We start from the raw sequence: 128,074 nt of genomic DNA, 5'->3' as shown, positions 1-128,074 counted from the left end.
TTATGTATTATTTAACTCGTTAAGAAGTCCCAAGGTAGAACTACATGGTTGATGGAAAATGGTATTCCAGCACTGTTATGCAAAATCTTGTATTCTCTACACTGACCTGTGATATTTTCTGTTTCCCATTAATTATGATTGATATTTTAACTTCCCCATTGTTTTCAGTGGTAAACTGCAATATTTTACTTGTGTAGATATAATATATGAATACTAGTATTTCTTTCATTTTCATGAAATTAAAATCTTTTTCAAATGCAGAATCATATATAATCTCCATAAATTTACTGTTGTTTTCAAAACAGGAATTTGGTTAAAAATAAAGAAACTTGGGTATAAATGAAATGTGCATAAGTAAGTTGAGTAAAATTACATCTGTATATCTGTTATTAGTTTTGCTAGATCTTCACTCTGTAAAGGGCAAGCTATGGCATACTCTAATGTATGCATAGAACATCAGTATATGTTTTCCAGTCCAAATAGAATTTGTTTATTCTTGTGCGACTTATTTAAATGCATGTTCATAATTATGTTGGAGAAATGATGTGTTCATTCATAAAGTAGGATGTTTATTGTGCTGTAGTCGATGAATATAACCCTAACTTGCTTGTACATGTGTGTGCTTTGTCCTCATACCAGTATAACTTGGAAGAAAACAGTGTTGTTATATCTAGTTCACTTTCCTTAAAAGACAAGTACTCAAAGTGAAATAAATTTCAAGCTTTAGTTTTTATTGTGACATGAATTTAGTGCTTTTTAGCTCGGCTGAATTAGTTAATGTGTGATCTTGCTTTTAATGTTAGGTCATGGTAAAATCATCCACTAGGAACTTAGTGTTAGATTTGTGTAATATCTTTCCAAAAATAATTTGTTTGACAGAACATGTTTTACTGTAAACAAGGAGGTTGTGTAATACCTTTCCAAAAATCATTCATTTGACAGTACATGAACAAAGCACTAGTCCGATTATCCCACAAATATAAGTAATTGTCTGGTGTATATATTACCCGCACCCCCTCCCCCCTCCAATGTGGCTATTTGGTTAAGAGTAGTGTTAAGTGTTGTGACAGCAGCAGGGTGACGTGGTAGTTGTTGAAATTGTGTTACTCCTGTTCAAATGTCTTAATTTTGGTCTCATACTATTGTATGTGTATATTCTTCAAGATAAAACATGTGTACATTGACTTTGATGTTTGGTTCACGATTTAGTTTCTTGCTTTAACTACATACACACCAGGTATGATGTTTGTTGTGTTCTTTACAAATCTTCACTAATTATACTCTATATTAAATATAAGATCAAATTGATATATAGTGTGTATTATGTTAGGTTTTACAAATAAACAATCTAGGACAAGTTATCTTACACTCTATATATTTCATATATCTGTTATATGTTAACTGCTCATGTATGGTTTTATAGATAGATTGTCACATTGTCGGATTAGATGAAATAGGTGGTGTGGTTTAATATGAACTGTTTAACTTGTAATTTTAGCAGGTAGTTGATTTTTGTATTTTTAGCGGGTGCATACATGAATGCAAAATATGAAATCACACAAAGTTTCCATGAGGAGCGATGTTAGATTGGTACAGGTATAGTAATGTGTACAAGGGAGGGCTATTTAATGAAGATGTTTGTTCATGCAGTGTCAACAACACCTATCTGTACATGAGAGTTGTGCAACTAATGCTGGACATGGCTCCACCATCAATAAATTCTGATTGCAAGTTCTTCATTTAATTCCTGAAGGGAGCCAAATTTTCATTTTATAGTACATGCTATGCAAAGCAATTAGACTACTTGTACCAAAACTGGAGAAAAAAGAAAAATTGAAAAAAAAAAGTGTTGGAGCAAATGGCAACAACTTGTACCCACAGAAATAATTACCTGCTATATGGTTTTTGGTCACACAGTATTATACTAGGTTTTAGTCTTTAGGTTGATACAGATTTTTGTGCTTTCTTTACATCTGAAAAGTAGAATCTCAGGTAATCTACATGTATAACATTTTAATTAATTTTAGAAATTTTATTTCACATGAAAAATCAAGAGTAAAATATTGGTAAATTTTTCCTTTGAATTTTTATGAAACATTTGAATCCCAATTTCTGTTGTAAAATCATTATAAACTGATTTTTTCTTTTTTTTTTTTATAATAAGACATGTGATATCTTGATGTTTTACATGTACACATATTCCAGGTAACATTTTGAATTACCTTGTAAATGATATTATAAAAACATTCGGTCTGATTCACAAAAGAATACCCCGGTACCTGTTATTACCCAAAGCAGGATTCCATACTTATCAACTGCTTACTTTATACACCACTTTGTCAGCTGAATACATGTACCTATATGCATTTTAAAATTTCTATTATGGTAATAATGTAATTTTACTCATGTAGACTTTTGGGCTGATCAGAAATGATAGAATACATATTAAGATTTTTTTTTTTGTGTATGCCTGGTACATTTTAATTGTACTACAAAAGTTTCAGTTTTCAAAAATTTGAAGCGTATTTTGGCCATGTGGTAATAATATCTATCATATGTTGTTATGTTTTTGATTGTAAAACCTCCAATCTGGTAAGCAATTAGAAGTACATTTTTAGTTGCAATTTTAACAATATACATTACATGGAATGGCAGCATCTTTGCCAGCCAAAGGTTCATTTTGTTTTCACTAATTTAAAGAAATCTCGGTGTAAATGAAATAAACCATTGGCTAGCAAAGATGGAAATGGCAGTAACTTATGAGGCTTGAGTTGAATGAGTATTCCTGAGAGTGTACTTTCGGAACCTGCAGTGTAATAGTAGAGTGGAGTAATTGAACTAGCATTACGTTAGGTATTTTTGTGGAGTAGAATTACATGTATTTTGCTTTAATAGTGTTTACTTTAATATTAGCTGCATTTTTTTGTTATAATGTAATGTAGCATTTATTTTCAAATAAGTTTTACTTAATATATAATTCATTATACTGATGTTATATTTTCTTTTTCTTTAATGTATTGGGTAGGTAAATAAAGATGTGTTTACATAAATAAGTCTGGATGTGTACTTATTTGACTTATACTTCATTGTATGCCCCTATCTTTAATGTGGTATGTGATTTACCCTTATTTTTCAGTTTTTTTCCCTCAAACTTAGCATATAAATCAGTCTTGTGGATCCAAATGGACACATGCAGTCTTGATGTAGCAGCTGGAAACAAGAAAACCCATGTTGAACAGTTGACATAATTCATTTTTAAATTGGGAGCTAGATGATAGGCAATTACACTAACCACTACACTACTTTAAATATGTACATATGGACTGGTTACAGAATGATTAATAAAATCATGTCCAGGAACTTTGCTTTATGAAACTTTATTTATTTTACAACAGTTCCAAAACAAGTCATATGAACTTAAATTAATCACTTTGGTTGGCTTGGATGGAAGTGCTCAAGGGGTCCTTGTTGGCCTTGATGAAAGTGTTCAAAGGGTCCTTGTTGGCTTGGATGAAAGTGCTCAAGGGGTTTTACTGTAGGAGGAAACCGGAGTACCCGGGGGGAAACCCACGTGGTCGGGCAGGTGACCTCATTCCTTCTTATGTCCAATCAGGGAATCAAACCCTGGGCGCCTAGGTGAAAGGAAAGTGTGGTACCATGGTACCACCCATGGTATGGAGAATTTTAGTGTTAATTTGGGAAGGTATACAATTAGCTTGTAACTGATTTTAATACAGTGATAATACAAGAGGCCCAGAGGGCCTGTATCGCTCACCTGGTTTCATGAGATATGAAACAAGAATAATGCTTAAGTATATTTGTCACTGGTATTGCTATGTCAATATATCTCGTAAGCATTTTATATGGGTACATGTACATTGGTTTTATTTTAATACTAAAAATGCCAAAAAGTGCATTAATCCATGAAATGAAATTGACTTCTGGCGCGACCCCATAGGGATGCTACCACACAAATGTGAGTGATATCCATTGCTTAGTTTCAGAGAAGATCTTGTTTAGACTAATTGACCCCTTTTGACCCTGCCCTCTGCCCCCTGGCGGCCCGGGTCAACCCCAACATTTGTACAATTTTGAATCCCCACCCCATAACCATGCTACCATACAAATGTGAGTAATATCCATTGCTTAGTTTCAGAGAAGAAGTTGTTTAAACAAATTGACCAATTTTGGCCCCGCCCCTCAGGCCCCTTAGGGGTCAGCCCCACCATTTGCTACCAGTAAAATATGAGAGATATCCATTGTTTGGTTCGAGAGAAGAAGTCAATAATATGAATATAGCCCGATTGACCACATTTGGCCTCGCCCCTCAAGCCCCTGGGAGGTCAGTCCCATCATTTGTACAATTTTGAATCTCCACCCCATAGTGATGCTACCAGGCAAATATGAGCGAATATGTTCGAATTCTGATCAGCGGTTATGAAGAAGAAGTCAAAAAGTCAAGCGTTGACGGACGGACGCCACAGTATGGCATAAGCTCACCTTGGTCCTTCGGACCAGGTGAGCTAACAAAACCTTAGTATTATCACAGAGGAATTATATATACAGTAAAATGATACTGAATGGTACTGAAGTTTTCTAAATACTGTATACCGGTATTAACGGTGACCTTGACCAAACTAGAACTGTCGTCCAGAGGGCCAACTCATTACCCCGCCCCTCTGGTGAAGATTTTCCAACAAAACCCTGTTTTTAGTGAACAGTTTACCACAGCAACCTAAATTTGTGGGGAAAAAACCTGCATGCATATGTACACATTATGAGTTCCTAACATTCCTGTGCATTTCAACTGATATCGGTTGATAGCTATATAGGAGTTGTCAAATGAGTAGTCCTGACAAAGTTTTCCACAAGAATATGGGTATTGAAACCTGGTAACCATGGAAACCAAAAATTCTGTAGAGAAATATCATGCATGCACATTTACACATGGTCCCTATCGCTCCTGTGTAGTTTGACTTTAAGCAGTTCACAGGTTTATGAAGAGTTGACTGGAGAAAATCCCCCCCTCACCCAAAAAATGAAGTATAGTGACCTGGTTACTATGGTAACCTCAAAATTACAACATGATATAGATTACTCACATCTACAATGTATAAGGGTTATTGCCATAAAGTTTCGTTTAAATTCCCTCAATAGTTTAGGAAGAGTAGCTGTTACATCGTTGTGTCTACAAACTCGCCCAAAAAACAAAGTATAGTGACCTGGTTACCATGGTAACCACAAAATTACAATATGATATAGATTGCGCACATCTTCAATGTATAAGGGTTATTGCCATAAAGTTCCGTTGAAATTCCCTCAGTAGTTTAGGAGGAGTAGCCGTTACATTGTGTCTACAGACGGACAGACAACCTGATTCCAGTATACCCCCCCCCTAACTTCGTTGCGGGGGTATAATTAAACTGAAAATTGTCCGAGATATTATGGCCCTTAGTTTGTACTTGAACATCATTCTAGGAATGCAGCTGCTAGAGCACAGAAAAGGATTTTCTAAATATTGCAACAGTAAACCTTACCTTGAGATTTTATGGTCCTTTGATCAATATTCCTCAATGAGTGAAGCCCTAGAGCTCAGACAAACATACATATTTACGTACAAGAAAGACAGAGGAATTTGTTTTTACTTAGGTCAAGGTCACCAGGTCAAAGCTGAAATATCTTAACTGAAAAATCTCACAGGACTGTTGCAAAACTTATCAAGATCAACAACTATAATAATTGTTCTCAATGGTCTGATTACATGATTAAAGGCAGGTACATTGTATCAAAAATTGATAATTTAGTATAAATTTAATTAGCTCACCTGCCATACCGTGTCGTCCGTCGTCCGTCGTCCGTCTGTCGTCCCTCCGTCCGTCGTCCGTCCGTCCGTCAACAATTGACTTATTTGACTTCTTCTTCATAACCGCTGATCGGAATTTCACCAAATTTGGTCAGAAGCATCCCTATGGGTAGGGGACTCAAAATTGTACAAATGATGGGGCTGACCCCCTGGGCGCCTCTAGGGCGGGGCCAAAAGGGGTCAATTTAGCTATTTTGATATAAACGACTTCTTCTCTGAAACCGAGCATTGGATAGCGCTCATATTTTCCTGGTAGCATCACTATGTGATGGGGATTCAAAATTGTACAAATGATGGGGCTGACCCCCTGGGCGGGGCCAAAAGGGGTCAATTTAGCTATTTTGATATAAACGACTTCTTCTCTGAAACCGAGCATTGGATAGCGCTCATATTTTCCTGGTAGCATCACTATGTGATGGGGATTCAAAATTGTACAAATGATGGGGCTGACCCCCCAGGGGCCTGAGGGGCGGGGCCAAATGTGGTCAATTGGGCTATATTGATATAAACGACTTCTTCTCTGAAACCGAGCATTGGATATCGCTCATATTTTCCTGGTAGCATCACGATGTGGTGGGGATTCAAAATTGTACAAATGATGGGGCTGACCCCCCAGGGGCCTGAGGGGCGGGGCCAAATGTGGTCAATTGGGCTCTATTGATATAAACGACTTCTTCTCTGAAACCGAGCAATTGATATCGCTCATATTTGCCTGGTAGCATCACTACTGAGTGGGGACTCAAAATTGTACAAATGGTGGGGCTGACCCCCCGGGGCGCTGAGGGGGCCAAACAGGGTCAATTTGGCTAAATTGATATAAACAACTTCTCCTCTGAAACTAAGCAATGGATATCTCACGTATTTGCCTTGTAGCACCTACTTGGGGTAGGAATTCAAAATTGTACAAATGGTGGGGCTAACCCCCTGGGTGTCTTAGGGGCGGGGCCAAAAAGGGCCAGTTTGGCTAGATTGATATAAACGACGTCTCCTCTGAAACTAAGCAATGGATATCTCACATATTTCACTGGTAATATCCCCTTGGGGTAGGGATTCAAAATTGTACAAATGATAGGGCTGACCCCCCTGAGGGCTGAGGGGTGGGCCAGAAGGGGTCAATTTGCCTAAATTGATATAAACAACTTCTTCTCTGAAACTAAGCAATGGATATATATATATCGCTCATATTCGCTTGGTAGCATCCCCTTGGGGTAGGGATTCAAAATTGTACAATTGGTGGGGCTGACCCCCGGGGGCCAAAAGGGATCAATTTGGCTAAATTGAAATTTTTAGAATTACAATAAAAAAAATGTTCATGTAACCATATAAAATGCATATGATATATATTGACATAGCAATACCAGTGGCAAATATACTTAAGCATAGTTCTTGTTTCATATCTCATGAAACCAGGTGAGCGATACAGGCCCTCTGGGCCTCTTGTTTTATAATGTGGAACAATGATTACCTCCCTTTGGGAGCTCTTCTTGTACTCGCGTGCTTGACAGCACCATGGCGGCATCGCGTAGCCATCAGGCTCTGCTATTTTAAACCCACCCTTGCCTACCCTCAATAGTCAGTGACTGTCATTGTTCTTACAGTTAAATAAAGCATTAATAACATGGACAGGCCTCTGGTTTCAATGGTCCAGTCCAATTCGGCGTAAAAATTGGACATCAGTATAAGGTTTTATGGTAGTATTCTTTTACCATTCTAAAGAACATTACAACACAAAACAATTAACCCAAAATACATGTTATAAGAAATGGAACAGTTTTTTTTTATTCCAAAAATTAAATAAACAATATTTACATTATAGTTTTATAGCATTCAAGATCAATAACAATGTTCTGTGAAGAAAATAGAATTATTATATACAACACACACACACACTCTCAAATCTATTCAATAATGTCTCCTTGATAATGTATAATTCCATGTTTTATAACTCACGGAAAACTTTTATTGAATTTCAAAGGATAAAGCTATGCTTTATTATTTTCCTTCAATATTTGCAAGTTTCACTATAAGCTTAGAAGCCAGGTTGATGAGATGTACACATGTGTACTGAATGCTATTTCTGGAATTCAATGAAATAATGATGTAACATTTGTAATTAAATGAGACACATATAGTATATTTTGAAATTCAATGTAAGTAGTGATGATATACTATTCTAAATGAATGTCAATATGAAAACTAAGATTAAATGGTTTTGGAATGTTGAGGGGAATAACGAAGTAAACAGGAATTTTTTCCATACAGCATTCTACAAACTTTACTTATATACACAGAAGGAAACTCTGATAATCTTCTTCAAAACTTTTAAATATTCAAAGAAAAAATTGCACCACAGGATACCAATAAACATTCAAAAGTAAGTCGTGTTTACTTGACAAAAACTATAAATTCTGTGGGTTTTGTTTTCTAAATTAATAGTTTACATCAACATTTGCTTCCGCATAGAGAACCAACAAATGCCCTATAGTATAATTCTGAACTCTTTCACTCCTATCATGAAACAATATGCCCTGTACCTAAAACAGTACTATTAATAACAGACATAAAAGAAAACACTTAACAGATGTACCTTATGTACCTTATACTCAAAGATCATATATCTGACACCCAGATATTAACCAACACCCAGATATCATTAACCAACACCCAGATATCATTAACCAAAACCCAGATATCATTTACTGACATCCAGTTATTAACTGACACCCAAATATCATTTACTGACAATTATCATTTACTGACACCCAGATATCACTTACCGACACCTAAATGTCATTTACTGATACTCAGATATCATTTACTGACACCCAGATATCACTTACCGACACCTAAATGTCATTTACTGATACTCAGATATCATTTACTGACACCCAGATATCACTTACCGACACCTAAATGTCATTTACTGATACTCAGATATCATATACTGACACCCAGATGTTATTAACTGACATCAAGATATAATTTTCTGACATCTTGATATCAGTTACTGACACCTTGATATCAATTACTGACACCCAGATATCATTTACCAACACCAGGATTTCATTTACAGACACCTAGATATCACTTACAAACAAGAGATCATTTACCAACACCCTGATATTATTAACTAACACCAAGATGTCATTTACTGACACCAAGATGTCATTTACTGACACCCTGATATCATTTACTGACACCCAGATATCTTTTACTGACACCAAGATGTCATTTACTGACACCCAGATGTCATTTACTGACACCCTGATATCATTTACTGACACCCAGATATCATTTACTGACACCAAGATGTCATTTATTGACACCCAGATATCATTTACTGACACCCTGATATCATTTACTGACACCCTGATATCATTTACTGACACCCAGATATCTTTTACTGACACCAAGATATCACTTACAGACACCAAGATATCATTTACCGATATATTTACGATACTAAGATTAATCTGATATTGGCATATATCATTCATTTAGTGTAACACCTGGATATATCATATACATCTGATACCCTGACATTGTAAACCTGAAAGCTGGTTATGTATATCTGAAGAAAACAAACCTTTTAATAGAATCATACAGGTATTCATAACATAACATTAATTCATTAAATCGGCATTTTAAATGCCATACACTACTGCACTGCCTGAATGATAATAAAACTTGATGGAATGATGATTATAAGTGACAGATGGATTATGTTACATAGAGCAAACATACAAACTCTTGATGGAAAAATCACTCAAAACTTAAGTATAGTACTGTTATTTGAAAACCTTCTGTCATCACAATTACAATTCTTGCATAGCGTACATGGATAAAGCAGCAAATGGACAGGATAAAAAATCCCTTGGTGGCACTGCTAGAATAACTTACGTGGTGGTATGTTTATATTTGGTGTAAGAAGTTTTGATACTTCTTTTCCTCGAGATACACACACTTGCTGAAAAACACACACACACTTAAAACTGTGATAAGAAAATAGCAATTGACTCATACATGCAGTTGTGATAAAAAAAATGAACATTATAAAATTTAATTAATCAAGTAAGGGCGAGTAAATTTGAAAATCAGAAGTGATAAGCAATATGCTTGTCAAGCATATGATAATGAAATTACGTCATACAATACAGTCTGTAGTATATATATTTGTATGCCAGGCACATAATAACATATTTCTTTATGCTACCTTATTGTAAAAGATATCTCCTTTAAAAAAGGTTTCAAAGAAACATTTTACAATGTTTTTAAACATTAAATTTGGCGTGCTTAATCAAACTCTGAACGAGGATAACTCTAACTCAGTTTTAGTATCATGCAGCGTATAAGATATGGGATAGTTAATGTTTCAGAAAACTAAACCAACAAAACGGTAATGTACACTATCTTCAATTATTTTCACATGAAATAGAATGCATATTGAAAATAAAAATTTTGTTGTTAAAATTATGATATTATTACTTATCAAAAAACTTTTAAATGCACAAGATGACAAACCACCACCCAAACCTCACCCTATTCATCTATCAAAAGACACTGTACTATGTTACAACACAATATCTTTTATAACAAGAGATCCCAGAGAAATCTTGGTGCCCACCATTGAATAATCTTGATTGGTTCTATGTAATACTTTCTCTACTTTTCTCTTCTTTCCTCTCTTTCTTTTAATTATTTAATAATGGGAATCAATAGATAACATCTAAAAAAGAATGAAGAACTTTCAGAGGAGTACCTATATTTGAGAAAAAGCAGTAACAAACTTCATAAGTTAAAATTCAAAAAGACCTTTTGTTTTCTGATCAGTCTCAAAATTGATCCATTAGGATCTTTCTAAAAAAATAGCAATAACAAGGATTTTTATGGATGGACGACGGACAGATGATGACCGAAAGGTGATTTGAATAGCCCATGGCCATCTGATAATGGTGGGCTAAAAATGAAAAGTCCATTTGCTGTGGAACAGCATTTAAATATAAATGAAGTTTCTCATACATGCTAGATTATTTTCATCTACCGTATATTTTTTCCCCCTTTTTTGGAGGGGGTGTTATGGAAAATGAGAAGTAAAACAGGCCAGAGCTATTCCAGTAAAATGTTTACCCAAAGGGAGGCCAGGTTTGTCAAACAGGAGCTAAAGCACCAACATAAGTGATTCACAGTACAATATAGTAAGCCACATATACTCCAGCAACCACCATAAATTTTTATTTCTGGAGTCTTCCTGTTGGGTATATATCTTTATGGATTAACCCTCAAAATATCTTGGGATGAATGCAGCTGAACAGTGCACAAGGAAGGGGCTGGTGCTATTTACATGTAGCAGCATTCTTCTACAATATATATGGGCATAGAAACAAAAATATGCACCAAACTTGATGGTTATCTAGTACACGACAATACTTCTTTCAATGTCAGGGTTCAAATCATCTAATCGTGAAACATTCCATATTCACTTATTTACTTGTACTAATTTGCTGGTTTTCTTTGTGAAATTTCATTGTCAAAAGAGATAAGGGAACCCCAACTAAACAAACATTAATCATTATTATTATTATTATAAATCAAATCTGCACTTCAAGGTAAAATAACAAATGAGGGTCAAAATGTTGCAAAAGGAAATGTAGAGTAAATTCATAATATCTCAACTAAATTTTCAGAGCATTTTGAAGGAATTGCAATAATCATTTGAAATTTAGATTTAAGAAAAGTGTTCACAGATTCTTTTTAGATATGTTCACATGCTTTGGATATCATCTAAAAAACACAATATTCACAAATATTTTGTGAACTTCAATTATTGACTATCAATTTTGAAACTACCAATATTATCATGAAATTAGAATAAATTACAATCTCATATACATTATTTAACTTGCTATAATTTACAAAATATTAAATTATAAATTATTCTATATCTTTTTAAATAAATACTTACAATCTTAATCAATGATTACTACAAATGCATGATAAAATGATCATGTTCTAAAATAATATCAAATACCATAAATTGCATGTGAATACATAAAGCTCTCCACTGAACACTCAAGGACCTACATATGTATCTCAACTATTTCAAGATTTTTGTTGAGTTTGAAAACATGTACATATCTCCCAAAAATCTATTCATTATAATGTCTAGAGCAAAAATTCAGAGGACATGTTCTTTATCTAAAATCTTACATGCAAAAGAAGAGCAGCAATATGATAAACCTAAACAGTGGTATCACATGGAATTGATGTAGCACATATAAAATGCTTTATCAAATATTTTACATTTTAAAATGTTACTTGACACATGTACATGAAGAAATTTAATCCTGCCCTTAAAACTATTTTTTCCAATTTTTATTGCTAAAAGTCTGCGTTGTGATTTACTAATTCTCAAATTAAAACTTCATCATTGTAAAGTATAAGTCAAACTGTTACATAGTAATGAAATTGTAAAATGCAGTGCTTTGATGCACTAAAACCTGCTTGTAAAATTGCTGTTACTACTGTTTTCTTCACATTCACATGACAGCTATACAGTTACCTTTGTATTGAACATCAATATACATGAAGTCTTCTTTTCATAATCACCAACATGTTAGAGATTACCAATAACTGTTCAAAATTTTATAATGTACTGATGTAATACTATATGGGCCTACCTGAATTTTCTAACCTATCCTTTATCATTGTACATGTAATCTCAAAATTAAAATGTAACATATCAACAGTATTATCTGTTAAATGCAAGATTAGCTAATGAGAGGAGGTTGAGAGCCGCCTCTTCTTTCTCTGCCCCTTTAGGAGTCTCTGTGTTGTCAGATTGTTCTTTTGAAGTGTTGTCCTGGTTCACATCTACCTTGGTCATGACATTATCTGAGAACTGTTGGTTCTCCTCAACACCGTTGAGAGTAGCACCATCTGGTCCATAGCTAGTGTCCATTGTTACCACCTTTGTTTCACTAGTACTTATCTTATCCACAATATTTTGAGATCTGTATGGCGTAACATTGTTGTTCAACACTTCAGCCTTAGGCTCTACTTGAGTGCTGTTTTGAGTTGGATTTTCTAACTGAACAGGTTGTACACCTTGGGATGACACTGATCCAGAGGTTGTTCCTTGCTGAACCAAGGCAGTCTTGGGTATATTTTGGGACTTTAACAACTCTGAAATATTCTGAGTCTTCAAAACTTTCACATTATCCATGGTTGAGGAAGAGTTCTGCTGACCTTGCTGCGGGAAAATGATCTGAGTCTTTTTGCCAGGCATCACTATGTATCCCTGGCCAGATCCAATGAGACTACTGATGTTGGGTGACACTTGATACCCAATCTGCGTTTTATTGTCATTTTGTATTTGGAAAGATTTGAGATTTGCAGTTTCATCCACATTAGGAGCACTAGCTGTACTACATATGGTGGAATGACTGGTAAATCTGACTGTTGCATCTTGTACATTGCTTTGTTGTTGGCCGAGGAGCTGGCTGATCTTAAGGTTGGTGGATACAGCAACTTGGTTGCGATTTGTAAGTCCAGTTTGGTCTTTAGCTGGAATGCTCTTTCCTGTATTCATAGCTGGAGACAACAAACCAGAAGTGACATTCATTGTGGTGTTTTTAACTGATTGTTGGGTATTGATAATAGATTGATGAGATAAAACATTTTGAGTGACAACCGACGGAGAAACCACTCCTTTGGTACTCCTCGCAGATACCCCAGCAACCATCAACGATGTGTGATCAGCTGAACCACTCTGCAGCACTTTACCTACTGAAGAACACACAATTGGAGATTGGTTGGTGAGAATACTTCCAGGGTTCAAAGTCACACTGGTAACAGAATTGGGTTTCGCTGCACCAACAGTAAAGTTTCCAGTAGCACTTAAGGACTGGGTCCCATTCACAGGTTTAGTTGGAACTACGTATCTTACCATATTAGCACCAGACACAATTGTCACTGGAGGATTGGTGGTACCAGACACTTTCTGACCGACAGATGATGATGGCGATACCATCTTGGTTTGGGGTAGGAGCACCTTTAGCACACCATTGTCGACTGTAACTGGAACACCTTGAGGGGTAACCAGCTGACCACCAATGTTGTATAGGAAAAGTTTTTGAGATGTACCTGCTTGGGAAGTGGTGGCTTTGGCAGGTGACAAAAGTGGCCCTGTACTGGGACTGTTGATGGTGTTTGGGAGACTCACAACCAAAGACTGTTGAGGTGGAGCCTGTATGCGAACTTGTGAGGCAGGTGTGTTTAATCTTACAACATTTGCCTGCTGTAGTGTTCCAATGGTAGTCGTGCTAGTCTTTGCAACATTTAACTTCTGATGGAGTGTGTTGGTGGGGAGGACTAGCTTTTCTGCTGCCTGTGTTGCAGTACTGACTGGAACAACAACAGATCCCATCACTGGTGACTGTAGCATAGTTTTTGATGTATTTATTGGACCAGGTTTCACCTTAGCCGTTTGAAGATCAAAGTTCAGTTTAACCTTTGAGAGTTGTGTGGCATTCTGATCCTGTGTTGATTTGGCTGATGACACAATAGGGACTTTTATCTGTTGCGTTTGTTGTAGGACTGGGGAGTTGAGTCTCAGAGTGAGCTGCTTTGGTTGCTGGGTGCCTGTTCCAATACTGGCACCTTGCAAATGTTTCTGCGGCGACAAAAGCAGCATCGTCTGGTTTCCTTGGAGACTCTGCTGACCAGGAGGTCGAATCATGGCCTGACCTTTCACCCCAGGAGAAGCTGGGACCTGCAGTACCATCTGATTAGGAATCTGATTGACAATACTTGATGATGACTGCCCAGAGAGTTGGAGCTGTGCAGCAGCCAGTTGTTTGATGAGGTCAGATGATGACCCTTGTCCAATGTTACCAAGCACCACAGGAGCCTGGTTCGCTAGAGGACTAGTCAATTGCTGACCAATCATTTGACTGCTGCTTCCTGACAAACACAACCGTTGACCAATCAATGAAGGTGATGTACTTGGAATGTTCATCTGCTGATTTGGTTGGCGCAGTATTTGACCTGCACTTCCAGTCACCTTAACCCCAGGTTGTCCAAGTAACTGAAGATTTCCTGTCAGTGCTGTTTGTTGACCTATGACCCCAGTCTTGTTGAGGGGACTGGCTATCTGCCCTAAGACTGTTGCAAAGTTGCCCATATTTCCAATAGGGTTAGTAAGTTGACCCAACAGGGGTGATGTTAGCTGAAGTGGAGATTGAGGAACTGGTCCTGGGGAGGGAGGAACAGCCTGGTTAGTCTGTCCTCCAGATGATCCAACAGAACCAGCAAGTGTGACTACAGGGTAGATATTTCCAATTTGATTACTGGAGCTAGTGGTCGAAGAATTTGCCATGGTAACAGTCGAAACAGCCGAGGACACAATGGTAGACATGCTGATGGAACTGTTCCCCAGAATAGTCATGTTGTTACTACCTTCTTGCAGTTTCAGCTGACCCCCAACATTAACTAAGTTCATCCCTGGGATGAGACCTGGCACCAGAAGACCTTGACCTTGGCCCTGGAGTTTTGAAATTCCCCCAAGGTCTAGCAGTGTTGATGCTCCACCTCCCACTGCCTGGATACGCACCTTCTGAGTGTCCATAATTGAGCTGGCAGATTTGTCCAAACTAACTGCTGGCTTCATACTAGCTGATGATGTAAGAGTGGTTGACAGCATGGGAGTGGCATTGATTGCCGAGTTGAAATAACTGGTCCCTATAGCATTGCTTCCTCCAGTCTTCACAAGTCCAGTAATGAGATTCCCTACCTGGGCTTGTCCTCCTGCTGCAAGCAAGGTCTTTCCCTGAATCCCAGAAATTGAGTTATTTGATAAGGATCCAGAGTTGCTTTGTACAGTGTTTACAGTGTTTTGTATCACCTTGCTACTTGCCTGAAGTGTCTTTCTAACATTCTGCCTTTGAATGTTGCTATTGTGAGACACACTCATCTGTTGATTTCCCGACACTAATGATGTCACACTTCCTCCTTGAAATCCAAGCTGAACAGGCATGCTGGTGAGGCTTTGGCTACCCTGTGATCCAGTTTGGTAACTGAGGGGTCCTGAGGTGAGATTTTGATTGTTGATATTCACAGGTGTGATAATTTGGTTGCCAATAGTCACTGAAGTTCCAGTTTGGTTGACAGTCCCTGGAATTGGAGATTGGGTTTTGAGTATGCCTTGAGTGAGGGTTTGATTGCCGACTGACCCTGTATTTAGAGTGCTGGCTTGCTGTTGTTGTAGAGCAGCTTGAGGTATTATCAGTCCTTGAGGGGTCAGGTATCCTTGCATCACTCCTTGCTGTGGTTGTTGTAAACCATGCGGCAGCACTTTCAGTGTCATGTTTTTCTTATCTTGCGATTGTTGTTGTGCTGCTGTGAGGACCATGTTACCAAGTCCACTGTTTTTGTTAAGTGTCGTCAACATGATTGGATTATTTCCAGTTTGAAGTTGTGCAAGCAGAGATTGGTTGGAATTATTTGTCTGACTCTGCCCCGGTGAAGGTGACGTAACATTTACTGATGTGTTACTTGACAAGGAAGCAGGTTCCAGTCTAGGTGCAGTAGGTATGGGACCTTTCATGCTCTGTATGGTTTTAGTGACATTGTAGCGTGGCTGAATGGCAGGCATTGCTGATGGCGCTGGGACTTTGATGTTCACAGTGGGGAGAGATGTTGGGACGTCTGTCACTACTGCCTGTACTGCAGAGTCCAACACTGCCTTACTGGGGATCTTTAAAGTCTTAATTCCAGTGGATGTTGGATGTAACAACACAGTAGGTGTTGAGGATGTAACTTCAGACGTCTTTTTAACAGGTATTGGTTTAGTAGATTCTGCTGGTGTTTTTTCAGCATCCTTTCGTGCCTCCAGTAAAGTTTTCACGGTGACATTGTTTGCATACTTGTAAGGCTGTCTATTTGGAGAAGTGGAAGAAATGTTTGTAGGAGAGAGAGAACAACTGCTGGCAGTCACCTGAGGTTTACTACCAGTCAGTGACAATGTACCACTCCCTAAAGTTTCAACACTAACACTCCTGTCAATGTTTGTGTTTGGTACTACATGATCTGGTGTAGAGATCACACTGCCTCCGGTCGATGCATTGATAGCACTCTGTAAAAGCCCAACGGCGGAGTTTGTAGAAGGCACATTCACACGTATATTGACAGCAGTGTTCATCTGGGGAACAACATTCTTTATCATTGACCCTGGTGTTGCTGCCACAGCTGATGTTACCGGACTACTGACTGGGAGTCTTATCATAGTCTTTGGTACACCGGCCTTGGGCAGCCCACCAATTGTTTGATCTGCTACAGGCAGGACACTCTTCTTTATAGGTGTTTTCTGTGCTGTCTGAATTTGTAGTCCAGCAATGGTCTGGCTCTGACTAGAAGAGGTCGGGCCCTGAGGGTTGACTGTGGTGAGCAAGACCATGCCAGACTGATTAGGACCTGGTGGGATCTTCAGTGCATTTGACTTGATGAGTTGTTGTAAGACAGATGGAGGTAAAGTGTTGATGTTGGCTGCATAGTACTGAATTTTGCCACCGGTAGAGGATATGTTTGGGAGCTGTGGGTCTACAGCACCACCGATCACAGACAGACCTGAAACAGGAAATTTACGTCAGCATTAAAAAATGCTTTCCCATTGCAAATACCCTTAGTGTAGTAAAATAAACATTTTAGGCCAAACAAAATTAATCAGTTGGTTCTCGGGCTAATTTTTTAAAAATAGATGAGGGAGGAAGGGAGGGGGGGGGGTATGTTCTTTTAATTATTTTATTGGATACAAACAGATGAAATATTTTAATAAATGGTTTTTTGTATCAACTTCATTAATTTCAACTAGAAACAGCAAAATTTTCACAAAAACAAAACATAGCATTCTTTTAGTTTGTTGGGGAACATCCATGTCCCAATCCCCATGGACCCTATCCCCATGGACCCATCCTTTGTCGAAGTGTATATTTCTGCCATTGTACATTCTTCCGAAAATCCCCCAAGCATACTCCATGGCATTATTGTTGATCCTTTCCGAATCTGCACACAGAGTGTGCACGGATGTCAGCGTGGAAATCTGAGTCACCCATTTGCATCAACTAACTTGGCCGTTTTTGCTTATCGTGGTCCAAACAGTTGGACCAGAGTTGTTCGTTTATGAAATAAGGACAGACCTGGTGACTTTTTTGTTGTTTTCAGAAGAGTTTTGACAAAGACAAAGGCCTGCATTAACATCTGCAGGTCTGCCAATATACTGTAAATCACTTATATTTTGCGAGTACTTAATTTCGCGATCTCACCTCATTCGACTTATTCGCGAATACATAATTTCGCGAATTCTGACCTCAAAATGACTTTAAATTCGCGAATGACGTTAACAGGTCTGCGATATTTCCATGTTGGTAGCCATTTTGTTGATGGGAGTCATGTGACGGTACAAGAAAAGACATGTGATATCAATGTCTGTCTATACTGAATTGTATGTACCGTACCTGTATACGCCTCTGGGCTATATACAAGTGTCACGCCTGTTCATATATAGTTTTTTTTGCATTATTTCACCGACATGACCACGCCACAGATATCCAATTAAAAAAACATAGTGACCAAAGATAATTTGCCGGTCCCAATTATGGAAACAGTGAACAAACATGTAGAATCAAGCGATGTGAAGTTCGACATACATTGTACATGTAAGCTTACATAAACAACAGCGCGGGTAATAAAGTACGACGTCTTCCGGGTTGTTTTTTGTGTGAAATTTTGGTGTTTTGTGATATAAAATTACACTCCGATATAATCTATCATTCTATTATTACTTTAATGGCGATGTCTGTTCACCAACTAAAGATTACAATAGATTCAAAATGGACGCCACTCATTCTTGCCATTCTTATATAAATATTCCTGAGGGATTTGAATTCGCGTTCGACTCTCCTCGCGAATTAACGCGAAAATAAATCCCACGCGAAATATAAGTGATTTACAGTATATGCCTGAAACATATTTAAAAACAGACAAACCCATTGGTCCTTATTAACGAACATGCCCCTAGTCTCTTTAGCACTTGTAACTGCTTTTTGTTCAAACGCTTAAAATATCATGGAGACTTGAGCGTGAACTGGAATGCGAAACAATTTTCAAGACCCCCCAACCCCCAAGATTATGGGCGCATTATGGCAATTGCATTAGTGCGGCTACATTTTTTGGGATGCAGGCAGCCTTAGAACCAATCAATTAATTTTTTTATGGCCTAAAGCACTTAAATTTATGGTACTAGTATGTTATTATGCTCCTCGGCACAAAAGGTTAGGTTAATGGAAACATACATTTTGATTTCAGACCTTATCCAAGTATACAGGCAATTTCTGATGATTGACAAATTCTATACACTATAAACAGTATTTCCCAAAATTTTGAATTAAGTGAGGAGAAAAAGAAGAAGAAAAAATGCAATTGGTTCCAAAGACTATATCAATATGTTCTTTTATAGAAAATTCAAAATCAATGCAGTTACATGATATATATCAAGATGGCATTAGCAAGGATTGCACGAACACTAATGCTTACTGGATGATGCAAGTTTTGCAATGGGAGGTCTGACATTGGATAGCTTATTGGCAGGCTGGAATAGAACTGTTCTTTGCGGCGTAGATAATGTTGCTCCAGGGCTAGGATTACTTGATGCAGATGGACCAACTCGGGGGCTTGGATGGTGTGAAGTGGACAGCAGCTGTTGTATGACCGGATGGGATGCTTGCTTGGACGAAAGTGTATGTTGTGACAGACCCTGCAGCAATTTGGCATGAGAAATACCCTCAGCTAATGACTGTTGCTGTAACTGGGCAGGCCTTTGTAGAAGTGACAAAGATTGAGGTTGAAGCACTTTTTCTCCTGATACAAGTTTCACATTAGAGGGCAGTAGGGTGTGGCTTCCTGAACTAGTCTGCAACAGGATCTGACTAGCTGTGCTTCCATCCAGAGAACTGAGACCAATAGAGGGTAATGTCTTCCCGGGACGCTGCAGAATGTTTGGCACATGCGGTACAGTTGATGGCAAAGAAACATTGACTAGCTTTCGTTTCTTAGGTGTTCCAGGATCTTCAGAGTTGTTTGGAATGACACGTCTTTTCCTGATGCGTCCTCTAGAGCTCACGTCAATATCGTCACAGTCTTCCATTGCTTCTGGAGGAATGAAGTCATCATATAGAATTAAAACATGGATTAAGTTGTGTACTGAGTTGTCAAATCTTATTTAATTTTACATTTTATCAATCTCTGTCCAGATCATTTTTTATTAATCAGGAAGAATAAAATCTAAACTCAATTTCATTATGCAAATTTCCATACAACCATAAAACCAGATTGTTATATTTTATAAGTTAATATTTTAAGTGTTTATCATATAGTCTTATGTACAACTCTAAAATGACTAGTATATCAATGATATCAGAAAATTGTGCATCCTTACCGCTTTGAGACACAGACAGAGTATATGTAGATGAAGCTGTAGTAGAAGCCTCTTGCTGTATGATCACAACCCCATTTTCATCCTCATTTGCATCTTCATTTTCACTCCCATCCGAGTCAGAATTTTCCCCATTCTCAGATCCGGATGATTCAGAATGCTCAGACTCCCAATTGTCGTCCTGAAATTCACAAAATAAGCATGGAGTCTGGAATATTAAACAGCTTCTGTAATACTATAATGGATGTTTGAGGGACTAAAGTTTGATTTGTTTGTTTGCTGGGTTTATCACCCCGTAAACACCCAGGGTCATGTCGAGGCTCAACCATAACATATAGGAGGCTCGTCACATGTCATCCAGAGCAATTAGTGTAAAGTGTCTCATTCAAGGACACAACCAGGACAGCACAGACTTGCCTGTTTCTCAACTTTCCAAGAAAGACAAACTAACATGTGTGGGGAGCATTGAACCACACACCTCGGATCTTCACCCGAGGTTCATGGCTACAGCTCTAACCGACTGAGTTATCATGGCCCGAAGTTTGAAGAAGACGCAATTTATGAAAGAACCAAAATCAATGGAAAGCATTTTAAATGAAAAGTGCATATTAAAAGTCAGAGATAGCATATACATGTAATTCATTCTATTTTTCTTTAGGAGCATTGACTGATATTGCTACAGATTGATTGTTATCTAGTGCCTTGGTAGTATTGACTAGACATGAATTATATACATACCCCTATTAATCAATATGGAAAAGCTCATCACCTTTGGTACTTTTTAAGTTTGGATTAAACTGTTTCTTTGGTACATGTAGAGGAACATATTGATTAGAAATAGATACAGGGTGGTCTGGATTTCTTCATACATAGGTTTGCAGGCATACCATATTGCATGCAGAGGCCAAAACATTATATATTCATACTATCAATCTGAAATGTAGTTAATAAATAAGCAGGATTGAAATCATTTCAGATGTAAACTAGAACTGTCGCCAGGATGGCTGACTAATACCCCCGCAATCTGCACGAGTCAATGGTGAATTGGAACTGTTAATTAGAGGCTAACTAAGATAACCCAGTAATATAGTGACCAGTTGCCATAGCAACCATAGTTTTGAAAAAAAAATGGTCCTCTATATTTGTGTGAAGTTTCATTGAAATTGGCCATTTAGTTTAGGAGGAGTTGTCCGGACAAACTTAAAGTTATGGTTCTTATCAGAAAACCTGTTTATAGTGACCAGTTGCCATAGCAACCATAATTTTGAGAAAAATAAAGTGGCATGCACATCTACACCTGGTCCTCTATATTTGTGTGAAGTTTCATTGTAATTGGCCATTTAGTTTAGGAGGAGTTGTCGGGACAAACTTAAAGTTATGGTTCTTATCGGAAAACCTGTTTATAGTGACCAGTTGCCATAGCAACCATAATTTTGAGAAAAATAAAGTGGCGTGCACATCTACACATGATCATTAATATTTGTGTGAAGTTTCATCGGAATTGGCCCATTGGTTTAGGAGGAGTTGTCTGGACAAAATGTGTCTACAGACAGACGGACGGACGGACAGACAACCTGATTCCAGTATACCCCCCCTCCTAACTTCGTTGCGGGGGTATAATTATGGTCTTTAATGAAAAAAAATATGGGTTTCATCCATCCAATATTTTCAACTATCCAGATATTAACGGTAAATAAGTCACATGAGTGAACATAGCTTGAGTCAAATAAAAGGTGTTAACACCAAAGCATATAAAGTGTTGTCTTTGTACCTCTTGCTTTTCCTCAACAAAGGATGTATGCTCCTTATGCATCTTGAGCCTGGCTTTCCTAGTGGCCAGGGTGAGCTTTTGTTCCCAAGGCTCCAGCTCCTTCAACAGGAACAAGAGCCGCCCATGGAGATCCACCACACAACGTTTGCGAGGCGGTGGCTTAATTACCTAATAAACATATACAAATGTGATAATGTTGCTTCCCTCTGGAAATTAGGAATTATGTTTCATATACATAGCAGTCCACCCTCTTCTATTCATCACACTATGGCAAGCAGGAATTTAACTTAGTTTCAAAGGTAAAATGTTGTAACTTTCATATTTTCAAATAATATCTCATATAACAGTGAGGAGATACTATAAAACACTTGATATGTATACTGAGCTTCCATTTAGTATGTTTAGTACATAGTTAAATTTACATTTTTTCCTTTTTACAGAAAGTGACTTAGACCAAAATAGATCTCTATCCTGTGACTTGAAGGTATCCACATTAAACAATAATCATTACTTTTTGTAAATGTTTTATATATAATTAAATTTAAAATTGTACCTTTTGTTTCTTTCCTTTACCAATGACAATCGGTTCCTGCTCTGCAAATGATTCCACTAGTTGCTTCAGGTCTTCAACACATTCCACAATAAGTTTAAATGGACCTAATTCTGGCAACTGAAAAACAGAAATGATGATTTCACAATATGAGCAAGTTTTTAAACTAAACCATACTTTTAGTCAAGAAAATTATTCATACAAACCGGAAAAACAATATGCATAAAGATTCTCAATCTGAACAAAAATGGCTGAAGAAAACTAGATGTAGTCCTCCCGAATTAAACTTTGCAATAAAGAATTCATCAATACATTGATTGAACATCAGCATATATTTCAAAGATGCATTCTTAGCAGCTAAATTGAATATTATGTTACTAATTTTTACAATATTTGTGTTTTAGAACCTTCAAACATAGGTTTATTGTAGAATATTTGAATACAATAATTAATTTACCACTTCCTTCTCCTGTTCCATCTCATCCTCCTTTTTGACCTCCTGTTTAACCTCCATGCTGTCCATTGTTTCATCCTTCACACTGTCTACATTAGCTTGACAGCCCTGTCCATAATCGTGATCAAGGAATTTGCCCACCCCACTCTGCCCCGAGTAGTCATGGTCAAGCACCTGCTCCTTTTCAGGATCTTTCTCTGTTATTTCTACTTTCACTTTAATATCAGAAGTGTCAATTTTATCACAGCTAGACATTTCAATATCACTACTGTTTGTATCCGATGGTTTGATGTTTTTCTCTAATATATGTGGACTTTCAGTTGCTACCCTATCCAACCCATGGTTCAAGTCCGATTTACTTTCTGGTGTATTACATGTTGGAGTATTTGATTCAGTTTTTAAGTCATTGGTTGTATTACACTCTGGAAACTTCACTTCCGAATTGTCGTGTGTGTTGTCACTACTTGTGGACTGTTCAGTTAACACTGCACTGTTGGGATCAACTTTAAGGAACTGACTAGTACTGATGCCACCAAATGATGACTCTGTATTATGAGCAGAAAGGCTATCACATAAGGGAGACTGGTTTACATTTGTTGTTTCTATATCCTGTGGATGGTCTCCCTTGGCATCCATTTCTGTACAAGTATTCTGGAATTCTGTTTCACTAACATCCATTGGTTCATAACCATTTGCATCATTACCCTTTTTCATGCTAAATGAATGTGACATTTGCGAATCAGTATCACTTTCGCACACTTCAGTCTCACTCCTGTCTGGCATATTTTTACGATCTATTTTGATATCACTATGTTTGCAAGCACCATTACTGTCCTCTAAACTATCTAGAGTGTTACTTGTCTCTGACATAGTCTCATCTTTAACTTCTGAGATCTCATCTCTATCCATGGAACTTTCATCTAAAGACTGTTCAGATACATTAAACTCTCGTAATAAGCCATTTCGCACCAGTCTGCGAGTACGAGACCGCTTACAAGCACCATCTCCGTCGATGGACGAAGTATCACTACAATTGTCACTCTCCATCAATCGATGAAGTGGTTTGTTTGGAGGCTCATTATTCCTTTTTCTTGGTGTATCATCACATATCCCACTATCATTTAGATTTAAGTCACTCTGATCTCCGAAACTAGTCCTTGTATTAGCATCGGATCCATCACTTTCGTCGCCACCATCATCATCGGATGAAGATGAAGAAGATGAGGAAAAATTCTTAACTGGCAACACAGTTTTAATTTTCTGTAATAAAAGAAAAAGTTTGTAAATGCAAAGGACTAGTTACGATATATATTCATTTTCTACCTATCGTGTTTGTTCATTCATAAATGAACCCATTTTAACTAGAATTACAGGATATGCAATATCTTAGGCATTTTTATGCAATCAGGATTTTGTGTTGGGTAATGTACGGATAGTCAAGAATAAAAGTACAACACAGAAGACTGGAATGGTTCTACAAGTCCAGTAATTCTATGCAGTAATTGTATTTTACCTGTCTAAGTCGGCTTGGCCTATTTGTAGGAGGAGCAGGAAGGTCTGGTTTTATCTTCTTTCTCTTTTTCTTCTTTTTCTTTGAGCTAATTGGTTTATCAATTTCAGTATTTGTTTCAGTTGGTTCAGTTTCTTTTTCCTGTAAAAGAGGATACAGATTTCTTTAAAGAGGTATTCCTTCATTTGGACATCAGAAACATGCATAATTTCTATTGATGAAATCTATGTCCGAACGATGATTATATGAGTGTTTGTTGCTACATGTGATGAAATGAACGCCGTAATGTACAGGAAAACAGCGTATCATATACAAATACTGGTATGTCTTTGCAGTAATTAGTGATACTTCCGTCGAATTAATAATTTTCAGGACATAATATTCAAAGAACTTTTGTTTATCTCGAGAGAAAACTTCTGTATTAATGTAAAGATTGTAACTTTTACTTCTAGGAAAAAATACATATTTTCCAGGAAGTTTAACTTTGACAACCTTAACTTTATTCAAACAAAGGAATGCCCCTTTAAACTAATAACCCTATATTTTCCATTTATGTTGATAAAATGAGAATTCAAAAAATGTTCCCAAAATTATCCCCTTTAGTATTGCTGGCAAAGACACTATTTCTAATGAATGTTTTGTCATCAATGTCTAACATTAGTTTAATACAGACAAGATTTTTTAAAGGGATATTTTGCAAAAGTTGGATCTGTATCTGTAAGAACTTTTTCTAATTTTTTTTTTTTTGGCTTTTAAAACTATTGTAAGCATCAAAACATCTTTCCTTTGGTAAGTTTGGACAGGAGAAATTTGTGAGAACATCTTGGCTAAGGTAAAATTATCATAGTAGGGAATGCAGACCTGAAGGGTGGATGTGAAGTTAATACACAAGTGTGCAAGCAGCTCAGTTATAATTTTTGTTGGTATCACAATTGCATTGCTTTATGAGGCTTACTGCTTGTAAATTTTCAACACTGTTCCGCTAAATAAAATGCAAACCTGTTGTAATGCAATCAGGACAAGTTCTAGATAGATGTACCAGTATATCAATTTACACAAATAAAACATTTTAAGTTTGGTCATATGGTAAATTGAGATGTACAATTTCCATGGGAACATATTAAATAGATGTCTTTGTGTTATTTTTATAAAAATCATCAAATGAAATCCTTACATGTGCAAAATATCCCTTACATATAACACCTTTGTTTTGTGTCTTCAAGAGACAATAATATACAACAATTTTAGTAATAACATCAATTTTTCTTGTATTTTGTTTTAAGACACTGTTTAAAACCTTGATATGTGCTGTTTTTGTTGTCATTTTTTCCTTTCAATATTAGACTTTGGTTTGGTTTAAGTGTAGTTAAATGTCCTATCAACAGTTAAGGTCATTTAAGGATTTACTTGCAGGACTGCCAATTTTTTTAATTTTTTTTTCTTATTTATCTTACAGTTTACAGTGTTTTTAACTAGATCCTTCTCTTTAATCTACATATATAAACATGGTCATAATGAAGGATATCAAGAATATTCACAAATTTTGATATGGACTCATTTTTCAGTAAAATACAATCAAAACTGAAGAATTTTAATAACTAAACTATAACCTCTTGTTTTGGTGTTTCTAGGAAAACAGGTACTTTGGGTTCAGGTATTTTTTCTTGTTTATAGATCCTAAGATCTGCACCACAGAACTGTGGGAAGTGAAGGTAGCGTGTTCCATTGGCATCCACTCCCAGTAGGTAGTCATGCTGTTCTTCAATGGGCTGGGACTCTATAGCATCCCTAATGGATTCTTGATGCTCCTATAACATAGGTATTCATAAATATATATGTTATGGCTATATATCGTTTTCTTATGCAATTACGTTTAAACATATTTGATTATATAACACTATCAATATATTAGTATTGTTTTGAAGACAACATTTATTGATTTCATGATCAGATTATTACATGAGGGAAGAACAATACATCCTTGCACCATGCGAAAGTGAAGTGAATTCTTATAACAAATTGTATTGAATTACTGAAATACAACAAGAATTATCAAATTGAAATGGCACAAGAACATTATTGCAGGGAGGTTGGGCCAGTCTCCAAATATAACCTTCCTTCCTCTCTATGTTGCAAGAATATTCCTTACCAGACAATAGTCACACAATGACTTGACAATCCAAACTCTCCGGTATGGACAAAGGTTATGAAATTTACATCTCTCCAATGGATTTCTTTTGCCTGTAAATAAAATAAGTCTCATATATCAATATGTCAAGAATGATACTTTTTGACACCTTATTCCTACTTATAAATATACTAAATTAACACCATCATGTGTCACACCCTACTTCAATGTTGTAACTGATCATCATTGGTGTTTTTTATTATGTTGCATAGATATAAATCCAGATCAACTGTCTTAAATCTCAAATTAATTAGAGCTGTGTATTGCAAGGTGGGTAGTGATACAATTTGTATCGCGAAAACGGGTCACGATACAATATGTATCTCGATAAATGAGAAGCTGATGACCTATCAGATATCTGATATTTCATCATACAGTAGTCATGTTTGTGGTATTTCTGGAATATTTGCATTGAGTCTTTATCTACATGTTACAAAAAACATACATTTTGTCCGTTTCCCACAAAGCATTCCTGAATTTAGATAATTTTGATTTGAAATAACTCCCAACAGGCAGCTTTATAAGCCATGTTGTTAACTACAAGACGTAAGCTAACGTTGATCATAAGTACAAAATTTCAAGTATTGCGATACAAATCAAGGATAGACGATACATTGATGCACCAATCTGCGATTCAATACATCGGTGAATCGTTACACTACTAGTAATAATTACAGGCATTGTCCCAAGCAATACAATGTTAAACATCATCTTGGACTCGCATCAAAGTGGCAAGGAGACTTTTTTTTCATGTGCACACCTTTTGTCTTAAAAAGCAATAACTTCAATTTCATGTCCATGCTATTATACCAAGGAAGCATACAATAATTAAGCCTGGTCAAACACAAATTGTCTCTTATACTGGAAGTGAAGCCTACACCTGTCAAAGTACCAAGGTTTACACTGGAAGTGAAACCTTCACCTAACAATCTACCAATGTTACCAAGGAATTCACTGGGAGTAAAGTCTACACCTACCAATATTACCAATGTTTACACCAGAAGTGAAACCTGCACCTACCAATATACCAAGGTTTAAACATTTTCTTAGTTAAGTTCCTTCAGCTAACAATTTGTAGTTTCCAGTATCTATGATTTGTTTGTTTGTTTTTGTTTAACGTCCTAACAGCCAGGGTCATTTAAGGACGTGCCAGGTTTTGGAGGTGGAGGAAAGCCGGAGTACCCGGAAAAAAACCACCGGCCTACGGTCAGTACCTGGCAACTGCCCCACGTAGGTTTCGAACTCACAACCCAGAGGTGGAGGGCTAGTGATAAAGTGTCGGTACACCTTAACCACTCGGCCACCGCGGCCCCCCCAGTATCTATGAAAACTGCCTAACCTGTCTAGTAAAATTTCATTTGGTCCAGAAATAATCTTTCAAATGCTATTACAAAACAAAGAACAAATCAAGGGAATATTGGTGAGATAAAGAGGATAAAAATATCAAAACCATAGTTTCCAGAAAATCTATGAAAAACACTGCTTAAAAGCAGACCTCTACTTACCAACTATCTCAAAGAAATTGCAATCTATTCCCAGTTTAACTGCAGCCTGTATGGTAAGGAAAGATGTCAAATAGAAAGCATGTTTTTATATAATTCACAAAATATACATCACATGCATTTTTCAAGTTTAAAAAAAGGTAGACATTTCCCGACTCCCTTTTAAACTATTTTGCGACTTTATTTCCAATTTATTTCACCATTTAGTCAAGAAGTAATTCTAGTCCTTACAAGTACAACATTTAGCGAATACAACTGTACATTTCTCAGAAAGATATAACAAAACAGAATACAAATGGTCCTAGCACTTACCATAAATTGATGAAATTATTTGAATTGCTCAGTATTTTTAAATGATCCATATATGTATGCATGTTTTCTCTGTCAATTTCTATCATTCTTTGCATATTCCATTTCCAATGATAATCTAGAAAGCTTTTGTAAACCATGATTAACCACAAACCTTTTGTACATCTTCATGGCTATCTACAAATGTTTTGTACCACTGTCTCAGTTTAAGTCTTAATTTCTCATCCCAAATACTATACGGCATCAACGTCTTCTTGTCAATTCTGGGGGAAAATATCATTTTATCATTCAATTTATATTTGTCTTGATGTTCACGTAGCAAATAATTTCTTGAAATTTATTTAGCTGTAGACAACACACTGTATAACATGCACCACTTTTGTGGTGAATTATTGACAGCACTTTGCCATGAATGATGTCCAGCATCTGTTACAATCGAAGAAAATCCACTAATGATTTATATTAATAAATCATAAATATGTCATCAAAGATTCATGCATATTCTTAGCTCATTCTTTAGATTGAATAACTCTGTTTTGTAAGTAATTTGAATAACAATATTTGTTTTCACATTAAAGTTGACACAAACAGGTCATACCTCATTCTCTGGAATGGAGTACTAAGTAGAGCAGTCATTACTTTCTGCATCACCGCACTTTCTCGTGGCATATAGAAGCACCGCTCCAACTCAAACTGAGGAATTTCTCCAATGTTAAGTGCATCTTGACACAGGAACAAAAAGTGACCAATTTGGGGCAGCTACAATACAAAAAAATTGTTAAATATGGTATTTCACTGGCAACAAATTGTTTACGTGTCCCTATAAGTACATTCACTTATCATATTCTATAACAAAGCCTAGATTATTGTCTACATAAGTTTTATTGTGACAACCCAACGAACCTCCCACATGGCCCTCATATAGTCAGCATTGCCATCTAGGATAGCAGTTTCCCAGTCTAAGACTTCTTGGAGCTGGGCCTCTTGTACTGCCTTCCTGTCTGTAATCTGCTGTTTACGTTGTTCACGGTCACGACGCATCTCCTCCTCTCTCAGCTGACTGAGCAAAGCAGAGGAATCATGGGGAATTATTGTCCTTGTTCGTCTTCGTAAGCCTGCAAAGGATTGTACAAAAGACGTAAGATATTAGCACCTTTCAATACAAACGGAGTCAGATACAGTTTAGCCAAAAATGAATAAAACTGAATCATACAGCTGCCTCATCCTTTTAGGACTTGCCAGTGATGCTATGGACCTAATGTGTTGATATGTGGTATGTAATAAGTGATGGAGGAAGCAAAAACAGGTCCAAGGAAAAGTCAAAATCTGGATGGGGAGGTGCAACACTCATATTTCAATAAAAAGATTTAATTTTGGATTTTGAAAGAGTGAAACGCACAAGCATGCAGTTTATAGCAAGCCACTAGACTAAAGTCCATCAGTAGTGTCTATGAAAAAAATGAAATAATTAAAAAAAGCACACAAACCCTTATGAATTTTGTTGAATTGACAAGACTTTCAAGACATTGAAAATGTCCACCTTAAATTTCAGCATTAACTTCAAAGTGCATGTTACACTATTCCAAGCAACAAACATAACAGAGGACTTTGAACTCCTGTTCAGAATTTTTTTTTTACAAAGCCATGTAGAGAGTATTGGATATTATGGACATACCCGAGAAAGAAATGTTTTCATCACCATTTTGACCTGATGTTGCTGCAATGGATGTCTTTTCTCGTAACTCTCTAAAGTAAAATAAAAAAAGCAGAAAGTTTGAACACAGCACGAAAATAATGTGTATTTTATTTTTCTTCTTTGAAGCTTTCATTCATATGCTATAAGAACAAAATGTCATTTTGATTTTATTAAGTTTATCAAGAATGTAAATTCACATGCTGAATTACAATTAAGACAAATAATTTCATTATTTAAGCAATGCCTTAGTAAGTATATTTACTTTCATCATCAACACTTTGTTGACATCACTAAGAAATAGAGCATGGCTGCTGTGATTGATCTTTTAACAATAAATTTGCTATCACTTCTCTTTCACAGCCACATTAATTAATGAAATGCATTGAATTTAAGCTCCTTTTACCTGGAAAGAAGAGCAAGTTTTTGTTCCATCATTGTCTCCAGCTTTTGTCCTCTTTTTGAAACATAGTGGTCAGGTCCATTGTAGCGATAACAGTTTTCCAACATCAGACGAAAGTCTGACACAAACTCGGTGATGGTTTCATAAAGACGGTCTTCAAACTTACTTAACACTGAAACACATAAATGGGAATTGAAAAAAGTCCATGTACATCTCATGTATATATCATACCAATAGTTTTTTCTTAATATTCTTCTTTTATTTCAACAAATTTTATTGTACATAATAACGAGAAAGCTGAATGGACTACACTCATAAGGAAGGCCTGTATCAGTCTTCTAATATTATGGTCAATGTTATGACTAGTACCAGCTATGTTTGTCACACGAAACAATATTGTACACCATTAAATGATATGACATATTTTGATGTCAGTCTATCTTCTCAGGATCAGGAAGCCTTTTAATCATAGTGTTCAGTGTTGGTGCAAATTAGGTTGAGACTGCACTCAATTTGGTGTATACCTGTGCGAGTGGGTATGATGTTGAGTAATGTGTTGTTTTTGTGTTACAGGTCTTCATCTTGTATTGTAATGAAATTGTTGATTAGATGAATTACAAATCCAAAAATTTCATGAGTCAAAACACAAGTCTAAGAGATATAGTTGATAATAGGCACTCAAAATTGGTGCAAGTACCTAAGGAAAATCTTGTGTCCAGGTGCTAACCACATATCTGAGTCTAAAAATCATTGAAAACAATTTAGGATGCCAGTATATTTGATTGATAACTGCACCTCTATGGTTATTATAATCAACTTGACAGTTTCACTGATTTCATAACATCTGACATGATGAAATCAAATTTTAAAGGTGTAAAAACCAAGAAAACCTCATCTTGATTTTCTGATGGCATTCCCAATCTGATAATATTGCATACATCTATCATTTTTACACTAAGCTAATCTACAGTATTAATTCATGTTATCAAAATTTTATAGTGATAGATAGGCTTAATCATAACTCAACTAATTATTGGTGTTAATAACATTATAAAACATAATAGTGTTAATGCATGTTTGTTTTAAGTTAAAAACTTGGGTTACAATACATTAGTTCAAATTTTCAAACAATAGTGTAATCAGATATACAGGAGTTTGGTATTATATTAAGGAGTAACATACTTTTCCCCAACCAGACTGGTCTCTTGATTCGTTCATAATAATCTGCAGTTTCAGGATGACTAGAGTCGACAGCTTCCAAAAAATGCCAGTTCACAGATTTGTTTCCATCTGCCATAAGTTCCTTCAAAATTCTATAGCCTTGTTGCAGTTCAGGACTGAGAGGATTTCGTGTGTCGGTTTCTTCCTCCTTGTCATCAACTTCATCTGATGCTATACTCATACTCTCCTCTGTAACAGGTACCGGCGAAGGTAACCCCAAATCAGCTGATGAGGTAATCTCCCCATCAACTTTTTCTGTCATATTCCTGTCATCTGTGCTGGTTCCGTCCGTATTCAAATCGAAGGATACGTTCATAGATGGTATATTTCCGGAAAAATCGATATTCCCCAGGTCTTCCATTTTAAGCTATCAAACTAGAACAATCAACATCAGGAACAATGTCATTAATTTCTAAAGTTTTGCAGTTTTCTGCAAAAGAGTGGAAAACGTCATTCAAGAAAATTTGTTGCAATAAACAAAAGCAAATAACATTTGTCTTATTTATCCCAATTTCAATGAATAAAATGAGCGCATTGATATCTGGACTTAAATACCGTGGAATTATATTCACTCTATCCATCTTCAAAACATAATAGAACGTCTTCATCCAAATAAAAATTTGGAATTATCACACCTGCATAATTGGCCATTTGGGATACATCGCTGGCTTGACCTTATCACAAGGTTTTGGACATCAGTAATATTCATACACATGGAGAATTTCTTTTTCTGTTACACGTTACTAATACAGATAAGTGATATTGTCCAGTAAATAATAATCAAGACTGCAACATTGATTATAAGAATGATTTTGCTAAATATAATATAATATTTATCTCAATTATCCTGGACTATATTGTGTACTATTTTCGTGCGCACACAGATATGCAAAATAGGAGCAAATAGTTCCAGCTTTTTTGACGAGTTATCGTATGGGTTGACAATTTCATATCATTTATTGACATTTAGTATGCTCAGATGAAACAACGACTGATTATTTAACTACTATATTAATGATACAAAAAGATATTTTGCTAATACCCGTTGAAAAAAGTTCGAATAGTTCTGCAGCGAATAAAACGTCATTTCCTGTACATTTACTTCCGGTATTGACAGGTGCTGTGTGCCGAAATGGCTAACTTCATCTCTGTTTTATGTTCATTTTTGTTCCTTGCCACACTAGTTGCTGGATTTGAAACTGATCTGACAGTAGAGATTAATGCAGGGGCTCAGGATTGTTTCTACCAACATGTGAAAAAACCTGTTGGGATTGAGATTGAATATCAGGTAATCCGTCGTACGATACATCGTTGAAGTAGTGACAAAGCTGCAACATTTAACATGTGTAAGCTTACGTATAGCCAATCGGATGCTGACAAGTTGTTGACAAAATATGAAAATTCTTTATTTCTTATTCTGAATTCGAATTACGACACGTCACATTGGATAAGAATGAGTTTTCTTGAATGCTTTCTGAGATGGATAGCATCAGTCAAAATTTTCCTTTTGAGGAAGACCAGCTCTATTTAACGAGAGGGGGAGGAGTCGAGCTATCTGTTTATTTACATTGGCAACCACGCCCACTGTTCCCAATGACACGTTGGAAATTAGCGTTAATGCTTTAAGTAATATTTATCCAAGCAAAACAAAAGCATACATTATCCATGTACAGTAAAACATTACATTGTCGTTTTGAATTAGTTTACATCAGTTTTGGACTTTTGGCTTACTAGCTTCAAGGGGGGAAAATAGTTGGGGAACTTGCCTTCAATGCCTGCAAGAATGGAAAATCTTGAAGGAATATCAATGAAACTGGGGTCTGGTGTACAAAACTTAATGGGAGTGACAATGGTCTGCAGTATCATCAACATTTATTCTGACAACATATGTTGTTGAATAGAAATAAAAATTGGTTGGTTACAAGGGTGATAATGACTTTAAAAGGTGGCTGCCTTATATTCTAAGTTCCTATAGTCTGAGGCCTGAATAGTCCAAAAACTGGTATTAATGTTTTGTGATATATGTGTATTAATTTTATTATGTCCGTTATCTTAACATAACTTTCAAAGTAATTGTTCCTTTCTCATATTTAAGTTTTTTTTTTGTAGTCATTTGTTCATGTCATATTGTATTGTACAGCCTGTATTAGTTTGAATCTCATTGACAAAGCACATACAGTTTAGTCATTCGTGGTTCCTGAGGTTACATTACGGGTATATAAGGCTGGAGCATTAGTACAGCGGCCCTTCTCTCTTCTGATAGAGTCGGAAGCGGTCAGACATATCAAATGGTGAGCGATGATATAATGACAGAGGGAAGTTGTAGGCATAAGGGGTGGTGCGGACGCCAGGAGTTTGGCGAAAGCTTGTCAGGGTGCCGTTGATTGTACTGCGGGACAGGCGAGGGCTGATAAGTGACGACATCAATGTACTTTCAGTGTTAATGTAGTGTGTGTATAGTGTCATTCAATGTATTTTCTAACAAAGATGATAATAAGTTCTAATTCTGGATCTAGATCTGTTGTATAATCTTTGAAGTATCCTTGCAATGTTACGTTTCACATTTAGATTTGAAATATCCATTCTCTCTAGAGTTGTCATTCCTTTACTGTTAATTTTTTTTGTGCCAGATCTTTATCTATGAAGGTTTTCTTTTGCATTTGACATTAAATCTATAGTAAACTAATTACTGAAAAAGGATTTAAGTAACATTTTCGAGTAGTGCTGCCATAAAATTTTTTATCAACATGACTATACAACATGGATTATCAGGCCTTAGGATTCTACTTTCGGATTTCAGGGTATCACCATTTTAGTTATGTCATATGAGGATTTGAAGTAAACACAGCAAAACATTGAAAGGAAACCCTAGGTTAACCCTCTGACCCTGTACACATAGGGAAAGGGAAAGATAGATTCTAAGTGGTGCATATGGAGCAGCAGATCAATTTTGTCCCTTTAATTTCTCCTATAAAAATAATAAAATAATATGTAAAATATTACCTTTAAGTAGGATCCATGGTAGAAACTCCCTTCCCTGATTCTGCAGGGGACCACTTTAAGATCCCAAGTGGTGCCTATGGAGCAGCAGATCAATATTGTCCCTTTAATATAATATTCATTAAGCTGTAAATTTTGTTTTTAATGAACGGATATAATTGGTGACAAAAATAAACAATGTCACTATATTCATATATCTAAATTATTAAAGTTTTAAAGTATCTTAACTCCTGTTTACATAGGATTATCCTTCAGTTTACACGTTAGGTTCTCTGAAGATGTTTCTGTTTTGTTCATACCTGGACATCAGACAAGGATAGTTTAATATGGAGTATTGAAAATAGTTAAAATTATTTACTGTACCTTGGCAATAACCAAGGTAGTGGACGACAGTGTAAATTGTGACGCTGTATATCTGTGTAGATGAATTATATAAGATGGCCCTGAAATTAGTGTATTCAGTATATAAGTAAATCCATTCTTCTCTAATTCATGATCACTTACTGGGTAATATTTTTTCCTTTTCAGGTTATAGATGGTGGTGATCTAGACATCAGTTTTTATGTCCAGGCCCCAAATGGTCAAGTGCTGTTGTCTGATGTACAGAAATCTGATGCAGTTCACAAGTAAGACACTTTATTAGTCCTCTACCGGTGAAAACCAAGGGACTGTAAAGGTTTCCTCTCCGTCCATCTGTCAGTCTGTCCAATCAGTTTTCCGCACTTTTCTGTAGCAATATGAAGCATGCTAGTTAATGTTCATAACTCTGAGACTGCTTTTGAGAGAAAATAACAAGAAGATTTTTATGTTTATGAATAAGGACTTCCCTGTTAAGTCTATGTAAACTTCATTTCAGATATTTTATATTTATTCAGTTTCAATTTAGAGGCAATAAAAAAAAGGAAAATGGCATTACCAAAGTACTTGTAGTTGTGATACAAGAAGTACAATTCATTTTTGGAAGATTAGGATTTCAAAATATGTCTGTTTGATGTTTCAGGGTGGACGCTGGAGTAGCTGGAGATTATAAGATATGTTTTGATAACACCTTCAGTCACTTCAATGCTAAGGTCGTGTATTTTGAATTGATTTCTGATGATGAAGAAGAAGACGATGATGATGATGACAAAGACTGGAATTTTGCTAAAGAAGAATTGTCAGGATTAATTGATATGACCATTCAAGATTTTAAGGTACACTTATGTGTTGGTGATGCTAGAATTCTGACTAGAAATGTCGATATTCTGGGTGGGGCTTGTTTTGTTTGTAATCAAATTAGGTATGGAAATGTCGATATTCTGGGTGGGGCTTGTTTTGTTTGTAATCAAATTGGGTATGGAAATGTCGGTATTCTGACCGGGTATGGGGATTTGGTATTCTGAGGGGGTATGGGGATGTTGGTATTCTGTCTGAGTGTATTAGATGTGTTACTGACCATTTGAGTAGGATATTAGATGTGTTACTGACCATTTGAGTAGGATATTATTTGTGTTACTGACCATTTGAGTAGGGTATTATTTGTGTTACTGACCATTTGAGTAAGTATAAGTTGTGTTACTGACCATTTCAGTAAGGTATTATTTGTGTTACTGACCATTTAAGTAAGGACTAGGTATTGTTCTACTTACCATTGAAGTAAAGTATTGTGTTACTGACTACGTTACTCAGTCCTTGGTGGGATACCTGACAGCTTCGGCCATTTATATGTTTTTGTCAATGTTTCAGAAAAAGATGGAAACAATGAAGGACAATTTGGACAAATCTGCACAGATTCAACACATTTTAAAAAATTATGAAGCAAGGGATCGAAACACAGCTGAGGCAAGCTTCCAGCGAGTGAATTGGTTTTCTGGGATCCAGGTGTTTATAATGGTGTCTGTTGGTCTTACCCAGGTACTTCTCATACGTGGCCTGTTTGATGATAAGAGTAAGGTACATGGTGTTATGAAAGCCAGAACATAGCTTTGTAAGGTCATAGTTTGTTTAGGGTACCATACATGTAATCAGTGCTGTGACATAATATATTTTTTTTTTCAGATTTTAAACTGTTGTTTAATCAAAATGTTAATTGTTGTGATCAATTTAACCAAGGTGTTGCCAGATAGATTGATGAATAGTTCCTCAATTTTTCAGTTTTTGTTAAATAAAGAAAATATTATTTGCCAAAATCTCCAATTCTGAGTAAAAAAATTCTCTTGACATTTTATGTAAGTTGTACGGCTGTAGTCAGTGAGACACTGTCACAGAATGGCCTTTGATGGGTAAATTTAAGGTTTTTGGTTGAGGGTGTAGAATAGAAATGTTATTTTTGATACAGCTACAAGGTAATTGGGTGTTTTTTTTCGGATCTTTTCATATGTTTCCGTCATTGTGGTGGATTGTCTAGTAGTTATATCAGCATTAATTAATTTACTTCAAATTACAAATTGAAATTAAAAGTAATTAGTCATAGTATTATTTCAACATCAGGTATTTCAACCATAGTTATTTTTAGAAACTGAGACACTTATTTCTAAATACCTTTTCATTATTGTCAAAATTGTAATGTCTAAAATCATAACTTGAAAAAAATGCAAGTTATCTAAAGCTTAATTCATTTTGAAATGATTCTAACATCCATATCAATTTCTCAGTCCTTTTATTATTATACAAGAAGGTAAATCAAAATTTAGGATACAGTGTATGTGCAGTATTTTCAACAGATGTATGAAGTGACTTTGTACTGGTAAAAAGTCGCTAAAAGTAACATCTAGTCAAGTTAACAACGATTTTCCTATTAATGTAATGATACAGTACTGTAAATATATGTCCTTTTATGTTAAATTTTTGTCAAATTCTTTTCAAAGAACACGATCATGCTATTACCGTGTAAGTCTTGTACTACTAGAGCGTTCTATGACTGCTGTTAATTAGTGATGAATGGATGTTTATGAAATGTATTTTTATAGTGAGAGAGAGTGAAGGGTTTACTGGAGTGTAAAGGTATAAAAGGCATTATTTTATTCATCTTGTGCACATATTTTGAGTTGTTGTAGACGTTCAGTTAGATCTCAATGATATTGTCCCAGTCTTCAGATTCTAGATGGTGAGTACTGGTACTTATTAAAACCTAGCCATTTTTAGATGAGTTTCCATGTGTAACCCAGAAGTCATTCCATAATATTCCTATCCCCAAAGTTATACATAAATGTTGTTTTCCCTATTGCACCCCTCCTACTGTTTCTTAATGATCACTCACCTTAATATGGATGGTTTTTGTGTCGCCTTTGAAAAAGGAGACATATCGGTATTACTTTTCGGCTGCGTCGGTGTCGGTGTCGGCATCGTCCGGAAAATGGTTTTCGTGCGATAACTTTAGTAGTTTAGAACGGATTAATTCGAAACTTCATGGGAAGGTTCATTACCATGATAGCTCGGACAAGTTCAATAACCAAAATTATTCGCACCTTTTTAAAAGAGTTATAGCCCTTTAATTTTTTGCGAAAATGGTTTCCACTCAATAACTTGAATAATTATTACAGGATTAATTTGAAACTTCATGGGAAGGTTCGTTACCATAATACTGTGGACAAGTTCGTTAACCAAATTTATTTGCACCATTTTAAAAGAGTTATGGCCCTTTAATTTTTTGCGAAAATGGTTTCCTCTCAATAACTTGAATAATTATTACTGGATTAATTTGAAACTGCATGGGAAGGTTCGTTACCATAATACTGTGGACAAGTTCGTTAACCAAATTTATTCGGACCTTTTTAAAAGAGTTATAGCCCTTTAATTTTTTTTGCGAAAATAGAATGTTCGTTACCATAATACTGTGGACAAGTTTGTTATTGTTTTTAGGTCATCTGACCCGAAGGGTCAGGATGACCTATAGCCATCGTGCTTCGTCCGTCGTCGTCCGCCGTCCGCCGTGCGCCGTCAGCCGTCCGCCGTCCGCCGTCCGTAAACTTTTCACATTTCAATCTTCTTCTCAAGTTCCAGCAGTGGGATTAAGCTGAAACTTGCAAGAAATGATCCTGAGATGGTCCTGACCAAGTGTTGTTATTTTTCGGGTCGGTCCGAAATTCAAGATGGCCGCCATAGCCGCCATTTTGAAAACACATTTTAAACTTCTTCTCAAGTTCCACCAGTGCTATTGAACTGAAACTTGCCTGAAATGATCCTGAGATGGTCCTGACCAAGTGTTGTTATTTTTCAGGTCGGTCCGAAATCCAAGATGGCCGCAATAGCCGCCATTTTGAAAAACACATTTTAAACTTCTTCTCAAGTTCCAACAGTGCTGTTGGGCTCAAACTTGCTAGAAATGATCCTGAGATGATCCCCACCAAATGTTGTTATTTTTCGGGCCGATTCGAAATCCAAGATGGCCGCCATCTTGAAAAACACATTTTAAACTTCTTCTCAAGTTCCACCTGTGCTATTGAGCTGAAACTTGCCTGAAATGATCCTGATATGATCCTGACCAAGTGTTATTATTTTCGGGCCGATTCAAAAATCCAATATGGCCGCCATAGCCGCCATCTTGAAAAACACATTTTAAACTTCTTCTCAAGTTCCACCAGTGCTATTGAACTGAAACTTGCCTGAAATGATCCTGAGATGGTCCTGACCAAGTGTTGTTATTTTTCGGGCCGATTCGAAATCCAAGATGGCCGCCATAGCCGCCATCTTGAAAAACACATTTTAAACTTCTTCTCAAGTTCCACCAGTGCTGTTGGGCTGAAACTTGCTTAAAATGATCCGGAGATGATCCCGGTCAAGTGTTGTTATTTTTCAGGTCAGTCCGAAATCCAAGATGGCCGCCATAACCACCATCTTGAAAAACAGATTTTAAACTTTTTCTCAAGTTCCACCTGTGCTGTTGGGCTGAAACTTGCCTGAAATGTTCCTGAGATGATCCCAGCCAAGTGTTGTAATTTCTTAGATTTTTCTGAAATCAAAGATGGCCACCATATCCGCCATCTTGAAAAACACATTTTAAACTTCTTCTCCAGTTCCATTGGTGCCATTGAGCTTGAAATTGGTGAGGATGTTCAGGATGGAGGGCCAATAAAGTGTTGTTATATTTTCGGCCTCGTAAAAACTTTGACATGGCAGCAATGGCGGCCATTTTGTAACATGATTGCGCAATCATGGTTTTTCTGAACAACACCTATTTCAAACTTCTTCTCAAATTCCACCAGTGGAATTCAGCTCTAAATTATCCTTAGATGGTCCAGACCAAGTGTTGTTATTTATCGGGTCGGTCAGAAATCCAAGAAGGCCACCATGGCCAACAGTGCCACTATATACTTGCTACAGAGAATACATACTACAATAATATAAGGGTTTTAATTTAGAGTCAGATGACCGTTTAGGCCCCTGGGCCTCTTGTTTTTTATTCAAGTCCTAATTTTAAAGAGTTATGACCCTTTAATTATTCGCATACACAGGCGACACCTCCACTTCCGTGGAATTCTTGTTACTGCTGTAAACCTTTGTAATATCTGATTGTGTGTGGGGTAATTAACACTATGTCATCAAAGTTTTTAACACATTTGGCTGAATTTTGTAATTTAAAGAAAAAATACTCGTGAATTGTGAAGATGAGTGTGAGTATTATGAGATTATGAACACACCCTGTATAATCACTGTCAGAGAAAGGGATTTTACTTCTTTTACTGTTATGAAGCCTTATAATAATAATACTCTTTTCAAATTCAAACACCAAAAAATGTCCAAAGAACAATTTGTCTCTGTGACTGCTTTATTTTTATTCATTCCTTGTTATTATCATTGTTTTAATATACACTAGGTAAAAGTACATGAAAAGACTTTGGGTTTTAAGGTTTGAACCTATAATTCATCTTTAGGTATAGGTGTACTGTGTAATTCCATTTATTTCTTGTGATATTTTTATGGTAAATTGCACTCTCTGATAAAGTAGTATTCTGATACAGAATAATTACTCTAGTAAAATATACAATAGATATATACGAGTTTGTTACCTAGAACAATGAACTATGAAAGTTACTTCCCTTTATAGCTGTCTGTGATCAAACAAATGTGGACGGGGTGAACATCTTTGTTATTAATATATTTATTTACCTAGAATGTGTAAAGAAGAATGTATGAAGTGTCTAATTTATATGTGGCCTGCTTAAACTGGCTGTCAGAAATCCATACCATAATTATGTGATGGAGTATTATCACTGAAGGACACACCATATCTATGCAAGTTTTGCCATTTGTGGCGATTATTTAAAGTGCTTCTTTTTGTAGTGTTAGAACTTTACTGTTTTGCTATTGTTAGATATTTAGTTTAATTTCAACTCTATAGACCACACCAATACTGAAGTCCTAAGATGGCTTGTTTAAAGGCTTTATTACGCAATATAATATACATTTACATATAATTAGATCAAGTTGAACATACATTCAGATTAAGTTGAATGTTTAGATAAAGTAGGAACATAGGTATTTGAAATCATCCTGCATAAGCTGTATACTGCTAATTTGCTGTTAGCTGGTCAGCAATCGACTGTTATGGTTTATCTATAATACAGTTTGTCCATGGTTCCACCATGACAGAAAAAAACACACACTGTAACCCTAGGGCTTGTATTTAGTCAGCATATATAGCCCACAAGTCACTTGTTTTGTTATCTTAGTCAGAGGCAAACTACAAACTAGAACAGTTTCTTTAAAATTAAATTTTCTTTTGGTTGAAATACAGTTTTCAAGGGTTCTGATTTTCATTTGAAAAAAATATACAGTTAACAAATATTAAATGAAGTTTGTTATACAAAGACCTAATATTCAATCACTAATAATTCTAATACTAATATCAAGGTTGTATCGAATGAAAAAAAGCTTTTATTGTAGATATATCTATATAGCGATGTTGTTACAGTTATCTGTATTGTTTTTGTTAAGACCTACAGTCCGGTACATAGAGACCAGGTATTGACAAGCCATGGTGGGAATTATATGGCTATAGTGAGTACATAGTTTATATTATTGCCTGCTATTGGTATCGGTTACATCCTTTGAACAGAGTGACCACATGCATGTCGCACGCACAGGAGGCCGTCCTTAAATGACCTTAGCTGTTCATAGGACGTAAACAAAATAAACCAAACTAAGCCAAACCTTTGAACGGAATAAATACCTGTCGAATCTCCTGGGAATGTAGCATCCGGATTACTTCAATAAATTTAGACTTTCCAGAGTTTTCCAGCTTTGATACCTTGACAGCTTAGACTGTAGACTGATATACCTATAGAAACATACTGTATGTCACATTTGAAGAATGAATCCTCACAGTTATAGACTAGCATAAGTTTAATACAGCATAAAAAGAGAATTTGGAATATGGAGCTTTTTTAACTGTATTCACATATAATGTGCCACAGAGCGTTTATGTGTGTTTGTGTTCCTGTCCTGTCTATTCCAATATTACATGTGTATATCCTCGGGCCAGGCCCATGGTATTTTTGCCAATTTCACAGCATATATACAGGTGTATAATTTTTTGAATTTGATGATAAAAAAAACCCAACATAAATCTACGACTGCTATGATTTTTACTCGTGATTATTGACCTTTTTATCAGTGATTTAACTTAGGTGATTAACTTAGCAGGTACAGCCAGTTTATTTTCCTAACAGTTGGCTATTTATATGCCTATACTGCAGCACATTTGTAGAAGAATAAATCGAGACTAGTACCTGTGTTCAAGTATATGAGAGTGATGTGATGTTATTTATGTTTGAGAGTTTGTTACGGTGACTTGGAACTTTGCCAGGCTTGAATGTGTTTAGAAATATTTTGGTGTGATTCTTTGACCAAATGTCCCGTCAAAATTCAAATAGATATGCAATCATGACTATGCCTTTATTAACCAGTTGTTGAACAAATATACATGACGAATGAACAATAAAATGTATGAACAAATTATTTTTCTTGCACTTCAATTTTTCAGTGAATTTTATCACAGAAACACAAATTCTGAACCCACAGTCCATATTATACAGCAGGGTTGGAAATTTGTGCCAAGTTCCTGTGCTTTTAAAACACCCATGAACAGTGTCTGTATACATGTGGATGGAAGCTTCTAAAAAGTAATTAAATGGTATTTACTCTTTCAACCGATTCTTATGGTGGTCATGTGTGCTGTGTAATTTTGATTTCCATTGATTATCATGGCAGTTAATTCCCATTTAAGGTCAGAAGTACAGAAGCTTTCTTTGTTCAGCTGAAATTACGGATAAGTAGTGAATCTCCAGTCAGCCGAAATTACTGTTTAAGTTTTTACATGACTATTGAGTCTCCAGTCAGGCTCACAGGTACTTGGGGTCAGGAACTAAAGTATTAATCAAATTGTCTAATTTTAATTGGTAACATAATTTCTTGTCTATTTACACAACATTAGAATCGATTAAAGCGCTTTTAAATTTACACCCGTTTTTTTTGGTTGTTATAATATAGAGTAAAACTTAAACATATAATGCTTTGTAGTTCAGTTTATCAATTCCTAAAATTAATGATTTTTTTTTCATTTTGACGTAGGAGTTGTTCCCCTTCAATAACATAATCGTTTTAAGTTTGTAACGCCGCTACTCAAAAAATATTTAGGGGCATTTTATATCTTGAAAAAAAAAAGAAAAAACAACTTTTGACCGGTTTATGACTGAGACGACTAAAGTGTAGGCAAAAACTGAAGAAGACCACTACTACCCGGCATGTAGTCATACTCGCTCAAGGAAATCGGATCCGAAAATTGGGACTCCTGTTACATGGTCTTTGGGTCAGTCTGTTCACAATTAAGCTCTTAGAACAAAAACACAAGTTTAATTCTCATGAAGTTCTTGAAACTTCCTTCAGATAGTCCAACTTGTCCTGTTTAGTAGCCATTTTCCTGGGTTTCTCAGCTCCTCTCATCTCCCCCTATATATAATTTCCATTGCACAGTAGGCGGTCGATAGTAGCCATATGCATTCATGCTCCTTTTCACTCTGACATATCTTTTGTTCTTTAATCAGAAGGTCCATTTTCTTCTCTGTCTCTTTCTTGGCTATTGAGCAACAAGTAGCAGTTATCAGAAACCGCTACCTTTATGTAATCTTGGACCAAGACAATTAAAGCCCATCTTTCCCGTCAGCCTTTGTCTTGTGATGATCATCCCGTGCCATATTTTTCCTTTTGAGAATGCGTCCTCGCCCTAAAGAGGAAGTGATGAAGCCATACGCATTTGGAAATTAACAAACGCAGAGTTTTTTTTAGCTCACCTGGTCCAATTGACTTCTTCTGAACTGCTGATCAGAATTTAACCAAATTTGGTAGGAAGCATCCATAGGTCGGTGGGATTCAAATTAATACAAATTATGGTGCTGACCCCCAGGGACCCTAGAGGCGGGGCCAAAAGGGTTCCATTTGGCAATATTGATATTAACGACTTCTTCTCTGGACCAAAGCAATGTAGTACAGTGATATCACAGCAGTAACACCCCTAGGTGGGTGGGATTCAAATTTATACAAATGATATGGCTGACCCCACAGGGGCCTTAAGGGCGGGGCCAAAAGGGGGGCCATTTTGCAATATTGATATTAACGACTTCTTCTCTGGACCTAATCAATGTATGATATTGATATTTCAGTGGTAGCATCCGTAGGTTGCTGGGATTCAGATTTATACACATGATGGGGCTGACCCCCCAGGAGCCTTAGGGATGGGGCCAAAAGGGGCTCCATTTGGCAATATTGATATTAACGACTTCTTCTCTGGACCTAAGCAATGTATGACATTGATATTTCAGTGGTAGCTTCCCAAGGTGGCTGTGATTCAAATTTATACAAATGATGGGGCTGACCCGCCAGGGGCCTGATGGGCGGGCCAAAAGGGGTTAATTTGGCAATATTGATATCAACGACTTCTTCTCTGGACCTAAGCAATGTATGACATTGATATTTCAGCAGTAACATCCCTAGGTGGGTGGGATTCAAATTTATACATATGATAGGGCTGAGGGTGTGGCCAAAAGGGGTCAATTTGACTATATTGCTATAAAGGACTTTTTTTGCATTTTTGAAACTATTAAGATCAAGAGATGAACATAATCCTGATGTAAAAATCAGCTCAAGGGTCTTTCCCCACCCCAAGGGACTTAATAATAGCTAGGTGTCTTTAAACACAATGATGTTGAGTCTTGACTTCGTTTCTAGGTTATATCTTTGAAGCAGTTGAGATCGTCACCCTATAATCATACATAGACAATGAAGCATTGTTAGAGATTAACAAATATAACATGAACATTATATTTATGTTTGCTGAAATAAACCAGGTGAGCGATACAGGCCCTCTCTCCCTCTTGTTTTAAATATAAACATACATTTACATTCTGTGTTGCCTATATGTATAGTTAGTAAACAAACTTGTAGTAATGAGACTGTGTACTACAATTACAGAGATTCAGTCAGTGTACAAAACAAAGCAACTTCACAATGTTACGACACTAAAACTTCATTTAAAAAAGTAGTTATCACAAATATATAATAAGCGCTTTTTTAGATACGACATTACCAAAGTCAACGTCGTCACACTCACATGGGCTCGTTGAGAAATGCAAGCCACGACAATATTATAAAAGTTCAGTATCTATCTATTGGATTTTAGTGTTGTGGTTATTCACTAATGTCAAAGGGCGCCCTTACTCCACAATATGAAACCGAGCCCCTGTGAAATTGAGCAGCGTCTGCTAAGATAGCGACACTGATCGACTGGGTAGACATGAAATCTGTTTCGAACGAAATATTCTTGGAATCGTTTTCACTTGCTGTCAAGACGACCTTTCATTAGAAATCTAAGAACTGGTGTTCTGAAAATAAAGTAAATTCAGTCGATAGAAACATAAGCGTTTCCAAGAAATACTCCAGTCTATCCGGTGCAGTATTCGTTCAACGCCGCATCGCTTCTAAATCGCTTTCTATCAAAAGGAGGTTTACACCAACACACACTGAATTACGACACACTAATGATCATATCAGTTGTAAGGATGTCAAATGATATAAATTTCGTTCATACTGTATCAAATGGGGTATGTAGGACACAATAATGCTCAATAAGAAAACATTTGTAACGGAACGTGTTCATGATTAGTCAACTGTAACATTAACGACAGTTTTGATACCGACATATTAAGCATCATCATCCAAGAGAGCAGAACTTAGGTAAAAGTCACCCAACACTGTTTTGTTTGTAGGGATTTGACATCATCATAACAGCCAGGTTCATTTGAGACGGGTGTCAAGGAGCCACCACCATTCATTTTCATATGAGGACGGGTATCAAGGAGCCACCAACATCCAGGTTCATATGAGGACGGGTGTCAAGGAGACACCACCAGTCAGGGACATATGAGGACGAATGACAAGGAGCCATCAACAGCCATGGTCATTCGAGGACGGATGTGAAGGAGACACCAAGACACCACCATTATGGACTTATGAGGCCGGGTGATAAGGAGACAACCACCATTCAGGGTCATTTGAGGAAGGATATTAAGGAGACACCAACAGCCTCGGTAATTTGAGGACGGGTGTCAAGGAGACAACCACCATTCAGGCCCCTATGAGGACGGTTATCAAGGAGTCACTCCGAGAAGGAAACACAGTGTATAATGACAGAGCAGTGATGAAGGAAGGAAATAATTATGATCCAGAATGTTGCAATGAGGACAGCAGATATATTTTGGTCTCTACAATGTCCCACTAATAGAAGTCCTGCTTTGTCAAAACCAGATAATGTCACTTTCTCAAATTAAAAACAAGGGATAGGGGATCACGTTAAACACCGGACACGCTTAACTTCAAACCACAGTAGGACTACATAACACATTGTATTTCGTATTTCCAATCATAATGCTGTCCTTACAACTGAACCTGCGGCAATATAATCTGTAAGTTTAAACTCCAGACTTTTGTCATCAAAGTTATGAAACACAAACATTTATCTATATCGGTAGTTAACAAAGCGTTACACCAAACCCAGTTTAAAATATTGATAGGGAGACCAATATTCTACTTTATAGGCAGAAACATACACTGCCCTCCAAAAGTCCTGTTACAATTATTATGTAAAATACAGCGAAGTTAATCTCGAAGTCTTTATTACAATTTGTTAGAATCATAACTTTTAATGATGTTTTAGTTCACGATTTCAAATGTGATTTTTCAACAATGTATATGTTTTGTTACAACGGAAAGCCTTAAAATTCACATTCTGGAAATATCTCTCTTTGTTTAATATAAATTTCAAAAATGCATTCTTACATTTTTTTTCGCTGTTAATCAGTTAAACAATTACTTTTATTTGTGTCAGTAAAAAAAAAAACCATTTTTATTCATTTTTGAACAAATAATTCGCAATCGTCATTTACAAATGGACTATCTTACGGATATTGCAACACTTTTTCTCAAATTTTGATGGCTAGCTATCCTATTTTAACGTTCCAAGTGTAACAGAACTTTTGGAGGGCAGTGCATATAACACATAATACATGGTTCTGCCAATAGGTGAAGAATTATACACGTTCGTAGCATTGTTGCCACCTAAAAAGCATAGTTCAGTAATATGTTATCCGGTTTTGATTGGAATAAATAAATACCCATGCACTGTATAGTCCACTGTACACATCTCCCATTTGATACATTTGCTAAATTCAAACCTTATTATAAGTTTCGGTAAAAATATCATTTGTTTCCGTTTTTTGCATATTTTCAGCGTGTATATTGTTTTTAGCTCAATTATGATATACTGCGTGGCCCTTCATGTTTTGTAGACGATACAGATATCTAAAAGTACTATACTATGCGAGTTACGGCCCGGGGCAGACCCATAGCCTTCCACACAGTGAAAACGTTATAACAGGCAGGGATAGCGCTGTCCACTAGTTACGAAAGAGCTATAATCGTACTTCATTGATAGGCATTTTTAATGAACATGTTTCCATTTGATGTTTGGGATATAAATCCGGATGACAGCTTGCACGTGTGCTTCAAATACATCGTTTTGTATAATTAGAGAAATACAACAAAAATTATGTCCTTTTCATTGCAGTACATAAGGCCATCAAAAGATAAAAAATCCACGTTTTACATTGTACATGTATATTCATAAGGAGCGCTTGACTGCGAGTCTATTTCCGTGTTTGAAAGGTTTACAGCCCCGGATAGACATAAACTTACACTAAATTTTATACCAGTATATGTTACAACAACTGGTGGGTTTACATTTAATGTTAAAAGTCCCATTTAGAATACCCACAGCCCGATATCTTTCAAACTTTCCAGTACTGAGTCTTATAATGTAAGTAAGCTACCTCCCCAAAACATGCATTATTTTCCTCGAGTTTGATTTTGAAAAGGCCTACAAACTACATGTTTAGGTATGCCACAAGGAAACTCATTTTACTCAATGTTCCACATTTTCATGATTTATTCATTTCATTACACCTTATTTTTTACCACCGGCCTCAATGAGTTCATAAGGTTTCTTTTTTTTAAATTGATATTTTTTTGTACTAAGACAAAAACACACCCTTTTTCAAGACAAAAAGAATTTGGCATCATCGTGTTATAAAGAGTGTCCGTAATTTTGAACCACTTTAAAACATGTTCTGTGAATCTTCTTCTTTGTGCTGTTACATTTAATGACTGTACTTTCTTGTTATGATTATGTCCGTCCGTCTGTAAACAATACTAAATTGTTATCGCTATTTCTTGTTATGATTATGTCCGTCCGTCTGTAAATACTACTAAATTGTTATCGCTATTTCTTGTTATGATTATGTCCGTCTGTCTGTAAATACTACTAAATTGTTATCGCTATTTCTTGTTATGATTACGTCCGTCTGTCTGTAAATACTACTAAATTGTTATCGCTATTTCTTGTTATGATTATGTCCGTCTGTCTGTAAATACTACTAAATTCTTATCGCTATTTCTTGTTATGATTATGTCCGTCCGTCTGTAAACAATACTAAATTGTTATCGCTATTTCTTGTTATGATTATGTCCGTCTGTCTGTAAACAATACTAAATTGTTATCGCTATTTCTTGTTATGATTATGTCCGTCTGTCTGTAAATACTACTAAATTGTTATCGCTATTTCTTGTTATGATTATGTCCGTCCGTCTGTAAACAATACTAAATTGTTATCGCTATTTCTTGTTATGATTATGTCCGTCTGTCTGTAAACAATACTAAATTGTTATCGCTATTTCTTGTTATGATTATGTCCGTCCGTCTGTAAATACTACTAAATTGTTATCGCTATTTCTTGTTATGATTATGTCCGTCCGTCTGTAAACAATACTAAATTGTTATCGCTATTTCTTGTTATGATTATGTCCGTCTGTCTAAATACTACTAAATTGTTATCGCTATTTCTTGTTATGATTATGTCCGTCCGTCTGTAAACAATACTAAATTGTTATCGTTATTTCTTGTTATGATTATGTCCGTCCGTCTGTAAATACTACTAAATTGTTATCGCTATTTCTTGTTATGATTATGTCCGTCCGTCTGTAAACAATACTAAATTGTTATCGTTATTTCTTGTGGAGTACCGGTAGGTTTTCCTTAGGTCCTTAATTGTGCATAATCAATTTTGAGACTGATAGGACAGGCGACCATTTTGTATTCTGACTGTTGTAGTTTGCCGTCGCTATTACCTGGAGAGTTCTTCGTCGAGCTTATCCAAATTTTGTATGAGGGTTCTTCTTGGTATCTAGTTTTGCAAAATGAATTTGTAGACTGATTGGGAAATCAAAATGGCTGTCATACAGCTATGTTGAATTTTGAAAGTTGAGGTGGGTTTTTTTTAGAGTTCGAAAAGAACATGTAGGTTATCTTTGGTCTATAGTTGTGCCTATTTAATTTTATGTCTGATCGGGAATGCAAACACAAAATTGACGACTGGCAGCCATTTTAGATTTTAGTAGTTGAAATTCTTGCAGGATATTTCTCAACCAGAAAGGTGAGTTTTCTTTTTCCCATATCGTGGATGGCTAATTTTAAGACTGATCTAAAAATACAAGATAGCTGATAGTCAGCCACCATGAATATTGGTTGAAGTTTATTATCGCTATTCCTCATAAAGGTCTTGCTTGATTTGTTTTACAATGAGATAAAGCAAAGTTACGCTTCAATTCACGAACGACACTGTAGCAAGCCAAGTCATCTATTCGCGGAGCAATATTGATCAAGTGTTTTACCAAATTATATAAGATATCTTGTATAATATATCTTATAAAGTATATGGGATTTCTTATGTATCATAATGGATATCTTATAAAGTTGATAAGATAACTGATATAATTATTAGCATCTTACATAATTTGGGTGACATTCAAGACTAACGTTGCTCCGCCAATAAATGACAACTTGGCTTGCCATAACGACTTTTAATTCTGTCTGAAAAATTTCACTCACGGTGTAAAACATCAACATTTTCTCTTACTAGATATAGAGCGTCACACCAAGTTAAGTTGGAAATGTTTCATTTGTGGATTATGATTGAATGTCTTTTGATGTCACAAGGGAGACCACTTGGTTGGATAGACTATAAACAAAAAAATAATTAAGATGATGACGCAAAGTCTCGGCTTAGTTCATAATTATGTGTACCGTCTCGCGTCTCCATCTCAACAGAGGAATATGTAAGTATATACAGCAGCAAGCTGTTGCTATCATTTCCTAAACATCAATTGAAAATATTACCAATTTTTCATCAGAAATATACATCTGTGGAATTGTAATTTATAATTTCAATGAAAACGTGTTTGTAACAGCCGAATTATAGATTATTAGCATGTTAGTAATCAATAACGCACAAATATAAAAAGCATAAATATATATATACATATATTGATGAAATGTGTATACCCTGCTTCAGTTACAGTATTTGACCGACAATAGCGATAAAGGGGACAGCAGTCATGGGTTACCTCTGGAGACTCGTGGATAAGGTTATATGGAACAAAAAATCAGAGAAACTGAAACTTCTGGACAGGAAAAAAATGTAATGTATACATATATTTTATTAATTTTGTGAACATTTGCTAAAACGTTCATCTGAACATATTTTGTTCTCGAAAATGGTTCAGTGTGATGGAGATGATTTGAAACGAACAATAACTGATGGCAAATGGTGATCTGCTACCATGTCACAATAACCGTATATATGTTTCAGTAAGGTAGTAATATAAATTTGGCATGAGTTCAAGTGCCACCACAACACACCGCGGCCCCCAATAACACACACGCGCACAAGGAAGTTCGTCCTTAAATAACCATAGCTGTTGATTAATGTTATACAAAACAAAAACCCAGACACATAACTTTTTAGAGTGAGCGAAGTTGGCAATCATTATGAAATTCAGGTTCTGTATTTCAAGAAACCTGATGTAACTGTATCATATATCTTTTATATTTTAGGGACGATGATATGTTTTATTTCAGTAGAAATTGAATAATTAATACATTATTTAATTGTAATAATGAACTTCATTAGGGAATATTCGGTGGATAAAAATTATCCAGTAAGCATTTCAAAACATCTGATTGCTTATTTTGCAGGAGTTAAATTGTAATACATGTACATTTTTTAATTCCTTATCAGAAATGGACCGATGCCTGTGAACGACGTAGGATTTTTATCCTTCACGTCAATAGGATGGCTTAGTCCACTTGTAATGAAACTCTGCAGGGACAGAAAACAAGAAATCAGAGAGGAAGATGTGTGGACGTGCTCAGAGCCAGAATCCTGTGATAGCAATACAGAACGGTAATAGAATATATGGATTATATGTATATAAAGACAATTTAATATGAGGATTTAAAGAAAATGCAGGCAGGGAATATGAAATAATGAGCTATGTTATGGTGGCTAATTAGCGCCAATTAAGAAAACCTCGCTATCTCTCACCATGGACTTTATTAGGTCGACAGAACTAGGGAGATAGATCACAGCTGCTTATTGGCCCTAACTTTCCATCATAACAAGGCTCATTATCTCATCCAAGGGGGACAACGAGATGGTTCAAACCGCCTACCATACCATATCGGTACAACAGATCAATTTCTGTCTATATCTTTTTGTTTAATCTTTTTAATTTTTTTTTAAAGATTTTTAAAAGTACATAATACATTTACAATTAAATTTTTCCATACATCATACTTACAAACCTTCCATTCCTCATAATCAATTAAAACTCATCAGTATATTGAAGATGATCTATTAAGTATAAATGATCTACAATGAAGCTTTAAAAAATTGATATGTACTGTATTTATGAAAGAAAGAAGAATAAAGAAAGTCAGTTTGGAGAAAGAATTGTTGAATAAGAGGGAGAAGGGAACATGAGGACTTGACAATTGACTTATAAGAAATAAGTTAATCTGTATCTCAGAGTTCACAACATTCTGAAGGGGGTCCATTTTCAGTCTTTCCATACGATCAACATGTTCTTGGGATAGAGCTGACCTTATTTCGGGGTATCCGACAACGGTTCCAACATCCAGTCACTGGAGTGTAGGAGAGGAGGAGGTGGGGGCGACAGTTAGTCGCCTTTTACAACACGCAATGATATAAATCAGGCATATGATTTCCTAAACTTTAAACGATGAAAAAGTGATAATGATTTATTAATATCCTCATTACTATTTTTTTTCCAATAACGTAGGAACACTTAATCCAACTAACAATAAATGAAATTGGTACCTCACATTGAAATTAATTTCATGCTTATCGGAATCACATTTCTTTTTATCTTGTTGTATGTCATATCCTTCTTTCGGCAGATTGGAACCAATGTGGATGGACGAACTGATGAAGTATGGTCGCCATGATTGCTCATTCATTAGGCTGTGGCTGAAATTCATATGGACTCGATTACTGGTAGTTTTCTTAGTCCTCTGTTTTAACGCCCTTGCAACATTCTTCTCTTCGGTAAGTATAACTGCCAGTTTACAGACTCTAATATGTCTCAGTCAGAGGACAGAACTCAAATCATTTCTCACATGGGCGAACGCTCAACTAAGGGCGAAAGGAGGGCAGTGTCAAGGAAATGTTAGGATTGATTTCAATTTCAACATATTTTATTGACTGATGTTAATATCAATATAGGATTGGACATCAGGCAGAGCCTATATAAGTCCTCTCCTTACATAAAACAGGTAAACAAACTTAAACATATTTACATACAACCAATATGAATTATATGATAAGAAGGGAGGTATCTTCTTAGATTGTTTTGATTTTTGCATGATTGGAAGAAAGTAACTTCTTAAGAGATGATTGAATTTTTGTGGTGAGACGTATAGATACGCCTATTTGGTCAAATTGAGCTTATTCCCCCAACAGCTACAGGCCGACAGTCCATATGTATATAACACAATAGCCATCCACTGATGGGGATCAAAACCCAATTTTACCAAATAGGTATATATAGTTTGTGAGTGGAGTTACAGTAAAGCTTACAAATGATATTTTCAGTCTAAAATTGCTGCTTTAGAAGTTACCTCGTTTTAACATGTATATTATATAAACAACAATGCCAATTTCCATCCAGTCCATTCTTCATCATTTGTGCATTATAAAATACAAAAATTGTAATATTATGGTGTTAGAGGTGTACTGTATATGCTACATGTATAACTAGATAAGTTTCAATGAAGAATAAAATTAAAAAATAAAGCAAAAATTAAAAATTAAAAATGGGGGATGATGCATGTCAAATATCAAATCTTTCAGTTTCATGTATGTATTGTGTTACACATTTTAGTATGTCAATATTGACATTATTGTTACATAGATTATATCCTTTTAAAAGAGCATTAATATTATAGTGATTGTGATCATCTGAGTGATTATTTGTGCTAAGTTTTAAATTAGATGTTGTCTAGCATTATCAAATAAAGGACATTCAAACATTAAATGTTATGCTGCTGATTCAACTAGGTGGTCATTATAAAGATCTGAGTTTAGGTTTGAGGCATTATTTCTTAATTGGCAGAGTATTATGTTATATTTTCTTTGTCCATTGTACTTGAATATATTACTTACCTCATATATGTCATTATTATCATTTGTACATTTAATGATTTTTTTAATTGATTTAATGCATTAGCATTTCAGACTTCTCTGTCCAATTGATTAAACTCATTAAGAGTTGATGGGAAAAACTTTTTGAGTAACTTTCAGTTCTGCAAAGTGGGGGGTGGGGGGGGGGGGGGGGTTGAAAAGACGATTATTTCTAAGTAGATATCTAATGCGTGTGTTGTCATTAATGTGTGGTTCAATAATATCTGCAAGGTATTTAAGTGTTTCATTGTTTAATATTTTGTACATTAATATAAGTTTGTGATTCTTTCGTCTACAGTCAAGAGTTTAAATTCCAGTTTCGATGTATAAGTCATCATGGATGTCCCCCTTCTTAATCCTATAATTATTCTCAGAGCTTCTAGTTGGATTGATTCTAAACAGATTTTGTTTTGGTTTGTACAATTATCCCAGATTACATCCCCATATTCTAAAATTGGTCTTATGTATGAGGTATAGATGGTAAATAGGCTTTTTCTATCAACTTGCCATCATTACTAAAAGTTAGACCTAAATGTTTATGATCAACAACACAATTAACTATATTATTAGCAAATATAATATCTGGATTTATTACCTCCCCTTTTCTCGAGAAAAGGACTGATTCTGATTTTAATGAATTACAATTTATATCCCATTTTATTGCCCATGTATTTATATTATCTAGATCATTAGTTAACTTTTCAGAAATTTCCATTTGGTTATTGTCTATTATTTCATCAGCAAAGAGTTTAATTTTGCTTTCAATACAATCAATGATGTCATTAATATATATTAGAAATAAGAAAGGACCGAGCACTGATCCTTGGGGAAAACCTGCATTTACAGTTCTGAATGTTGAAGAAAAGCCTTCTGTTGATACTCTTTGTCTTCTATCAGTCAGATAATTTTTAAACCACTGCAGTACTTTACCTTTAATACCATATTTTTCTAGTTTGTAGAGTAAACCTTCATGCCATATTCTATCAAAGGCTTTACTGATGTCACAGAATATAAATTTAATTTCATTATTTTTATTCAGGTTACTTACAATAATATCATATATTTCTAATAATTGATTAATAGTGGAGTCTTTTGGTAGAAAACCTGACTGGTGTTTTGTAATTATGTCACAGTCTTTCATATAATTGAACAGATATTTAAAAATAACTCTTTCGATTATTTTACTGAAGCAAGGTGTGATAGATATTTGTCTATAGTTAATAACATCACTATTTGATCATTTTCCTTTGTAAATTGCATTTATATTAGCTGTTTTCCAAGAAGATGGAATTTCTAAAGTTTTATTGAATAACAGTGTTAGGGAATGTATTAGAGATGGGGTTAATTGTTTGATTATTTTAGGTATCATGTTGTCAGGACCAGGTGGTTTTTTATCATTAAGTGTGAATAGCTGATCTTTAATGTCTTGCTCTGTGATAATGATATACTCTATACTAAATGGAAAGCTATTTTCAAGTGGATCAGGGAGTTCAAGGTTAGGAGAGGATGTTGATAGTGAGCTAAAATAATTATTTAAACATTCTGCTTTATCATATGGGTGATGGATAAGTGTATTATTATCACATAGTGGAGGCAAGCTATTAGATATATTATTACAATTCATTACCGACTTAGCTATTTTCCACCATTTGCTAGTAGAAATGGTTTTATCATGTAGAGATTTTTGCAGGTTTTCATAAAAATTCCGTTTGGCTTCTCTTACAAGGTCAACAATTTCATTCCTCAGGTGTCTAAAATTAGCCCAATCTGTTTCTGAATTAGTATTTTTAGCTTTACGGTGTATCCTATTTCGTTGTCTGATTTTCAGCCTAATATTGTTTTTCATCCAGGGTTTGTCATTCGGGCGTATAGTTATAATTTCACTAGGAATACATTCATCTATTTGCTTATTTATGATATCTGTTAGGTGGTTATTAAATTCATTAGAGTTCAAATTATTTGCTAATGTATCCCAATCAATGTTTTGTATGGTCCTATTCCTTTGATAAAAAATCTGCATCATCATAGATTACTATTTTTTTGTAGGCTTTATGTTTAAATACAGAGTTTGAACAAGTAAAGTGAACAATTAAATGATCGCTGCATATTGGTGTTTTCACTGTAGTATTTTTTATTAGATTTATGTTATTAGAGAAAAGTATATCAATAGCAGTGGAAGTACAAAATTCTTGTTGGTTCATCAATTAAACTAGTAAGGTTGTATTTAATTAACAGTCTACTTAGATGATGGCTACCAGTAATGTTCAGCATATCTACATTTATGTCACCTGTTATAATAATGTCCATAGCAGTATTACAGGCATTGTCTAGAACATGGTCAAGCTTATTCCAGTATTCTACATTTGATTCGGATCTATATATACAGCCTAACAATATCTTCTTTTTATCAATAAGTACTTCATTCAAATCATTTCTACATCATCATGTTCAAGATCCTTTTAGGTTTAGGATTGATTAATTAATTGATTGATTGATTGATTGTTTGATAAGAGCTAGGTTAAACGGTCGATCAATCCATCTTTGGTCTTATAGGGTCTAACAGGAACGTTAACAAAACACATTTTATAAAGAGTTTGAAATGAATGACAATCTAGATCGGTTATTATACAAATCTTATTCTTTAAGATAATTCGATACACACATGTAGTTGAAATATCCTCCTTCACAAACAGGCGATTCATGTTATATTAAGGAAGAGGAAAGTAAGAAAAAGTAAGAACCCTAATTCGCTCGCCTCTTACGATCATGCAATGGGGCCAGCATGTAAAATTCTTACGCCCTACATGCAGGGCATTGAAAATGTTAAGTATTGTCCAGAAAACATCCGAGTGAATAAAAGCTACCTAAGCCGATATCTACCTATGTCGTACTATGAATATACAACTCTTTTGGGATTTGTGGTGCTAGTCAAAATTGTGCGACTTCATAAGTGAAAACACCAAAATGGACATAAACAATTTTGAATATAGCAGGAGAGGTGATATGTTCTTCAATGATTTTATCAATTTCGTAAATCTAGATAGGTGATAACTTTAAAAGAACGATAAAATTTATATGTACAAATGGTCCTCCTTAGTGTTTATTGTGTCTTCCTCCTCATGCAGAGAGCTTGACATTACTGACATTACATTAGACCAATTTATAGGGTTTTTTGCGGTCACCTCCTTTTTTGGCTCTCTTGTATCTAACTTAATTTGTTTTGAAGTGTGCTAATATCTTGTATGTCTTTTGGTAATCCCCGACTAGAAAGTAATTCTGTTCTTCATGTATTCCTTTCAAAACACAATAAATATTAAACAAAGTGTTTTACACAGAAAAACTATAATAGTTAATTATTGACAAAAGGGTTGAACAACAACAGGCTAAGCCTATCCTGTAGATTTCCGGTTTTATAAATGTAAAAATATAACAAAAGTGTTGTGAAGTAGGAAAAATTAGAAGTAACCTAATATTATATAGTCACAGAAAACACATTATCACCCACTCATACTACCAGATATTCACACATACTCACCTGAATGTTTGTTTCACACAAAGGCTCATTTGGTTACTGTTGAGAGGGCTTTCTGTTGTCATATCATTGTCGACCCCTCTCACTGCTGGGTCGGTAGTCAATGCGTTCTGTTCAGGGGCAATGGAGAACCCTAGAATAAGGACCGATGTATCAAAATGCATGTTTACAGTAGGTGGCTATACGGCCTTGGTTGTAGGTGTCACCTTGACGCTCGTCGTCATATGACCCTGACTGTTTATGTCTTCTTGACACCCGTCCTCATATGAACCTAGCTGTAGGTGTCCCATTGACACCCGTCCTCATATGCCGTGGTTGTTTTTTTCTCCTTGACCCCCATCCTCATACGACCCTGATTGTTGGTGTCCCCTTGACGCCCGTCGTCATATAACCCTGGCTGTTGGTGTCCCCTTGACGCCCATCGTCATATGACCATTGTTGTTGCCAGCACGTTACACATTTAAAACGAACATTATTGTCTATTGTACTGGATCATTTTTTAGGGCTACATCATTGATGCCACAACTAGATACCTAGAGGGATCGGAAACATCTGTACCATACGCAGTCCTATTAGTGATATTGGGCGCTGTTGGACAACTTCTAAGGGTTTTCTCGTTTGCATTCATACACACGCATGGAACACAAACAGGCAAGTTATTACAGAAATAAAGTTGGTCTCGTTTAGAATTTTTGAATTTACAACGAAGAACTGGTCTGAAAGTGTAATGTTCTGTTATTTTCAAGAAATGCTTTGTTGTTATCTATATCTGTGATATTTTGCTCCGTATGGCTCGCACTAATTAAATAATCTGCAACATTTATAGTGTACAGAATTTTACTTACAGGAACAAGATTTCGGTCCGCCATTATAGGAATAGCGTACAAAAAGCTGATGAAACTGAAGAGTATCAATGGGAGGATTGCTTCTGAAGTAAGATCTGCTATTCAGATGAGCTATCTTGTGTAAATCAATTAACCAATTTTACCAACTTTTACAGTAATTTCCAGATAAAAGATAAAATATTTATCCTAGAACTCACAAATAGAATTTGTCTAATGGACGTCCGTGAATTAGGACTATACTATTTGTTTTGAAGGTATTATATATATGAAATAATTTACTAATTGATACGAACTTAATGTAATAAGGATAACATATTCGTACGCTTATTTAAAACTCTCGCTTTCATTGTTTTATCTTAAGTATTAATCAAACTGAACTGACTTTGTGCCTTTTATTCTGAAATGATACTTCTCTGATACAGATGATTATTTTTAGAATAGATGTAAAGTTTCGGAAAACCTAAATATTGACCATTGCCTTGATGTTGTTTCCCTACGCCATTACTATCACAGGCCCCTCGGTGTTTAGTTGACAGAGTTTAGCTACAGCCATGCATTGTTTTATGAGATGGCGCGACAGGTACAATTCTGTTGAAGACGATACCCGCTTTGTGATTTTAATACATGTCTGTCTGTTTTAGGCAATAACAATATTTGGATCGGATTCCTTGAGAGTTTTGATAAACACTCAGGTGTTTGTCTATATTCTAGCAGTACCAGTATATCTGATCATAGGTATAAGTTATCTCTACTACCTCGTAGGAGTTTGGAGCTTTGTAGCATTGGCGATATTTGTCTTGTTTTATTTCTTACAGGTAAGACTTAGTTACGTTTCTGAAGTATTTTTCCGACAAGAGATAGCGTAATATTTCTGTGTCCTTATGTCAATCACTTAACAATGTCAACCCCTCTTAGCAATGCCAATCCCTCAACAATATCAATCCCTTAACAATGTCAATCCATGTACAATATCAATCACGTAACAATGCCAACCCCTTAACAATGTCAATCCCTTAACAATGTCAATCACGTAACAATGTCAATTACTTAACAATGTCACTCACTTATTAATGTCAATCCCTTAACAATGTCAATCTGTTAAAGATGTCAATCACTTAACAATGTCAATCCCTTAACAATGCCAATCAGGTAACAATGTCAATTACTTAATAATATCAATCACTTATCAATGTCAATCCCTTAACAATTTACTTTAAAAGGCTAATAGTTGTGTACGACAAAATATATTAAACCCTATACCTTGCCCAAATGAAAAAACTTTTACATATTGAAATGTTACTGTAATGGAAGTCTACGAGTATCATTCGTTGCATACGTAAATAAGGGTAAATCGTACAACACTTCCGATCCTACTTTCGGAACGCATCCCTGGATAAACTCATTACTGTGTTACTTAATAATGGAATACTGTATACCTGGTAATTTTCGCCCCCGTTTAATTTTCGCCATTTTCGCCCTTTGATGATAGGGCGAATTTAAGATGACGGCGAAAATTTCAAGCTCAATTGCAGGATTTACAAGTTATCGTACATAGGCTACTTGTAGTCGGATCCAAAACATACCCTCGTACTTTCCAAGTGTGTTATATCCTATACAGTTACAGGCAACACGTGTTATATAATTACACTAAGTTTATAAAATAGGTAATTGTTTTATTCCAATCTGTGCATGTGAAATAAAATCTAGATCTAAATATTGGCCGTGTAAATTTGCGATATCAGGTGGAGTTAAATAAAAAATATCGGCTAAGACAGCGTACTAGGTTTAGTATATTTGATTTTAAACAAAAGCTTTAAATACTAAGTAACTTTTAAAATCCAAACATGTTTTAAAATTATGCACACAAATAGGTCTCTGCCATTGTGAAGGCTGATTTTATGACTTCACCGTCGCTTGTGGCTTCAATCGATGACAAATGAACAAAAGAAAACACTGGTCAGTAGACTTCTAATTAGTCACGGCATGGTGAACTTATCACTCATCGCGTTTGCTTAAAATCGACCATGCATACCTAATACTATTTGAATCAATATAGGCTAAAGTAAATCTGAACACAGGTAAGCGTTGTATATTTCACACCTGATTACATTTCACACCTCAGCGGGATTTGCGAGTGTTCCGAGTGCAATTGTATCGAGAATTCCGAACGGAATTTTCCGATTGTGAACGAGGAAAATACATTTCTTAAAAGTAGTTTAGGGCGAAATTAAAACGGGGCGAATATCTTTTGTGTTGCTCAAGGGCGAAAATAACCTTGGGCGAAAAATACCAGGTATACAGTAGTTCTAACAAATATAGGTAGATCAAATAAGGGGGATACTGTTTATGTCCTTAGATGTAAGGCAATGAATCTATAAGTCCCGCTTTATGTTAGCTGATTTTGAGCGACAGCTGTGTCGGTTCCATGGGGTGAATGTCAGTAAATTCGAATCAGAATAAATAAATGAATAAATAAATATATCAATAATATCTACTATTCCTATTTGCGGAAACATGTTGTATTTAAAAATAGCTGCCGCCACGAGACTGTTCAGTAGGATCTCAAAGGAGATATCAACGAGTGTAAACAGTCTATGATAAAATATGATAAATTGGCATCAATGGTATCCCCAGGTTTTGGTAAAATGGCCTTATTAAGTGTGAAACACCCCTGCTGAAATGTTGATAAATAGTTTACATAAAGACACTTTACAGTCTTTTCATCACCTGTCTAACTCCTCTGGTCGATCAGCTACTATTAAAGACTTATCTACTTTGTGTGTTTCAATTTCGTTAATCTGTGCAAGTATTTTTCTAATTTTTTATTCAAACATAATTCATTATCTCGAAAAAAATCAGACACATGTTTATATCAATATAATAAAATATATGTAAACCGCGGTAAAACTCTGTTAAATTTACAATACACTTTACGTTAAATTGTACATACATGCTTATTTGATAAAAGGATTTTTCTCTTGGATTTGTATCATTTTGATCCAGCAACAAATGGAACTCATTTACATGATATTTCATACGTTACACCAAAGCGATGATACTCACATTCTTCACAAAAGCAAATATCTTATCATTTGAAAACGAAAATACGATGTTTTATATGTTGTATATGTTGTTTATTTCTATACCATTTTACGTGTTTTTCTAGGCTCTAATAATAAACGCAGTCGCTTTTCTAAGAAAGAGGACGTTGCGTTGGACTGATTTGAGGGTATGTGTTACATCCGGTGATTTTACACTTTAAATGCACAATATTTTGAAATTGTAGGGGAGATATATTCTGATCTACGTCCCCAATACTATCAGCCAATCCTGCATGTCAATCTACGTTCTTATAAATAATGGCACAATTAAGAGAATTATATAAATTCCGTATACTTTAAAACGTATCCATTATCGTAAATCTAATTTAGAAATGATAATGTTGTCGCAACCTTATTTTTCATCGTAATATTGTAACTTTGCCCAGACTTGACCTAGGTTTGATTGGTGGGTGTCGTATATGAAGCAACCCATGCAGAACACTTGGCCTTGTTCTCCTTTTCCTTTTTCAACGATTCCCATGCCTATCTATATTTCTTATTTGTATTTTGCCCCGCCCCTCATGTGGTTTTTGAATTAGAATTACGATTTCGTACTAATGTCGGTATTTGTTGTGTTATTTGTTAACCCCACCAATTCACCAACCCACCTATGTTAAAACATATGTTTAATACCATTTTGATTTTCGTAATTTCTGGATTCCCACATATTTGATCATTTTTCTTCATATTCTATGGTATTCACAAATAATAATGCCATTCAGCTTGATGCATTTCTTATTGGAGGAAAACATCGTGTGCTATGTACAAATTGATTCACATATTATTTCTTATTTCACTAATGAACAGATATCATCCAACATATTGGATCCAGGTCTCATTTAAATTGGTGCATATATCATAAAAGTACAAAGAGACATAACTGTAATATACCTCCATAACCAGTAATGTTATCAAAATAAATTGCTGCAAAATTAAAATTAAATAATGATTATACACTGTGGCATCTTACAAATTAATATCAAATTAATATACACGACTTTCAGTGAAATCCAATCATAATACAAGACGAAATGACGCATTATAACAAGCGAGCCAAAAATACCGCGTGATTTATAAGCAGCCCACCTGCCTATCTCGCACCTGGTTTAGACTTAACCAAGGTTACGGGACAGGTTTTTAGTGTGGAAATCGAATTAAGACATATATGTTGTTTGATATACATTAAAACTGACACCCAATTATTTCACGTGTGATTGATTTGATGATGGTATTAGCACATCGGGGTATTGAGGCAATAGATTTGTAAGAAATGTTTGGATCCCTGTGGTCGTTAGGTTACATATAATTTTACAGTGGCACTTCAACTTGGCATAGACGATCGATAATCGAGAAAAGAACCAAGAATTGAACTGGACAATTTGCATACGTTTTATAATATAGAAAATACATATTTCATTTTCTGCAGTAGCAATTGTTATTGCATGGGAGGGGTTAACTGCTCTAACCCGACGATGCACTGTAATTGTATTACATATTCGTTGAAAAGTACTCAACATAGTTTATTTGTATTATATATTCACAAAATAGACCGACGTTTTGGAACTTGCTTTAGCTATATAAAATTTTACTTTGCAATAGATAAAAACTTTAAGTATCTATCAAGCTGTCATGAATTCCTCCACGAAGGATTATGATTCTCTTAACAGATACAAAAGCTGTATGAAGTTCTTTCAAACATGAAGACAATAAAAATGTATGCATGGGAGGATTCATTTAAAAATTCTGTGAAAGGTAAGTATCATACTAAAGCTTATGTAATTATACACATTATTTAATAATGATGAACCTATCATATATCACCTATCTTATTGCTCTAACCCGACGATACACCGTAATTGTGTTAGATATTCGTTAACAAGTGCTCAACATAGTTTATTTCTATTTCATATTTACAAAATAGACTGGTTTATAGGAGTTTTGGAACGTCTTTCACTTCTTGCAAACTTCCGAATGACATCCATGTGAACAAAAACAAAATATCTGAATTGATATCGTCTACAGCTGTATGCCTTTCATTTAATTTCAACATGTACATAACAAAATGTATGCTTTGCTCTCAATATAAGGGTAAGGAAATTACAGAAATCAGCAAACTAGATGGCTGAAGCATATATGATCACCTATCACCAATTACCAATCATCTATCACCTATCACCTATCACCTATCACCTATTACCTATTATCAATCACCAATTACCAATCGTCTATCACCTATCACCAATCATCTATCACCTGTCACCAATTACCTATCATCTATCACCAATCATATATCACCTATCATCTATCACTAATCACCTATCACAATCACCTATCACACTCACCTATCACCAATCACCTATCACCTATCACCAATCACCAATCATCAATCACCAATCACCTATTACCAATTACCAATCACCTATCACATATTACCAATCACCTATCACCTATCACCAATCACCAATCACCAATCACCTATCACCTATCACCAATCACTTATTACCTATCATCTATCACCTATCATCAATCACCTATCGTCAATCACCTATCACCAATCACTGATCACCTATCACCTATCATCAATCACCTATCACCTATCACCAATCATCTATCACCTATCATCAATCACCTATCATCAATCACCTATCACCAATCACTTATCACCTATCATCTATCACCTATCATCAATCACCTATCGTCAATCACCTATCACCAATCACTGATCACCTATCACCTATCATCAATCACCTATCACCTATCACCAATCATCTATCACCTATCATCAATCACCTATCATCAATCACCTATCACCAATCACTTATCACCTATCATCTATCACCTATCATCAATCACCTATCGTCAATCACCTATCACCAATCACTGATCACCTATCATCTATCACCTATCATCAACCACCAATTACCAATCATCTATCACCAATCAGCCATCAGCAATTACCAATCATCTATCACCAATCACCTATCACCTATCATCAATTACCAATCATCTATCACCTATCATCTATCATCAATTACCAATCATCTATCACCAATTACCAATCATCTATTACTAATCACCTATCACCTATCATCAATCACCTATTACCAATCACCTATCAACTATCACCAATCATCTATCACCTGTCACCAATTACCTATCACCTATCGCCAACACTTATTACCTATCATCTATCACCTATTATCAATCACCTATCGTCAGTCACCTATCACCAATCACCTATTACCTATTATCAATCACCAATTACCAATCGTCTATCACCTATCACCAATCATCTATCACCTGTCACCAATTACCTATCATCTATCACCAATCATATATCACCTATCATCTATCACCAATCACCTATCACAATCACCTATCACACTCACCTATCACCAATCACCTATCACCTATCACCAATAACCAATCATCAATCACCAATCATCTATCACCTATCACCAATCACCTATTACCTATTATCAATCACCAATTACCAATCGTCTATCACCTATCACCAATCATCTATCACCTGTCACCAATTACCTATCATATATCACCAATCATATATCACCTATCATCTATCACCAATCACCTATCACAATCACCTATCACACTCACCTATCACCAATCACCTATCACCTATCACCAATCACCAATCATCAATCACCAATCACCTATTACCAATTACCAATCACCTATCACCTATTACCAATCATCTATCACCAATCACCTATCACCTATCACCAATCACCAATCACCTATCACCTATCACCAATTACTTATTACCTACCATCTATCACCTATCATCAATCACCTATCGTCAATCACCTATCACCAATCACTGATCACCTATCACCTATCATCAATCACCTATCACCTATCACCAATCATCTATCACCTATCATCAATCACCTATCATCAATCACCTATCGTCAATTAGCTATCACCAATCACTGATCACCTATCACCTATCATCAACCACCAATTACCAATCATCTATCACCAATCATCCATCAGCAATTACCAATCATCTATCACCAATCACCTATCACCTATCATCAATTACCAATCATCTATCACCTATCATCTATCATCAATTACCAATCATCTATCACCTATCATCTATCATCAATTACTAATCACCTATCACCTATCATCAATCACCTATTACAAATCACCTATCAAATCACCAATCATCTATCTCCAATTAAAAATCAACTATCACCAATCAATTATCACCTATCACCAATCACCTATCACCAATCACCTATTACCAATCAAACATGACCTATCATCAATCACCTATCACCAATCACTTATCACCTATCACCTATCACCAATCACCTATCATCAATCACCTATCACCTATCATCAATCACCTATCATCAATCACCTATCATCAATCACCTATCATCAATCACCAATCACCTATCATCAATCACCTATCATCAATTACCAATCATCTATCACCTATCATCTATCATCTATCACCAATCACTTATCACCTATCACCAATCACCTATCACCAATCATCTATTACCAATCACCTATCATCAATCACCTATCATCTATCACCTATCACCAATCATCTATTACCAATCACCTATCATCAATCACCTATCACCTATCATCAATAACCTATCACCTATCATCAATCACCTATCATCAATTACCAATCATCTATCACCTATCAACTATCATCTATCTCCAATCACTTATCACCTATCATCTATCACATTATCACCAATCACTAATCACCCTATCACCTACCACCAATCACCTATCATCAATCATTTATTACCAATCACTTATCACCTATCATCAATCATTTATCACCTATCATCAATCATTTATCACCTATCATCAATCACTTATCACCTATCATCAATCATTTATCACCTATCATCAATCACTTATCACCTATCATCAATCACTTATCACCTATCATCAATCATTTATCACCTATCATCAATCACTTATCACCTATCATCAATCACTTATCACCTATCATCAATCACTTATCACCTATCATCAATCATTTATCACCTATCATCAATCACTTATCACCTATCATCAATCATTTATCACCAATCACTAATCAACAATCACCTATCATCAATCATTTATCACCAATCACTAATCAACAATCACCTATCACCAATGCCGTTGTGTACGCTTTCGAACATTTATGCGTTCACCATTAATTACACTTTTAATTAATACATTTGATTAATTTTACAATGGTATGCAATCGTTATTATTCTAACAGATATAAGGAAAGCAGAAAGTTGTCCTCTGACGAAAATGTCGATATTCAACTGCGTATGTAATAGCATAGCACCGATCACACCCGCAATAGCTGCGGTAGCAACAGTAGCCTTGTATGTAAAAGGAGGAAATGGACTAACTGCATCACTGGTACGTTTATCAAATCTTTAAATAAAGTTTTACAAGAATTCAAATAGGTGCAATAGGTAATCGAAATTTCCGAATAAATGAAATAACAAATAACTGAATCCTTACATCATCTTTTAATCACTGTATAATACAATAAGAATATAAAACATATTTTAGATAGTAATGCTTCTACTCTTGGTACTTTTGTTTCAGGGTTTTTCAATTATTGCTACACTCTACTTTATGCGGACAATAGTGTCATTTGTTCCATACGCTGTTCGGTTATTTGGAGAAACCAGGATCAGTTTTGAACGAATAAAGGTATATAATGAAAACCTATTAATTCTCTCATCATCCTGATAAACATGCAATGTATTTACTACACTCCAATAACGGTTACCTCGAATATTCGGGGTTCCGTCGGCCGGTGATTTTTGTTCTGGAATCTCAAACATGTTAAACAACCCTTGTATTTAAGACAGGCTAATTACTGGTAGGATTATAAGATGTGTTTATCTATTATGATAGAATTTTATGTTGGAAGAAGAGTTCATTCCGCCGAGTCGAGATGTGTTAAATCCGGGAAATGCTATAGAGCTCCATGAGGCGATGTTTGCGTGGGATGCCTGTAACATCAATACTAACGAAGAGACCAAAGGTAACGTAGTTCATGTTAACAGGGAATGGCTTATCACTCACTTTTTATTGAATGTAGTCTTCTAGCACGATTCGGATAATGTTCTAGGTTTATCCGCGATAGAAATGCGATCAATCCAGTTAAGCCACGCCCCATTTTTTATCAAAACACATTGGCGTCAGGTTCATCGTCAAGCGTCTGACGTCACTCAACAGCGTCAGAATTCTCAAAATTCACAACACATTTTTAAATTCATAGTTCAAATGTCAATATTCATAAATGTTATGGCTGAAATATTTATTTTTTAAGAAAGGATACCCTTTACAAGGTTACTTCACCAAAAGTTACTGTTTTGTTATGCCTAGATTATTTCTAGGCCAGTTATTTGTTAAAAACGCAGGTGACCGGTATGCCTGCAACCACGCAGCAGACACATGAGTATAGTGCCAAATAAGATGTATTATTAAATAAATATTGGTCTTACCGTCATTTATTAAAATGTTCATTCCGTCCGTGTGTAGGCAGCTAGCCAAGAACAATCCGAAAAGAAATGGAATAATTCCACAAAACTTCACATAACGGCGGGGCGTATCAACACATCAACACTGATTTTGTCGAAACGCACAGTAAACGTGTTAAATTAAGGATAGTGCATTGTTTTGAGTGGCTATAGACCTACTGGTATACTATATATATCGGTCTCCAGTTCAAACCAAATTTCATATTCTAATCGCCAGTATAGCCACTCAAAACAACGCACTATCCCCTAAATAAAATCAATTTGGGTGTTATGCGTCGTAGTTCATATTTGTGTATATGTCTCAATTATTAGCACACTTGTATAGTGATATCATTCTGGCGTGCCTAGACACGATTCATAGACATATCTGCAGAAAGGTCCTTTGGTGTTTCCCACTTTAGCCGCCTCCTACGCACAATTTTTAGCAAAAGAAGAAGGCGTGCTCAAGTGAGCACTGGTACAAGTGATATATAATAAGCAAGTAAGAAGACATATCTTGATTGGCTTGCTTTGTTGCACAAGCAGCGCGCATGACAACCGATGTTGTTAACGGAATTGTAGTTCATTTCCTACTCCACTGCATCGGTTCTTCTACCAGAATTTACAAACGGGAATACACTTATACTTCCAATTGTCATTTTATTATATAGGCGTCAAGGGCCAGGCGACCTCGTCGTTGTTCCTGAAGAACATCAATCTAACAGTCAATAAGGTAAACACAATCAAGGGCGCAACATCATAACATGAAATATTATCAAGGTATTTTATTTAGAACATTGATTGCATAGATGATATACATAAGGATTATACTGGTGATTTGTTACTTACATACTATAGTGATTGTCTTTTATAATCCTTATATCAATTCCTCCTATTGCTTATTGTTGTTTCTTAAGATTGGTAATAAGAGTATCTTTTATAAAGAATGGTTTTGTAAAGGTGTTTTAATAATAAATTACCTTGTAAAAGACCATAATTCTGTACGGTATATACTTTTAATGAATTAATTCAAAAATATGAAGTAAATACAGATTTTATTACTGATCATGGTATTATTACAGTAGGTAAGAATATTTTACCCCATGATAACCCATATGCATCAATGAGTTACTCATACATTCCAATATTTAAGGCATAAGAAAGGAAAAAAGATTTTTACAATATTTTATGTAAAATATCTACAGGAAGAAGCAAATGAATTGAAATGTTTTAACAGTTGCCATGTCTACATGTACATTAACTTCAGCAAAGACAAAAAGAACTAGAATTGATCAAGATCAAAACATGAGATTTCCAACTAGAAAATGGTTGCAGATATGTTCTCATTCTGACGAACGCTTTTGTACGTTTTACCTACGATTTCTCTTCGTTTTCTCTTCGCTTCCCTTCTCTAACCGATCAGTTGACTTTCAACCGTGTCTGTGACCTTGAACTTCGAAGGTCAAAGATTTGCATACCTTTTATAGCCAGTCATTCATGCCATAGATGTGCCAATCATGAAGTCTGTAGGTGTCAAGAGTATCGGAAGAAAAACATTTCAAGTGTAATTGTAGGATAATATTTTAATTTTGGGAGAAAAATGATTTCCAAGGGGCTTTTTATGAGATATAACTGATATTTGACCTTGAAACGTTGCAAACATCTTCAAAAGAACGTTTTCTGTCATATACATTGTATGATGAAATAAACCGTTTTTAAGAGAATTTGAAATTTTTGGTTTTTAATCATTTGACTTCCGTGACCTTGAACGAAAGTCAAGGTCAATAAAAACTAATAGAATTTATAGGCATTTGTACATGCTATCACTGTGCCAAACGCCAAATCTGTATATGTAAAGATAAAGGAGAAGAGGGAAATTAAGTGCATTTTAGAACAAATTTGAATTTTGGCGGGAAAACGAACATTTTTCAAAGTGCCATTTCTACGTCATTTTTTATCGCATGACCATAAAACGTGCACAGACCGTCTTCATTAACCATGCACTTCGCATTGCAATTAAAGCATAAGCTCATTTTGAATATTTAATTTTTGACCTTGACTTGACCGCGTGCTTACACCTTGACCTTGACATATGTTCTGATATTATGTAACATAGAAAAGTTAGTTCCCACTAATAACTATAAGATGCACTGATTTGAGAAGGAAAAAAACGAACGGACCAAGAGCCTGATTCAAAAGAATTGTTTTTTAATTTCTATTTTTTCGATAATTTTACCATGAATGAAGGTCAATGTCGATGGAAAGTAACTTCGTTTGTAGCCACTCTTACAGGTTATTGTTGTGCCAAATACATCATCTGTAAGTGTATAAATGAAGGAGCTGAAAACTTTTATAGTGCATTTTGCCCGATTTTTGAATTTTGGCGGTGAAAACTTTGAACTTTTCAAAGGGCCACATCTCCGTCATTTTTCATTCGATTGATATTTTTTCTTCATATTCCAACTCAGTGGTTCATGTTCTTTCAATGGATATGGACCATGTTACTCAATTAAAGACTTTCATTTTTGACCTTACTTTGAACTCATAGCGAGGTCATGACCTTGACATATTTTCTCATAACATGTCATGGAAAAAAGTTTGCTCCGACAATGATCTGCATGACACACTGAGAGAGCATGAAATAGAACGATCGTGTATGAAGTTATGGTCGTTCAAAGAAAATTGTGTTTTGACCTTTGACCTTGACCTTTGAACTTATGATCACCAAAATGTCAGACAAATCACCAGCTCGGTTGTTCGGTATTATGTTCTATAATATGAACGTTTTATTTGTTCACGTTTTTGCTCGAAAGTGTTCACACCAGGTGTTAAGAATAATAAGAATAAGAAAAAACATAACAAAAACAATAGGGATTTCCATCCGAAATGGAAATCCCTAATAAGATGTATGGATATTGTTTTGCTTTCATTAACGGGTGTCCTATGTTGATAATCAAGATAGTTGTATGCATGGGGTATGATATACATTCTACTACACAGGGCAAGCATATCGGAATATGTGGCGCTGTTGGCTGTGGGAAGTCTTCTCTCTTTCAAGCTCTAATAGGGCGGGTAAGTTTTGCATTATGTTTAATTATTTTAATTAATGAAAGATGAAATCTGAACTGGATATGCCTTCACAAACGACTTGTATAGATATTTTATGATACACTAATATGTAACTGATCGACGCAGACAGTCAGTACAGTCAAGGCCTATTGAAAGGAACAGAGAAAGGTGGTTGTTATTGGCAGGTTATCCTAATTGTCTATGTAGAGGTCTGTGTACAATTATCAATCTAATCAAAATCTAGATGGTCATTCTCACAACGTTACATGAACATCTAACAACATCCCATAAGGGGTCACGTCGGGACGACCTTTTGAATAAGCCAATCAAATGGCTACTTCCAGGATCTTGGAAGTGAAACTTATGTCCGAATTAGCATGACTAGAGTGCATAGCTTGCATAATCTGTTTATGTTTAAAGTCATTTCGTCACAGAAAGCATAAAGCTACATGTTTATAAATGCTGTGCCGAGATGGCTTGCTTCAGATGAATGCTGTGACGAAATGACATACTTCGATGACATCGACAACTTGACAATTCGCCCAGAGAGTGAAATACACACATCTCAAAGGTCACCCTGACGTGACCCCTTATGGGATGTCGTTAGATGTTCATGTAACGTAGTGAGAATGACCATCTAGAGTTTAATTAGATTGTACAATTATTTGTGTTGTATTGAGACCCTGACATATGTGGCCTTTATTGAAAGTGTTATATACAATTGACCATATGGACAGGATCGACTGTATATCTATATACATGTAATAGTATGGATAAGGCCTATTTTTTTAGCCCGTCACCATCAGATTTAGGACTGTTCAAATCGCCTTTCATCTGTGGCCAAACTGCGCGTCCATCCGTGTCTTTTTTTTTGTTTCATTTCTTGAGTACAACTTGAATATATCTTACACCTCATATTAAGATCTTCAATTGGTCTGAAGTTGTGCATGTCAAATTTTTGAGACTGAGGATAACAAAATGGCGGACAGTCAGCATTTTGAAATTGGATCGATTATTCAAAGTTCATTTGTAAGCTTCTCTTGTTCCCTAGTTTAGAGACTTAACAGAAAAAAACAAAATGACCATTATTTTGACGGATAAAGTTTGTGACAACAATTTCTGATAAATCAATCAATGGATATTTCAAAGGTTAAGTAAATGTGTGTTTCTCCAAACGGACTCTTTAGAATTATTGTCCTGATTGCTCTTCCTGCATAACATTTCAAACATTTTTACGAATCCACCTAATGCTGATTGAAGATTCCATAGATAAATATATAGTTTTAATTTGAATATGATCAATTTAGCTTGAAAGACTCAAAATGACTTTTAGACAAGCCTTTTTCTGTAGATGCCCCTGGTTAGCGGCCATCTTGCTGTCGGAAGCGCAGTAGCGTATGCGGGACAACAGGCCTGGATATTTAACGGGACATTGAGAGATAACATCCTCTTCGGAAGACCCTATGAACAAGATTGGTCAGTTAGTTGTTTTTTGGATAAAATGGTATAAATTGATTTTTTTTACACTTCCTGATTGGCATGGACATTGTCACGTGATTTAATAGAAATAAGACTTTGTGATAGTTAACGTGGTTAAATTACTTTATTACTGTTTTCATATCGTTCATATGTGCACTGTGTCAGTAAAGACAATGCCAGTAAGACTAACACTTTTTAACAATTTAACAAAAATAAAATGAATTATTCATATTCAACATATTTTAAGATGAAATTGAATATTATACGACAGGAGTTGTCACGTGGCCATGAATGAATCTATTACATGCATATGTTACTCAAGAAACAGCAGTAAAGGATTAATTGGCCAGAGAAGGTTGTTGTGTAACATTTAATGAATTTTGGTACAGGTATAGAAAGGTATTACACGCCTGTAGCTTGAACCCAGATCTCCGAATACTCGTCAATGGCGACCAGACTGAGGTAATTATGTATTTGTACGATGTTTGTTTTGTAAACAGAATTTATCACTTCAGACAATAATTCCATGTTTTATTTCTCAATTCTTTTAAAACATTAATTGTCCTGTCATGTCTATATTTACTGAATATAAAAAACGCAAGGCTTTTTCACTGGTATAGGATGGGGTCTTGTGTGTTTCCTTTTAGTACTCAGAAATTGTCTCTTACATGTAATTGTTAGTTTTGCTCATATTTAATTTCTCATTTATAATACATAATACAGGCATCACAAAAAACCTTTTAGTTATTAGTATCACTACCCATTCTAGCATCATGTACATGTATATGATAACAAAAGTAATCAGCACATATACATAGAAATACACTTATTCTCGCATTATTCGCATTCACCAACCCCCTTCTCACACTCGATTAATTTGAATATCATAAACACACCTTCGAATATCAAATGTATATCAGGAATTTAGTATAAACAAAAGAACGTATAGACATGTCCTCATTCTAACACCACACACATAAAGAGAAACATAAGAAAACTCTGAATTCTGAACATAATCTGTTGCTACTATTTTTCTTATCTTTGATTTTAAGAATATAGTTAAATTATTTACAAATAGCGTTTTAATTTTTTCATAAATGATATGAATTGTAGATATTTTATGTCATTTCGACATGTTGCAAATGTTTGGAATTAGACTTAAATATGAAATCATTTCAATAGGGAATGGGATCTATAAATGACCCCCAAAAATCCTTAGTAAAAGCCCTGAAACATTTGCGTTGAAATACATAGAACAAATCATACAATATACAATTGAAGTGGTTATGGATATTGAAATTAATCGAGTTCTCTCTAGTCTTACACTAGTAAAAACGTCACCAATAACATATATCGTCAAATCCCCTTATGACGTTAACATTTCCGGGACATTTTCTGCAATTCGGTCTATACAGCATCAAGGTCAGAGGTTTTCTCTTGGAGCCATCACCTGTTTTCAATCCAAATTATGAAGATATGTTTGAAAATACACTATAATATATCCCAACGTTTGGTATACGCATTTTTTTCCTTTAGAAAAGGTCAAAATAAATGTTGATACGAAAGAATCGTTTAGAACAGTGGACATTCTTTTGTGGTATTTAAAGTCTCGGGTGATAAAACTGTCACTTGAAACAAATAAATCTGGCACTAAGTCTTATATCGATCATGCATCTTTCTGACGTCTCCGAGACGCACCCCGAAGTTTGAAGACTGTGTCGGTGTCCGTTCTCGGTGTCGGTGTCCGTATTCGATGTCGGTGTCCGTACTCGGTGTCGGTGTCCGTACTCGGTGTCGGTGTCCGTACTAGGTGTCGGTGTCCGTACTCGGTGTCGGTGTCCGTACTCGGTGTCGGTGTCCGTACAAGGTGTCAGTGTCCGTACTAGGTGTCGGTGTCCGTACTCGGTGTCGGTGTCCGTAATAGGTGTCGGTGTCCGTATTAGGTGTCGGTGTCCGTACTCGGTGTCGGTGTCCGTATTAGGTGTCGGTGTCCGTACTAGGTGTCGGTGTCCGTACTAGGTGTCGGTGTCCGTATTAGGTGTCGGTGTCCGTACTAGGTGTCGGTGTCCGTACTCGATGTCGGTGTCCGTACTAGGTGTCGGTGTCCGTACTCGGTGTCGGTGTCCGTATTAGGTGTCGGTGTCCGTACTAGTGTCGGTGTCCGTATTAGGTGTCGGTGTCCGTACTCGGTGTCCGTACTCGGTGTCCGTACTAGGTATCCGTACTAGGTGTCGGTGTCCGTACTAGGTGTCGGTGTCCGTACTCGGTGTCGGTGTCCGAACTAGGTGTCGGTGTCCGTACTAGGTGTCGGTGTCCGTACTCGGTGTCGGTGTCCGTACTCGGTGTCGGTGTCCGTACTAGGTGTCGGTGTCCGTACTCGGTGTCGGTGCCCGAACTAGGTGTCGGTGTCCGTACTCGGTGTCGGTGCCCGAACTAGGTGTCGGTGCCCGAACTAGGTGTCGGTGTCCGTACTCGGTGTCGGTGTCCGAACTAGGTGTCGGTGTCCGTACTAGGTGTCGGTGTCCGTACTCGGTGTCGGTGTCCGTACTCGGTGTCGGTGCCCGAACTAGGTGTCGGTGTCCGTACTCGGTGTCGGTGTCCGTCCGAGGTGTCGGTGTCCGTACTCGGTGTCGGTGTCCGAACTAGGTGTCTGTGTCCGTACTCGGTGTCGGTGTACTCTGGCAAGATGTCTATTATCAAATGACTTTCAATCAGTCTTCACTGATAAGTTTAAGGAAACCCATGTGGTAGCCGCAGCCATGATTGTGACAAATGCAAACAAATGATGTCGGCTTTCGAATGATGCTTCAGTATAATCAGCAAAAGCCCAGGCTTTCTACTTACTACTAACAGTTTAAAACATACCGACAACAAGCATCCTCTCTCTCTCTATCTTCAGATGAAACAAAGTGCGCTTGAAAGCAAAACTGTTCGATAGTGTGAATCTAATTCAATCGTTGTATCTAAACAACTGGTTTTCTTTGTCAGATTGGCGATAGGGGAACAAACCTCAGTGGTGGTCAAAAGCAGCGTGTTAGTTTGGCACGTGCTGTCTACAGTAAAAGAGAAATATATCTCCTTGACGACCCCTTGTCTGCTGTAGATTCCCAGGTCGGTCAGCATCTGTTTCACACGTGTATTGATGAAGTTTTGAGCGATAAAACCGTACTTTTGGTGACTCACCAACTACAGGTAAATCTTTGAATTGTGAAATACTACATTAAAATTAAATATGGTCACGAACTATTTTAGCGATGCTTGCCTTACATACTCAACGATTCCACTAGAATATGCCCGTGCAACCTCTTGCATATACATAATAAAGTTTAATTTAAAACCAAGTAAGAAATCAGTTTTATCAATATATATTATTGTCCGTCTAAATGGAGTATTTAAAGCAACCTTCCCTTTAAAATAGATTGAAAGGTACATTGGATTGGCTCTGAACATGCATTAAAGAATCAAAGCATGCCACACTTACTGGAAGACATCATAGATTTAAATCAGTAAATGTTGGTTATATTTATGTTTAACAGTATTTGAAACACTGTGACGAAATATACGTTATGGATGATGGTAAAATAAGTGAACATGGGACCCACGAGGCGTTATTGTCAATGAATGGACATTACGCAAAATTGATGGATCAGTTTGATTCGACCTCGGTCCAAAGTAATACTCGTACATGTAAGTAACGAGTTTCCTTCTTGATTAATTATTTTTATTTTCCACACATTGCTACGTAATCATACACTTATCATTAGTTTAGTTTTGTTTTGCATATATGCACCATCTGACAAAAAAATAAATAAAAACATCATTATACGTAGTTTTTATAAAAGGGATATAAATATTCTATCATCACTGGCACCTGATTTACTTAAATTAAATAGTAAATGTAAAAGAACTGATGAATGATAATCGTTCCCAGAAAGACATCTTACGTGTTAGAGGGGGGTCCCATGAGTCTTGTAGTAGTTATTGTCAATCTTTTTTTTACTTAGATACTTCGTATACATTATTCGATTATTACTTTACAGGTGATGGAAATCAAGAGGGAGATTTTGAAACAAACAATGTCAAAACAAGTCACCAAATCGATTCTACAAAAACTGATAACTGTACAAACAACAACAACGAAAAAGGTTAGTACATTGAATTCGTATATCGATTCCTACAGAATCAAAGCAAGAAAAGAGGTAAGAATAGAACATCTACAAAAACGTAAAGCTAAACAACAAAAACTTTACAGAAAGAAATTAGTACTGTAGATTTTACTTCTAACGGTCCCATGATTTCAAACATGCATTAATACACTGGATTCCACTGTACCGTTAACCGTCCCTTGATTTCAAGCATGCCTTATAATAGTAGATTCCACTCTAACCGTCCAACTATTTCAAGCATGCCTTATAATAGTAGATTCCATTCTAACCGTCCCTTAAGTTCATGCATGCCTTGTAATAGTAGATTCCACTCTAACGGTCCCATTATTTCAAGCATGCCTTGTAATAGTAGATTTCACTCTAACCGTCCCTTGATTTCAAGCATGCCTTATAATAGTATATTTCACTCTAACCGTCCCTTGATTTCAAGCATGCCTTATAATAGTAGATTTCACTCTAACCGTCCCTTGATTTCAAGCATGCCTTATAATAGTAGATTTCACTCTAACCGTCCCTTGATTTCAAGCATGCCTTGTAATAGTAGATTCCACTCTAACCGTCCCTTAAGTTCATGCATGCCTTGTAATAGTGGATTCCATTCTAACCGTCCCTTGATTTCAAGCATGCCCTGTAAAAGTAGATTCCACTTTTACCGTCTCTTGATTACAAACATTTACTGTAATATTGAATGTAAACGTCCATTGATTTCAAACATGCCCTGTAAAAGTAGACTACTGTAACCGTCCCTCGATTACAAACATTCCCTGTAACCGTCTTTTGAATTCAAATATGCCATGTTAAAACATCTGGTATAACTTGTAAAATTTTAACACTGTCATATCTGGTCATTGGTTCATAGGACAAGGTTACTTTACTCCTACTTCATGGTGTATTTACTGTAACGTGGCCGGTTTTAGCACGATGCGGTGGGGATTTCTGATATTTTAATCAAAAATCTTTTCACAGTTTATAACCTATTATTTAAATTGGATGTCATTTGGGTTCTGGAACCACCCTTTTAGAGAAACATCTGCTGTGTGACCGGGCCAATAGTGTTCTTAACATCTCTTATAATCATGAATAACACTGAATGTTTATATAAATCATTAGTATTATAAATTAACTTAGGGAGGGGGGGGGGGGGGGCACCACCATCTTTATTGGGTTTTGTTGATTTTCAACATACCATTGGTATACACATTAAACGATCCGTAATCCTCTCGAGGCCTTTTTTATACAAGTCTAATTACATTGAAGAACTTGTCGGAAAGATTTTCATATATATATATTTAAAAAAAACAGCAACAAAACTTTTAAAAATTTCAATCAGAAAATCGGACACTAATCGCTTCAATGCCAGTAATTCATCTCGATGATTACATACAACATTACCCGCTGTATAGCTTGCTACTATTCTGTGCGATAATCGTGATGCTTTCAATTCCTCTACTCTTCCTTTTCCATTCATACCTGCGGTGTTTACATGTCCAATTTTTACTATTTAAGGACTTTTATCCAATATCATGATCATTGTGACAAATGTCAATTGCTAGCACCAGGACACAGTTATTCAAAAGGTGATTAGCTTGATCACTTGATTAGAGAATTAAAATTCTCCTTCACTTCTATACCTGTGTGTGTATTCCTTAAAATATGCAAGCAGTAAGAGAATGGAGAGTGTTGTTGTTTCATAAAAGTTTGTCGTATACGTTTTACAAGAAATGGTTTGATGAAGATTTTAAAATTGTCGCTAAACTGCGATTAGCCTGATCCTTATTACCTTATGGAAAACTGGGCCTCGGTCTTATTTTCGTTGTGTTTCTATAATTAAAGGCATATGGACCTATTGTTTATGTTTGCCCTCGTTTAAGTGATTTTGAGTCAGAACTACGACCCTCGTTTACAAGTCGGTATTCTATATTGGTCTCTGGTGGGATTGCACACAAGAAACATGACTAAATAAACAATTACGTCATAAAACGACAACTTTTTAAACTTTTCATTGTTTTCAGGTATCCTTACTGACAGAGAGACGTCTGTGAGTGGCAGCATAAGTATAGATGCATATATTAGCTACGTCAGAGCTGCTGGAGGCAAACTAGTGATTGCCATTGTGTTGCTGGTGTATTTAGTATCAATTTCTTCAACCTCTTTCATTGAATGGTGGCTTGGAATTTGGATTGAACAGACGGTAATTATTTCTTAGTCATAAGAACACATATAAATAATTGCTATCACCTGCCGACAAAGTTGGCGAGGGGAATGCAGCGTTCCGTACGTACACATGTTTGTTTGCATATTAACTCAAGCGATTCTTTACAACAGATTTTGATCAGTCTTCATAAATTGTTCCGGTATGAAAATGACATTGCTTTACTGAATTCAATGTTTACAGACCGTCTCAGTCGAAATAACGAGCCCTTCTGAATTAAATGAAACTGGTTCAATTACAAATATCGAGGATGTCACCACGTTCAAAGTGCCAACTTATTCTACACCGGAAACAGCGGAGGAGTCTTACCAAATGGATTGGTATTTGGATATATTTGTCTATGCCGCTTTTGCAGTTATTGGATTGGTCATATTGAAAGCAACAGTAGCAGGAAAAGTAAGTAACAAAACATAATAAAGCTATGCTCATTCATGATATTGGAATAAAAATCGAAATAAACTACAATTTTCTCTTCTTTAAAATAATTTATGAATCATTTTGTCCAACGCTCGCATGTTAATTGGAGGCACAATACATGCTCAATTTGGAAAGAAATCAAGATTCGTTGGACGAACTTCTATATTCCCAAAACTGAGTCTGTGTAAAGGGAAAAATTTGGTTTAAAAAAGGCTCGTAAGAAGAGAGAAAAAATAACATCCCAAGTTAAGCAACTATCATCAAACGGAATTATGTACTAATCTTAGCCCCCAGTTGCAGGACATGCACATATGAAGCAATTGTTGATTTGACTTCAAGAACAACAAAATTATTTAGTAACAATTATTCAGACAAATTTTCACTTAAAACCCGGCAGTACGGGTCGAGAATGAGACTGCTGCTTGATTATTATAGAAGATGTGATTTGGATATCGTTTTTTCCCCATCATGAATTTATTGTCACCGCCGAAGCAAATTATAAATTGTTATTTAATTGAACAATGCACAATTTAAACATGGTCTATAACCTTAACGATGAGTTCCGAAATATGTGCAATTATACAAATATAGATAGAAATCCCTTACCGATCTAAATCGTCGAGAGGACGTGAGAACATTCGACTGAGGTTCCCATATAAGCCTCCCCATAATGCAGTGCGAAAGCTGATCTGATGTAAACAAAACTGGCCGAACGACAACGTGCTAACTGTGCATATTTCCTATATAGTAAAAGAAGGAATGAACATCTGGAAGCAACATGTATATATATGTGAAATTTCATATTTCCCGATATTTTGTTGCGTGGGCGATTACTACCATTAAATTGGAAAAAAAGAAAGATAATCTACTCTATTGAACTGTTTGTAGGTCGCAATAAAAGCTTCAGTAAATCTGCACAACAATGCCATTGGACGAGTGATGAGTTCCCCCATGCAATACTTTGACGCAAATCCAACTGGTAGAATCCTTAACCGATTCTCGCGAGATGTAGATGAAGGTAAGCATTACTAAGATGGAATTTACTTCTACTATATGTATTTCGGTTGTATTCGTAACATATTGTTATACCTGTATAGATATATGTGTATATCTAATAATTTGGATGGAAATTGAGGAACAGGATATAATAGACATGAACTGAAGTCTTGGAATGGAATGGAAACGTAGAAAGGTCTAGATTTTTCTTTAGATAGTAAATATAGAAGAAACCATTTAAGCAAACGATAAAACTTGTTAACGACCTTTTCACATTTATCCTTTATATAAAAGAGGACTACATCGCTGAATTGGTCCCTTTTATTATTTTTGTCCCCTTTTCCCAATAAAGTGACCACAAATAGTTTCTTTCAGCAGAAAATACAAAAAAATATTCAAAGCATATTGAATATTTGTCTAAACTAATTCATTTGAATGTATTTGGATAAGATATTTGATGTTTATTGACACTCTTTTGATCTGTTACAGCTGACATGTTTATTCCCTTTATGCTGGATAACTTTCTACAAATGTCGGTCTCGATAGTTATCGCCATTGCCTCCGTCGCATACAATTACCCTTGGTTGATCCTTCCAATAGTTCCAATCGGATTATGCGTCTATATTATTCCTAATCATCTCATCTATTGCAATTCTTAATTTCAAACGTCTGGAAAACGTCGTTAGATCGCCACTTATCAGTCATGTCACTACATCTTGCAGTGGTCTAAGTACCATTGTGGTTTTCTCACAAGAAGAACACTTAATGCAAGGGTAAGTAGCGTAGCGATACTTCAGGAAAGACTACAGATCTGTGAAATAACAATATTATGAATTTACAGTGTTATCTAAGATACATGGCAAATGCACAAGGCGACTGATAGCCAGCAACTTTTCAAGATTATTAATAGTTTAGTCTTGAACGCTACTCAGGAATATTTGTTATTAACCTCACTGTAACATTAATATGTTCATGTATCCACGACTTCACACAATGGAATTAACCGAATTCACAATATTTTAGATGATGGGAATGCTACACTAGTTGGCTATCGTTTATTATGTTGTTATTGGCATTAAATAAAGAATGGTAAAATCATTGAAATTATATTCTTCATGACTCCATTTTAGGTTGAAACAATACTCGGACAAAACATCAGTGGGCATATTCCTGTTTGAGAACTGTCTACGGTGGATAGGCCTGCGAATTGACATTTGCGGCTGCGTGCTAGTTCTTATAACAAGTATTGTCGTGCTGTTCACCAAGGACACCATATCTCCCTCTCTGGCAGCGCTGTCACTGACGATGTCTATAAAAGTACGTCTATACAATTTCGTGTTGCTCCTGAACAATACGTAATTGTCCCTGACGGGCAATACGCACTAAATATTTGCAACTAATCTGGAATGTTTGGCATTAACTTATATAACTATTCATGTCTAGATATACTGTTTATCTGTGGTTTTGTAACCCTTTGTCAAACTGGTACTTGTATGCTTGGAAAATGCTTAAAATGTAATACTAAATCCACATAAAAAGTGTTTCTGGAATTTCCCTCACTTTAATGTTTTTCGACGAGGTTCCATTCAAAATGATTGACATTAATCTTACATGTAGTTAATTGATTTTAGGTGTCATCAATTTGCCAGTTCTGGACCCGTGCGTTAAATGATGTTAATGCCAGGTTTACATCCATTGAACGACTTAACGAATATGAGGTATACTTATGGCGAAGTAGTATGGGTTTTCCTTTTCAGTAGTTTTCAATTCAAGTCCTTTACTTTTCACAGTACTAAGACCTTAAAAACAATTTACTATGCGATTGTTATCAATACAGTGTTATGGTTTGTGTTATCTTTTTCATCAGTACATCTATCAGTCCGACGTCTGTTTCTGAAAATCTTTTGGGCGTTGTCATCAATTATATCAACTCAAACATCATACTAAATCCCGTGCAAGTAAAGTAATTTTGTTTATTTCTCAAGAGCGTGGGTGAAAAAAATCAAGTTTGCAATAAACAGGAAGCTGCTTTCCAACAGGACCATGTGCGTCTCTTTCGGTTCTTCGTTTATCGTAATACAAAATTTGTTTAACTGAAAAGCAATGTTTTGCTACCAGGGCTTTGGAGTATGCCCCCAGTACCATATAAATAATTATTTACTACTAAATTGTGAAGCTTAAATTACTTGATAGTGCTCAACTCTTAACAAAATAGTCGATTGTTGTGATGATCTGCCCTTAAAAGTAGAAATTCATTTTAAAGAATCAATAGAAAAAAAATCATGATATACATCGGATCATTTGGAGATGTGTTTTTATGAATATTACCGGAATCACCATGGTGGGTATATCGGATCATGAAAGAGTTCCACTCGGAGAACGTGATTTCAACTTCGGCATCTTTACTTAGTACTGTTTGGTTGTTGTTGTTTTTATCATTCCATATTATATTGTGATTGGTGAAAAATTGTCATACCGTGACGAGTTCAATTCAGAACATTTCTCTTGAAAGCAAAATATTTGTGCTCATCACGTTTTACGAAAGGTCAAAGACGAGTATGTTTCTTTTCGATATATCTTGTCTCGTGTCTATCCCGATTTTGCTTACGATATACATGTATGATTTTCTGTAAAGAAGGAGAAGGCTCATACTCGTTATTACATTCGGCATATCACAAATTATGGTACTTAGATATTGTATTAAAGGTATAGCTTTATTCATGCAAACAGATAATTTAATCAACAAAAGGTCACACCCGTTTATTGGTTAACACATAAAATACGGCGATCTTTATTCGTGGTTTTAGAATCTGGATATTGAAAAAGAAACCGGGAGTTTGCAGATAGACAGTACATGGCCAAACAAAGGAGGGATAACATTTTCCAATGTGGAGATGAAATATCGCATTGATATGGATACTGTACTCAAGAATATCAGTTTTGACATCCTTCCTAAACAAAAAGTTGGTATCGTAGGCCGCACAGGCGCAGGTAGGCCTAATTTTCTATGGAACATTTGTTATAAAATATGTCAGTTAATACATGCATTTTTTTCTGGTAATTAATTTTCAAATCAAATTTGGATACTATAAACAAAGAATGAAAGTGGAAATTGTTTCTTAAACTTGGATAACTATTTCCTCTACGATTGTTATGGAATTTTAATTATAACTAATTCACATGCTGTCATCGCTTCTTAACCTGATATTGCTTTTGATATAGAAATATACCGGCATGTCTCTAATTGATACTAAATCATAATGATAATCAATATTCCATTACAAGGTACATACTGTAACCCGTCCAATGTCTATTCAGCCCTGTCTAAAATTCGTTATATAGGAAAATCATCACTGGCTGCTGCGCTCTTCAGATTGACTGACCTTTCGGGAGGTCAAGTGATTATTGATGACGTCGATATCAGTTCTATATCACGGAAAATGGTGAGGTCAAATCTATCGTCGATTCCACAAGATCCTGTATTGTTTGCTGGTACAATAAGGCAAGTTGATGAAAACAAGTGTTTATTAAAAAGTGTGTTTGATCCTAGTTTTCCAACATTATTGTTCTGTATCTATCTTCAAAACCATATATGTGATAGTGATCTGATATTGTCAATGCATTTAAAGTAGTTAGTGTTATTTTCATGACTCTCATTGTATATCATTACATACAGTACTTGTTTACTGTGCAATAGATCGTCGGTGATCTTTAAACATTACGTAGCATTACACACGTTTGCCGGCTTATTTTTTTCCTATTTCTTTTTTAAATATTTTTAACGCTATATCATAGTTTGCCTATTTCGATCATTTTGTTATTGTATGATTGTTTCTGTTTGTAGCCGGTATGTAACTTTGCTTTGTACTAACATATGTTACAATATCAAATGCAACTGTCAAATTGTGGATATCTGCTATTTGTATTTGTAAAGTATCTACGTACAAAAAGTTATCAGCCAAGTATGGCTTTTGTATTTACAATTAAGACAATACAACTTGCAGTATATGTCGACTAAGGTACATATCACATGATGTATATCTGTGGATTTCAATGCGGTAATTCCTTTCTATAAACCATACAGCTCTTCATTGTCTTTGGCAGTTTCTACAGTCTCAAGATTACCAGTCTAGTGATAGATAACTCTACAGTTGTTGTCTTTCTTGTTAGGCAGCAAGGCACCAAGTTTTACGTCAGGTGCGCTCCCGCCCTTAGGTTCCTTATTTGGTGATTGCTGAGATGTTGGGGAGGTTGATCTGACCCTGAAAAGGATTCGAATCAATTGAAATAAGATATTCTGCTGTGTTTGCTTAGAGTAAAATCTTGCTCCCGGAACTGTTGCCTATCACCACTCAGCTATTGCAAGCGTATTCGGTGTTCTTGGTAGACCAGAAGCGGATTTACCCCTTCTTTGTCTGCCCTGGTATACGGATGTAGTCCGTCCTGACTGACCTATTGCCACAAGCTACTGGGTCCGCAGTTGAATCTCGGCTTTGTTTTGCATTTATTGATCACAGCTCTTTCGAGCCTTTAGGAAGTGCCTCTTTTTAAAAACAAGTCTGGGTGTAGAAATAGTGGAGAACATTTTCTTTTTCGTTATTCGTCTTGCCAACGTGGCGCCACGTTGGCAAGACGAATAACGAAAAAGAAAATGTTCTCCACTATTTCTACACCCAGACTTGTTTTTAAAAAGGGGCATTCCTTCGTTTGAATAAAGTTAAGGTCGTCAAAATTAAACTTACTGGAAAATACGTAATGTTTTCCAAGTAGTAAAAATTATTATCTTAACATTAATAAGGCAGTTTTACTTTCAAGATTACCAAGGTTCTTCGAGTATTAGGTCCTGAAAGTTCTTAGTTCGGCCCTAAGTATCACAAATTACGCAAAGACCTACGGTATTTTTTTCTATACGATACGCCCTTTCCTTGTACATGTCGGCGTTCATTTCATTACATAAAGGCACAGACACTCATATAATCATTGTTCTGACATATATTTCATCAATAAAATTATGCATGTTTCTAATGTCTGGACGGAGGAATGCCCCTTTAAGGCAAGATCTAACTTACAGTATATATTCTCCTCAGGTATAATCTCGATCCCTTCGACAAGTATACGGACGCACAGATGTGGACGGCACTGGATCAAGTCCATATGAAGGAAAAGGCAAATTTTATTTATTATGTTTTAACTTTGCAAGATATGAATGTGTGATGCTAATGGTAAAATGTACGCTTGAAAAAACAAATCACTTCAATGAAACTGATCGAAAAAATACATGCATGTACTTATACATTTTTATAAGTGCGCCCTTACTCATTCATTTTTTATTAACTACTTGTTAATAGTACAGCATATGATGTTTTATTGTGATCTCTGAAGTACAAATATACTCTTTTATTTAGATGAGACTGCTTGGCCAGACTCTTGACTTTTTCGTGGAGGAAAGCGGAGAAAATTTCTCTGTGGGTGAACGACAACTAATATGTTTAGCACGGGCAATATTGCGTCAAAACAAGGTAGGAAGATAGTTTTTGTCCAACGATTTCAAAATGATATTTGTCTTTTATGATCGTCTTAAATACTGATTATGAAAATAGAGTAAATACCCATTAGGAACTTATGATTTCGTTGTCCTTGAGATGAATCTTGACAAGTAAACCTGTTCATTCTTTAATAGTGAAAGTGTGATTTGGGTAGACGTTATTATGTTGACCATGTTCCTTTCACATGATCGACCCATAACATATTTAAATGCCAATTATGATACTGTTTGATGTAAACATACATCATTTTCTCCATGAATCTCCGTTCTGATATAATGAACTTCAGATTTTGGTCCTTGACGAGGCCACGGCGTCCATTGACACTTCCACAGACGCCATGATACAGAATACGATCCAGGAAAGCTTCTCTGATTGTACCGTCCTGACGATCGCCCACAGACTCAACACTGTCTTACATTGTGACGTCATACTAGTCATGGACGGTGGGCGGGTGATAGAAGTTGGTAATCCAAAGACCTTGTTAAAAAATACGTCCTCGCATTTCAGCAATATGATTCGTGCTCAAACCGCATTGCCATCAGATAATTGAAATTAATCAATAATGGTTGTGTATGCATACATTACATCAATAAATAGCTTCAGCACATTTCGTTTTGTGGTCTTTTTAGGATTTGTTCTATATTTTGCAACTTAATAATAAGTAAGTTGCCAGCATTTACAATCAAATTTAAGGGACGCCATCGTTTTCCTGTGGTGAGATCGTTGTCATTTCCAAAAAGGTCAACGGCGTTTTAAGTACAATGTTGTAAATCATATACACCTTAATTTCGACATATATGAAATACATCAAGGATGAAAATGTTAGAATGATTAAAGTTCTAGTTGACAACAACTTTGTTAATTTAAGTAACACGATATCCCAACATATAGTATTTGCATATACATGAGAACAATTAGAAATATAAAATTGTTAATTAGATATTCTCTGTTGTACTGGAACTCACGGGGCCGCGGTGGCCGAGCGGTTAAGGTGTCCCGACACTTTATCACTAGCCCTCCACCTCTGGGTTCGAAACCTACCGGGGGCAGTTGCCAGATACTGACTGTAGGCCGGTGGTTTTTCTCCGGGTACTCCAGCTTTCATCCACCTCTAAAACCTGGCACGTCCTTAAATGACTCTGGCTGTTAATAGGACGTTAAACAAAACAAACCAAACAAACCAAATCACGGACAGTACGGAATCTTTAACATAAGCCACTCTGTGAACGATTGATGTTAGAATTACGATTTCGTTTGCTTGGTGTTATTCTCCTCTTCAGCACAGTGTTCGTTCCGTAAATATTCGTTAGTTTCTATAATTGATCTTGTCCTTAAGTTTTAAAACAGGAAATATTATGTGTAATATTCATCTCAAATGAGGTGAGCACCTGGCAATTTATTTATTTTTGTTTTCGTTCAATGTTTGTCAACCTGTAACGTTATCCCTGCTGAATATCTGCTCCTTGGCGTTGCGTTAATCGGCTAAATACCCACGATTGACTTGATATACGACTCGTTTTTACCTCCTATTGTGTAAATCTCTTGAAATAGAGAACATTAACAACTGATTATATTGATGTTATTAGACACACAGGCAATGCGGATCACTGTTTTCAATCGTGTTTGTGCGAATTAAAAAAAATGATTTATTTTGATCCGCGCTTTTCCGCTGTGAAAACGTTTAATTTTCACATTCTTTGCATCGAGAGTACTACATGCGTAACTAAAGCAACGTCTTCGTTTTTTTCTTATGGTACTTTCATTTTCAAGAAAACTGCGTTTCAAATACATGTGGACTGTATTTTTAAATATACTGGAATGCCCCCTATCTACGAAGATAAATGGGGATGACGTGGATATAGTTATGATTTACGTAATATTAACATCCAGAGAAAATCCAGAAATTAATAGTTGGACTTCAGTCTACAATGCTGTTAATCTATAAAAATAAACAGTATATCTGTCCTAATGTCACCCAAAATAATATATATCCCAGGATTGCTTTAACATGTCAACATATTTGCTGGAACCATTATCATTTAAAATTAACAGGTAATATCAAAATCCATGTGAAGAGAGAGGTCACACGGACGGTAGAGTGGTCAGATGGCAAAAGTGATTGATAAAGGTTGTTTTAACTTCACTATTTCAAGGTTTCGTTTCTACTAATCTATTCATTTAAGGACGTGACATGACTCGGATTGGACCTTGATCATGATTTACAAGGCGGGTACCGTCAATATAACAAAGGACAACAACTACACCGGAACACCTGGTCTTACACCCCTTGTAATTGTTCCAGGGTTTTTGTTGCCTGTGGAAGTGTGCACTCACGGTGGGAACGGCTTCCTCACCATGCAACATTTAAGTTGTTTTGATTACTTCACATCTTTCAACGATCTGGCCAATTATAGAACGATGACGACTGCAGAACACTTTTGTTTCACAATGGACAACACTTGTAAACAAACCGAGGTTTGGCGTATGTAGAGGACATTTGTTTTTACAAGACACTGTTTTTAATATGACGAGTTTCCTACCAACAGAAGCAGACTGGTTTTATAACAAATATGTTAACCCTTATTTATCTCTGGTAGTTTTACTTATTAATATATGTTGGATAGCATCTATCATTAGGGCCAATATCGTCCGGTCAACAATAATTACAATGTACACTATCACCTTCAGGATACTTGCCCTTTGTGATATATTGTATTATATTAGGAAACCATATTTCATTCGTTCCTTATACCGTCTGTATCATTATCATACTTATAGTATTTGTGTTTGATACAGTTTTGCATGGCCTTTTTCTTTTGGTTACACTTGGATTAAGTCTTCCTTCAGCTTATAGCGGTTATTTTTACTGTCTTATCCGGTTTTAGCCTCACAACGAAAGTATAAATATTCTGCTCAAAATTCCTTTTGCTTTTGCATTGTGTGTATGTGCCTTTTTACACTTCACTAGCACTTAGACAATTCAATATCTATTGAACATCCTTTTTTGTGGTGCCGACGAAGGCCAACATCACTGAAACAGTAACAACAATCTTGTTCCAATACCTCCATATATCGTCAAATGACGCCATGACTATTGGTGTAGGTTATCTATTGCAGGCAGTCGGACAAATTCTCACCTAAACTGATAATGTCCTTTGTTTGTGTTTGCCTACGTCTAAAGATAGAAAGCCAAAGAAATATACATGCAATCTTGTCTGAAATACCATTGAGGTAAAGACATTCTCTCGATAATATGAGTATTATTGATAATAACTGTTTTTATACTCCTATCAGAAATCCCCAATAGCATTGTTGCTATAATTCACTGCGTCAAATAACAATATATATTTGCGAAACCACTTCGTTTTCAATTTGTTCTATTCTAGAAGCAGGTGACAGATACGGGCAAATTTTTTTTTGTTTTTGATGATAAGATATATTTTGAAAATGACCTAGATTTGCTTGGCGGATTTCTCTGAAGCAGATGACTATTTCTCACCCGGAATACCTGGTCTTATTATCTTGTACTTTTCAAAAGTTTGGACATATTTAGACACGTTTTATTAATTAAAAATTAAAATTACGATATTGTTTGCATGTTGGTATTCGTTGATTGTTTTTGTTTCGCAGGTTGCTCTCAAAGTGCAAAATAGGAACAAAATAAGGAATTTGAGAGGATGGGGACCACCTATTATTAGATTAACATTTTTTTCTCCTCAATTGTGATCTGGTTGTAATGCTATCCGGCTAGGTAGCTTACGATTGACGTTATGAAGTGTCAGTAACCTTCAATTTTTGGATGAAATGCAATATTACTCAAATCGTTAATCCTCTGACAAACCCCTTCTAGTCGGGAATCGTTTACAGATTGTCACGCTACCTAATCTGAATGGCATGGAAGTTCATCTTTCTGTCACGTAATGCTAATACTGGATATCTATTTTTTATTCTATTTAACTGGCAAATACGTATATTAAAATATGAAACTATTTAAAAGTTTTTACATGTTTTCATTGTAAGTCATGTATACCATGGAAATATCACAATCCAAAAGTTTCCAAAAATCTATCAATTTTGCATGGTTAATGCATGAAAGTATTCTACTAATGTAATCGCATTTCAATAATTCTTTGAATTCTTTTTTTTTTTTTTAATTATTCCTTTCTTGTGTTTACTTGCAAAGCGATTTTTATTGATTTTGTGATCGAAAGTGAGCGAATCTGACCAGTATTTGTAACTTACATCGAGTACTTGTAGGTCCTTCAAAATATATGTATACCTTGTTTGCGTTAGAAGATCACGGCAACGTTACTTTTTTTGTACGTTTTTATATCAATATACTATTGTACTATATAATTAATTAAATATGTATTTCTAATGTAATACTTTGATATATATTTATTCATAGATTATTTTCCATACTTTATAATTTATTAACCGGTTTTTGAAAAGATATCTTCTATTAGAGAAATCGAAATTGATCGTCATCTTGCACCAAAGCTTTCTACAATGATAATTTCATTTCAAAATGTTATTGGAATTGTGATAAGTGATTTTAAATTGCTACTGAACCTTTTCTAAGGAAATAGATATTTGAACTAATAATATCAATATGTCTAGCAAGTTAAGACTTTCAAAGAAGCTGGGAAAAGACCAAAATGTATTAGATCATTGTTGAACAAGCGGTAAAATACCCTTTTTGTAAAATGAATTGATTTCCTCATTCTTTACAATATAAAAAACAACAAACGTGTTCTCTTCTTATCAGACTTTTCTTCTCAAGGAAACAACATATAATTGGCACACCAATAGGAACAAAAGAAAACAACAGATAATTAGCATAGCGATTGGAACAAAAGAAAACAACAGATAATTTGCATACTAATAAAAACAAACTGCTCCTATCCTAGCCGACCAGTTTTTAACGACACTGATTATATTAAAAAGCTTATCGGAATAGGCAAATACTTCAGTATCACTTATATTTATTGATTATATGTTTTGTGAATAATAAAAAGTATTGACACGGTATTGATTCGATTACCCTAAAACAATTGATGATACTAAAGACTACCTTAAAGCTGACAGTGCAAGTTAAAAAGCATCAGTATCGATAGACTGATACTTGTCTCAATGAACGCACGCGCTTTTATAGCGGCTCGTATCCTCGCATAACAAAAAAGAAAAATGTCTGCCCGTCCTTAGATACGACACTACCATAACTGGGGATTGTCTCAGAAACGATTTTTGGAAATCTGTACATGTATTTTTTTTTTTTAATCTCAATTGGATTCTTTTTAACTTGCACTGTCAGCTTTAACTTACATCTAAGCTACCGACGAAATAAAACAGATCTTCCAGCTGATTCGATATTCCAAGAAGTGTTTCTAGCATCACTTTTCCATGACAGATGTCGACTGCTGATCGAAATCGTAAACAACACAGAGTTTAAAGAGATACAGACTGGTGGAGACCATATCTCTTTAGGAAGTTTAAAGAGATACAGACTGGTGGAGACTATATCTCTTTAGGAAGTTTAAAGAGATACAGACTGGTGGAGACCATATCTCTTTAGGAAGTTTAAAGAGATACAGACTGGTGGAGACAATATCTCTTTAGGAAGTTAAGAGAGATACAGACTGATTGAGACCATATCTCTTTAGGAAGTTTAAAGAGATACAGACTGGTGGAGACCATATCTCCTTAGGAAGTTTAAAGAGATACAGACTGGTGGAGACCATATCTCTTTAGGAAGTTTAAAGAGATACAGACTGGTGGAGACCATATCTCTTTAGGAAGTTAAAAGAGATACAGACTGGTGGAGACCATATCTCTTTAGGAAGTTTAAAGAGATACAGACTGGTGGAGACCATATCTCTTTAGGAAGTTAAAAGAGATACAGACTGGTGGAGACCATATCTCTTTAGGAAGTTTCAAGAGATACAGACTGGTGGAGACCATATCTCCTTAGGAAGTTTAAAGAGATACAGACTGGTGGAGACCATATCTCTTTAGGAAGTTTAAAGAGATACAGACTGGTGGAGACAATATCTCTTTAGGAAGTTTAAAGAGATACAGACTGGTGGAGACAATATCTCTTTAGGAAGTTTAAAGAGATACAGACTGGTGGAGACCATATCTCCGTAGGAAGTTTAAAGAGATACAGACTGGTGGAGACCATATCTCTTTAGGAAGTTTAAAGAGATACAGACTGGTGGAGACCATATCTCTTTAGGAAGTTTAAAGAGATACAGACTGGTGGAGACCATATCTCTTTAGGAAGTTCAAAGAGATACAGACTGGTGGAGACCATATCTCTTTAGGAAGTTTAAAGAGATACAGACTGGTGGAGACCATATCTCTTTAGGAAGTTTAAAGAGATACAGACTGGTGGAGACCATATCTCTTTAGGAAGTTCAAAGAGATACAGACTGGTGGAGACCATATCTCTTTAGGAAGTTTAAAGAGATACAGACTGGTGGAGATAATATCTCTTTAGGAAGTTAAAAGAGATACAGACTGGTGGAGACCATATCTCCTTAGGAAGTTTAAAGAGATACAGACTGGTGGAGACCATATCTCTTTAGGAAGTTTAAAGAGATACAGACTGGTGGAGACCATATCTCTTTAGGAAGTTTAAAGAGATACAGACTGGTGGAGACCATATCTCTTTAGGAAGTTTAAAGAGATACAGACTGGTGGAGACAATATCTCTTTAAGAAGCAGCGTAAAGTAGCTTACCATTGACGTCTGCTACAATATGGACCATATTATAAGGAATTCTTTGGTCTCTTTAGAATGTATTTTGTTTCCTTTTGCGAAGTCGATGATGCCAACCATAATGTAATTATATGATCTTCTTTAGCCTTTACCTCTCGAAACACCCGTTGTTTCATTCTCTGTTAGATAATATCCTAAATAGCGACGAGAAATCGGGCTTCCATAGGGAGTGATATTATGACTTGAAATCAAAATGGACAATAATGGTTCAAAACGAAACTGTCGCAGAGTTATTAAGTGAAAACTATATGTGTCCATGCTATTCGCGGTAGTTCGTCACCGACAACATTTTATAATATGGAACTCAGCAACATATACTGTGTACACGCATCCACGGACAAAATAGATGGTATCAGACCCAATAATTTGACACGAAAACCAATCGTTGAAGAAAATCTGTGAACGTGATGTATAAACCATATAACACGCAGTGGTATATATGTATTTTATTAGATAGTTATCACTAACAGAAATGAAACGTTACTGAATGACTTAAGAGTAGGAACTACAATTTAACTACGTAATTTAAGAAGAACAAAATTAGAACCCACAATCCGACGACACTTAATTTGCGAAGTCTTTCTGACTTTAATATTTCTGTTTTACTTGCCTTGTGGAGTACACCGCTACAAATCAGGGACTGTATTTACTATCTTCATTTGCCCGTGCAAGTGTGCTGACACGATGGGAACGGCTTCCTTTGCAATGAACATTCGCAGATTACATCGACCCGGACAATAAAAAACCATGACAACTGCAAATCAATTTAGGTTCACACTGGGCAACACTTATGCTTCAAAGTTTTCCCGTATGTAGAGGACAGACTATTGTTTTCCTAGCATGACGAGGTTACTACCAATAGAAGCAGATTGTTTTTTACTAATTTCCCATTTTCGGCTCACAACAAAAATATAAAATTCCGCTAAACTCCATTTTTTTTTTTTTTTTGCAATTTGTATGTGTCATTGTATGCTCTACGCATACCTCGATATTTATCTGACATTCCACAAAACAACGAGATTTATCACGATAATGTCAGAGTGTTATTGATAATAACGGCCTTTACACATGACCATCATGAGGGCAAGCTTGTTGGACCAAATGCATGCACCATACAGACAAGGCAGAGACTGGTTTCTAAAATTCAACTTTTATTTAAACTTTGTTAAATGAAAGAACCAACCCTAATATATGAAATTTATCAATTATCATTCTTCGTCGTTTCTATACATTCATATTCATCTACTGTATAAAACATCCTACAGTAGTGAAGTTTTATCTTTTTAAAATGTCCTTTATTGATTCCACAATTTGAAATGGTATTTCAACCATGGACAATTCAGTATTCAAGTTTCATTTGTTTCGCCAATTTTGCCACAATAAATTCAATTTTTCATTACTATTTTGTAAATAAATGATATTAAATACGATTTTCCACACTCCTTCACGAAATGTTATAAAAACTAAACAATCTTTATTCATTTATGGCTCATGCCCAATTCTCCAATACACCAAAATGTATAAAATATTTCAAAATTGCAACAAAATTTCAATATCATTCTAGTAACCACGTTTTCGACAAAGTTTTTTAGTGGTATAACGGAACGGATAAAACCAAATCACAATTTAAAAAAAAAAAAAATATATTAGTTAGTGTCGAAACTTTGTTACGATATTGGAAAAAAAATAATAAATAAGAAAATGAAATTGATGAAACCAATAATTATATAATTGAATCATTTAATTCAAACAAATCCCACATACAAATGGACATTTCAAATTTTTCAGAAATATTTATTTTGATTGATTTTAAACTTTCAAAAAAGTGGTAATAAAAGGATACTATCTTTAGTTTAAATCTACTGAGTTACTTCCTTGATAGATTACCAGGGAAATGAAGTGTTTCGAATATACTGGCGCAAAAAAGAAACGCAAGTTCGGCTTTTTCGGCATAGCCGTGTAATATTCTTTTGGCCCCGGATATGACGCGACAGGTAGCGTTACCGATCAAGATGAAGTATGTGATTTGATCATTGTAGCGGTAGATGCAAAATGCAGATATCGAATTAGAAACGAAACAAAGTCAATATTGAATGCAAGCTGAATAAGTGGAAGTATCTTTTCAAATGACACATTAATAAAATGATATTCCCGATTCAAATGCAGTCTTATTATCACCAAAAATAATTCAAACTTATATAACTTTGTTATCCGTGCTGAAACGTATTAGTTCGTTGATTTATTTCACCAGCAATTTAACATTATAACTACCAGCATTAAAACTATGCCGTTTATCTTTTTTAAAGATATTTTTTGTTTAATATAACTTTTAGAAACGTTGTCTAAATTCAATGAAATTTCTGAGCTTACTTCGTGTACTGTAAAAATTGTCTTCTTTCTTCAGTTAAAATTCAGTCGATCATGACCCTGCTCGACGCTGCATGCTGCTTTCAGCAGATTTTTCAAGAAAGCGTGTATCCAGGGTACTCTTGAAAGATTTGTGCTGGTAAATCATTACAAATCGAAGATTGGAACACTACAGATCAGTTACAGTACATTCCTTATCGAAGCGATTGCACAGCGAAATGCGTCGATTGAGTCATTTTGGGAAGGGCCATTGCTATGATAATGCAGGGGCATTATGGTGTTCATGAGACAACGATATCCCATTTAGTTGGGTTTCTAAGAGTCATGGAGATTGGGTGGTCCGGCACTTACGCAGAGACGACGCCAACGTCGAATGCAGTGACTGATTGCACCTAATCGTTTTCGTTCGACCCATTGAATAGGGACCAACCAACCAATTGTTTTCCCATAGACTTTAGTGTTAACGTTTTGGAGTATTTCATTCAAATTCTTGAATTCAATATGACAATTATGGTTTATAACAAAAGTTTAGGGTCTGATATAACACCTAATCAAACAAAAAAGTTGGGTCCTTCAGCTCAAATTTTCTCCCGGGTAGCCATTTTGAAAATGGGTGAATTTCGCAGTAAAAAATCTCAAAAATCTTAAATGTTTACCCATTAATTATATTATCTAAATTTTTGGGAAAAGGAACAAAATCAAATGTCATATGCGGTAGCTCGCTATAGCATCTTTTACATTTTTCAAATATAACTTTTCTGGAACAGGATAGAACCATAGGATATGCTATCAAAATATGCAGTGCCTGACCGCAAGTCTTAGGCTGGTAGGTTAATTCTATTGGTACCGGAGATGAAATTCTTAAGAGAAAACGACATTAAAATTGAACTAATTTTGAAATGTTAATTTTAATATCTTGATAAGCTTTGAATTTAAATTGATGGCATTTGGTTAATAGCCGAGTATAGATATCGTGCTACTCAGAAATATAAACAAATAAAATATATAATAAAGATCAGGGGGAGATAATTCAATGTTATCTCCTCCACCCCCTAATTTCTGGACTTTTTGTAAAAAATGAAGGGAAAAAAGGCCGGGCGAGAAAAAAATCAGGATTAGAGCCATCATATAGATAAAAGAGTCGAAACACAGACACGGGACACGGAACCTGGCTAGTGACAACAAAACAACCAGATATATCACCAAAAACTGAACTGGAGTAGTGACAACAAAACAACCAGATATATCACCGAATACCGAATCGGGGTAGTGACAACAGAACAACCAGACACACATCCATACATTGAACCGGGGTAGTGCCAACAGTACAACTATACATATCACCGGACCCCGAGCCACGCTATATACCGCTACCATTGAAATACAAAATGTATGTCCGTATCTTTCCTGGTCTATGATCCTCCTTGTAACTCTACATGGTCCATATTTTCATTAACCCCCCTCCCCTCCCCTGAATCTAAATTCCTCTCTAAATTCTGCTACAATGCCTCCAAGATGAGAATCCCATCCGAAAATGTGCTAGTCGGTCCCATCATCTGCTTTCCAGGGACGCTGGATGGCACAAAATGTCATCTGCGGTAGCTCGCTAAAGCATCTTTTACATTTTTCAAATATAACTTTTCTGGAACAGGATAGAACCATAGGATATGCTATCAAAATATGCAGTGCCTGACCGCAAATCTTAGGCTGGTAGGTTAATTCTTCTATTGGTACCGGAGATGAAATTCTTAAGAGAAAACCACATTAAAATTGAATTAATTTTGAAATGTTAATTTTAGTATCCTGATAAGCTTTGAATTTAAATTGATGGCTTTTGGTTAATAGCCGAGTATAGATATCGTGCTACTCAGAAATATAAACAAATAAAATATATAATAAAGATCAGGGGGAGATAATTCAATGTTATCTCCTCCACCCCCTAATTTCTGGACTTTTTGTAAAAAATGAAGGGAAAAAAGGCCGGGCGAGAAAAAAATCAGGATTAGAGCCATCATATAGATAAAAGAGTCGAAACACAGACACGGGACACGGAACCTGGCTAGTGACAACAAAACAACCAGATATATCACCAAAAACTGAACTGGAGTAGTGACAACAAAACAACCAGATATATCACCGAATACCGAATCGGGGTAGTGACAACAGAACAACCAGACACACATCCATACATTGAACCGGGGTAGTGCCAACAGTACAACTATACATATCACCGGACCCCGAGCCACGCTATATACCGCTGCCATTGAAATACAAAATGTATGTCCGTATATTCCCTGGTCTATGATCCTCCTTGTAACTCTACATGGTCCATATTTTCATTAAAAATCCCCCCTGAATCTAAATTCCTCTCTAAATTCTGCTACACTGCCTCCAAGATGAGAATACCATCCGAAAATGTGCTAGTCGGTCCCATCATCTGCTTTCCAGGGACGCTGGATGGCACAAAATGTCATCTGCGGTAGCTCGCTAAAGCATCTTTTACATTTTTCAAATATAACTTTTCTGGAACAGGATAGAACCATAGGATATGCTATCAAAATATGCAGTGCCTGACCGCAAATCTTAGGCTGGTAGGTTAATTCTTCTATTGGTACCGGAGATGAAATTCTTAAGAGAAAACGACATTAAAATTGAATTAATTTTGAAATGTTAATTTTAGTATCCTGATAAGCTTTGAATTTAAATTGATGGCATTTGGTTAATAGCCGAGTATAGATATCGTGCTACTCAGAAATATAAACAAATAAAATATATAATAAAGATCAGGGGAGATAATTCAATGTTATCTCCTCCACCCCCTAATTTCTGGACTTTTTGTAAAAAATGAGGGGAAAAAAGGCCGGGCGAGAAAAAAATCAGGATTAGAGCCATCATATAGATAAAAGAGTCGAAACACAGACACGGGACACGGAACCGGGCTAGTGACAACAAAACAACCAGATATATCACCAAAAACTGAACAGGAGTAGTGACAACAAAACAACCAGATATATCACCGAATACCGAATCGGGGTAGTGACAACAGAACAACCAGACACACATCCATACATTGAACCGGGGTAGTGCCAACAGTACAACTATACATATCACCGGACCCCGAGCCACGCTATATACCGCTGCCATTGAAATACAAAATGTATGTCCGTATATTCCCTGGTCTATGATCCTCCTTGTAACTCTACATGGTCCATATTTTCATTAAAAATCCCCCCTGAATCTAAATTCCTCTCTAAATTCTGCTACACTGCCTCCAAGATGAGAATACCATCCGAAAATGTGCTAGTCGGTCCCATCATCTGCTTTCCAGGGACGCTGGATGGCACAAAATGTCATCTGCGGTAGCTCGCTAAAGCATCTTTTACATTTTTCAAATATAACTTTTCTGGAACAGGATAGAACCATAGGATATGCTATCAAAATATGCAGTGCCTGACCGCAAATCTTAGGCTGGTAGGTTAATTCTTCTATTGGTACCGGAGATGAAATTCTTAAGAGAAAACGACATTAAAATTGAATTAATTTTGAAATGTTAATTTTAGTATCCTGATAAGCTTTGAATTTAAATTGATGGCATTTGGTTAATAGCCGAGTATAGATATCGTGCTACTCAGAAATATAAACAAATAAGATATATAATAAAGATCAGGGGGAGATAATTCAATGTTATCTCCTCCACCCCCTTATATCTCGACTTTTTGTAAAAAAAATGAAGGGGGGAAAAGGCCGGGCGAGAAAAGAATCAGGATTAGAGCCATTATATAGATAAAAGAGTCGAAACACAGACACAGGACACGGAACCTGGCTAGCGACAACAAAACAACCAGATATATCACCAAAAACTGAACAGGAGTAGGTCTTCTTACCTTTGTCATTTTTCAAGGGTTTCCATATAGATGTATATTATTACGTTTTAGCAATTCAAATGGAATCACTATTTGGTTTTATTGGCAGGTTTAAAGTTATTACGGAGTTACCGTCTGGAACTCGCGATTCCAACGGATTTAAGGTACGAGTGTGTACTTCCAGTTTACAACAGTGGCTCAGAATATAGCAGCGCCAAAAAACAAGATGTGGCTTACCATGCTGTTACGCAAAAACTAATCGCGAATATAAGCATCCGCGAAAAAAAATGATTTCGAATATTATATTATTAAGCTTATGACATCGGATACAATAATACGTATCAGTAATACGACACGAAAACCAATCAGTTGACGAATTAGTAATTCGGCACCACGTTCAATATGTGAACGAATCTAATTGGACATTTGACACGAACTATAATCTGTGAACACTGTATATCAAATATTTTTAACACAATTCAATATCAAACAGTGCTCTATCTCTGTATTTAGTAGACTGTTCCAGCTATCAGGGACCAAACGACACAAATCCACTGGAGAATAGCTTCTTCTTTAACATTAGGAAGTATCTACGACGTAAACGCAGAAGAACATAATTCGAACCCCCACTAGACGTAGTAAGCAAGGATTGGATACTGATACAAATTGATACATTTTCACAGAATGGATAATTTGACAGTTTCAGAATCGAACAACAGTTTTGTTGAAATATACAGAGAATGCTTAACAAACAGTAGTGCGTTTTGTATACGTCACCGGAATCTCTCCATCGACCAAGTCAGTGTTTGTACCACTATGGAAAATTACGATTTAATTGAATTTTCTGAACAACTTATTTGTGAAACACTATTGACATTAATGTTCCTGTCACACATTTGCCTTGTTGAGTACAATGCCACCAGCTCCAGTGTGTCAAGGGACTGTATTTACTCGCTTTCGTTGCCTTTGGAAGTTTGCACTCACGGTGGGAACGGCTTCCTCACCATGGAACATTTAAGTTGTTTTGATTACTTCACATCTTACAATGATTTGGCCAATTATAGAACAATGACGACTGCAGAACACTTTTGGTTCACAATGGACAACACTTGTAAACAACCCAACGCTTCGAGGTTTGGCGTATGTAGAGGACATTTGTTTTTACAGGACAATGTTTTTAATATGACCCGTTTCCTCCCAACAGAAGCAGACTGGTTTTATAACAAATATGTTTACCCATGTTTATCTCTGGTAGTTTTACTTATTAATATATGTTGGATAGCATCAATCATTAGAGCCAATATCCTCCGGTCAACAAAATTTACAATGTACACCATTGCCTTTGCTGAGATATTTGCATCTATTGGATACTTGCCTTTTGTGATATATTATATTATATTAGGAAACCATATTTCATTCGTTCCCTATACCGTCTGTATCCTTATCATGTTGATAGTGTTTGTTTTTACGCCAGTCATGCATGGCCTTTTTCTTTGGACTACACTTGGAATAAGTCTTCAGCGGCTTTTTGTAGTTTCTCATCCGATTTTGGCATCAGAACCAAAGTATAAACATTCTGTAAAAATCCCTTTTGCTTTTGCATTTCTTATATGTGCGTTTTTATGCTCTGCTCATATTTCGACATCCCGATATTTATTGAACATCCCATCTTTTGTGGTGCCGATGAAGACCAACATCACTGAGACAGTAACAACAGCCTTGCTTCCAAAGTTCAATATAGCGTCAAATGACGCCATGACCATTGGCGTAGGATATTTATTGCAGGCAATCGCAGTACAAGTTCTCCCTATAATGATAATGTCCTTTGTTTGTGTAAGCCTCCGTCAAAAGATAGAACGCCAAAGAAATATACAAGCACACTTGTCTGAAATACCAATGAGATATGGAAATTCTCTCGATAATATGAACAGAGTATCATTGATAATAACGGCTTTTATACTCCTATCAGAAATCCCCAATAGCATTGTTGCTATATTTCACTGTCTCAACTACATTGGTATTTACGACTTTAAAACCACTTCGTTTTCAATGCGTACTATCTTAGCTGTATGTAAGGTGTGTGGTGCAATAAGCTACTGTGTTAACTTTTGTGTATGTTATATGTTTAGTCAAACTTTTCGGGACTTCTTCAAGCCCGCTTTGCGATGCTCAAGGAGAAAACATTGAGTAGGACATATAGAATGAAGATAATCTTGGATACTACCCATGTCGACGGATTTTTTGTGTGTAATTCAACATTTTCCCTGGTGATTTCGTTGCGAAATGTTTTGGAAATAATCAATATTTCTGGTAAAATATTTGTGTACTGTAAAGATGAGAGAAAGAAGTTAAGGTCCAAAGCAGATTAATTATTCCCTGATTTGATTTTTAGAACTGAAAATGGATGAAAACAAATCAAATATTATCATCAATATTGAATAACCATTATCAACAAGCATTTTCTTTCTAAGGATTATTTTCTTTCTAAGGATTATTTAATCTAAAAAATATGACAGTACCAAAAGTAGCTAAAGAAAATTGCATTCAATTTCCAATAAAGTAGACATTCTGAATGAAAACAAACTATTTGAAAACATTGATATTGAACAAAATTGAATCCGAGAAGGTTCTATATTTATTGTGAGGCAACATAACTCTTTCTAATGTGAAAAAATAATAAAAGTCCTGGCTCCGATGTATTCATTGTTGTATTTGTAAGTACTTCAGAAACTGTTGGGTAATTCTATTTTGAAATATAATAATTATGGTAATGACATGATAACTTACCTCTTTCTGTTTTGAACATTGTTCATTATAACGCTTCTGGGTCTTTAATTCAATTATGATGTCAACAAATATATATAGAGAGTGTTTGCCGTCCTAAATATATCATTTGGATAAATATTAAAACCATTGTCACTCTACAGTATTTACCGACGCAATATACGAAATTTCACAAATATCCTTTGAGATGATTCGATATTCTCTGGTCATAATTACGTTTACTTTAACAAAAAATGTTAGTCTAAACATAGATCATACAATTATCGATCTTCTTTCAGCTAATAAGACGATTTTACAACCTGACAGAAGGTAACGGAAATGTTACTTTGGATGGTTGATAAATCATCGTATTCACATGAAAAAGGTTGAAAACTCTTCTATTACATAGCATTTTCGCCAACATTCGTATGTTTTAAGGGAAAAGAGCATGTTTATATTTACAATATGGACTAACTGAGACAAAATCAATTAAAAAAGGTATTGATAATATTCTTTAAAACGAAACTCATTGATTATGTAAATTATTAACTGCAGGGTATTAAACAGAAAACTTTCAGTTTGTTGTAGATTGGAAATTGTTTTTTAGCAATTGAATTCCAGACCGCAAATGATATCCATGTTAGAATGGGTCGTAACGGACCGATATATCACATATCGCAACGAAAACATTGACGAACCTTTGCTATGTGAACCATTTCCATTTCTGCCTATCTCACTATCTCCGGCACAAACATGACAATAATCTACCTAAATCAGGATGTCAGTTAACTCTTTTTTTCTGTAGAAAGCACCCCACTCTCGTAGATGGCAACCTCCTTTATCGTTGGGAACTATCCGTTATCTGCCATCTTGTCAAATAAAAACCCAGCAGTATTTGCGTCCCGGAATGTGAGAAGGGCCTTGTACTATATCTAGGTATGAGCTTATGTTTTTGGATTGTTTTATCAATCCAGAACACTGATTTGGAGTTAAGGTTTGAGTAACCTGTTGTCAGGACAAGGGAAGTCATATAATAAAGGCTATTATCACATGATAAGGGACAGCTGGTTATTTTCGTCGGTCAAAATTTGCGCGAATTTCTAAACAATTACATTTTAGCGAATTAAAATTTCGTGATCTGGATGTAGATCTATGTAGGAGGATATTACATATTTCACGTTTCTGCGCAAAATGTTGTTTGTATACATTTCTCCACATGTAAGACGTTTTTTCTCCTTTTTTATACAGTACATGGTTTTATTAACTTATACAACCTACCTGTGGAAACCAAACACTCCGAGTCGGCTAGTGACAATGAAATATGATGACAATCTTAATCGGAGTTTATTTCGCGGTTAGTACCCGTGTTTTATTATTTCACGGATCAAAATGTTGTTACCGCGTCAATGACCCTCGAACTAGCGAAAATAACCGACTGTACGGTATTGGCTCTATATAAGGATATACATTCATGATGAATTTAAATAAAGTTCATTTATCCACATCCCTTAGGTTTTTTGATAATAATTTGATAATAGTTGCTACTGTTTTATAGTTGCTACTGATCTGTAACGACACTACTTCATTAAGCGTCATGCCTATCATATCAAGGCCACATGCTAGCTTTATTTGTAGAAAAAAATAAAATGTCAATCTTGCGGGTTGCCATTTTCATTCACAATTTCTTAGACTTAGAGTTATTCTTTGTGTGTGTAAAGGTACGTAAGCTATTATCACGTGATCAATCTGTTATTCTGTGTATTTCTTTACCAATGACAAGAAAGCGACGGCAAAACAGGCTATATCGTCATGTCGCATTCAGTACAGTATGGTATGGATCCGAGTTGGCTTACATGAATTACATAGAAAGGCTTGCTTTCTACAATATATTCATATAACGATCGATTAAATCGGTGCCAATGTTTACAGACATGCAATTCATAGGCAACATGTCAGTAAGAGTATTGTCATATACGAGGGATGATTGATATGTTTTGAGACTCGTATTGAAGGGGGTACGCAATGATGTTCTTTTTAAGTCATACTATTATCTGACTATATAGGGCCGTGTGTACCCAAGGACTGGTCTCAGTTGGCTAGTTTATATCGACGAGGTAGCACTCTAATGTAAACAAGACAAGCGGCTTTTGCAAAATGAACAAAATCGGTGAAAGAGCAGTGATCCAATATTTGCATAAAACGAGGTTTAGCACCTGAGGATATCCATAATGATGTGGTAGCAAAACAAGGGAAAGATGCCCTTCATATGCTACAGTGAAAAGGTGGATGACGGAATTTAAGCGCGGCCGATAGAGCTTTGAGAATGACCCCCGTCCTGGAAGGCCTGTCATAGTTACGAACCAACGAATGGTTAATAACGTTAATGCTATTGTTATGACTGACAGACGAGTCACAGAGAGATATGTAGCCAGTAAAGTTGGCATTTCACAGGAAAGAGTACATTCCATTCCTGACCGAGGATCTTGCTTTCGGCCCGATGTGTACCAAGACTTCTGACAGTTGATCAGAGGCACACCAGGCGCACATTATCGCGGGATTATCTTTTTGAGGAAGATCCTGCCAACTTCAGAGATTTGTCACTATGGCTGAAACATGGGCCATCATTTTACCCCGGAAGCCAAACAACAATCGAAACAATGGAAGCACTCTGGCTCTCCCCTACCAAAAATGGCAAAGATTGTTCCATCAGCTGGGAATGTTATGGCCTCGATTTTCTGGGAAGCAGATGGTATTCTGCTTATAGATTATCTCCAAAAGGGACAAACAAGCAATGACATACTATGCTTCACTTCTGAGGCTGTTACGGCAAAATACTAATCTTAAGCGCCACGGAAAGCTCACTAACGGTGTGTTATTCCTTCAGAACAATACTCATGTTCACAAGTCTGTCATTGCCATGGCTACCATTCATGATTGTTGGTTTTAAATTGATTTAGCATCCGCCTTATTCACCTGATCTTGCTCCATCAGACTTTCATCTATTTCCAAAACAGAAAACAGCTATTTCAGGCACCCACTTTCAGTCCGATGGTGAGGTCATACATGCAATGGATGACTTTCTGAACAGCCAAGAAAAGGAGTTCTATCAAACTGGCATTGAGGCTCTTAAACACCGCGGGCAAAAGTGTAAAGATACTGAAGGAGAATATGTTGGAAAATGATACAAAATGTCCGGCTAAATTCAAATCCTTGAATATGAGGCTCACAACATATCAATCAGCCCTCGTATCGATGATTTTTAATTAAGGATTGAAGCTTGATTTGGTCGATTTCATGGGGTCATGAATTGAGTTGCTCTTGAGACAAATTTAAAGAACTGCGAAGCAGTTCATGTTGAAGGTCATGAATTGAGTTGCTCTTGAGACAAATTTAAAGAACTGCGAAGCAGTTCGTGTTGAATTTGTCTCAAGAGCAACTCAATTCATGACCCCATGAAATCGACCAAATCTAGATTCAATCCTTATATTTCAATTGTTGTTTTTTTCTCGAATAAAAAAGTCGGTCTAGATATTAATATTTTGTAGCTTGTGCAAGTCTAAATGCGGAAAGGCCCGAGGAGTTCCGGTTTGTGCATGTCTAGTCGGTCGAGTAAAATAGTCCGCTATTTTAGGATTGAAAAACAGTATTAGTTTGCCAAAATAAAAGTATTTAGCATATCTGGTCTTTCATAAAATACAAGAATACATTATCAATTTGATAATTTTAATAATTATTCGATGCTTATAACAGCAATGTAGAAAAAGTGAAATCGTTCCGCGGAAGGGTTTTAACCATGTATTCATACGCACTGATCGGTGTTCTGGTCAAATCTGGTCAAATTCATGAGCAAATGAAACAGATTAAGTTTGGTAGTTTCATTGAGTCAAACTTGAGTAGAAATTGAAATATTGGTATATGTTATATGTTCATGCAGATGCATACATATGACTGTTTGTGTGTGTATATGATAGGGTTGAACGCGCTTGTCAACCATGACGGATCAGGTACTGATCACTGATGTCGATGTGTTCACTGACCTCGACGATATAACATTATCACAGGCCGTAGACAAGTATGAGTATGAACTGGAAGATAGTGACACGGTAGCTACTGACATTGGAATATTTGATACCAAGGAATTAACTCAACCAGTTGGTGTAAATAAACTGAATGGTAATGTGAAAAACATGTGAAAGGCTGCAGGATTCGAGGGAAATTACACAAACGGTAACCGCTCCGGAAAGAGGACCTGCGCTACTTCCCTTTACCAGGCAGGTAAGTCTAAAATCATATCGTTTGAACAAATTGTGAAATGAAATATTTTTCGTAAATTTCGACGTTCACAATGTCACAAAATCCTTTCAAAATCTGTGCAATTATTAAATACATCGATGAATCGGTTAATCAGTATTTTTAGCCACGTGTCCTGTTATCATTTTCATCACTGTTTTGTTTATGATAGGATTTTTGTGCAACGAAAGTATATTGTTACATTTGGCGTAATCTGTATAAACATTTTTTTTTAAATGACTGAAATTTTATAATATGTATCATGTAATGTATGCGTTTTTTTACTGATCTGTTAAAATATAATATATATTCTACTTAATAAAATATGAACAGGGTTTTATATTCTGTTTGGTCAGGTTTTGATGAACAACTCATTATGGACAGAACGGTACATCGCAGCAGGGCTGTACGTGCATACAAGGTGAAGAAAGAAGACAGAACATTTTTAAACAGCACTCGTATTTCATTAAATTTTGTTTGAAATGCATTTCCTGTCTTTGTTCGATTATTTGTCACGCCTACATTTGAAATTGGCCCCGCCTCAAGACTGAGGCATGGACCAATCAGAAATGCCATGTGATATTTCAGATATCACATATGTGATATTTGAAATATCACATAGTATGCAATATATCGACAACAAAAGATCAAAGAAAAACCAAGGCGTCATTGGATAAGAACTTTATATATAAAGATATATGCGTGCTAGAATGCTGATATGATGGTGTTTGGGTGGGTGTGAGGGTCTGAGCGTTTTGTGAAAAGATGAGTTAATGCTTACATGGTGTATATGTATATAATTGTCTTATCTTTAATTCAATAAAACATATTTGAAACCATGAGATATGAAAACATGTAATTATCAAAACCAGCATTGCATTGATTTGATGGACTAATGAATGGTGGAATATACAACGAGAGGCCGCTATCTTTGTGGGTCTGAACAATTTGTCTGCTATTACAAAACTTTATTATACAACTCGCACACTGGTGAAATATTATAGTTCATCAAGTTTAGCTGACAATACATACAATACTGATATGTTAGTTACGGGTCTAAATCTATAATATGTGGCTTCACACAAAATAGCTGCAATGACTCGCTCCTAATGCGACACATGCTAAACAAAGGGGCAGTGAATATTTGTCAATATCACTAAAATATATATGTATTTAACAAGAATTAGTCACTGAAACAGATAAAACGAGCGGTCTTTATAACCGATACTATACCTGGATTATCTGATCATTGAAAGGTAAAAAACTTTATTTATATAACAATACTTTCCCTTCTTGTCATCACTGAATATTAGGACTAGGATTTATTCTCGCACGATCCTCACCTTACCCGCCACCTAGTTGGTTTTTTTTTTTTATCATTTTTTACGACATAATTGCCATACAAATATTTGTGCATGAGAAAATAGATAAACGTCAATATAGAGCAAATCAAACTGTTACTTTCTACACAAACAATATACGTGTTAAATGTGTCTTTTATGTGTTAGATGAATTTTGTGTGTGTAGAAAGTAACATTTTGATAACACACATTTCCAAACTGATTAATCTTATTGAAAATAAATTCATATTTGTAGTACATTTTCGAGTCCCCATTCATTATTTTCGCTCAATCTTGTTATACACCTGAAAACAAATTGAGTTAAAAACCAATAAAACTAACTTATCAACAATACCACAGATCGAAAGTGTCTCCTGTAACCAACAACACCACAGACCGAAAGTGTCTGCTGTAACCAACAACACCACAGACCGGAAGTATATCCTGTAATCAACAATACCACAGACCGAAAGTGTCTCCTGTAACCAACAACACCACAGACCAAAAGTGTCTCCTGTAACCAACAACACCACAGACCGGAAGTATATCCTGTAATCAACAATACCACAGACCGGAAGTATCTCCTGTTATCCACAATACCACAGACCGAAAGTATATCCTGTAATCAACAATACCACAGACCGGAAGTGTCTCCTGTAATCAACAATACCACAGACCGGAAGTATATCCTGCAATCAACAATACCACAGACCGAAAGTATCTCCTGTAACCAACAATACCACAGATCGAAAGTGTCTCCTGTAACCAACAACACCACAGACCGGAAGTATATCCTGTAATCAACAATACCACAGACCGAAAGTGTCTCCTGTAATCAACAATACCACAGACCGGAAGTATCTCCTGTTATCAACAATACCACAGACCGAAAGTGTCTCCTGTTATCAACAATACCACAGACCGAAAGTATCTCCTGTAATCAACAATACCACAGATCGAAAGTGTCTGCTGTAACCAACAACACCACAGACAGGAAGTATATCCTGTAATCAACAATACCACAGACCGAAAGTGTCTCCTGTAATCAACAATACCACAGACCGGAAGTATCTCCTGTTATCAACAATACCACAGACCGAAAGTGTCTCCTGTTATCAACAATACCACAGACCGGAAGTATCTCCTGTCATCAACAATACCACAGACCGGAAGTATCTCCTGTCATCAACAATACCACAGACCGGAAGTATCTCCTGTCATCAACAATACCACAGACCGGAGTATCTCCTGTCATCAACAATACCACAGACCGGAGTATCTCCTGTCATCAACAATACCACAGACCGGAAGTATCTCCTGTTATCAACAATACCAAAGACCGGAAGTATCTCCTGTCATCAACAATATCACAGACCGGAAGTATATCCTGTTATCAACAATACCACAGACCGGAGTATCTCCTGTCATCAACAATACCACAGACCGGAAGTATCTCCTGTCATCAACAATACCACAGACCGGAAGTATATCCTGTTATCAACAATACCAAAGACCGGAAGTGTTTCCTGTTATTAATTAACAATCCGACTTATACTGAAAACGCATCATGTTGCTAACAATTTCATATACCTGATCTAGAAAGGCAGGCATATATCCGACAGCCAAATTTGAATGACGACTGCTGATGATATTTTTGGAATGTACATAATTATTGTGAACATGGCCAGACGAACGAATATTTCGTTCTCTCATTATTTAATCAACATAGAATAATGACATAACGTCGGAATATTTCGGAATCGATACAATGGGAAATTACACTTACGTGGAGGTTCTTGAAACAGGACAGGGAGAATATCAGACTTGATGTTCCACGAGGTTAAGCTTCTCCTGGATACAAATCTAGGTCAATCGACGACACCGCTTTACAAATCTAGGTCAATCGACGACACCACTATACAAATCTAGATCAATCGACGACACCGCTATAGCAATCTTGGTCAATCGACGACACCGCTATACCAATCTAGGTTAAACCGACGACACCGCTATACAAATCTAGATGATCAATCGAAGACACAGCTATATTAATCTAGGTCAATCGACGACACCGCTCTACAAATCTAGGTTAAACCGACAACACCACTATACAAATCTAGATGATCAATCGAAGACACAGCTATATTAATCTAGGTCAATCGACGACGCCACTATACAAATCTAGGTTAAACCGACTACACAGCTAAACAAATCTAGAACAATCGACGACACCACTTTACACATCTAGGTTAAACCAACGACACCACTATACAAATCGGGGCCAATGGACGACATCGCTATATAAATCTAGGTCAATCGACGACACCACTATACAAATCTAGGTCAATCGACGACATCGCTATATAAATCTAGGTTAAACCGACGGCATCGCTATATACAAATCTAGGTCAATCGACGACACCGCTATATAAATCTAGGTTAAACCGACGACACCACTATACAAATCTAGGTCAATCGACGACACCGCTATATAAATCTAGGTTAAACCGACGACATCGCTATATACAAATCTAGGTCAATCGACGACATCGCTATTACAATCTAGGTCAATCGACGACACCGTTATACCAATCTAGGTCAATCGACGACACCGCTATATAAATCTAGGTCAAACGACGACATCGCTATATACAAATCTAGGTCAACCGACGACACCGCTATAGAAATCTAGGTTAAACAGACGACACCGCTGTATACAAATCTAGGCCAAATCGACGACACGGCAATATAAATCTAGCTCAAATAAGTCACATTCTCAAACGGGAATATAAATGATTTGACCTGAAAGAAAACCCTAGACAATGCACATAAACTTATGACATATAATCAGTACACTGTTCGAATGCGATACATTAACATATTATAACAATAACTGATTTAGAACAGTATAGTTCGTATATTACTGATGGCAAAAATAATGTGAGCAGCCAGTGGTTTTCAAAGTATACGAAACCAAATTTGTTTGTTTTTTTAAATAAAAATAATAAATTATGAATTGTTTTGTATTAATAATGAAACTTAAATGTGGCAAAGTTTTTGTGAAAGAATATCCAGTTCATCCCTTGTTGGTTCCATCAATATGGGGGAAAAATCCATTTTGATTTATTAACACCACTCTGTATCAAATATTGAATGGTGATTTATGAAAAAAATACGATAAAAAAACAAACAAGTGAAGAAAATAGCTGGTTATCATTAACGTACGTTCAATCTTTTTTGAGTTAATTAGATATAAAGCTATACAAGGTTCATCACATCTACAATAATAAATATACATGTTAAAAATACGTACAAATGTAATAACTAGCATGTGGTGATGAACAAAACACTTGCTAAAAACTTAAATACAGGACATCGTGTAAGCTTGAACCAAGTCAAATTACTCTTTTCGGTTAATAGAAATATTTGTCATGATAATATTTAGCACAGGTCGTCTAAAATTCAAATATTTACTAATCAACACTATTCTAATAGTAACGATTCGGTAGACCATTATGTTAAACTTGGCTGATGTGTCAACGCCGCGTAATTGTATCAAATTCATTCGGCCTACAAGAGTTACTTCCCGTAGCATATCATTGTTAAATTTAGTTATTTTCGACAACTGAATATAATTTCACTATGTGAATGTGGTACTCAAAAAAAAATTTAAACAAATTCTTTAATCAGTAAGACATCAATCAAAACAACCAATCCAAATTTTTAATCATTCAACTTTTGAATTAAGTATTTGAGTTATGTTTTGCTAGATGTGATGGTATATTCGATTTTAATGTTTAACAACAGAGCTTAAAGGTATAAAATGAAAAAGCACTTAAATTATCTGACTACAATGAATCAGTACTGACTACAATGAATCAGTACCGACTACAATGAATCAGTACCCACTACGATGAATCAGTACCGACTACAATGAATCAGTACTGACAACAATGAATCAGTACCGACTACAATGAATCAGTACCGACTACAATGAATCAGTACCCACTACAATGAATCAGTACCGACTACAATGAATCAGTACCGACTACAATGAATCAGTACCGACTACAATGAATCAGTACCGACTACAATGAATCAGTAATGACTACAATGAATCAGTACCGACAACAATGAATCAGTACTCACTACAATGAATCAGTACCGACTACAATGGATCAGTACCGACTACAATGGATCAGTACCGACTACAATGAATCAGTACTCACTACAATGGATCAGTACTGACTACAATGAATCAGTACCGACTACAATGAATCAGTACTCACTACAATGAATCAGTACCAACTACAATGGATCAGTACCGACTACAATGAATCAGTACTGACTACAATGAATCAGTACCGACTACAATGGATCAGTACCGACTACAATGAATCAGTACTCACTACAATGAATCAGTACCGACTACAATGAATCAGTACCGACTACAATGAATCAGTACCGACTACAATGAATCAGTACTCGACTACAATGAATCAGTACCGACTACAATGAATCAGTACCGACTACAATGGATCAGTACCGACTACAATGAATCAGTACCGACTACAATGAATCAGTACTGACTACAATGAATCAGTACCGACTACAATGAATCAGTACCGACTACAATGAATCAGTACTGACTACAATGAATCAGTACCGACTACAATGAATCAGTACCGACTACAATGAATCAGTACCGACTACAATGAATCAGTACCGACTACAATGAATCAGTACTCACTACAATGAATCAGTACCGACTACAATGAATCAGTACCGACTACAATGAATCAGTACTCACTACAATGAATCAGTACTCGACTACCAATGAATCAGTACTCGACTACAATGAATCAGTACCGACTACAATGAATCAGTACCTGACTACAATGAATCAGTACTGCCTACAATGAATCAGTACTCACTACAATGAATCAGTACTCACTACAATGAATCAGTACTCACTACAATGAATCAGTATTTACTACAATGAATCAGTACCGACTACAATGAATCAGTACTGACTACAATGAATCAGTACTGACTACAATGAATCAGTACCGACTACAATGAATCAGTACTCACTACAATGAATCAGTACTCACTACAATGAATCAGTACCGACTACAATGAATCAGTACTCACTACAATGAATCAGTACCGACTACAATGAATCAGTACCGACTACAATGAATCAGTACCGACTACAATGAATCAGTACCGACTACAATGAATCAGTACTGACTACAATGAATCAGTACCGACTACAATGAATCAGTACCGACTACAATGAATCAGTACTACTACAATGAATCAGTACTACTACAATGAATCAGTACTGACTACAATGAATCAGTACCGACTACAATGAATCAGTACTCACTACAATGAATCAGTACTCACTACAATGAATCAGTACCGACTACAATGAATCAGTACCGACTACAATGAATCAGTACCGACTACAATGAATCAGTACCGACTACAATGAATCAGTACCGACTACAATGAATCAGTACTCACTACAATGAATCAGTACCGACTACAATGAATCAGTACCGACTACAATGAATCAGTACCGACTACAATGAATCAGTACCGACTACAATGAATCAGTACTCACTACAATGAATCAGTACCGACTACAATGAATCAGTACCGACTACAATGAATCAGTACCGACTACAATGAATCAGTACCGACTACAATGAATCAGTACCGACTACAATGAATCAGTACCGACTACAATGAATCAGTACCGACTACAATGAATCAGTACCGACTACAATGAATCAGTACCGACTACAATGAATCAGTACCGACTACAATGAATCAGTACTCACTACAATGAATCAGTACCACTACAATGAATCAGTACCGACTACAATGAATCAGTACCGACTACAATGAATCAGTACCGACTACAATGAATCAGTACCGACTACAATGAATCAGTACTCACTACAATGAATCAGTACCGACTACAATGAATCAGTACCGACTACAATGAATCAGTACCGACTACAATGAATCAGTACCGACTACAATGAATCAGTACCGACTACAATGAATCAGTACCGACTACAATGAATCAGTACCGACTACAATGAATCAGTACCGACTACAATGAATCAGTACTCACTACAATGAATCAGTACTCACTACAATGAATCAGTACCGACTACAATGAATCAGTACCGACTACAATGAATCAGTACCGACTACAATGAATCAGTACCGACTACAATGAATCAGTACCGACTACAATGAATCAGTACCGACTACAATGAATCAGTACCGACTACAATGAATCAGTACTCACTACAATGAATCAGTACCGACTACAATGAATCAGTACCGACTACAATGAATCAGTACCGACTACAATGAATCAGTACCGACTACAATGAATCAGTACTCACTACAATGAATCAGTACTCACTACAATGAATCAGTACCGACTACAATGATCAGTACTCACTACAATGAATCAGTACCGACTACAATGAATCAGTACTGACTACAATGAATCAGTACCGACTACAATGAATCAGTACCGACTACAATGAATCAGTACTCACTACAATGAATCAGTACCGACTACAATGAATCAGTATTTACTACAATGAATCAGTACCGACTACAATGAATCAGTACTCGACTACAATGAATCAGTACCGACTACAATGAATCAGTACCACTACAATGAATCAGTACCCACTACAATGAATCAGTACTCACTACAATGAATCAGTACCGACTACAATGAATCAGTACCGACTACAATGAATCAGTACTCACTACAATGAATCAGTACTCACTACAATGAATCAGTACCGACTACAATGAATCAGTACCGACTACAATGAATCAGTACTGACTACAATGAATCAGTACCGACTACAATGAATCAGTACTGACTACAATGAATCAGTACTGACTACAATGAATCAGTACCGACTACAATGAATCAGTACCGACTACAATGAATCAGTACTAACTACAATGAATCAGTACTGACTACAATGAATCAGTACTAACTACAATGAATCAGTACTCACTACAATGAATCAGTACTGACTACAATGAATCAGTACTGACTACAATGAATCAGTACCGACTACAATGAATCAGTACTCACTACAATGAATCAGTACTCACTACAATGAATCAGTACCGACTACAATGAATCAGTACCGACTACAATGAATCAGTACTCACTACAATGAATCAGTACCGACTACAATGAATCAGTACCGACTACAATGAATCAGTACTGACTACAATGGATCAGTACTGACTACAATGAATCAGTACTGACAACAATGAATCAGTACCGACTACAATGAATCAGTACCGACTACAATGAATCAGTACTAACAACAATGAATCAGTACCGACTACAATGAATCAGTACTGACTACAATGGATCAGTACCGACTACAATGAATCAGTACCAACTACAATGAATCAGTACTCGACTACAATGAATCAGTACCGACTACAATGAATAGCAGTACCGACTACAATGAATCAGTACGACTACAATGAATCAGTACCTGCACTACAATGGAATCAGTACCTGACTACAATTGAATCAGTACTCGAACTACAATGAAATCAGTACCGACTACAATGAATCAGTACTGACTACAATGAATCAGTACCGACTAACAATGAATCAGTTACTGACTACAATGAATCAGTACCTACTACAATGAATCAGTACTCACTACAATGGAATCAGTACCGACTACAATGAATCAGTACCGAACTACAATGGAATCAGTACTACTACAATGAATCAGTACCTAACTAACAATGAATCAGTACCGACTACAATGGAATCAGTACCCACTACAATGAATCAGTACCCACTACAATGAATCAGTACCGACTACAATGAATCAGTACCTGACTACAATGAATCAGTACCGACTACAATGAATCAGTACTCACTACAATGAATCAGTACTGACTACAATGAATCAGTACTGACTACAATGGATCAGTACCGACTACAATGAATCAGTACCGACTACAATGAATCAGTACCGACTACAATGAATCAGTACCGACTACAATGAATCAGTACCCAACTACAATGAATCAGTACTCACTACAATGAATCAGTACCGACTACAATGAATCAGTACCGACTACAATGAATCAGTACCGACTACAATGAATCAGTACCGACTACAATGAATCAGTACCGACTACAATGAATCAGTAATGGCTACAATGAATCAGTACCGACTACAATGAATCAGTACCGACTACAATGAATCAGTACCGACTACAATGAATCAGTACCGACTACAATGAATCAGTACCGACTACAATGAATCAGTACCGACTACAATGAATCAGTACCGACTACAATGGATCAGTACCGACTACAATGAATCAGTACCGACTACAATGAATCAGTACTGACTACAATGAATCAGTACCGACTACAATGAATCAGTACCGACTACAATGAATCAGTACTGACTACAATGAATCAGTACCGACTACAATGAATCAGTACCGACTACAATGAATCAGTACTCACTACAATGAATCAGTACTGACTACAATGAATCAGTACCGACTACAATGAATCAGTACCGACTACAATGAATCAGTACCGACTACAATGAATCAGTACCGACTACAATGAATCAGTACTGACTACAATGAATCAGTACTAACTACAATGAATCAGTACCGACTACAATGAATCAGTACCGACTACAATGAATCAGTACTGACTACAATGAATCAGTACCGACTACAATGAATCAGTACTGACTACAATGAATCAGTACTCACTACAATGAATCAGTACTCACTACAATGAATCAGTACCGACTACAATGAATCAGTACCGACTACAATGAATCAGTACCGACTACAATGAATCAGTACTGACTACAATGAATCAGTACCGACTACAATGAATCAGTACTGACTACAATGAATCAGTACCGACTACAATGAATCAGTACCGACTACAATGAATCAGTACTGACTACAATGAATCAGTACCGACTACAATGGATCAGTACTGACTACAATGAATCAGTACTAACTACAATGAATCAGTACTCACTACAATGAATCAGTACTGACTACAATGAATCAGTACTCACTACCATGAATCAGTACCGACTACAATGAATCAGTACCGACTACAATGAATCAGTACTGACTACAATGAATCAGTACTCACTACAATGAATCAGTACTCACTACAATGAATCAGTACTCACTACAATGAATCAGTACCGACTACAATGAATCAGTACTCACTACAATGAATCAGTACTGACTACAATGAATCAGTACTGACTACAATGAATCAGTACCGACTACAATGAATCAGTACCGACTACAATGAATCAGTACCGACTACAATGAATCAGTACCGACTACAATGAATCAGTACTGACTACAATGAATCAGTATTTACTACAATGAATCAGTACCGACTACAATGAATCAGTACTGACTACAATGAATCAGTACTGACTACAATGAATCAGTACTCACTACAATGAATCAGTACTCACTACAATGAATCAGTACCGACTACAATGAATCAGTACCGACTACAATGAATCAGTACCGAATACAATGAATCAGTACTGACTACAATGAATCAGTACTGCCTACAATGAATCAGTACTCACTACAATGAATCAGTACTGACTACAATGAATCAGTACTCACTACAATGAATCAGTACCGACTACAATGAATCAGTACTCACTACAATGCATCAGTACTCACTACAATGAATCAGTATTTACTACAATGAATCAGTACCGACTACAATGAATCAGTACCGACTACAATGAATCAGTACTCACTACAATGAATCAGTACTGACAACAATGAATCAGTACTGACTACAATGAATCAGTACCGACTACAATGAATCAGTACCGACTACAATGAATCAGTACCGACTACAATGAATCAGTACCGACTACAATGAATCAGTACTGACTACAATGAATCAGTACCGACTACAATGAATCAGTACCGACTACAATGAATCAGTACCGACTACAATGAATCAGTACTCACTACAATGAATCAGTACCGACTACAATGAATCAGTACCGACTACAATGAATCAGTACTGACTACAATGGATCAGTACTCGACTACAATGAATCAGTACCGACTACAATGAATCAGTACTGACTACAATGAATCAGTACTCACTACAATGAATCAGTACTGACTACAATGAATCAGTACTGACTACAATGAATCAGTACTGACTACAATGAATCAGTACTGACTACAATGAATCAGTACCGACTACAATGAATCAGTACTCACTACAATGAATCAGTACCGACTACAATGAATCAGTACCGACTACAATGAATCAGTACCGACTACAATGAATCAGTACTCACTACAATGGATCAGTACTCGACTACAATGAATCAGTACCCACTACAATGAATCAGTACCGACTACAATGGATCAGTACTCACTACAATGAATCAGTACCGACTACAATGAATCAGTACTGACTACAATGAATCAGTACCAATGAATCAGTACTGACTACAATGGATCAGTACTGACTACAATGAATCAGTACCGACTACAATGGATCAGTACTGACTACAATGAATCAGTACTGACTACCATGAATCAGTACCGACTACAATGAATCAGTACCGACTACAATGGATCAGTACCGACTACAATGAATCAGTACCGACTACAATGAATCAGTACTAACAACAATGAATCAGTACTCACTACAATGAATCAGTACTGACTACAATGAATCAGTACTGACTACAATGAATCAGTACCGACTACAATGAATCAGTACTCACTACAATGAATCAGTACTCACTACAATGAATCAGTACTCACTACAATGAATCAGTACCGACTACAATGAATCAGTACCGACTACAATGAATCAGTACTCACTACAATGAATCAGTACTGACTACAATGAATCAGTACTTACTACAATGAATCAGTACTGACTACAATGAATCAGTACTGACTACAATGAATCAGTACCGACTACAATGAATCAGTACCGACTACAATGAATCAGTACTGACTACAATGAATCAGTACCGACTACAATGAATCAGTACCGACTACAATGAATCAGTACCGACTACAATGAATCAGTACTCACTACAATGAATCAGTACCGACTACAATGAATCAGTACTCACTACAATGAATCAGTACTGACAACAATGAATCAGTACTGACTACAATGAAAGAGTACCGACTACAATGAATCAGTACCGACTACAATGAATCAGTACCCACTACAATGAATCAGTACCGACTACAATGAATCAGTACCGACTACAATGAATCAGTACCGACTACAATGAATCAGTACTAACAACAATGAATCAGTACCGACTACAATGAATCAGTACTCGACTACAATGAATCAGTACCGACTACAATGAATCAGTACCGACTACAATGAATCAGTACCGACTACAATGAATCAGTACTCGACTACAATGAATCAGTACCGACTACAATGAATCAGTACTCGACTACAATGAATCAGTACTCGACTACAATGAATCAGTACTCGACTACAATGAATCAGTACTCGACTACAATGAATCAGTACCGACTACAATGAATCAGTACCGACTACAATGAATCAGTACTCACTACAATGAATCAGTACCGACTACAATGAATCAGTACTGACTACAATGATCAGTACTGACTACAATGAATCAGTACCGACTACAATGAATCAGTACTCACTACAATGAATCAGTACCGACTACAATGAATCAGTACTGACTACAATGAATCAGTACCGACTACAATGAATCAGTACCGACTACAATGAATCAGTACTGACTACAATGAATCAGTACCGACTACAATGAATCAGTACCGACTACAATGAATCAGTACCGACTACAATGAATCAGTACCGACTACAATGAATCAGTACCGACTACAATGAATCAGTACTCACTACAATGAATCAGTACCGACTACAATGAATCAGTACCGACTACAATGAATCAGTACCGACTACAATGAATCAGTACTGACTACAATGAATCAGTACCGACTACAATGAATCAGTACTCACTACAATGAATCAGTACCGACTACAATGAATCAGTACCGACTACAATGAATCAGTACTGACTACAATGAATCAGTACTGACTACAATGAATCAGTACCGACTACAATGAATCAGTACCGACTACAATGAATCAGTACCGACTACAATGAATCAGTACTGACTACAATGAATCAGTACCGACTACAATGAATCAGTACCGACTACAATGAATCAGTACCGACTACAATGAATCAGTACCGACTACAATGAATCAGTACCGACTACAATGAATCAGTACCGACTACAATGAATCAGTACCGACTACAATGAATCAGTACGACTACAATGAATCAGTACCGACTACAATGAATCAGTACCGACTACAATGAATCAGTACCGACTACAATGAATCAGTACTGACTACAATGAATCAGTACCGACTACAATGAATCAGTACTCACTACAATGAATCAGTACCGACTACAATGGTCAGTACCGACTACAATGAATCAGTACCTGACTACAATGAATCAGTACCGACTACAATGAATCAGTACCGACTACAATGAATCAGTACCGACTACAATGAATCAGTACCGACTACAATGAATCAGTACTGACTACAATGAATCAGTACCGACTACAATGAATCAGTACTGACTACAATGAATCAGTACCGACTACAATGAATCAGTACCGACTACAATGAATCAGTACTCACTACAATGAATCAGTACCGACTACAATGAATCAGTACGACTACAATGAATCAGTACCGACTACAATGAATCAGTACCGACTACAATGAATCAGTACCGACTACAATGAATCAGTACTGACTACAATGAATCAGTACCGACTACAATGAATCAGTACCGACTACAATGAATCAGTACCGACTACAATGAATCAGTACTGACTACAATGAATCAGTACTGACTACAATGAATCAGTACCGACTACAATGAATCAGTACCGACTACAATGAATCAGTACTGACTACAATGAATCAGTACCGACTACAATGAATCAGTACCGACTACAATGAATCAGTACCGACTACAATGAATCAGTACCGACTACAATGAATCAGTACCGACTACAATGAATCAGTACCGACTACAATGAATCAGTACCGACTACAATGAATCAGTACCGACTACAATGAATCAGTACCGACTACAATGAATCAGTACCGACTACAATGAATCAGTACCGACTACAATGAATCAGTACCGACTACAATGAATCAGTACTGACTACAATGAATCAGTACTCACTACAATGAATCAGTACCGACTACAATGAATCAGTACCGACTACAATGAATCAGTACCGACTACAATGAATCAGTACTGACTACAATGAATCAGTACCGACTACAATGAATCAGTACCGACTACAATGAATCAGTACTGACTACAATGAATCAGTACCGACTACAATGAATCAGTACCGACTACAATGATCAGTACCGACTACAATGAATCAGTACCGACTACAATGAATCAGTACCGACTACAATGAATCAGTACTGACTACAATGAATCAGTACCTGACTACAATGAATCAGTACCGACTACAATGAATCAGTACCGACTACAATGAATCAGTACCGACTACAATGAATCAGTACCGACTACAATGAATCAGTACCTGACTACAATGAATCAGTACCGACTACAATGAATCAGTACCGACTACAATGAATCAGTACCGACTACAATGAATCAGTACCGACTACAATGAATCAGTACCGACTACAATGAATCAGTACCGACTACAATGAATCAGTACCGACTACAATGAATCAGTACTGACTACAATGAATCAGTACCGACTACAATGAATCAGTACCGACTACAATGAATCAGTACCGACTACAATGAATCAGTACCGACTACAATGAATCAGTACTCACTACAATGAATCAATACTCACTACAATGAATCAGTACCGACTACAATGAATCAGTACTCACTACAATGAATCAGTACCGACTACAATGAATCAGTACTGACTACAATGAATCAGTACCGACTACAATGAATCAGTACCGACTACAATGAATCAGTACCGACTACAATGAATCAGTACTCGACTACAATGAATCAGTACCGACTACAATGAATCAGTACCGACTACAATGAATCAGTACTGACTACAATGAATCAGTACCGACTACAATGAATCAGTACCGACTACAATGAATCAGTACTCACTACAATGAATCAGTACCGACTACAATGAATCAGTACCGACTACAATGAATCAGTACCGACTACAATGAATCAGTACCGACTACAATGAATCAGTACTGACTACAATGAATCAGTACCGACTACAATGAATCAGTACCGACTACAATGAATCAGTACGACTACAATGAATCAGTACCGACTACAATGAATCAGTACCGACTACAATGAATCAGTACCGACTACAATGAATCAGTACCGACTACAATGAATCAGTACCGACTACAATGAATCAGTACCGACTACAATGAATCAGTACCGACTACAATGAATCAGTACTGACTACAATGAATCAGTACCGACTACAATGAATCAGTACCGACTACAATGAATCAGTACCGACTACAATGAATCAGTACCGACTACAATGAATCAGTACGACTACAATGAATCAGTACCGACTACAATGAATCAGTACCGACTACAATGAATCAGTACTGACTACAATGAATCAGTACCGACTACAATGAATCAGTACCGACTACAATGAATCAGTACCGACTACAATGAATCAGTACTGACTACAATGAATCAGTACCGACTACAATGAATCAGTACCGACTACAATGAATCAGTACCGACTACAATGAATCAGTACTCGACTACAATGAATCAGTACCGACTACAATGGATCAGTACCGACTACAATGAATCAGTACCGACTACAATGAATCAGTACCGACTACAATGAATCAGTACTCACTGCAATGAATCAGTACCGACTACAATGAATCAGTACCGACTACAATGAATCAGTACCGACTACAATGGATCAGTACCGACTACAATGAATCAGTACCGACTACAATGAATCAGTACCGACTACAATGATCAGTACTCACTACAATGAATCAGTACCGACTACAATGAATCAGTACCGACTACAATGAATCAGTACCGACTACAATGAATCAGTACCGACTACAATGAATCAGTACCGACTACAATGAATCAGTACCGACTACAATGAATCAGTACCGACTACAATGAATCAGTACCGACTACAATGAATCAGTACTGACTACAATGAATCAGTACCGACTACAATGAATCAGTACCGACTACAATGAATCAGTACCGACTACAATGAATCAGTACTCACTACAATGAATCAGTACTGACTACAATGAATCAGTACCGACTACAATGAATCAGTACCGACTACAATGAATCAGTACTCACTACAATGAATCAGTACCGACTACAATGAATCAGTACCGACTACAATGAATCAGTACCTGACTACAATGAATCAGTACCGACTACAATGAATCAGTACCGACTACAATGAATCAGTACTCGACTACAATGAATCAGTACCGACTACAATGAATCAGTACCGACTACAATGAATCAGTACCGACTACAATGAATCAGTACCGACTACAATGAATCAGTACTGACTACAATGAATCAGTACCGACTACAATGAATCAGTACCGACTACAATGAATCAGTACCGACTACAATGAATCAGTACTCACTACAATGAATCAGTACCGACTACAATGAATCAGTACTGACTACAATGAATCAGTACCGACTACAATGAATCAGTACCGACTACAATGAATCAGTACCGACTACAATGAATCAGTACTGACTACAATGAATCAGTACCGACTACAATGAATCAGTACCGACTACAATGAATCAGTACCGACTACAATGAATCAGTACCGACTACAATGAATCAGTACTGACTACAATGAATCAGTACCGACTACAATGAATCAGTACCGACTACAATGAATCAGTACCGACTACAATGAATCAGTACCGACTACAATGAATCAGTACCGACTACAATGAATCAGTACTCACTACAATGAATCAGTACTGACAACAATGAATCAGTACTCACTACAATGAATCAGTACCGACTACAATGAATCAGTACCGACTACAATGAATCAGTACCGACTACAATGAATCAGTACCGACTACAATGAATCAGTACCGACTACAATGAATCAGTACCGACTACAATGAATCAGTACCGACTACAATGAATCAGTACCGACTACAATGAATCAGTACCGACTACAATGAATCAGTACCGACTACAATGAATCAGTACCGACTACAATGAATCAGTACCGACTACAATGAATCAGTACCGACTACAATGAATCAGTACCGACTACAATGAATCAGTACCGACTACAATGAATCAGTACCGACTACAATGAATCAGTACCGACTACAATGAATCAGTACCGACTACAATGAATCAGTACCGACTACAATGAATCAGTACCGACTACAATGAATCAGTACCGACTACAATGAATCAGTACCGACTACAATGAATCAGTACCGACTACAATGAATCAGTACCGACTACAATGAATCAGTACCGACTACAATGAATCAGTACTCACTACAATGAATCAGTACCGTCTACAATGGATCAGTACCGACTACTGTGAATCAGTACTGACTACAATGAATCAGTACTCACTACAATGAATCAGTACCGACTACAATGAATCAGTACCGACTACAATTAATCAGTACCGACTACAATGAATCAGTACCGACTACAATGAATCAGTACCGACTACAATGGATCAGTACCCACTACAATGAATCAGTACCGACTACAATGAATAGGTACCGACTATAATGAATCAGTACCGACTACAATGAAACAGTACCGACTACAATGAATCAGTACTTACTATAATGAATCAGTACTCACTACAATGAATCAGTACTCACTACAATGAATCAGTACCGACTACAATGAATCAGTACTGACTACAATGGACCAGTACTCACTACAATGAATCAGTACCGACTACAATGAATCAGTACTGACTACAATGGACCAGTACTGACTACAATGAATCAGTACTGACTACAATGAATCAGTACCGACTACAATGAATCAGTACCGACTACAATGGATCAGTACTCACTACAATGGATCAGTACCGACTACAATGGATCAGTACCGACTACAATGAATCAGTACTCACTACAATGAATCAGTACTCACTACAATGAATCAATACTGACTACAATGAATCAGTACCGACTACAATGAATCAATACTGACTACAATGAATCAGTACCGACTACAATGAATCAGTACTCACTACAATGAATCAATACTGACTACAATGAATCAGTACCGACTACAATGAATCAGTACTCACTACAATGAATCAGTGCCGACTACAATGAATCAGTACTCACTACAATGAATCAGTACTCACTACAATTAATCCTAAGGACAAGAATGACTCAATCTACAACGGATTTGTTCAGTGATTTATTATTAGAGAAGACTTAATGTTTCTTTTGGTTCAGTGTTTAGATATTGTTTGTTTGCGTTTAGTTAATTCTCGATGATTTTTTTCGAAATTTTATTCCAAGTCATTGCTAAACTATAGCATACTTATTAGATGTGAATTATTGTTCTCGAAGTGTGAGGGTTAAAGTTACGTGATGTCATTATTCTACCATTAATAACAAGGAGATATTGTAGATGGCTGCAACATTAGATTGATTCCATTGGTTGGATTGCCTTTTAACAGCAACACCATATTTGAACTGGATTGAATTATTCGGATATTGTTGTTCGGCGACTCCGTGTCTTTGATGACCGTTTGTGCGCCACGTGTCGCGTCAATTAACCGTCACAACATGCTGTGTTTGGTTGGAATTCCGCTCTTTTAGATACCCATCGTTAATGGATATTAAGGCCAAACCACTCATTGTTCTTGGTGTTAAGTGGGTCATTTTTGTGGTCAGTTATGAAAAAATAGTTACGGTCATCTCAGCAACACTAATCTCTAGATATTGGTGCATGTGACATTGTTTTTGTGTAAATGTTATGCATGGGGATCATGTTAATATAACATGGATATATTCTTACAAGTCAAAACGGATAACAAGAACCGCTCTCGTGTTTTAATTAGTCATTATGAGCTGGCGTCCAATTTTCGATATCTTTCACAGTTCTATATCCTTGGACAAATTGTTGTAGGATAATATCCTTATCTCACGCTTAATATACTCCATCCTTAGCCTCGATACATGGTTTAGACACAAGGAAATTGTATGTATACGACTAGACAGCTTTAAGACATTTCAATAAAATGTTTGGTACGAAAAAAGACTGCGAACGGACGTACATATAAAGTATCGCATAGTTTAATCATTGTAGTCGTACGAAAGCACAGAGCTGTTATATCTTGAAAACAAGCATTGTATCAGAAAAAAAGTGTAAATGTTTGTTTTCAGATTTTTTTTCAGATTTCAGATTTATTTATTTACACTCAGACACATGACAATGTGTTACATGAGGTACATTTATAACGACATTCTTTGACATGACAGGATGGACAGATATAATATATAAATTATTACACTTTTATAGTTACAAGTGACCGGGGAATCAAAATGTGCCTGACTGGTCAGTGGCGGGCTTTGATGAGTTTACTTAAGGCATTAACGCCCTAATAGTGACAAGAATAGCACGTGCTGTACACGCGGTCACCATCTTATGCCCTGAGTGCATGCCTATATAGATCAATTACGGGCCTTATGTTTACCGATAATGCCATTGTCAGAAACATTAACAGATGTGGTCAGTTTCATCCGTAAGTGGATGAAAACTGACCAGTCTATAACATATTACTAATCACAACCGTCTGACCAGACAAGCATTACTTTGTTATTTTCCCATATTAGTTCCTTCTCATTAAAACTATATACAGCACGTAGTCCTAGCATATTACTCATTCCATTTCCGTAGATATCCATGATTTTATACTGATATTTTAGTATCGACCTGATTTGTGTATGATTTTTTTCATCCATAGTTCCTAAACACAAATATTGCGTCTTAAATACACGATTTTAAGTTGTAGTTAGTTTTAAAGATAAATATTGGAAATAAATATTGGAATTAGAAAAAAAAATCAAAAACAATCGAAACATTGGTTCTAGTTGAAAATGAATGAAATGGGGACCATGTTACCCAATTTAAACAATTTTTCCTAAATCGAACTCGGAGAATAGGGTTGCATTATGATTTATTTGTTTGTTTGTTTTCAACCCGAGAACAGCCAGGTCATTTTGAGGCGCGGGTGTCCTTGTCGTAGTTGGTGACTACCTCATTCAACAGCATACGAGATGCCCGGTGCATGCCCAAGGATACAGCCACGACACACAGACCCGTTTCTTAGCTTCCTTGAAACACAAACCGACATGGATTGAGGCGGGTCTCCTTGTAGTAGTTGGTGACCACCTCGCTCAACGTGCTGATCTGCATCTAAGGTTACGTGGACGGCCCTCTAACGACTCAGCTCTCACAGCCCTGCTGAACGATTGTTCACGTCTGATTAACGGTTGTTTTAAATAATTTACCACCTAATTCAAAATTCAAAATTTGTTATTTTGTATAATTGAGATGTTTGTTAGGGAGTTATGCCAATGTTCTCAGAGCAGGCCGTATATTACTAGTCTTCAACAGATATAATGATATTCATTCATGGCGAAATCGGAACACATGTAGTATAGCGGACCAATTTTTCTCGCGATTTATAAGGTGCTCATTGAATGCGCTCTTTATATACTGAGACCGCGCGAACACTGTAAATATAGCAATTTGGACAAGGAAATAAATAAATCAGTAAATAAATAAAGCTAATCTAGACTTAATTTTTTTGAAACTAAGTTTTCAACAATGTTTTTTAAGTAAGAATCGGAGTGACATAAGTCGGTTATGTGTTGGCAAAGTCGTCTTGTTTCTGTCGTGGTCGTCAGCTGAGAACGCGCTGAGCATATAATTTTGATTGTTAAGACAGCCGCGTAGAAAATGAACTGACAACTCGAAGCTGATCCATTTAAAAACACAGAGCAGAAAACGTTAGAGTTGTCCGTCACTGAACCAGAAGTTAAAACATTACCAGAAGTTCAAACACAGATCAGACAACGTTAGAGCTGTCCGTCACTGAACCGGGAGTCCGTAGCAACATTTGACGTACATGTATACGTGACATGCGCAGTGATGAATTTCCATTTCCAGGATCCGATGTACTGTTCTGTACTGCATATGCCCTGCTAGCAATTTGAAGGGAATGGAACCATCCGCAAATTCTAACCAAAGTCAATAATGCAGAAAGAAAATGTAACATCGTTCAAAATGCTGCATGATCACTATTTATATAATATCAAATTTTATCACGGAATTACTTCCATCCTTTTGTCTATTATCCTACTGGTAGGACTAACCCCATCCTCTCGTCTGTTACCCTACTGGTAGGACTAACCCAATCCTCTCGTCTGTTACCCTACTGGTAGGACTAACACAATCCTCTC

The 128,074-nt window shown here is 36.1% G+C and overlaps 5 protein-coding genes and 1 long non-coding RNA gene across 6 annotated transcripts; 5 read left to right on the top strand and 1 right to left on the bottom strand.

The window, feature by feature from the left end:
- Positions 1-12,244: 12,244 nt before the first annotated feature.
- Positions 12,245-32,609, bottom strand: LOC117335368. Its single transcript, XM_033895320.1, has 17 exons — positions 32,505-32,609; positions 31,911-32,324; positions 30,732-30,900; positions 30,308-30,378; positions 29,536-29,747; positions 29,231-29,391; positions 28,787-28,895; positions 28,327-28,372; positions 26,783-26,874; positions 26,244-26,441; positions 24,637-24,774; positions 23,127-24,383; positions 22,673-22,789; positions 22,120-22,287; positions 20,352-20,529; positions 19,451-20,065; positions 12,245-17,485 (listed from the first exon to the last, which is right to left on the bottom strand). The coding sequence occupies exons 2-17, from the start codon at positions 32,308-32,310 to the stop codon at positions 12,612-12,614; spliced, it is 8,805 nt and encodes a 2,934-aa protein (XP_033751211.1). The 5' UTR covers positions 32,311-32,324; positions 32,505-32,609; the 3' UTR covers positions 12,245-12,611.
- A 447-nt stretch (positions 32,610-33,056) lies between these two features.
- On the top strand, positions 33,057-38,495 carry LOC117335369 (transmembrane emp24 domain-containing protein 1-like). The gene is made up of 4 exons (XM_033895321.1): positions 33,057-33,237; positions 35,478-35,575; positions 35,950-36,142; positions 36,675-38,495. The coding sequence occupies exons 1-4, from the start codon at positions 33,082-33,084 to the stop codon at positions 36,909-36,911; spliced, it is 684 nt and encodes a 227-aa protein (XP_033751212.1). The 5' UTR covers positions 33,057-33,081; the 3' UTR covers positions 36,912-38,495.
- Positions 38,496-50,891: 12,396 nt separating this feature from the next.
- LOC117336680 (multidrug resistance-associated protein 5-like) lies at positions 50,892-58,276 on the top strand. Its single transcript, XM_033897289.1, has 4 exons — positions 50,892-51,010; positions 51,611-51,775; positions 52,792-52,939; positions 58,109-58,276. Exons 1-4 carry the CDS (start codon positions 50,928-50,930, stop codon positions 58,274-58,276), a joined length of 564 nt encoding a protein of 187 aa, XP_033753180.1. The 5' UTR covers positions 50,892-50,927.
- Positions 58,277-58,448: 172 nt separating this feature from the next.
- Positions 58,449-61,682, top strand: LOC117336819. The gene is made up of 3 exons (XR_004534658.1): positions 58,449-58,538; positions 59,092-59,265; positions 61,617-61,682. It is a non-coding gene; the product is annotated as an uncharacterized LOC117336819 (long non-coding RNA).
- Positions 61,683-66,826: 5,144 nt separating this feature from the next.
- Positions 66,827-83,927, top strand: LOC117336679 (multidrug resistance-associated protein 5-like). Its single transcript, XM_033897288.1, has 18 exons — positions 66,827-66,969; positions 67,162-67,269; positions 67,477-67,606; positions 68,756-68,817; positions 71,085-71,156; positions 72,505-72,629; positions 73,022-73,094; positions 75,621-75,824; positions 76,169-76,319; positions 76,673-76,777; positions 78,811-78,989; positions 79,194-79,406; positions 80,316-80,445; positions 80,913-81,196; positions 81,554-81,740; positions 82,055-82,141; positions 83,231-83,414; positions 83,766-83,927. Exons 1-14 carry the CDS (start codon positions 66,856-66,858, stop codon positions 81,080-81,082), a joined length of 1,836 nt encoding a protein of 611 aa, XP_033753179.1. The 5' UTR covers positions 66,827-66,855; the 3' UTR covers positions 81,083-81,196; positions 81,554-81,740; positions 82,055-82,141; positions 83,231-83,414; positions 83,766-83,927.
- Positions 83,928-85,791: 1,864 nt separating this feature from the next.
- LOC117336818 (multidrug resistance-associated protein 9-like) lies at positions 85,792-86,554 on the top strand. Its single transcript, XM_033897473.1, has 2 exons — positions 85,792-85,942; positions 86,256-86,554. Exons 1-2 carry the CDS (start codon positions 85,829-85,831, stop codon positions 86,517-86,519), a joined length of 378 nt encoding a protein of 125 aa, XP_033753364.1. The 5' UTR covers positions 85,792-85,828; the 3' UTR covers positions 86,520-86,554.
- Positions 86,555-128,074: the final 41,520 nt, after the last annotated feature.

The sequence above is a fragment of the Pecten maximus genome, chromosome 10, assembly GCF_902652985.1.
Source record: "Pecten maximus chromosome 10, xPecMax1.1, whole genome shotgun sequence".
Lineage (NCBI taxonomy): Eukaryota > Metazoa > Mollusca > Bivalvia > Pectinida > Pectinidae > Pecten > Pecten maximus.
Note: the sequence above shows the minus strand (reverse complement) of the source record. Positions and strands in the feature narration are given on the sequence as shown.

Excerpts from the sequence above, each read along its gene's own strand:
- LOC117336818 (XM_033897473.1), top strand. The coding sequence starts at position 85,829 with ATGAGACTGCTTGGCCAGACTCTTGACTTTTTCGTGGAGGAAAGCGGA. Across the intron at positions 85,943-86,255 it reads CAATATTGCGTCAAAACAAG|ATTTTGGTCCTTGACGAGGC; the intron begins GTAGGAAGATAG and ends AATGAACTTCAG.
- LOC117335368 (XM_033895320.1), bottom strand. The coding sequence starts at position 32,310 with ATGGAAGACCTGGGGAATATCGATTTTTCCGGAAATATACCATCTATG. Across the intron at positions 30,379-30,731 it reads AAACTTGCTCTTCTTTCCAG|AGAGTTACGAGAAAAGACAT; the intron begins GTAAAAGGAGCT and ends ATTTTACTTTAG. Across the intron at positions 29,392-29,535 it reads ATATGAGGGCCATGTGGGAG|CTGCCCCAAATTGGTCACTT; the intron begins GTTCGTTGGGTT and ends TTTGTATTGTAG.
- LOC117335369 (XM_033895321.1), top strand. The coding sequence starts at position 33,082 with ATGGCTAACTTCATCTCTGTTTTATGTTCATTTTTGTTCCTTGCCACA. Across the intron at positions 33,238-35,477 it reads GGATTGAGATTGAATATCAG|GTTATAGATGGTGGTGATCT; the intron begins GTAATCCGTCGT and ends TTTCCTTTTCAG. Across the intron at positions 36,143-36,674 it reads TGACCATTCAAGATTTTAAG|AAAAAGATGGAAACAATGAA; the intron begins GTACACTTATGT and ends TCAATGTTTCAG.
- LOC117336680 (XM_033897289.1), top strand. The coding sequence starts at position 50,928 with ATGGGTTACCTCTGGAGACTCGTGGATAAGGTTATATGGAACAAAAAA. Across the intron at positions 51,011-51,610 it reads CTTCTGGACAGGAAAAAAAT|AAATGGACCGATGCCTGTGA; the intron begins GTAATGTATACA and ends ATTCCTTATCAG. Across the intron at positions 52,940-58,108 it reads TTGCAACATTCTTCTCTTCG|GGCTACATCATTGATGCCAC; the intron begins GTAAGTATAACT and ends ATCATTTTTTAG.
- LOC117336679 (XM_033897288.1), top strand. The coding sequence starts at position 66,856 with ATGTCGATATTCAACTGCGTATGTAATAGCATAGCACCGATCACACCC. Across the intron at positions 66,970-67,161 it reads ATGGACTAACTGCATCACTG|GGTTTTTCAATTATTGCTAC; the intron begins GTACGTTTATCA and ends CTTTTGTTTCAG. Across the intron at positions 76,320-76,672 it reads CCAAAGTAATACTCGTACAT|GTGATGGAAATCAAGAGGGA; the intron begins GTAAGTAACGAG and ends ATTACTTTACAG.